The sequence below is a fragment of the Plectropomus leopardus genome, chromosome 18, assembly GCF_008729295.1.
Source record: "Plectropomus leopardus isolate mb chromosome 18, YSFRI_Pleo_2.0, whole genome shotgun sequence".
NCBI classification, from domain to species: domain Eukaryota; kingdom Metazoa; phylum Chordata; class Actinopteri; order Perciformes; family Serranidae; genus Plectropomus; species Plectropomus leopardus.
Genome location: NC_056480.1, coordinates 23,128,240 through 23,258,486, shown reverse-complemented (window position 1 = coordinate 23,258,486; position 130,247 = coordinate 23,128,240). Strand labels below are relative to the sequence as shown.

Below are 130,247 nucleotides of genomic sequence, written 5' to 3'. Positions count from 1 at the left end.
AGTCTCTTTAAAGCAGAGGTGTAGATTTTGGGGGTCATGCAGGGGACACATCCCCCTCAATATTAAGAACATGTACAACCCCTGAAGACAATTGCTATGAAAGAGAATTAGGGTCATACAACAAAAGCGATTTAGAAAAAAAAGGTCTTAATATCATGAGAACAAAGTTGCAATTTGGAGAATAAAATCCTAATATTATGAGAATAAAGTTGTAATTTGGGGAATTAAGTCATAATATTACAAGGATAAAGTCAAAATTTGTGGAATGATCATAATATTACTAGAATGAAGTCATTATTTAGAGAATTAAGGCATAATATTTTAAGAATAAAGTCATAATTTGGAGAATAAAGTCATAATGTTACGAAAATAAAGTTAAAATTTTGAGAAAATAAGTTATAATGTTAGGGATTAAGTCACACATTTACAACAAAAAGTTGATACAGGGTGATTAAACCTGTACATTTATAAGTTTAATCACATAGTTTTTAAACTCTCAAAATTATGACTTTATTCTCTTAATATTGTAACTTTCTTCTCAAATTCTAAGATATTTTTCTTTCAATGAGCCCTAATCCTCCTTTATAAATTACACCATAAACTGACACAGAAAAGTCACAAATTGATGCCTAAAAATTTACAAGAATGCAGGGTTTTAAATGTTAAAATGAAACCCTAAACCCTGCTTCAAAGAAACTTTTTATTTTTAATGTTTGAAATCCTGCCTATCTGTTTTTTTAATCAAATGGCAAAGACCTGTTTTCATTTGTAAATCCTTACCAAGGCTAGACATGAGGGTTTTCTATGTAGTGTAGATTAACGAGGCAGCCGACAGTTTTATAGGATACAGCCTTGATTTGTAGTATTTATAATTCATAGCACCTTTGGTCAACATTAACGTATTTTCTGAAGTAATACATAAGTAAGACTCCTTGTAGCAGCAAATAATGATGATAATGAATAATAAAAATGCAAGTAAATCTATGTATATAATACTTTCTACCAGAGCTGTAGCCAGGATTTTAGAGATGCTGAGGTCATTAGGCCGGATAAACGCCCAATATCATAAAGAAATGGAAAAAAACAACCTTTTAGTCATTCAGATTTTTTGTTTGTTTTGGCTTTTTTTTAAATTGTGATTTCAGGTTAATAATATAATTTTATATATAAGTGTAAATGGCATTTCAAAGCCTTCACCACATTCATGAGTATAACTCTGAGGTAATAATGCTGTAGCCTTTATTTATCATTTTGCTGGCCTAGATGTGATCAAATTGAAACACATTGGGTCAAAAATACATTCATATAGCTTATAAACAGTCAGAGGTATTTTTGTTTTGCTTTGTATATAATCCAATGCCAGAGTTTTCAAAAGTCTTGCTTTCTGCAATATCTGTTTATGGCAATTTTGGTATTCTTAAGAATAGAGGAGGATTGTGGGTATGGCAAGTAAACCATGGTTAAGGTCTTGGTAATGTTGGGAGACTAAGGATCATGGCCAGAGTTATCTCTAAGTCTGTGACTGGACAAAATTCTGGTCTTGTGTGCAAAAGTCAGATATGTCCTCGTACAATGGTTTGTATGAGGTCTTGAGAAAATGCACCTAAAACTGTTTGTTTATCTAAGATACTGTAACAGTGCCACACAAACGATGTTTTGTACTTAATGTAAAGTTAAGTGGGTTAGGTCTATTTATAGAAGGTGATTTTGTTCTTTAAAATAATAGCTCATAATTAATTTGAATTCACAAGGTTCTGAGCAGTGGTGTTTCGGGTGAAAGTCCTGTGGTTGTTTGACCCATCCACCACCCAAACCTGTTTGCTTACACAGACTTTCAGTCCTAAATGACTTCCTTCCTTACTCCAGTCAGTGCACTGGTCACATGATCGCAGCCTTCCTGATTACTTGGGGTATATATGAAGTACTAGCTCTCCATCACATGGGATTCTACTAATTCTGGTGCATTACTTTTTATATGTACACATATGGACAGTGCATGAGTGCATGAATGTGTTTGTATGCTATTATGGAGCAGATATGTTCAAACTTATTGTTTCAAACAACACTTTGGTAAAATGTGGTCATGTTTAGGCACATAACCCACTTGGTTGGGAAAAGATCATGTTTTGGCTTAAAGTACTCATGTTTGGTGGCACCAAAAGCAACCACTGGTTGCTGAAAAACAATCGGAGCTGTTGTTTGTTGGTCTGAAACAGTAGTTTGCAGTTGCCCGCCATCTCGCCTAGGTGTTGCACCATCCATTTCCCCATGACAAAGATAGCTCATATACTACGTCCCTTTAGAAACATTGATATGATACGATAGGTATGAATCTTACAAATGTAACATGATTTGCAGAAAGGTTCAAAATGCAAAATTTTCCTCTGGCAATTGGGCTGCTGAAACTGTTCCTTGACGTCTGAGAAAACTCTTGTCGTGGAACTGGGCTAAATGGTAACTGGCCCCTTTTTTCCCCACTTAACATACGCTTCACATTTCTAAAATAAAAAAAATTCAACATTCTACTCGTGAAAAATACGACTGGTTATGGGGTGATTCTCCCTATTTGTGGGGTCAAAGAATTAAACTACCAACTCCCCTCGCAGTCTTTGTCACACACTATTGCCTTTGGTAGGTCTGAGTCCATAAAGTGGACTCCATCAATAGCTGCTCTGTGTTGTAAGCTCCTCTGGAAACCCCCAACACTGATAGAGGCTGCCACTCTTTGACAGCCGGTTGTCAGTGACAACCATAACCTCAAATGCACCTAAATGGAATGCTTTCATGAGGACTAAATGGGCCTATCAACATGAAGAGAGCGAGCAAGCAGTGTTTGTGTGTGAGTGTGTGTGTGAGAGAGAGAAAAAGTAGAGAGAGATGCTGTAAATGGGAACAAACAGAGGGAAAATTCAAAACACATGGCTCTGCGGTTTTGAGAGGAGATTTTTATGTGCCGCAGAGAAGTTGTAACAGGAATGCGGTGTGACTCCTATCATATGGAATGAAAACACTGAGGCTGTGCCAGCAGGGTGGATATAGGGTGTTCAGCTGTGGCTTACAGCAAAGTCCTCGTCATCACGGCTAGGTGATGTACCGCCGCAGCGTAAACATGAGAAACATGAGTCACACGGCTGGACACGACACAAGGCAGACAGAGAATTACATGTTTTCACACAGGGGGAGTGGATTTGTCAGAGATGCTGTGGCTGTTTGTGCAAAATATGAAGTGAAGCCGGAACATTCAACTCTTCCAAGAAACATATTTTTACATCAGTGTTTCATTTCCAGCTATTATTTGTCAGATTAACTGATTCTGCCAAGTGGATTTGTGTGAGATTCATGTTTATCCATTTTCCCTCTGTTTTCTCATCATCAAATATTGATGATATGCATATTGACTGTCACTGACACCTCCCTCGAGCTGCCTCCTCTTATTGATCTCTTGGTCCACTGATGCCCAAATGAAGGGATGTAGTGAGATGTAAATAACCGACCACACCAAAAAGCTGCGCACGCACACGCACACACACACACACACACACACACACTTTAGGATGGCATAAATATGTCCCATTTAAAAGTGCAACATTTTTGGAAATATGCTTGTCATTAAACCTAAAGTCAGAGGAGTGGAATAACATCACTTTCATCTCTGTGTGTCTAGTGCAGACAAAGTGTAGCTCCAGGGTGTGCTAGCCTAGCTTAGCACGAAGACTGAAAGTAGGATAAAACTGCTAGCATAATATTTCTGTTTTCCTAGTGAGTACATTTTGTTCTAATGGTTTCACATAGGCGTTAAAATGCTATTGCAATATTTTAGGGCTATATCGCAATTCAAAACATATATGTCAGTATTTTCAAATGTCCTTTAAACAAATGTTAAGACTAAAATGCAAAATTACTGAATGAACAGCGCTTACAATTAAGTTAAATCAAATAACTACTGTCATATAAATTAAGTTGAATACACTATTGTTTTTAATAAAATATGGTTACAAGGATGTTAAATAAAGTACTTTTATAATAAAATTTGTAAAGGTATTGTTATAATTAAATAAACTGAAGTGGGCTCATGGTATCAACATTAGAGTCTATAAACCAATGGGTGATGTCACAGTGGCTTTGTCCATTATTTAATGCAGCCTTTGCCAAAACTCCAGAAGGCCTGCTTGTCAAATAACCATCAAAAAAAAAACACAAAGGCTTTCATCATCTTTCGGTTGACTGTTTAAGTTCAGTCTCACTGGTCTTGTAACCTCATTTTCAGTTCCAGTGGAAAAACTGTACACTACTGGAACAGCACCAAACGATCAGTAGACAAAGTTGACAAATTTTGACCGTGTCCCACCGTCCTCAAGCGGCCCAAAATCAATCAGCTGTACAGCAACTTTGACCTTAGAGGTGGAAGATCAGTAAATCTTTATGTGGGTTGTTTTGTAAGACTGGCGTGACTTTGTCATTTAGGTATGGAGACTTGTTGTGAAATGCAAAAACCGCAACGTCTTGTTTTTACATTTCTATTTCTACATTGCATGAGAAGACAAGCTTTAGAGTTGTTGGAAGGGATATTTTTGTGCTTTTGAGAGAGTTAGGCTCACTGCGTTAGGCTAAATACATCCCAGACCATGCTGGTATGGGACGCATAGGGGTGACATTGATATTGGTCTTAAATATGACAAAGTACTGTACTTTCTAAAATGTCTGTTCCTTAAAATAATGGAAGCAGCATGTTAGAGTCCAGTTTATAAAGCTTGGTGGTCATAATACAGGGTTCATAAAGGGGAAAAGTTTAGTCTTTACTGAGAAACTTAATTTTTGTTTCGTGTTTTATAGCAGCTGTTTGAGGCTGATTACCAACTGGGACTCAGGTTTTACCCTCCTTTTTAACACTACATCACTAACTACTCCAAGGCCCCGTACACCTTAGAGCGAACACTAATTGCCTCTTCTCCATGGGTCTTCCTCCTTCATTTTCATACCTTATCCAGTAAGCCAGTCAGTCAACCTGCAGGATTATTGATGTGTTTTCTGGCGGAGGGGGGATGCCACTCCCTGCCTTGGGAAACCCTGAGGCTTTCAACTGTTGACTAACACTGACTGCTGCCACCGCCTCCAATCAGGAAAGTTGGGATGTGCTCCTCTGTGCTCATAATGAGGCAAAACAGAAAGAAAGACATGGTGGCACCCGGAGGTTTTCACTCACCTGTTTCACTTCATTTAATCATAAAGCTGAGTTTCAACCATGGCCCATGGATGTCTTTGTGCCAAACCAACACAAAGGAAATAAATCCGTCAAGACCTTGCAACTCCCTCAAGGTACTTGAACCAGAACCAGCTTTTAGAGAAAATTGTTTTATTAAAACTTGGGTCTTATTTCTGTAGTTTTGGCCGTCCATTGTATAGTCTGAGTCATCTGAGTTTTCAGCAATGTTCTCATGCTCCCACCTCTCTGCAATTACTTTGGTGAATATAATGATATTATTATCCATGGAAATGATAAGCAAAACTACGAATAGTCTACACAAGATCTGATGAACCAGAACTATACTTTAAAGCAGTATCTGGACACAGGAAAGTAGCAGAACAAACTGTAAAATGACATATAATTACCTAATAAAGCTGATGTGATGAAGGTGTTGGTCATGTTAGTTTCCTATTTACACATTCACGAGACACAAAACAACATTAGCATTCATTTGAGTTGTGTTTCTGGACAAAATTACAACTTTTTCTGAAATATTGTCTTGTATGAAATGTTGTGAAACTTGTTTTGTGAAATGTAGTTGTGTTTTCACCCTCAGGGCCACCATGGCTTTATTTTGGCCCAAACAAACTAGTTAGAGAAAAAAACCTGGCTCATAAGCTGCTAAATGCTCCACTGTGTTCAGAGCTAGTTTCTAACTTTGTCTGACTGTTGTTTGACGCTGCGTAGGTAATGTGCAGTGGGTTTTAGCATATTTGCTGCTGCAGAGGTTAATGAGAACGCAAGAGTGAACCAAAACACTACAGTTGTGGTCCATGAAACCAAAACAATTAGCTAAAAGATTCTAAAAAAAGCTCTGTAAAGCTGTGGGGAACTGCAAAGTCGGGTAACCCTTTCGCATTACACATAGTCCTTTGATCCATTGTTAATATAATAATACTGATCAGTGCAGCTTTAAGTCTTAAGAATGAATTTTAGCTACAAACGCTGTTGAGCCTTGACAAAAGCTAATACAGCTAAAACATGTTACTTTTTTCTTTTCAAAGACTACAGCAGCTCATTAATTAGCACATGTTCAATCAAAGTAAAAGGACTAATGCCTGGTGCTTTTTTTAAATGAAAACCTGCATTGTGTTTGTCCTCAGTGACACCTAGTTGGGAATCTTTGGGTTCAGCTTTACACTAGCTTTGGGCAAGTCAATTATAGTACTCAACTTTTTTTCAATGCTCATCCTCAAACAACCTTCCCTCTTTTTTCTTTCTCTCCATCAGTCCATAATCCCTCCCTCCAGCCCTCCCTTTTCTTTACAACCAACCCCAGTTACATAAGACTGCCGAAACTGTTGTTTTCCAGCGGGACTCACTGCTGTGTGCGGAAACTGTGGGAGCGAGGGGTTGGGCATCTCAGCCCGTATGCTGCCAATGGCCATCCCAAGAATGCATCCTCTCTGTGGGTCTGGGCCGCAGCCAATCATGTGGCCTCCCAATGTCACCAAGGCACTTAGACAAAAACGAGACGGGTTTTTCCCCCCCAAAAAACAAAAGGCTGCATTTTGCTCCCATATTGGCAGTACATGTTGAGGTTGTCTAATACTGCACGCGTGTACTCTTTCTTCTGCTTTTTATAGGTAGAACCCGCAACATTGTGTTGCGCCTGCCTGCCTCACAGCCCTTTGATGAATACAAATACAGTTTTAGTAATATTTAAAGAATCCCCCTCAAGCAATGTTCAATGGTGAAAGGGTTCAGGCAGACGCAGTGACAGACTTCTCTCTGCCGTACCTGACATAAAGAGGTTTAGCTAACACTACCTGACACCTACTGTTAATCCTATTTTAAATTGCACTCTCAACCATGAAATCCACTCACAAGAGGAAAAAATACAGTGATGCAGTGCAGAGGTGTTACAAAGATAATCTTTCCCCTGCCACTTTCCCCCCACTGGCTTTAAAGCAACAAAAGCAACCAGGTACAATTAAAGTACATGTAGGTCTTCTGAGCAAAAAAAAAAAAAGGCAAATAAAGAAGGTTAGGTTTTTGTGAAATTAGGTTATGTGGGGAGGAAAAAGGGGAATGGTATCACACTGTGTCAGCGGGCGGTGCCAGACATATGGCAGACATTGGTGGTAACCACGCTGTAAGGTTTTTTTCTTTGCCAAAGCTTGATTTGACTCAGTCCTATAAAGCTTCCTGATGGTGGTTTCAGAAAGTTAATCACATGAACTCTTCCAGGCCCTGCGGTCTGCTAACCCAGCACTGATCCCAGAACTCAGGCACGGGTCTGGACAGCTACATGGCCTCTGCGTGACCGTTACAGCTGAGGGTTCACAGAGAGGAGCAACACCAACACGACTGGAATTCCACCAACATGTCCTCCAACATCAATGACACATCCGGCTGAGGTTCAAAGCTTATTCTTGACTTTGGAAATGGAAGTGAAGAAAACAGCCTCACCATTTAGTTGCTGTTCTGGTCTGATTTTCATCAACAGACGGAGTATGCCCAGTTTTTATGGCATTGTGGTTGTCCAAATTTAGATTTTTTTTTTCCTGAGCACATAAACGACTTTTTTTCCATGTTGGTTTAAAACCTGATGTCTAAAGTACATTAACCCTGATGATGTTACGGTGATGTCATCTGGGTTTTCCACTCTGCCTTCATACATTTAATAAAGACTTTTTACGAACTGGTCTATGAAGTTATTAAGACATGGACATTTATCAACAGGAAATGTAGAACCAGAAATATGTGCCGCGAATCGAGAGTGAAAGTCAAGATATCTCTGCTTTTCTTGCTTCCACTTTAGCAATTATTTTTTTTACACATGTCTCTTGTGAGTCCCCAGGTTTTATGGAAGTATAAAACTACCACAGCATCCCTGATTAAATTCTAAATTCTGCCAAGGGAACAACAGGCAGCCCTTTTCAAAGGGGTCCCTTGAACTTTCAACTCTCACTTCAAGATATATTAATTAAAATGGGTTCTATTGGTGCCAAGTGGCAACCTCTGGGGCTTAAAAATGAAGCCAACACAGGAGTGACAAAAACTGCGACAAACTGGAAGTGAATTTTTTTATAACTCACCCTTTTACATTTTATTAAGTTGCGCATAATTAAGGGCAGTCCGCCTTCAGTTACAGGCTGTCTGCCGATACTGTCCAGTCATTTCCACCACCAAAAGAAAGGTAGATACGGCCAGTAACCACAAGCCTACAATAAACTTAAGAAGACTTGATTCCAGTATATGTTTAGTTCATTACAATCAGTGTACTCCTTCAAATTAAAGCTGTATGCTTTACCAACAATGAATCACTTGTATACACAAAACATTAAAAAAGGATTGCTGTGCTGCTCAAAATTTTAACTGTTCTATATTAGTCTGTCCACATCAGATAATAAGTAATATTAAGTGTAAAATATGAAACCAAAGTACAACAGTATGCGATTTCTTTACTCTATATTGATAGCTTTTAACGAGCTTTTATACTTCAACAGCATAAGCAAAACCCTGAAATTCAGATACGGCTTTTGGTTTTGGTGTGCCACCCCAAGATGTTCGATGACCCTATCTGGGCACTCCTGTGAAGAATTTCTGGGGGAGCCACTGCTTTATAGTACTCCTTTCAGAGTTTGATTAAATTCAGGCAACTAAAAAGACTTCATTTAAGTGAAGGAAGGCTTGTGGTTGTGATTTTTTTAAAAAGTAACGCAGATATTTGGTAGAAGGTGAGATGTAAACTGTGGCCTATTTTTCTGACCCTCTGTTCTACAAACACGGGTTTTAGAAAAAAAAGACACTTGTGACCTGGAGTGTTTTCAGGTCAAGAAAATACACAGTTTATTCTTTCTTTGTGGTGTTTCCTCTTGTTTATTCATGGCAAAAGCTTCCGACACTACATGTCACGCTAAAAAAGGCACCAGTTGGACAGTATCCAGGACTGGCCCGAATCAGCTGCTTTTCACGTACAACTTCCAAACTTTTGAATAAAAGATATGAAAAACTAACCGAGAACAACTTGGGATTGGTGCGGATTGCAGCCAGTGAGGGGGCCTCGGGCTGACAGGAGGCTGTAAAGAAAGGCAGTAGACAGTACAGGAGGCCGGCTGTGACAGGGGATGGCAGGGTGGGTGTCACCAGGTACGATTCCCCCTGTCTCGCTGTATCTCAAGAGTTTCGCCTGGCTGATCAGGGCCGACAGGACCGCTGCTCCCAACCTTCAGTCAGCTGTCACACGAGGTCACCGCCGGAGACAAAGTATGCGAGTCACACACTGTACAGGCCAGACACACGTCGGCTACATGCGTCGGCATTCAGTAGTGAGCGCCCGTGCTGCATGTGAAGTTCGACCCCCCCCCCCCCCCCCACTTACTCGTTTCAGCTCGGGGTGGGCCGAGAGGAAATGATGTGGTGCTGAATTTAATTTCTCTATAATTTCTATTATCTTGGCGGTCACGGGCTAACACTGGGGAGTGAAAATGGAGGAATAAAAAAACACAACAACTTGGATTAGAGAGAAAAAAAATGAGGGAGTTCATAGGGTCGTATATCATTAAGCAATTGAGAAAGTTAATTAGGCAGCTCTGATAATTATTGCCATGGCAACCTGAGCGCACTCATGCAGATTTGATTAACGAGGTGCCATTTATCTGTACTGGCTAGACAGCAGGGCCTGCACAGAGCTTGAGAGACCCCTAAAGGTGGGAGATATGTAATGTAATTCACATTAAATTCTTGCATTTTATTTAATGCATGCAAGATACAGATTACAGCTTCTACGAGAGACAAGAATGTGCACAGTTTATTGCATTGCTCACATTACGAAGTGAAACAAAGCTTTCTACTTCCCCTTCTTTGTCTCACAATATATTCTGAAAACTGTTGAGGGGGTTCCCCCATTCAAATTAATGGCATTTCTATATCCATAACAGGCTCTCAATGGCACTGTATTGCAAAAAATAAAAAAGAGTGTAAAGAAAGCGTGTGATTTACATCCAGAGGAGTGTGGAGTGAGGGAGAGGGAGGGAGTGTTTGTGCATCACAGTACACATGTTGCCCTCTGGTGGAAAAACAACATAATTCTAGCCTGCACGCCTTGCTGCTGCTGAGGGGTGTCTGGAGTCTTGTTTGAGCAGCAGGCAGCGTATTGTCAGGCACGGAGACACTTCATTATGTGGTGGGGGACAATTATTAATGGCTGTTAAGAGTGCACAGTACAGCAGTAACGTGAAAAAATAAAGCAATAAAAAAAGAAGAAAAAAAGCAGAGCCGAGCCATTTCAAACGCAATACCTGTCACCAATCAGGACGCTATTCAAAAAGCAAGAACAGATAGGTGCTCAAAATCTTCAGAGAATATTTTCATCAACATGGGGAGAAAATGACACATTTAGCATGTGCTAGAGACATGCTATCAAAATCAGTTTGCTAAAAAAAATCACTTAATTAGCACTCTCAAGGGTTTTTTTTTACCATAGATAGGACCGTTAGCAGCATGCAGACAAAAGTGAATACATGAAAGTAAAATAAGCTCAGTGGGAGATTTCTCCAGGGACCCGCTAATCCTCCTCCACATCATTTCACACGCACAGCCAAGTGAGAGGTATGGATTATAGTTTATTATACAAATATCAAGCCTAGACGAATTCTAATAACAGTCATATCAATTAAAGCCCCTCTCACTCTAAGTGTTTCATAAATATCTGACAATGGCTTAGAAAGCCACATTCTGGTGTAAAAATAGAAAAGCGAGGGAAAAAAATAACATTGATTTTACTGTCACAAATAGCGGTCTCTTTATTGAGTTCCTTTGAAGTCAATCTTCACCTGCAGTTCATAGCCTTGTCGCAGTCTATTACAGGTATGTCTACTACTCCTTTCCTGGCTTGTGACATTTTCTTCCTATTTTTATGAGTAAATCAGCAACTGACCAAATATTATTCACACAAAGGAGAATTTATCCAAAAGGTGGTCAGGAAAAAATACACAAAAAGAATGTGATTTTTAAGCTACTATAAATCAGCTGTATAAAGCTGATTTATAGTAGCTGGTAAAGTGTGTTGTACTGTAGCCATAAACAAAAACTCTTGCAAGATATCAGTTGTCAAGTCAAATAATAACTATTATGCTGTATTTTTTTTTTCTTTGCACAATTATCAAACTATCGAGGTCAAATCTAACAGTTTTTGTTTGCACTGTCTAGAAGACGGGTAAATCCCCATGCATCCACAACTGGAGTCACCATAAAAGTCCATTATCTTTACATTTATTACCAGCCACGTGAGAAAAAGACAGAAAGCTGGAATCAAATTTGATAACCTATTATTCAAATTAAATATTAACGCTGCAATAATCAATTTTTATTTCATTGAAACAATAGCACAAATGACTATGTGTAACAAATGGTCAAATGGGAAATGGAAAGCATTTATGCCAATTCAAGGGGAACACCACCACAAAAGGGTCATCACAAGTGTCATCTTAACCATCTTTCCCAATTCACTGTCTATGGAGCAGCTCCAGACTTTATAGTTGATGACATCAGAGTTTTAGCACTGTAGTTTTGGGGATTTGGGAGTGAGCTTTTCAAATTTACTATTCAAGTTCTTTTCAAGTTTTATTTTTTGGCTGTATTAGACCACAGAAATATCATATATGAATTTTGCAAATGGGCGTAGTTTCCCTTTAAAGCACTTTACATCACAAGCACCTTTCATCCATCCACACACACATTCATACACTGGTAACCGAGGCTACCACACAAGTGCCACCTGCTCCTTAGATATGCATTCATTTCATACACACTTACACAGCCATCGGGAGCAATTTGGGGTTCAGTATCTTGTCCAAGGACACTTTGACATGTAGACCCTATCTTAAACCAGATCTTAAACCAGCACAAAGCAGTACACAACTGTCATTGCTACTTTCAGACCAGCGCATTTATCATTTTCACAGCCAGCAACCACAATGTGTAAGTAGCAAATGCACATCCGCCCATGAGCATGCAGTTCTTAAAATTAAGCGTGGTAAAGTGCATTGTTGGCAGATTGCTATTTGGAGGCAGGAGATAATGATTGCGCCACTGACAAACAAAAAATTGGTCTAAAGTCAGACTGCGGAAGTATTTTCCTGCTATTTAAGATCTACATTATTCAGACAGTAGCATGCCTACATAGGCGTGTTCAAAACATGCATACAGTCTGCTTGTTATGCACACTGGGACGTACGGCTGGGTTGCAGGTGGGTGAAACAATACATCATCACTGATGAAAATAATAACATCCTGTAAAATGTGAATATTGCAGAGAGCAGAGCTGATGTTCGACTCTCCGTTAAGAACGGCACTGTGCAGGGGTGCTCAGTAGCTCACGTGCTAGAACGGGCACCCCATGCACAAAAGGCTTTGTCCTAGTAGCAGTGGCCAGGGGTTCGACTCCACCGTTGGCCCTTTGCTGCATGTCTTCCCCTCTCTCTACCCCTTTCACAATTATGTATCTGTCCTATCATATAAAGGACCTCGCCCCCGACAAAAAATGGAAGACGTTGTGCACATGTACACATGAAGGGCAGCACTGATTATTACAGAACTAAAAGTATAATTCTGTTTTCTCTGTCTAGTTTTCAACCACTGTTTTTAATTTTCTTTTTATATGTCCCATGATATTTGCTGTTGTGAAATCACTGCTTTTAAAGCATTACTCTCAGCAGAATTTGCTGAACTGGCCATTTTATTAAGGGAATGCGACATGATTGAATTCATGTTGCACTCAAAGCGCACCTTTTTTCCATAATGCTCATTATTCAATGGGACTATTTAAAGAAATAGATATGCCATCTCTTCTCCTGCTATAAATTTGCCAAGGCCTCTAAATGTTTAGCTGAGGTGAAGGCACAAAGTCACACATCAGGATACTTGATTAGGAAAACACAGGTATGTCTATCCCTTAAATTTACAATATTTTCTAACATGAACACAACGAAATAATGCATACACAAGCTCATTAACAGAAGTTTTGTTTTGCTTTTATCGGAGATTAGGGTAAAGTCATACAGGGGGGACTGCAACATCAACTACCTGGTCCAACAAGTGATTTGCTATCTAATAAAGATTAGTAACAGCGTAAATCAGATGTTGATAATATCCACAGCTCCAGTGGTTTTATCATACTTTGATATAAAAGTGAAAAGTGCTGAAACTATTAGCTCAAATAACCAAGACTCTGGGTGTGCAAAAGCCATCCAGCAATATTTAGCTTATCAAATGGCTAAGTTAGCAAGACGGTTATCGAGCAACATATATCTAAAACATATATGATATAACCAACAGCTGTATTAATTGAACATAAAATTAAAAAAACAGCTGTGTAAGACAAGCATACACACATCTGAAAATTCTAAATTCACCCTACTCATACTCGAAAAGAGCACTGTACATTTTCTTCATAGCTGTGAATTTAAAATCTTTCTTTATGCAATGCACAGAAATAAAGGCCCGCTTAGAGTTTTCTGATGCTTGCAGTAAAAGTGCAGTCTGAAATCAGAAGCCTACCAGAGGGATCCTTTGTAAGAACAGGAAAGAAACATAAAAGAATCTCTTTGATCGAATCCCTTTTTATAGATAGCACATGACCGCTTTTGCAGCCACTAAACCTGCACCAATATGACAAAAGAAACAGCGTAATTCTCAAAGCACGTGCAAAATGTGAAATGCCTCAGTAAATGCACCGCAAAGCAAATAGTGTCTTGGTGCTCCTGTGCTATTTGCACGTATTTAAACTTGGTAATACACATACATTTGCCACTTTCTGTGTGAATGAGCCTCACAAGAACAGTTCAGTTCACAGAGATCAGCGCTAACAGCCACACACATTAACAGTGAAATTATGAGCATCTTCAAGAAAGTTCGAAGCAATGGAAGCGCATTTGTGAGGGGTTTGACAACAAGACTTTCCAGTGATCATAGCAGCAGTTAACATAACCAGAAGAGGGCATCTTTACGCCAGGCGTCCTCATGAGAGGATATTTCAAAAGCACATTAACACTTTGTGATTTCACTGTTATTGGCACAAAGACAACATTTGTACTTAACCACATAGAAAATTGCAATCAGATGCAAGAGGGCGCATATTGCACCCAGATGCAAAACTTTGTGGGAATGTTTGTGCTTTTATATCATTCGCGCAATATCTTTTGTTAACCCTTTAAAAACTGAATAAATTGGTTTGACATGGATAGCAATGTGCAACTGATATGGCCCAAAAATGAGCAGTAAACTAGTGAATAATAAATAAATAAAAACAACCTGATTGATGAAATAAGAAAAAAAAGAAACAAATATACATTATACATACAGTTTTCTTGACATTTTTCCCTTTTCTTGTTTTTTTAAAACTAATTTTCAAGTCATTTTCTGATCACTTTTTATTAATTTCTTGTAATTTGCATTTCTTGCCAAAATGCTCACTGCTTTTTGCCTCTTGTATTTGAAAGAAAATCCTACCAATTTGCTCAGGTTTCAGGGGTTTAATAGCTTGTGAAAGGCATCTCAACATACCACCACCAACAACTGATGTTGATGCAGGTTTTTAAGGATTTTTAACTGAACCTCGGGCTGAAAGTGATGCTCACTTCATGGTACTATCAGCTGTCGGAATTCATTCATTGTGAACTCAACTGTCAGTGTTTATTTTTGTGTCTCTACCTGATTGATGACTTCTTTCTTCATCACTGACGGACACACAGGAGCCCCTCCTTCTCGCTGGCCTCTGGGTGTCCAGGTTTCCTCGGTCAGGTTCTGCACACACATTAAAACAGACACTCTTAAACCATGTTTCAGATGAATACATGAACCAGACAGGCAGAAATTAGTATTCAGTCTGGAATCACATTTGGATTCATAAAACCACACTGTTTATTCTTATTTGATGGACTTTGGATTTTGCTTTCTGGGGCTACCTCCTTTTTGTCTAAAATGAAAACCAGCACAAGCTATACATTATTAATGCCTCTGCAGCTGTCAATCTTCAGCTTCGTCAGATCCCCAGAAATGCAGTGTTTCTTTTGCAAATGTGTCTGGAGTTTGAAGCTGCTCGCATTCAGGAGCTTTGGCTTTCTTTCAATCCAGACTTTTTTAACGCCCTGCTGAGAACCAACAGCAGCAAACAAAGACGTCTATCTGGCTCTTCAGGCAATCCCAGCAGGCCATTCAGCTCTTCATCCTCCCCTGCCTTCAGCTCCCCCGGTGCTTCGCCGCCTTGAGTCTGGGTTTTTCCCTAAGAGTGTAGACGCGTGTAGACGCCCTGAACAACATGGTGGAGTGCTGGGGAATTCGCCCCAGGAAAGTCCCATGTGCTAGAAAAAGAAACATCAGGGCCAAAGACTTTTTCCATTCATTTCTTCATTATGACTACACAAAAGGGAGATGTTGCAGAGAAGACTTAAAAATAATGCCAAATGATTGTTTTTACCACTCTTTTTTTCTCTTTTAGTGGTGTGGAAAAGTCTAAAATGGAACAAAATGCAGATATTCTGTGACCATAGATATGAATGTCTATGGTCATCAACAGTTCAGAATCTTCATACATCCAAGCCATTTTTTTCTGATTGATAATCCAACTTAAAAGGGCAGAGAACTTTTTACATTTATATTTACATGTTGCAGTTCTCACTGCATGAAATGGCCATGGATGTCAGTATTGGCTTTGGAAATATGCAGAAACTTAATGTCACAGAACCTCATTTCCACCAGGTGTTAAAAGACGTAGTTTAAGATGCCGTTCAAACCATCTGCGAAGCCCTTCTTCTTGCAGCATGCCGGCCCCTTAAAGGTCGGCCATTGGTCAATGTCAGGGCATCAGTGAAGGTCTTTCGCCCTAGTTTTTGTGTAATGTCCTGCGCTGTTGGTCTTTGCCGACTTTTTCAGCCAATTCAGCATGTTGAATCAGCTTCGGGCACAGCAGAGCCCCTTGGTGAATTAAATCACAATGATTGGCAGTTCAGCTCAGTGCACGAGAAGCGAAACAGAAGAGAAGAAAGTAAACAAATGGCTTAAATCAAGAGGGCGTGCGATCAAAACAAACCTTTTTATATGAAGAGTCTATTTTTTTGCAATTGAGCTCTTTAGCAGAAAGGTTTGTAACTGTTCATGTGATTTCTCACTAGTACATGGCAGTGCTATAGTCGAGTCACTAAGTCTTGAGTCCAGTCTCAAACCCCCAGTGTTTGAGTCCAAGTCCAAGTCACCAAAGGAGAGTCCCAGCCGAGTTCGAGTTGAGTTGCAATTACTTTAGTATGAGTTGTCATCATGCACCTTCAAAGAGCTGATATACAAATAAAAAATAAAACTGTCTACATTAAACAAAAATGGCACTGCTGTCACCATTCCAAAGGGAGACTGATTAAAACTACAGTCCAGTGCTTTATATACCTTTAATTATTTAAACGCCACAACAATAAAATGCTTAAACCCTAACACCCCATTAGAGAATTCTGGGGCCTTTCAGAGTCTGTATTTAGATAACTGATTGTGGTAAAGGTGTATTTTTTATTCAGGAGTTGTTTTATTTCAAGTGATCTTTATTACAGCTAGAATGTGTTTGAATATAACTAGAAGAGCCTTAGTTCAAACCATTGCTGACTAATTTTGGCACTTCATGATATCAGTTTAATTGTTTAAATACATTTAGGGACTATGAGACAACTGTTTGAGTTTCAGGGCTGGGGAACAATGTTAAATGCAATGCTGTTAACACCATGTTACATTAGAGAAATACCATCCTTAACGGTTTGTAAATTTATTTCAACACAGCAGGATATAATACCGCACAACTTAAGAACTTCTAACACACAAAGACAATATCGTAGAAATATCCTACTGCAAGGTCTAACAGTTAGCTTCCTGTGTTTGTCCACTTCAGAGTCTAAAAACAACGAGCACATGGCTACTTAATATGTAAAAAGACGCCACTCTGCATATTGTGTAGCCCTGTGCTGTCTTGCTATCTGGGCTAAACCTGGTTTATTTAGGGTTAAGTCACTTCAGAGGCTAACGTTAGCTTTGGCTAGCTAGCTAACGACAATATTTCACCTACTTTTCTGGGTGCAGCAATGACAGGTGTCTGTTGAAGTTTGACGTCCGAGTCTTCTCCTAAATCGAGCTTTTAAGATTGGCACTTTAAGCGGTGCTCTTTCCACAACAAAGTCAAATCCGCGAAGTCCAACCGCACGCTCCGGGGCGCGCATCTCTCCACTGTAAACATATATAGCCGGGGGCGCGCGCGACATGAACTCGCCTGCAAGTGTAGGAGCGCACACACAGCTCTGCCGCTGAGAGAAACGTAGACCTGCTGCATGAATATATAAAACCAAATTTTTCAAACATTTTACCAAATTTTGTATTTCAATGTATATTTGTATTTTCACATACACACACACACACACGCACACACACACACACACACACATACATATATATATAGAGAGAGTACATATATGACAAGCCTTGGAGGGAGTTTTTGATAATATTTTTATAATATATTTAAGATGTAGGATTAAATAAATTTGTACTTCATCCTACCTATTTTCGCAAATGTAAACTGAGGCATTTGTGGATGGCATTTAATGTTTTTTTTCTTTTTGTTTTCAATGAAAACTTTTGACTGCTGCGTCTGTTGTTTTTTACTTTTACTCAGTAAATCAAATCTTTGTCTAACTTCTGTGTCTGACTTCATGAATACATGAGTCCAAGTATAAGTCATATGTTCATGAGTCCAAGTTGAGACACAAGTCCAGAGAATAGGGACTTAGGGGTAACGCATCTTCAGCCATTTTTTATGACTGATGATCCAACTTTTAGAGGGTAGGGAAGTTACAAGATTACACGTCGGCCTTTTGTCCTGGAAGCCGTTCATAATGTTTCACTCATTTGTACACACAAATAGTGAAAATGAGAGTCATTCTCAACTCAGCAAACCTGACCCATGGCTGCATGAAGTGGCCGTGGATGTCAGATTGCTGGCTTTGGAAATTAAAAAATAATGATGTTCACAGAACCTCAATTCCACTGCTGAAATGATGTAAAGAGAGGTGGTTTCAGTTGCTGTTCAACCATCTAAAGGCAAAAAGTGTTTACCTTGTTACCTGGTTGCAAGTAAGAGCAAAAGACCCGCCATCATTATCTCCTCCTGGCTGCAACACACTGCCTCCTTGCTCTGTATCCCACAATTCTGAGTGCCTATTGTCTCAACATGATGAATCGTACAAATGAGGATGACAGCACCTCTGCACACCTGGCCGATCTCTGCTTATAGTGGGCGGGAGTGTTTGATTACATGTTTCAGGAGCACTTTCAGATTTCACAGTCTAAAGGGGGGTTGCAGGCGCTGTTGGATGATGCGACAACCTCCTACTGATGTCTTTATAATACTAGTGAGCCAAATCAGAAAGGTACACCAGCACAAATAATAGCTGGAAAATGAAGAATGTAATACCTGAGAGTGCTTTAGGTTATTTAAGCCCATGTGCAGCTGGTAGCTCATCTTCTGGCTAAACCTGCAGTCTGTTGCTGCATCTCCCTGCCCTCTCTGGTTTGGTTATGTTTCCGTAGCTCTTTGTTTTGCTTTTCTGCACCTTTACAACACCCGCATTTTCCATTCATGCATCACACACTACTGACAATACTGTTCCACACTCCACATGTTAATCTTTAGTTAACCTGGTCTAATTTGGTTTAATTGAATAAATATCTTTTGTTCAAATTTGTCATGGTGTTTCTTCATTTCTCCGGTCATGCCATGCTGCCATGATATGCAATAGTCAGTTTTCACTTTCATAATATGAATTCACACTCCGACATAGATCCATACCCATGAACACATTGCTGTAAGTAGGAGTGCTAGGTGTGGAGTTAAATGTCCTCAGGCCTTAAAGCAGTGTTGCCTGTAATTGTTTCAATTCATTAGAAATTAGAGAATGAGGTTATAAACGTCACAAACCTTAAAAACTGGGTGTAGCCCAGAGAGTGAGTTGTACTGACACTCCTCCAGCCAACAATCCTGCAAAACCCGTCTGATCAGTCAATTACATGTTTCATAATGTCTTGAATTGTGATTGTAGCTTTACTGTCATCTGTGATGAGCTGCCAGTATGGCTCAATGAAACTATTATAAAGGAAGGCTTAGTATGTCTAAAATGACCACTAAGACATTTATAGACACATTATCACATTAGTCTTCATATAAATCATCTCCGCTTTGGGAAAACCTGCAAGAATCTTTAATTTTAATCTTTCTGACTTCCATAACAGACATTAAGGGTTAGTGTTGGGATTTTAAGACTGCATGTGTCCAATTATGTTTGCAGTTAATTTTTGTGACCTAAATTGGCTCAACACACACACAGACACACACAGACCTACAGTATATGCGTTAGTAGTAGAGATTTGTCAGATTGATGGAGCTGACATACAGCCAGAGCTCCAAACTGTTGGAGCCTTGTAAACTGCCCAGTAACTCAGGCTGACCCCGCCTACTGCGCACGTCAGTGAGAGAGGGAGAGCGTCACGCGCATGCTATGGACCGCCAGATTTTGAAAGTTAACTCTCTGAAACTTTCTGGACCCTCAGCACACACCCTCAGCTCTGGGGACCCTTACTTTCTGGACATTTGCTATGTGGACCATTAACTTTCTGGAACTTTCTGGACCACTAACATTCTAAAGGAATCCTTCTCATTTGGTGAGTATTTCAGAAATCTACCAACATTTTCAGTGTCCTTATTGCAGTTAAAAAAAGCAGTATTATTTTTTATTTTAGATGTATTACTCATGTATTTGAAACTACAGTGTTATAATGTGGTGAAAATTGTTTGTCTGTGATTGGAAAACTAGTATATTTCAGACAATTGATGGGGTGCTGCGTCATGGTTAAGCTAACGGTAGATAGCTCGCTAACGAGCTAATGTAACTTTAAAGTAGCATTAGCAAATGGTGGAACAAAAGGAGGGAACTCTAAAAAAGGACAGGGGTCTGCCTGCAGGCCTCCACTGCGAACACAGTTCTGGTGCAGGCTCTGCTCTCAAGTCACCTCCACTGTTAGAACAGGAATAACACAAAAAGTACGAAATAAATGCACGGAAAAAATTTAAAATAAAATTGTGGAAGCAATGTTTTCTTTGATTAATCTTAACTTATTTCGTCAACAATGTAACATTAAAAAAAAATTATTCCTCAAGTGTAGATATTGATTTTACATTTTGATTTTGCCTTAACGTAAATGCTACCAAGCCTTTGTTTCCAAATGAAACCTGTCAGTGTAAAGTCAGCTTCTTAGCAGTTAGCAAATGTTAGCTATTTTCATCCGTGCTTCTAAGGTGGTGGGGGAATAAGCTTGGTCATGAAGATATAAATATTTTGTTAAAGAAGCTTTTGCAAATTACATTGCTAGCTAATTCAATAACATTAGCTAATGGAGGTTATTTTGGATAGCAAAAAGGCTGAGAAATAAACGAATAAATCAATAAATCAATAAAAGTCTTGCAATAAAATTAAAAAAACTGATGGACACTGACAGGAGCAAACAAACAAACAAAAAAATCACTCGTATTAAATCACAGGGTTTCAACAGATACAATTTTGTAATAGTCTAAAAATATGTTGCTTTTAAAAAAATATAAATAAACACAAGAGAGTAAAGAATTGAGTTTAAATCCATCCAGTAAAGACTGAAAGAGGGATGTGAACCTAACATTTTTTGTTTATCGATAAAGAATTTCTCCATAAAAAAAAACAAACAAAACAATAATATAGTTCAAATCATAATAACAGATTACATATTTAAAGGTAATGAGTAATATTACAGTTATTGAAAACATGAGAACTTAAATTAGACCAGAAAAGGTCGGTACAGAAAGTTTTTATTGTACATAGTTTTAAAAGACAGTTTGTTTGCTATATCAATAAATGTACAGTAAAGTAAAGTACTTCTTTATCAGTTCTCTCATTTTGAGAGTAAAAAAATTAACCTCATTACAACCATAAATTTATGACTAACATTCACTGTGTTACAAATTTAGTATTATATTTTCAATAAATTTGGGTGGAACACAGCCATCGCTTAACCTGTGCAAATGTGCTCCATGAAACACAGATTTAGGGGGGGTTATTTCGACAAAACATGAGGTCCCTAGGTAATAATAGTCGCATGCGAATGGGCCTTTTGTCTGTGTTGTGTTTTTGGACGCTATGCCATGGCTTTACCTCTTTATCTTCTTATTCTTTGTCTTTCTACCAGTCCAAACTCCGTAACATGGTCCACGCTGGACTTCTGGACTCCAATCCAGCACCCTCTGGTTCCATCAACCAGACTGAGCAACCAGCGCCAAACTAGATCTACAAATAGTAAGGGATATTTTTATTTTCTTTAAGTCTGTGTTGTGTTTTTGGTCAGCCGCCCTGCCAACAGATCTGTTTGATTATTGATCATGGCTGCTGTGCCGTGACTATCCATCTCTCATTTCTTTAACTATCTCTTATCTCTGGTTTTACCTCTCTATCTTTCTGTCTATCTCTATTCCTCATCTCTCTTTATCTATATATGCCCGCCATGCCCTGACTATCTCTCTATATCGCTCTATCTGCTGTGAGATATAAGTGTCATTTACATTTTGCCACCTTAGAATTATGAGTTTCTGAGTTCTGAGCAGTTTTGAGATATTGAGCTTCAAAGTTTTGCATTCATAATTGCAAAAAATATAAGAAGGGTTTTTTGTTTCCTAAATAAAAAAGTCCAAAAATACAAATAACATTTCATGAGACAACCTCACATAATGTTAAGTTGTCACAGAATAATAATAATAACTTTGACAAAAATGTCAGATGTAATGCTGAGATGGCGGTTTGTATTGTGTTTGGTTGGTTTGATTATCTGTCATGGCTGCCGTGCCATGACTATCTGTTGTCTATCGGCTTGGATCTATTAGTTTAGATCAATATGATACAATAACTGTCAAAATTGAATATAACACTCTGTTATTATTATTTATTACACAAACACACATGCACACACAGGACCTATAGACATGCATTAGTTGCAGAGAGATTGATGGAGCTGACACATACTCAGAGCTCTAAGCAGTTAGTGCTTCAGTGCCTTGCTCAAGGGCACCATCCTCCATTTCCATGTCAAGCACCTGCAGACTGAGCCATCGCTGCCCAGCAAGATCTACAAAAAGTAAGTGCCATTTTTATTTTGCTGACCGATCTGTTTGATTATCTGTCATGGCCGCCGTGCCGACCTATCTGTTTGATTATCTGTCATGGCCACTGTGCCATGACTATCCTTCCATATATCACCCTACAGAGTCTTTCTCTTACCTTTCCAACTATATTTACCTCTGGCTTATCTCTCTTCCCTCTCACATAAGACATATATTGTTTTTATTTTCTTAAAATCTGTCATGTGTTTTTGGTTAGTCGTCCTGCTGATGTATCTCTTGGAATGATCTTGTATGGCCGCCGTGCCACGACTGTCTGTTATGCATCTATATTTTTTAGCTTGAATCAATATTGATACAATAATATATTTTTAATTATTAATCCGTCAATGGGGAAATTCAGTTTTTTCACTTTTGTAATCCTTACATACACAGATACACACACATTGACACACAGGACCTGTAGGCATGTCAATAATTGTAGTGTGATGTCAGAGAGAAAGAGCAGCTACATAGTGAGCGTTTCAAGCAATTAGGGCTTCGGTTCTTTTTGGTTTTCACCGTAAGCTGTCTGTGCATGCCAATACCCATACTACAATGACAAGCTGTTGGACCCCTAAAGCTATGAATTTTACTCATTATTTCTGACAGTGTAAAGATATAATCCGTCAAAGATGCAGTGCGAATTCTTCTGGATATTGTCTGCATCCCTGACAAACACAAATAATCTGTCCTTGGATAGCTCCGTATTTTGTGTATCTGATATATTAAACAGGATATGTCAAAGATGCATTTGATATATAAAGCTTGTTAACAGATTAAATTGCAGAATATTACATGTATTTCAGGATATTAGAGATTCATTATACATATGAAATTACATCTGTTCAGTTACAGTCAGTCAAGGATGCAGTTAATATATGAAAAATGCGACGAAGAACTTTAGCAGATTTAAAATTCAGTATATTGTATACATATTTAAGGATATCAGAGATGTATGAAATATATGGAATCATGTCAGTCAGGTATCAGGCACATTTATATGTCATATCTGAAACAGGATATGTCAAAGATGCTGTTAATGTATGAAAAGATCAGACACATCAATCTTAAGCAGATTAGATTGTAGGATATTTAATGTATATTTCACGGATGGGTATCCTGATTCCTGATTTTTCAGGGTTCGTTTATGGAGATATGTCAAGATAGGATACGTAAAAGACGCAATGTGTATTCTTGTGGATATTGTCCGCATCTCTGACATATACAAACACGACCTTGGATAACTCCGTATTTTCTGGTCGTTTGTCCAGTGTCACTCAGTTCCAGACTGGCTAGTCTGTGTATGTGTCATATTGACTACTTACACTTGCACTTCCATACAGTCACCACTCGCAGTACAATAAGTTATCATGTGAATATGACTTTCTTTATGCTCTTTATGCAGTTTCTTGGCATAACCTGATCACAATTAACACTGCATTTGGTTGAACTTAACTTGTAAAATATATATATATATATATATATATATATTTTTTTTTTTAATAAACTGACGGAGGTGATTGAACGGATAATATGCCAGTAAGAATCGCATCCCAATGACCCAGAAAAAGTATCAAACTATCATGTTTCAGAATTTTGCTACCATGATAATAAATTGAATTATGGAAACACATCTAATTTGCAGAAGCTAATATAGTTTACCCAAGACAAAGTCTCTTGTCAATAAGCTTAGGAATGTTTGGACATTCAATTGTTAAAATAGCTGCTACACAACATGCAAACTTCATGCAGCCGTTACCATGACAGACAATCAAAAAGTAGCTGTGTTGTAGTTTGGCTTTGTTGCCACCTTCACCTACTTGTTTTTTCTGTTTTGAATTCTGGAGAAAGGACTGCAAGGAGATTTTAAAAAAATTAAAAAATGGGTGCTGTAGTTTTTAAAGTAGCATCTTCAGGAGCGGGCACATGAACATTTTCAAGATCCTTCTTTATATATAGAAATCATGACATCACTTGCAGGGTACCCACAAATAAGATATAATCCAAAATATAGACATGGTCAAAAATAAGAAACCTGAGTAATACATCAGTGCAGTAATTCAAAGGCAACAAACAAATGATACACTATACCTATAACTGTTTCCTTATCTGTCTGTGTCGAATCATTCAAGGTTCAACGTCTTAAGACCAAGACAGACAAAACTGTCAGTGACAGTATGTCATAAACAACTAAATTTAACCAAAACCATTTAGAGTCATTTTGTCCTAAAAATGTGGTTATCATGTACTTTTTGATCAACTGCAAACCAGGACTGTGATGTCTTGATGTTTCATTAGCTCCCAGGTAGTCCGCTAATGATCTGTTGACTTGAAATGATGCTCATCAGTGGTAGTAAAGACGTGACCTTCATTGATCAGAAATGTCAAGGCAGATCTGTACAGACAGAGAGACAAGTTAAAGATTTAGGTATTTTCACCTTGTTTGACAGTCATCCGAGTATCAAATACTAAAGTATACAGGATGTGGAGTGAGATTTAATTTGGATGTTACTAGTGGTCTATTACCCATCACATCCTCAACATGACGACATCTAAAAATGAGTGAGGTCATGAGGTACCTGATGTCTCTCATACTGAGGAAGTCCAGCTGTGTCTTCAGGTCATGGAAACTGGTGTCGATATCACGGACAGAGAGACCCTTGATTACATGCAGTACCTAACAAAGGAATCAAAATATTACTTTCCATTACTTTTTCCCTGTGGTGCTGTCATGGCATTTGTCTATCCTGATAAGGTTTCATTCTCATCGACAGCAATGCACCTTTCTGGAGATAATGTCACAGTTACTTAGGATAACCTCATGGCGGATGGTCTTCATCATGGACTATTTTTATACTGAAAACAGAGAGGATAGTTCCTGGAAAGACACTGATGTTGAGTCTTCCACATGCAATTTAACAAATGTCGTATTTGTTCTGGTGAATTTATTTGTAAATGCTGTTATAAATGCAGTTTCAAAATGTGATCATTTACAGCTGGCTCAGAAAAAAAGGAAAATTCATTATCCTTACGATACATATTTTCTATTATTCAAACAAAATCAACTTCTTAAAGCTCTTGTTATAACAGCATACAGACCTCGCATTAAAAGAAACTTTCTGATTTATTTTAATCAAGCATATTCATGCTCAACAATATCAGTACAAGTGGCATTAGCCGAGGTTCCAAGCAAGCTGAGCAGATACTAGAAGGTTAAATTAGAATGCTGCAGACCAATAATTGGTCAAATAGAAATACATCAAATGAGCCCAGTCAAGTCAAACCATGCAGTGAAAATGAGGAAAAAGTGACCAACTCCAAATCTTGGCAAATAGTACTTTGGCTCAGTACTGCTACTGATTGGCCTAAGTAGGAAAATATTTCTGTGATTTGGGTGAAATGACCCCTTACACTTACTTACCTGAGCCTGAATGCTGGACAATCCATTTGGTAACATGCCATCAGAATATCCAGATGGTGTGGCAGCAGTGGTGTTCATATTCACATCAAATTTCTGCAACAACAACATGAGATGAATCCAAAATATGTGTTTTTGCAGCATCAAAGTTAGAGTAGGCTGCTAGGGTGTCAGCCAAGTAGAAGCCATTTACAAAATACTTGTACCCATAGGCACTTTAATGCATGGGCTTACCAAACTGAAGCCCTGGGCACTGGCCCTTCAAACGAGTTCCATGGGTTTCACAAGACATATACTTAAAAAATATTTAAATACTATCATAATATTTAATTTTATTTTGTTTAACATTTTAACCTTACATCCAGTGTTTCCTCATTAGGGATTTAAGATAGCATTTTCTCAGTTCGTCAGTATCTGTTTTTACTTGAGTCCTTCTTTATGACACATTTTCTAACCTTGCATGGATTGTGGGATTGGGGGGGAAGTGTCATGTATTCTTTTTCACTTATGTGCTACATTAATATAATTATATTTTTAATACCACCATGAACAATAGTGGGCCAGGGAAGTCCATGAGGGTTCCTATGCATAGCTATGATGATCAGCGTACTGTAGTGTAGAATAAAATATATCTTTTTATGGTATAAACATGGTCAACCAAATATTTGACAAAATTAAAAACCTTACATTGGTAAAAAAAAAAAAAAAAACCACAACAAACCACCTTACATAAAGTCCTGTACCTTTCCAAAAAACTGCATATGGGTTTGTACCACTTCCAGCATGTGGGATGTGATCTCATTCAGGTCCTTGATACAACGGATATTCATTGCCATCAATGACCTTTGACCCTAATGCAACATTTAAGAAAAAGATAGCAGTCACAGATAGTCATAAAATCAATGCTCACTTCCATTTAAAGCCATTTGTTTGTATTGCTTACACTGTAACTGCGGAGACTTCCAATAACCTTCACATATGTTCCCGGAGAAGCAAATGTCATCGGAGCACAGTCCTGCAAGAAACACAGAAAACTTATTTAGTTAAATAGTGCAGTTTTCAGTTGTCTTTTTGAACAGATCCTTCTGGTGCTACTGGCCTCTGTGTTAACCCAGTGCTTCACATTCAGAGGTGGACCAGTCATGTCATCCACAGAGTACTGGATGTTTGTCACAAAGGGAGCAAATCCTCTGATGATGCCCACTACAGACACCTGCAACGAGAGAAAGCACAAGCAACAAGCAAGCAGTGTGTGCAGATTAACAGTGTTTGGCTTTCTTAGATTCTTCAATTAACTTCTGCAACTGTGATGATGCATTTCACATCAAACAGCAGACTTTTTGATGGCAGATGGGCAGGAGTTCCAGGTGTTTGCAGCACAAGGGGGAAGGCACAACGCCACTCATCTCCGCACAGTGATATGACAGAGCTGACTGAAAGTCAGCAGTTTCCCTTCAGATATCCTGTGTTCTTCACTGTGCACACGAGGGTGTACTGTATTAACATTACACCTTGATGATCCTGTGACTTTTCATAGAATGCTACTATGAGGTCCACATTTGTGGTTGAGTGAAATATCTCTTTAATTGTTTGATCAATTACAAAGAATTTTTCAAAAGACAGACTACTTAAGGTCCCTCAAGGATACATTTGAATGACTTTGGTAATCCACTCGACTTTTCATTTAGCGCCATCATTTAGTCAACATCGAAACCTGCCCAATACCAGGCTTTGACTACATGCCTTTAAAACTAATGACATTTCCATAAGTCTCAACTGTAGGGTTATTTTTGGGTTTAGTGCCAATTAGAAAATATTATCATACTGGCTAAGATGGTGAACATGGTAAACACAGTATAATACCTTCTAAACATCAGCATTTAGCCCAAAGCAAGTTTAATATTAAAGTCCAAGTAAAGATATTTCATTGAAGTTCAAGTTAGTAACTTGCAAGTCTTTTTTTTTTGTCTAATTTTGCCATTCATGTCTATGATTACTAGCTTCATGACTTGTGTCTGAGTGCTGCAACCCTGAGTCCATACCTCAGTCCTGTGCATTTCTCAACTGTGACATACAGTCATGTAGAATAAAAACCTTGTTAGACTATCAGAAATATTGTATTGCTGCTCATACGTGGTTGAGTTCCCAGTCGCAGATTGCAAAGCTGTCACGAGTGACTTGAGAGGCAGACAGCAGCTGAGACACTGTGCAGGGCAAAATCTGAAGAGCTGTTCTCTGCGGGGAGATCAGTGTGAAAGAGTGCATCAGTGTCTTTGATAATATTTCCTTCAAATCCTTACATAGTATTTTGGTTACTGACAGGATAGACAGACCTTTATTTTGTGGCTGGACATCCCACTGAGGGACTGACTGCAAGCTGTGTAAAAGCACAAGATACAATTCATGTTAAGACACAAAGAAGAAAGGCATTATTCATTGTTTTCTTGTTGAAGTGACTTAAATATTTGATAACTTACCTTGTTTCCACATGATAAAGTAGCTTCAAATTTAAATGCTGCATGGGTGACTACATGTATCCTCAATTTATGTTAGAGAAAACAGTTGAGACTTCAGGATCATCAGTAGCCAGTTAATAAAAACAGTCAAGCTGGGAGCACTAGGACCTAATTAAGCAAACAGCTTCTTTATGCAAAAGCCATCAGGTGAATTGAATTACACCAATTACCTGCTGCAGCACAGAACCAGAGAAAATAAGCTGAGGAGGGAGTGGTCAGTTGTAAAGCCATTTTCATGCTCCATTTCTTTAATACAATTATTTTAATTCATTTTATTAAAAATCAATTCAACAGTGACTGACAGGTGTTCACACCACTTTTGATAAACTTCATTTAATCTCTTCAAAATATGTTACAATGACATAAGACCAAAAAATTGTTCATACAAAAGTGTGAGGAGAAGTTTGCTTGGCTGTGTGTTCAGATCCATTTTGTAGGGTTGGGTGCTGCTCACATTTGAATGAATACCTGTACCTAAACTGTACTTTTCTTCAGTGCTTTCTGAAATAACAAAATGTAATTTTCAAAGTTGCAGATGTAACAGCTCTCTTTTCTTTTTCTCCATATACTCTGCGCCACTCTACAAGTAATTTCTGCTTTTCTGCTCTTCTCTTACCACACAGAGTTAATCTTCTGTTTCTGTCTGTACCCAACCCTAATTATTTGACATATTTCCAAGTGCTGTATTTATCTAACACAGTGTAGCCCTGATCCAGGACTCATATTAGGTGTCACAGTCCTGTGTTGTTATATCTGAGAACTTACATATTTCAGTTGCAAAGCGGCTCATAAAATTTATTACGGAAAGAATGATGACATTGATGACAATTTGATCTCACTGAATAATAAGCTTTTTAAAGCTTATTAGAAGGGGAAAATTAGGCTATGCAGGTGCAATGTAACAAAATTATCACTACAGACCAAGAAAGGGCTCTTCCATTACTGTCAATATAAAAAGACGGTGTAAATATCATCCCTAACAGCAGTGTGCTCAGTGTTGCCATTAATGGCCCAAAGCAAATACTGCTGCATAACTAAGTAAGCTGTGTCCCAATTCCATAATGCATACTCACTGTGTAAAGTATGTATGTATGTATACTTTCCAATATAGTTTTCTTCAAAACCTCACCCTAGCCTGAACCACAGCTGCAGTTTTAAGCCCAAACCCAAATTAAATCTCCAAATTTCTACTGTAAAAATATACATTTTTTAATATTCAAACATTTATTGCAAGCTAAGGGCTGATGTTGTTTCCTCACACAGTTATTTCTTTTTCTTTCCATCCATTATTTTATGGAGCTATCGTTGGCTCTCACGAAAACAATTTAAAAAAAAGTGAATTGCCAAGAATCCAACCCAATTCAAGCCAGAGGGAATATTGAGAAACTACAGTAATTTTGCACTATTGCAAAAAGCAACAGGCAAATTAAATAAATATTAGTATGTAGTATAAAAATGGGACAGAGCTAGTTCTCAATGTATACCTTACAGCCACTGGTGGCAGCACTGAGCACACTACTTGCTCTAGTGAGTGAGCAAAAAAGAAAACTCTCCCCATCTGTGATTTCTCTTTGTGTTACTTCGTAAATTTTATAGTCGATTTCTCCCCATCTGGTCACTATAATCACTGAGAACCATCATGATTCAACATCTTTCACATTGCAACTTCCATGAACCGCTCAGTGACTGAAATGTCTGAGTTCCAGGAGATGGCAAAGCAGTATGGTGGTACATTGTATAGTGGTGAGGTTTGATTGATATCCCAGAATTCCAAAAAAGAAAGTTCCATTTCCAAGTAACCTGATACCAGACAAAAAAGACGACTTGAGTTGACCCACGTTGTATACCAGCTTTGCTTACACAAAATCACAAACGTCAGGCAAATGAAAAACGTACAGTTATCACTAGCACACCAACAGTATTAACCTGTAAATATATCACATCTTTTCCATGACTGAAGTAAACTGAAGCTGAATTAAGAGTTGAAGTAAAACTGAATCCATCACAGCAATTTACATGTCAACAAGTCAGGCTCTTGAAAACAGAGCACATCCATCAAATGTACATCAAACTTGTTCATCCCCTGTTGATCCTATACAGTATTTACACATGTGCAAAGGAATACAACAAATCAAAGGGTGATATCTCCTAATACCCCGGACCTTACATTTGTTTGGCAAATCTCAAACCTCACAGGAAGCCAACTGTCCCCCCCCCCCCCCCTCTTGTCTAGAAAGGTTGAAGGAAGAAATCTGGCCGGAAATTACTCTACCCATCATCCTCTGCTCTGTTTAGAGCTCCGAGGATATGGCTGACCTACTTTGAGTCCAAACTTTGCTGCTAGTGAACAGAAAGCCACAAATACCACATTCTTGAAGCACAGCAACATTGTCCAAAGCAGCATAGATGTCCTGCGATAAAGACAGGCGTTTTAATACTGATTTGTAGTATTTCTGTTCATACCCAAAGCACCACACTGTGTCAATAAAACGTGATGCATCTGAAGCGTAACTTCTGCCAATTCTACGTTTGAGTGTGGTGTCAATGAGGCCACTCTAGTGTCAGAAAGAAAACGGCGAATTGCAGAAATAAGGCAAATCTCAATCATGACAGGGAAATCTATTACAGCTAAGGGGAAAATTGAAGGCCATCTAGCGAATACATGTTGGCAACAGGTCAAGGAAATTTTGATTTTCTGCCAGAGTTTGAGCGCAACAAAGAAGCCAAGATTGTTTGGTTTTACAGGTTTCTGTAAAATTTGTAAAAGTGCACAAATTATGTGTGACCTGAAAGGCAAAAAGGGGTCCCGAGAATGATCTTCTGCCAAGTGCTGCAACAACTTAATAGGCTTAGAATTAGCCTGTCGGAAGCATGAAGAAAGGGATTACTGTAAGATCCAGAGCCAAAGGAAACGAGGAGCAGTGACACAGTGAGAGGAGATCAAGTTAAACACAACAGTATTATGTATCCAAAAAAAAAAAAAAGCAGAGATCCTCTGGCTCATGGAGGATTGTGTGTGCTGGTGTCTTCTCTCGCCGCTTCCCTGAAGGTGAGAGGCACTGCATGCATAAGTAGAGTGTTGGCTGACATTGTGTTCGCCTGGTAAACAAATACCAATGCAGTTATCACACTGAATCCAGCCTCACAGAGCTCCTCCATATAATGCAGTAGGTAGTTATGAGGAATAAATATAAACAGCAAAATAAAAGTGCTTTCGGTGAGATTCACTGAATCCCTCACTCTTTTCACTCATTTAGGTCTAAATGGACTCAGATGTGAATATTCATGTCACTGTTCTTTTCATACAAGCAGCTCACTCTTCAGATAATTAAATCTATGTTTAGGCAACATAAGGATTGCTCTTAAGAGTAGATTTGTTTGCCTCGTGAGGGGTAGTCACTTCACAAAGTCTTTTGATTGGAAGCCAATCGGCTTGCTTCATTGTAGTGTGCTCGGTTGTTTGGATATTCTTTTCAAGGATAATTCTGGTTTATTAAGACTTTGGTTTTATTTTCATAGTTCTGGACATTGTTTCTGTTGGCTACAATAACACTGGGCTCACCAAAGTAATTGTTAATACCTGGGAAACGCCTTGACATTGCCACAAAATGAGGTCCAGTGGGGAAAGAAAAACAATGAGACAGGTTGTATACAAGCTAGTTCAAGACAGCTGTCAATTGATCCAGCAAAAATGACAGTCGCCTCCTAAAATTGAGATGGTTGCTATGTCTTTTTATGTCTAAAATTAAGGATGAAATGTTTTACAAATTAACAATAAATTTGAATGGTAAATACAAAAGCACTGAGATGCAAGGTGATTTTTTTTTTGTTGGCAAGCAATGTTTGCCAAAACCTGTTAATCTCCTACATAGGAGATGTTATCTTCTACGTATGGGATGTTACCTCATACGCATGGGATATGATCTCCTAGGAGATTAACTTTTAGGCTTAATTAAGCTGTTTTGAGAGTGAGAAAGTCATGCAGAATGAAGTGCTTTGTGCACGACACAGAGCATTTAATATTTATCATTAATGATGTATTATTTCACTCATCTGCCATTAATCAGAATGTTAATGCAACTGTGTAAGTGCTACTGGCGGTCTAGCAAACTCCGCATGTTGGCTGGTATTTAAAATGTGCCAGTATTTAAAATACAGCATTTTGTTGTTGGAAAAAAACCCCAAAAACAAATCAATCTCTCGTTCTCCTGCTTGCTCACTTGCTCACTGAGTAGACTGCGTATGTGCCTACATGGGAACGTACATGTTGCGGCAGACGGATCTTGTGCGCATGACATAGATTTGTAGAGAGGCCACTGCACAGTTCCATTATGTTTTGGAGTAAAACATTTTGTTTATGCAGCATTTAGCTGAACTTTCAATGCCCTTCGTATGGTGCACTAAACATTTCATTCTGCACAACATTCTCTCCCTCAACAAAGCCTAATTAAGCCTAAAAATGTATCTTCCACATAGCAGATAACATCCTGTACGTAGGAGATAATGTCTCACTCACAGGAGATAATATTTTTTATAAAAGAGATACACTTTTGGTTTTGACCAACACTGCGTGCAAAATAAATAATCTTGCCTTTAAGGCTTTCAGTAGGTTAATTAGCCACCACTCACTTTGGCATTCATGCTACTAACTACTAAAATGTTATTTCAACAGGCATAGCAACAGTACTTAAAGGGAGCAGGGCTTATTGATGGGCCATTTAAAACTGCCAATATGAACAGGAACAACAGCCAAAACTATGAAAGTCAGAAAAACAAAGCTGTAATATCCAGAATTATCCATCAAGCTCTCCTTGATAACTTGGTGAAGTACTTTGCAATTAAAGTATTTTGTTTTTAAGGCTCTATACAAACAAAGAGTGACCTTTCTTGATCGTTATACATTCTGGTATACTGGTCAGGGGTGTCTCTGGGACAGGTCAACTTATCTTTAAGTTTTTAATGGGCAGAGAGAGGAAAAAAAAACTACATCAAGAACCTGTCGGTTGGTCACTAACTGATAAAATGTCCCCCACCCACACAACCAACGAAGCAGCCCACAGGAAAAAAAACACTTATCTCCAAGCGCCAAAGTCTGGTATTTTTCCCCACCAAAACTACTGAGCAAAACTGACCGTGACTGTAGATGTTTGTCTACAAATACCATCATGCTGTATGTTTTTATTACCTGAGCGTTCAGGGCATACCTGCAATTGATGCCAAAAACAGAATTGAATCTTGATGTAAATATTGAAAATGCTGGTGGTTTTGTACCAGGCTGAAATCAGTTTTTAATAACCGGTTCTGTCAGAGCCTTCCAACATTGAGGTGATTGTGTTTTAAAATTGGCCCTTTGGATAAATATACGCTGTAATGATCACAGGATAATGTCTCATATTGCATTTACTAACAATTAGCACCGAGTCCAAGATGGCATTTGTGGACAAACTGTCTCACCGTCACTATGACTTTCTCTTCTAATTGAATCCAGGACTTTGGGGGTCATTTTGCTCTTCCAGCACACTCGAGTGATTCTGTAAGGAGGAAGTGGAAGCTGTGATGTGATTAGCCTGAGACTAAGCTGCAATTTGGAGCAGCAGCAGCAGCAGAGCAGCAGCGGTGGGTGTCACACCTCTCTCCTCCAATATAAAGACACAGCTAGTAGAGGACTGCATGTGCTTGGACAGTGGATGAATTTAAGCCGTATTACAAACAATGAATATTGTAATTATTGTTCCCAAGTTACAAAACAATAATCCCCTTATGTGATCTAGTTGAACAGTAGCTGATGAGATGTGTACATGTGCTTGATCAGCTGAGTCTGTGGTGCCATTTGCTCATCCATCACGTGTCCCAGTCCAGCTCTCTGCAGGCGATACGCACCAGTCTGAGCTCCAGTTCAAAAGCGTCGGGCCGTTCCTGAGGGTTGGCCGACAGCATCTCCCTGATCAGCTGCTTCATGTGGCTGTTCATGCTCTTTTTCCTGGCAGGGATCAGCAACTCCATCTTTGGGTTCTCTAACAGGGCCTCCCCTAGGGGTACAATCTCTTCGCCCTGTTGCACGTAGCTCCCCAGCAGCTCCTTCTGTGTCTCCACGTCCACAAAGGTGATGCGCTCCACCATGGCCCAGATAATCACCCCCAGGGCAAAGATATCCGCTTTGGCCGTGTAGTGACCCTCCCAGACCTCCGGGGCCATGTAAAAGTCTGTTCCGCATGCTGTGGACAGGAAGCACTTGTTGACGCTGGCTGGCTCCTCGGGGTTCAGCCCGGAGGTGGAGCAGACCTTGCTTAGGCCAAAGTCGGCCACTTTGAGGGTGGGCTCGGTGGAGCCGGCCGGCGTGCAGGCCTGGGAGATGAGGATGTTGTCCGGTTTGAGGTCACGGTGTATGATCTGGTTTCGGTGCAGGAAGGCCAGGGCACTGCCCAGCTGCAGCATGAAGCTGGTGTTGGTCTTGCGGCTGGGCTTGCGGGACAGCAGGTAGGCGTTCATGTCGCCCCCATCACAGAAGTCCATGACAAACCACAAGTAGTAGGCACAGCATGGGTCGAATGTGATCTCGCCTTTTAGGGATGTCTCTACCAGCTGCAGTAGAAATACAAAGTAAAAAAAGTCAGCATGAGAGCACTGGTGATGAGTGAGGGACAGTCATCCTCTATATGCTGCTCAAACTGTTACTGACTGGTATCAGACTATAGTAAAAAATGCTCAAATGAAACCTTTGGTAGATTCTCATGTAAAATGTATGCGGGTTGTGCTTGAGGAAGTTGACCAGCTAATGTTAATGCAGCAAGCTCTGGCCATAATAACCAAAATAGCATTCTGTGTCTGCTCTACCTCTGTATTACCGATAGGAAGGTGCTACCTTGTGACAAAGGCAAAAAAAAAAAAAAAAAAATGCTAACACTGTGCTGCCTGAAAACCAGTGCCCTTTATAAAAAGGCAGCAATCACAGTAAGTTTTGAACACAAAAAATGAAAGTAAGCCACTAAGGAAAATGTCTGCCATCTTTACTTACAGGAAATAAAAACAAAGATAAGAATGACCTCAAACACTGACAGACAAAGCAGCAACCAGCAGAACATAATGATTACATCTCTTAGGTCTGGTTTATCTTAGATGATTATTGATATAGTGGGACAAAGCTCTGCAGTGTGTGGAGGAGAAAATGTCACTCATAACTAAACAGGCAAGGTTGCTCTGGCTTTGTATTCATAACATGTTCTCACCCACCTTCCTTTATGGGCCATTTTTAAATCAAAGCAGCAGGAGAGGCCTCTCATCCTTTATGCCTGCTGCAGGAAGTGAGTTCATTTAGTCTCCCTTTTTGACAGCAGACCATAGACCTCTGAGGTTTCATCCATCCTACATCAAATTAAGATTAAATGGAGTTTGCGGAATATGATACATGGTGTTTTGTATTTTATATTTTAGAGTTTTTTTACAGGCTCAGAAGGGGCCTTTTGAGTGTGACTTTGCATGTTTTTAGGGATCAATATTTTTAGGATTACAATGCTTATAGGTACTTATAAGTGCAATATAGAAGTTGAAGTGTCAGCTGGTATGTAACCAGTGTTCAACCAAGTGAAAATATCAGTTCAAGTAGATAAACTGTTAGTTAAAGAGTACAAATTTAAGTGTAAGTTGAAGCTGGTCGAGCCACACATTAAGGTTTTTCATGTAAACTGCTTAACAGGCAACAGACATGCTCTGAATATGTGGAGTAGACAATTTCTAGAGGAAAGCCTGCTGTAAACAAACGGCTACAAATTGTTTAACATGCCACTAGCTAAAGAATGAACCACCCAAAAAGAATAGATTCAAATTATCCCACAGTTGGTACGGTCAGATAACTCTGCCCTATTATCGTTTGTTCTTCTGTAAGCACGTACTAGAACATTACAGAGAAATAAAAAAGAGCTGGAATAAAGGGATTCTGGGAAAGTGTCCAATGCTAGCACTGCAGAAAACTGAATGAACGGTCTGACAATAGCCCCGCGTGCCGCTGAGAGACTATAATCAGGCACCGGCAGAGTGCCTGTGTGCCCGCCGCCAGACAGCAGGGAGGCACTGCAACATGACAGGCTGCAGACAGGTTGAGTAGGGGGGGGGGGGGGGGCACCCCCCTCAACCTGATAACACATTCATGTCACTGTGGGGGCATGGAGACCAGAAACAATACAGATCCAACTAGAAACTTCCAGTTCGTCTGCTAATGCATCTCAGCACACACACACAGGAGTATAAACCAGAGTCAAACTGCTTTGTTTTCATTCCAAACGCCAATATTTGGTCTATTTTCTCTCTCCATAATTGTAATCTCAGACAATAATAACTATGTGTTTACACAACAGTTAGCTCGCTGCTGCTGAATCACTTTGCATGACTGGAAACATTGAAACATCACTGACATTTATGTGTAACCTATCAAGTCAGGAGAATCTTGACAATCATCTTTGCCACGAGCAACATGTCAACAGTGGTTGGTAGTGGATGGAAAAATAAACATTCCTCTTATAATCTAGCATAGGTTGGAGGATATCATGATACACTTTTAATCAAAGCAGGCTTCCAGTCATTATAACAAATTATAGTGTTAGTCTATTTTAAGACACAGCAACATGTGGCCGTCCGACAAGTGTTTTTCAAACGTCTGCTGAAATGTCACATTACAGCTGATCTCTATTCCTCTCCTGGCTGTTGTCTACTTCCTCTGACATCTGCTACCACCTCTCTGACTTGTGGACTGAAATATTGGCCTTATGTTTTGCCAAGAAAGATTGAGCAGGGTTTTCCACACATTCATTTATTTGTGGTTTCCTGCCACAATTAAAACATCTGCTGCCACGTCTTGATTTTATATTTTTGGAGCTGGACTGTTCATTAGTAATGCTTAGGGTATATATATATATACTGTTCTGTTATTCATTACACCACACTCTCTGAGCACAGAGTGTACTGTGGGCACAGATGGTAGGGGTCAACAGATGATCAGCCTGGGCGATTATTGGGGTCGATATTTGGCATCTTTGCCCATTATCTGTATTTGTATTTTATTTTGATGATTGCCAATAAAATTAAGAAGTGCAAAGAAAGTGTCACTTTGTCAAACATCAGGGAGCTATTTCTATTCATTCATTTTTTTAATTAAAATTTTCACTAGACTTTATTAAAAGAAAGTTGCTAGGAATATTTCAAATTCTAAATATTAACTGAAAAATTTTCATTTTTACTGTAAATGCATATCGGTTCAAAATATCATTTATTGGTCTCATTAACTACTAGTAATTAATATAAGTATCGGCCCTGAAAAAAAACCCAATATCAGCCAACCTCTAACAGATGGAGCAGCAGAATGTGAGGTGCAGTGAAAGTGAAACTCAACTGTCAATTGCGCAGCAGCTGCTCCTCTCATCCATCAATCTGATCAGTTCCTATCAGACTGACAGATCAATTATCCACCCCACTCAAAATTCACAAACTGCTGCTAAGGTAAAAAAGAAGTAATGAAGAGTTCCGCCTGCACTGTGTTCACAGACCTTTAAAGACCTCCAAATTCAGAGAGGGGACACAGAATGATTAGAAACAAAATGGGGAGTGGAGTGGGGGTGGGGGGGCACAGACACGATTTTGTCAGCTAACAAGATCTGCTTTTGACAGGGGTGTTAGCAAATAAAAGTCTCAAGTAGGGGTGAAACAGTGCACAAACAGTAAACGGTCATGGTGCAGCAGAATAAAAATACATATGCATAAGGATCACTTTCTTTTCATTTATTTAAAAAAAGACATTTGCCCACTGCCAACTTTGGTATTTTTTTGCCATTTACAGAAGACAGGACAGATCTGGTGACAGTAACAATGTCACCTGCCACCAAGAAAAACCTCTCATAGAGGTAGCAGGTGTTGCCAGGCAAGTTTTTGCTGACATGGCTAAATTTTGGTAAACTGGCTAATAAGCCTTTGACCTTGAAAGGGGCGTTGAAAATTATTGCAATGCAGTCCTTTGTCATGTAGGAATGCACTTCCTCCTTCACCTGCTCTGTCATATCAGGCTTGTTACTGTGGTAAGCTTGAAAGTGTGAGCCAGAAAGTTTTGCCACGGCTGACATCTTCGGAGGATTGGCTTACCTAATTATACAGTAACAGTTAGATGATGCACTTACTAAATGAAGTATCAAAATGATTATAACTAGCATCTTAATTTGTCGAATGAGTTTCAACTGGATTTTTTTTCCTCAGAAGTAAAACACAAAGTGAAACAACATTGGAAAATGTGCGTCACTGACAGACAACACTCCCTGTGCCTCATTATGACTAGGTAATGCAGCTTAAATCAATACTGTATGTAGGGCACTGATCAGCTCATTGTGATAGACCCATTCTTATGAAGTCAGTTTTGATAGAGCAAAAACAAGCAATGAAGGTCCAGTAGCAGGAAGGCAACAACTCTGCGTAGAAAAAATATGCTCCAATATGTCTTGAGTGAACCAGAGAGTTTCACCGTTAACTGGATTCATGCCAATTTAAAATTAATCAGAAAAAGACACTCCTTATCACTCTGAAGCTTCCCTGGTGTTTTTCCCTGATGGCTTCCCTGATGTTTCTTTCCCTCAATTTTCTTTGGTATCAAAGTAATCCAGATATAGTTGTCTGAACATCTGTGGTACATTGCAAACAGGAACTGCTAAGAACTAATGCGGCATACATTTCATGGTGCCAATTTGCCAAAATCTAAGCAAATATAGGCACTGTGAGACTTTGAAATTGCCGGCTGTAATATAAGTTATAATCACATGCATGCACGAGCACTGAGTTGATTATTCAAGTTTCATTTCATCAGGTTCACACGAAAGAAAATGCTTCTTTACTGACAGTCAATCCAACCAAGGCTAAGCTACCCTCAGTGACATCTCTGGCACACAAACATTTTTACAATGAAGTCATTAGTACATACTAATGACTTCTATGTCCTCACCTCGAGGTAGAGAGGGGAGCTGGAGCCATGGTTCATCCTCTGGGCCAGCTGGTCCCGCTGCAGGATACACTCCTCCAGGTGGATGACGTTTGGGTGCTGGCTTTGAATGCTGCTGAGGGCCCAAAACTCCCGCAGGGCCAGCTCCACATTCTCTGGAGAGTGGCAGCGGATCTTCTTCACCGCCACCCGGGCCCCTGTGCGCTTCACCACTGCCTCATAGACCACGCCGTAACTGCCGCGCCCCACCTCCTGGATCAGCTCGTACTTCGGCTGGCTGCTTACCATCCTAGTCCTCACTGGGGACAAAAAAACATGACGTTAATTTTCTATGGATTCTATTACTGTTGTTTTCTTATTGTTTTCATACTGTGTAACTGATCAATTTTACAAAACTTATCAAGTCTAAAGTCACACCAGCATCCCCTGTGAGGCTGTATTGCTCAATAGACACTAATTATTGGATAGATTAATTAAAAATATATACACCTTTTATTATTCTTTGATCCCTACCACTCATGGGGCATACTGTTTAAAATTTGGCCAGCGCCTGAGAAAAGGTTATACCTAAAGGTGTTACCTAATGCAATTTTTTCCCCCTGGTTCAGTGGCCATTTCGGAACATCCCAGGCCCTGCTGTGTTTCATCAGTATAAGCTGCACTTTAGCTGGCTCAGATCATCGTCCATCATCAATTGCTGCACTTCATTAGTCTCAGCTGTTTGAACTTTGACAGCCCTGGCTGTAATTGCCGTTTGCCACAGTGTCTTTGATGCTGCTACTCACAGTGAGTGCCAGAGTTGGAATTTGTTCAAATTCTACACATGATGGCTTTAAATCCTAATCATTTAAAGAGAGGCTCACACTTTTTTTTGGTATATCTTATTGCAATAATCACCAGGGATGGGTACTGAAAACAGGTACTGAATTGGTACCAGTTCCTGACTGATCAGTACTAGTGATGTGCGAGATTAGTTGACTAGTCAATTAATAGTTGCTGCCCTCACTAGTTGGCACCAGAAACACTTGACGGTTGAGTTAACTGGCTCATTAAGGTACCCAGAGGAAAACAGGAGGAGCTTAGATTGGAATGCAAGACTAACAAGCAGTTCTGATCATCAAAGGCTCTCCCTTTGACACACGCACACAGACACACGCAGACACACACACACACACACACACACACACACACACACACACACACACACACACACACAAAGTATGAGTTCTCAAAATCAGTGGATGGAATCATACGAGAAACATGCACGACTGATAGAAATCCACAGCTGTTTGCAGATGTTCAACGCAGACAGTAAGTCCCAGCCTCAAACACACTCACACCTGCTAGGTGTCTTAGCTAGGTTAAATGAGAGAGGTGCTTCTGGGAGCACGGGAAGGTCCTGAGAAGCCTGGATGTACGTGCGTGTGTGCCAATTTGCAACGCGCTCTTGCATGAGAGGGTTACCCTGGCCAAGTGTGTGTGTTTGAATGCAGATAGGTCTGGATGTTAACTGCACAGTGAATAAATGTTACTAGTTAACTTTTATTCAATGAGTTGTCATGTTTTGTGGGATGATGTGAAATGTTCAATATGCAAGGTGCAAAGTGCCACACATTTCAGCAGTAATTAAAATACAGTTTGGTTACTCAAAATTGTGAGTACCAGCTTCAAATTGTTTGGTCAATATTTCACCTTATAGATTGAATTTCGCTTAATTTTGGCAGTTATATGGGTGAGGTGTTTTGATGACGGTCCCTTTATTCAGTGTCCCCTTTCTAAATTTGGACTATTCACACATACATGAATGCTGCACAAGCAAAACTCGTCATGAGTTCTTCTTTCCCTCAGCAGCAGTTTCAGTTGCTGCTGGGTGGTTAATTAATCTGTAGATTGATCCAGAGCTGATCAGGTCGATGGATGAGACTTTGGTAGGATAAAACTTTTGTTCCAGAGTTCCAGCGCAACGGATGGTTAGGTTTCCCTTTCACTGCGACTAACATCTTGCTGCCCGCAGTGCCCAGAGGACACTCTGCGCTCCGAGTGTGCTGGAGTGAGTAACCGAATGGTACATATATTCCAACAGTGGAACAGCACTCCTAATGGATAGTCTAGAAAAAAATAAAAGTAAAATAAATAAAACAAATAATAAGTAAAACAAATAAATGAATGAGAGGAAAATCCCAGAGTTGTTTAAACTGTTGTTTAGGTTTAACCCACACTTAAGCTGTTGTTAACATCACTCTCAGTATAGGATTCATTTTTTGTTATCTGGCCATCAGAAAGTGTCATTCAGTGCATTTGGGGCATTTCATCAGGCTCTTGCATCCCCTCTAATGATATACTGAAAATTACCCCTTTATTTTCCTTTTGCTCCCTCTTGTGGACTAGTAAACCCTACATCTTTCCTCAAAAACAATTCTTTTTTTCTTAGTCAGACATTTCCTCTTAAAATTACCGTGAATGTCCTGGCCTGTTATCAAACTCCACAATACATCTAAATACTCAACCAGACAGATGAAGCTGCTCCCCAACACTGCACACTTGATTGGCATGCTGGGATAAGAGGGTGGGTGGTATTCTGATAGATAATTAACATGTGTTCTGGTTCCCTGAAGCATAAACACAATTTCTTCCCAAATAAACACCACAGCATCCCTTATTATCGTCCAATATGATGGCAGAGCACATCATAAAAGAACAGCAAGAATCACTCAAAAGAGCAAAATGAGGAAACCTCCACACATTTCCTGCATGAACACTATCAGCAGCTTTACAGTACTGCATGTCCAATGTGACCACAGCACAAACCCCTTACAAAAAACACACCTCAACCGCACCACATATTACAGCCAAAACATTACCACTGTGAAATTGACACCATGTTTCACAAATTGGTATCTGTTACAGGCTTATTATGTTACCTTACAGAGGTGTTTGTGACAGCATGTCCTTGCATTTGCATTTCACACCCACACGTGAAGCTTCCCAGATATTGCTATGTGGCAGAGACATGTATTACAAAGCAGTTTACATTGAAAATGGGAAGTGCGGAAAGGGCCTACCTCACAAGAAGAGGTCAAACCATACCACCTCACTGCTCCTTATTACATAATCCTTTTCCACCTGCCAGAGCAGAAAACAACACTAGGGCTGCATCTACTGATTGCTTTTATAATCAGGTATTCTATTAAATGACAATGCCAACTAAATTATGACTTGACTCTGTAAGTCATTTCCATGGTCTATGAAGGTTCAATCACTTTTTGTCAACATGAGCTACACTCTCTTAAAGCCAGAAACAACAGAAGCAAGTCTCAAACTTGTGTTGTCATAGGGTGTAACGTCTAATGCTGCACCATACACAATGAAGGGGAGACAGACCACAGACTGATATTTTTGACATACCAAAATTACCTTTATTCTACTGTAATGTTTGCCGTTGTGAAACAGAAAATGTACACATATACTCAGAACATTCTCCTGGGTGCTCTCAGTGTCATCTAGAGCATCTTTTCAAATTAATTCAATGTCTATGAAGCAGCTCCAGACTTATACCATCTGAAATCACTAATGTGACTTTCTTTGGATGATAGTTATTAATTTTAACCACCATTTTGGTATCAAACAGTTGAACTGATTATAATGATTTACTAGTTCATCTTTAATACAAGGTGACACTTTAAATTTGCTTATCTTGTCCAACTATCAGTGTAAAACCCAACATATGCAATTTTAAATCACACAATACAGGCAAAAGGGGAGTAGCAAGTAAAGAATGGCATACTATGACAAGCAGGAAACTGGTGTTTGAGACTTATGCTTTATAATACCGTTAATAGTTGACAACTGATTATCTGTAGATTGACTAATTGATCAATGAACTAATTGTTTCCACATGATTTTTTATTTAATTAATGGTTTAAATAACCCAGCAGTCAGTAATAATATATTATTTAATAGAATGTATTAAAGTTAATATTAATTAATTAAATTATTAGAACAATGGTGTAAACAACAACTTTGTAAAAACCCACATATGTTAAATGCTGGCTTGGCCAATTTAGTGATTACATAATAAGTGAGGCATACATCACATGTGCTGGCTACAATGAATTTGTTCCAAATTAGTGAGGAGTGGGTCCTAAGTTATTCAGACAAGCTCTAAAATTACACTATTTAAACTGTTTTCGCTCTGTTTTTAATAATTAGCTATAAACAACAGCTCAGCATACGTTGAGCTATTTACCAAACAAACACAGAACATAACAGCACTGCACCTAAACTCAAATAGCTAGTCTAATGTTAACATGCTCGAAACGACTGGACAACTTGTCAATGAGAGTTCAAACTCACCCAAACACCTGCCTCTACATGACTATTCAGTGGTAAATCATAAAACTTCGTTTTCACATAAATACACCTGAAACTGACAGATCGGGTGATAAGGAACGTGTCCAAAACAGTCGGAAGCGAGAGGCTACCTCTTTGACAGAAAGAGTGATAGCCCAGCATGCTAACGGGCTAATTAGACATGCACTTGGCTGATTGGCTAACAGGCTAACAGCTATGTGGCCTGGCCACCGTCAGCTAACGATGTTGATGGTTAGCTAACGTTAGCTAATCACGTTAACACCAGCTAACAAAGAGTCCAGCTCTCGCCAGCACAGCCGACATAAACCAGCTATCTGCAGACATACGATTCAAACCTCACACAAGTGCTTTGCTCTCAAACTGCCCTAACGTTTCGGCACGGGGAGGCATGCATGATAAGCACTGGGTATTGACAGTTTATTGTCCAGTGCGTGTGTATGTGTATGCGCGCGTGTATGTGTGCGTGTGTGTGTCATCAAGAATTCAACCAGCTTCCTCAAAACACACCTGCGAGCCCTGTAGACAAGTAGCCAAAGCGCACGAGACAATAGTGTAAATGTAGGAGAGGCTGCAGTTGTTCCGCTGTCTGCTGTCATCTTATCGGGCTCACCTTTAAATCGTTTCTCGGGGGTTCATTTGTTGTCTTCCTCACTCTCCCTGGCAGCCATTACCGCCGCACACGTTCTGCTCGCACAGTCAAACCAAGGAGGTTTTGTCAAACACTGGACGTGAGCGCGTGCAGCTGCTGTGCAGTGCTGCGCAGCGGTGGCCAGGACGAGGCGGCTTCCGGCGACACATTTCAAAATAAAGGAGCAGTAAAACATTTTGATACGGTATCATTTCCCAGACTAATATTTTTATAATGTGCAAATATTCAGTATCTGAGAACATGGACCATATTCTGAACAAAATAATTATAGTCATACTGGATGGAACAAGCTTCCAGAGGATGTAGTGTGGGCTCCTTCAGTTAAATCTAAAAACAACAACATGAGTTTGTATAATTTTAAAATTTACATGGGACTATTTCAAACTATTATATGTATAATGTAATAATTGTTTTGTTTTATGATTTCTTTCTTGTGACTTGTGAGTGTGGAGGATGCCGTGTACCAAAATTTCTAAAAAATTAAATTTCAGAAAATCTCATTAAATAGTAATGAATAGATAAAGTCTTAGATTGAGTATAGGTTAAGTCTTAGATTAAGTAAGTTTTTACAAATTAATTATCTATGGCTTTCTTGGAATAAACACAGGGAAGTAACTGATCTTTTTATGAGATAAATACATATATATCATCATAGGTAATAGCTGTAATAATTGTAAAAGTCCCATTCCCTAGTCCATACCATGCATTATATTTTAAGTTGATGCTTTTCTTTCTTTCTTTTAGAAGTGAAGTGTCCATATTAGTATTGTAAATGCACCAATGATCCCCCTACTGCATTTATAAATGTAGCAATAATTTCTATGTGTATGCTATATAGGCCTATTATGTAATTATTAGTGCAAACTGACTCCACTCTCAATAAATTGCTATAAATATATATTCTAAGTTGCTGACAGGCCTTTTGTTTTTAAATGGCAAATTCTGTTAACACCAAATACTAGTTTACACATGCTTATTTTTACAGTTACTTATCTATAATTTAATAATTTCATTGACGAGTTCGAAGGTGGAAAATCCATGCACTATATTTTGAAAGGCAATAATAGTACTTCCGGTCATAACCTAGGCTACATCTGTCTAGCTTTATGAAGTTCCCCCGATCTTTTTCAATAGGCAGCCAGTCAGTACAATGCGGACACCCTCTGCCCTGCCCCTCAAACCTAACTGTCACTAAGAGGGGGTGGACACAATAACATGAACACTTGCACGAGTCTATGCACGCCACTCTTCCTGAAATTTATAATTTGACCTAATGTGCAAATATGACAGAAGTGCAAGACGTGGTAGCCCCTTGTAATACTTTCTATAAATCTGTTCTTTGTGGGATTCTTTCCTTTTTCTGGTGTATTGTTAAGGAAACTGAGGTGGCAGTTTGTAAATTATGACTTGAGGCTGAGAAGTTTATCTTTATATCAGTACATACCATAGTAAAATATGTGCATTCCTTTCTACTGATGTTCCAGTTAAAGCAAGGCTAAACATATGTTTTCTATTTGCCACAGTGCTTTTAGAAGATCCAAAACTATTTGATGAGATCTCCCTAAATGTTTGTTGGTGGCAACATGTCCATCACAACATTTCACTGCTGGTTTTTTTTTGTTTGTTTTGTTTTTATTTTTTTATGCATATCTAATTATTTTAATCTAAACCGTTTATTGACCGATCGCAGGCACAACACCGTGCAAAGCACAATATTTCAATGCCAAAGTCCTCCAATTATAGGCCTGCTGATGTTTAGATTGAGTGTCAAAATTCACCTTCAACCTTTAAAATAATAGTTTAACCCCCCAAAATAACTCAAGGTCCATTTACTAGCTTTTTCGCAGAGCTTTCAATAATATTTTGTGTTCATCATCAGTGAAGATTGTAAAGATGTTATGGAGATAGCTTGGTTCCATACTTATGTCCAACGGTGACAACTGAGCTATTACTGAATACCCCCTAAAAAAGAAAGATAGGAACTCCCTGGAGTTATTTTAGTGCTATAAGTGTATGCAAAGTACAGAAGTTTGATCGAATACAGGAAAAACGAACGGATCAATACTACTGCCTACTGCATTTAGTCAAAGGAAATTGGAATAAGATTCCACACAAGTCTGCATTAATATGTCTGCTGATTATATTAATACTTCATATTACCTTTGCAAATACCCCCTAAAATAAGATTCACAATGTGAACTTGGTATCTCACAAAGGTTTGACAGTCCTCAGCATAAAGTGTAGACACAAGAAACTAGTCAATAAAACTCAAATCATCTTTATGTTTGATCTTTAATTTTCCATTGTATTGCAGCACAATATATTTGAGATATTTGAAGTAAAACTTGATCGTTGATCCATCCCCAAGTTAAAAAACCCTACAATATGCACTGAGTACAACCCTGAGTACTGAGCAAAGATTAAATGTATCCCCAAAGTCAACATGACCATGCTTTGTCCAAACTCTCTTTGTCTGCACAGTTATGGTTAGAGACTTTGGTTTGGAGTAGAGTCCTCAGAAAGACAAAAATATTGGGGTGTGTCTGCTCTGGTTAGTAATGATATGAGTGTCCGTTTAAATAATGCAAATGAACATCATAACTGTGTTTCAGTCAGTTTTTTTGTCTCTCCATTTCCTGTAAACAAGGCCAAGACTTCATTCAAAAGCCTCACTTTGGTCTTAAATTGAGGATCTCTCGTTATATTGGCAGCGACAGGTATTAAGATACCAGGGAAAAAATAAAGATACAATTCAATGAGGTAGCACACATCACAATAAAAAAAAGTATATAAAAAGAAAAAATAATAAATATTTGAGAGGATCAATGAACAGACCAAAAATTTACAATACATACAAAACAGTTTTTTGGACACAAACTGTCCAAAATCACACCTGAGGTAGACTTGTATAGATTTCTGACAAGACGACTTCTCATCTTGGTCACACACACAAAAAAAGCAAACTACAGCCAACACGATAAAGCACTGGAACTTGAGCTAAATTCGAGTATTATACCTGGTAAATTAGACCCCATTGCACTGCAACATAGTAGGAATTATGCTAAATTCAAGCACAATAACAGGCATTATGATATTAATTGATGATCAACAGACTACTCATGCCTTTAAGCATCCTTTTTGCTGTAGAATCAGTGGGCTCAGTCACCAGTCCTATTTTACATTAAAAGGCTAATCTATTAATCTACGCATTATCATGCAGACACATCCTGAATACTAAAAAGACAGTGAATATTATATACAATACAAAATAAGATCACGGGGATGTTTAAAATATAGTGCCATTTCAGGGCTTATTTTGTGATAAACATTTAGATTTTTTTTTCAGTGAGCAGCCCAGCTGCCAGAAGATGAATTGTGCATTTCCGCAAACCACAGATACGTATAGATTACATTGGAACATTTTATACGCATCAACATTTCTAAAGTGACGTAATATATGCATGGGCTGACTCTGTTATTGGGAAGTGGTGGGGATGGTGGATGGCGTGACACCTTGGCTAGTCATTGCTGAGTTTCCAGCAGTATTTTAGTTAGGGTCAACACTGATACCAATTGTAAGTGGTTAATGAGACTGATAACTGATATTTGGAACTGATATGCATTTACAATAAAAATTTCAATCTATATGTCAATATTTTGGAATTTAACAAACTTAAACACAAATCTTTGTTTAAATGACTTTAAGCATTAATCAAAACTGAGACTTTTAACATCATATATAGCAAGTTCAAAGCAACTTTTTTTTTAAAGCCAAGTAAAAATCTAATTAAAAATCTAATTAAAAAAAATAATAAAAATAGCTCCCTGAGGTTTTACAAAGTAAAAGTTTTTCCCATGCTGACACTTTCTTTGCACTTTTTAATGAATTAATTTAATCGGCAATCATCAAATAAAGCACTGATACAGATAATCGGCAAATTTTATGCCAAATATCGGCATAAAAAATAATCGTCCAGGCCAATAATCAATAATCCTACATTTTAGGACCAAGTGGTTTTTATGCTTGAACCTAACCACATGTTAACTACAATGCTGCTAAAGTTTGGAGCTTCACTTCTACCCTAACATGCACATTAAACATATCTGTGGTTTGCAGAAACGCACAGTGCCAACATTTCTTCTGGCAATTGGGTTGTGGTGAAACTAGCTAGATTAGCTAGCTGGCTAGCAGGATGATCTATTGTGCTAGCTCACTGGCCAAGGCCAGGTGGATGTCATGGTGTAGGCCAAATAACTTCATGTTTAAGCTACATAATAGTAACTTACTAATACTTCAGCTACCAGAAGAAACAGGCTACTGCTGTAAAAAGTTGCTAGTGTCTGACTCGATTGAAGGTAAATAACATCACATTGTCTATGTTTGACGAGTTTTCCAAATGCCAAATATAATAGAAAAGAACAATCACTACCAAGAAACGCAATGCACATCATGCTGAAAGATACAAAGTGTTAAAGGTGTTTAAATTGGATGGTTCCTTTAAGTCATATGGTTGCCACAGTAGGCTAGTTGCTGCTTTTTGTTGTGTGTCAGAGAATGACATAATGAAAGTGCATGGCTCATTTGGCAGTTTATGTGAAAGTAAATAACTTAAACATCCTAAAAGACACAAGGTCAGAAAAAAAGGTTTCCCAGAATTCAAAATGAAAACGCTAAATAGGCTGAATGCAGGCTGAGGTCACTGAGAGAGCATTGTATACAAATATAGAAAAAATTAAACACTGAAATGTTGTATTTTTTTCTGTGCAGTGACAACTGAGTTAAGTTGTACATTAGCAAAATTCCATTGTTATATAGTCACGCAGTCAGTAAACAATTCTGCAACAGTAACAGAATTTGTCAGAATTTGTCCAAAATGTTGTGACATACTGCACAGCACTTGTACAAAGGAAACCAGTGCTCTGGGTTATATTTGGTATTGATTGGTACAAATATATTTCTGAATCACAGCACAGGTTTAAATTAAACTATTAAAAATGCTCTGTCAAATGTTCAGTCTGCCCTTCAGGGAGAACAACTCTGAATAAATAGTTAATATAATTATATCTGTATACATTTGGTCCCGTCACTAAAAATCATCCTTCCTCCTGTGTCACCCACAACTTTTAAGCACAATAACTGAGCAAATATTGTTTATGTGAAATATCCCTGATATATGTGTGTACATTCCCTTCAGATGAATAGAGTTTTGCAGACAAAGTCTGCCATACAATCAATACCGGTCTTGCATATAAGTTCAAATACTGAAATGGCAACTTGGTAATTAAGACATAAATTTCACCACAACTGAATAGTTTTTCGAGAGCATGTGTGTGGTGAAATAATGTTGTTGTAATGGAATATGGCACTTAATTGTGACATTCACTTCCACTATAATATCTGAAGATAATCTCTGACACTCAGGATATGTTGTCTCTCTTACATTCACATAGTGGATTGTTTACTTCATTTTTATAAAGCTTAGTAATAATAAAAATGTTATTTTCCATCATCAATTTAAAGTATAGTATCATGGATTTGGTCATAATATTTTGAGAAAAAATTCTACTGAAGAATTAAACTATCAATCAAAAAAGGTCTGATTTTTTGTTTTTAATTTTACAGGAAAAAAAAAATTACGCAACAAATATTTTATATATAATTAATGTTATGTCAGAATTGTCATATTTTGAGAAAAAACATTGTAGTATAATGAGGTATTAACTACAACTATTTACACTGTAAGCAACTCTTATAGCCTATTTTTGACTTCCAAAAATGTTAGTCTTTCATTCCCCTGCAGTGACCCACTCTGTGGTATCACCTAATCCTGCAACAAAAACAAAATCAACCAGTTATAATCGAGTCAGGTCTTGTTTTAAAGAGATTTTAACAAAACTCTTGTGTCTGGTTTCAGACACAAGAGTTTGACTGATAGGGGTGTTTCAAGGCCAATACTGATATTTTTAGACAAATGCTGAATCCTCTTTCTTTTGTTCCAATAATCAATATTATGATGTGATAATGCAACGCTTCACTTTGATGCTTGGCTGCTTCACTTGGCATGCTCTTAAGTGGGTTAAAGCTTTAGGGGAAATACTAACAATTGTGTTACGCTTTGTTTATGGATAACTGTGTATTTGACTTTTCTTTATTTAAAAATATCTAAATAAAGCTATAAGCAAGCTAACAAGCGGCTAATCAAAATAGTTAGCAAAAGCTTAAGCTTTTTGGATACAATGGTGTATGGAGATGCAACATTCAGAGCACGTGAGTTGTCTACATACAGCTCTCAACATTAAGGTGGCTGAGCTGGAGGCTAGAAGCTAACTGTGCTAACTCTGTAAGCAGCACAAAACAACATCAACAGTGCTGACAGAGCTAACGGTGTTAACCAGGAGGGTGGATGCAGTACTTCTACAACAACGCTGTCCTGATATCAGCAGTAACTGCCATATGAGTGCATTGCAGAGCAGTGGCAATGAGCTAGCCAGTGGGATACACACAAGCACTAATAAGTACAAATCACGGACCGCCTTACCAAAACAAAAGACAGAGAAGCTTAGACTACAACACACAGAGGTAGCATGACTTAATTCTCTGCTCAAGATGCCATTACTCCACTGCATCTTCACATAGCAAACAATGGTTTACTGCTATATTAATGCTCTGAATGTAGCACACAGAGCTGCACAGCCTTGTCATGCTTGTGTCCCATGTTAAAAACAAAGTTCCATTTGAATGCAGCATACTTTGTGAAATATAAGTACTGGATAAAAGAGAGCTGCATTCATGCCTGAGTGGCTGTGTTGGCTTTTCTCACAGCAGGTATTTTGATATGTTACAGCAGACAAACATTAACTACTTCCGTAAATTATGGATCAGTTTCAATGAAGTGTCCTCAATAAGGCATGCCAGTAAGCAAGCATGCAAAATTCTGCAAGCCAATATATCCGTCAGCTTCCACCCTGGTGCAACTTTTCACACATTCTGTATGTGTGCATGTGTGGAGAGTTGTAAGAAAGAAAAAGGCTCAGTTAACGGAGGCACACATGTCAGATCAGTCCAGGGACTCGATATCTGTGGCTACGACACGGCTGAATCAACAGTAAGTCTGATTGTTTCATTCCAAAGCTAAGACACTTATCCAAGGCAGAAAAACAACTTAGAAATAAAATATGTTCAAATTAGACATCCCTGCCAGTGCTCCATTGAACAACACATCACATAACGCAGCAATGACTCCTATTTTGCCGCTCAATAAATAAAACCTGAGGTAGCTCTTTCTATAAGCAGTGTTCCAGTGAAAAGCCTCACAGTTTCCCCTCAATCCTTCACTCGGAGTTTTCAGAGAGGGTGCCCTGGCTTTGCTCCTCTTCCTCGTCCCTCTGTGAGGTAGCTGTTCCCTGAGAGCCCGCAGACGAATACTGCTGCTGCTGCTGTGCTTTGACCGGACAGCTGGCCACCATGTGGGAAATACTCTGGCAGAAATGGCACTTTTTGGGCTGAGGCGGTAGCTGACACTCTTTGGCATGATGGCCGGGTCCTCCACAGTTATAGCATCTGAAATGAACAGAAGACAGGAAATGACCTCAGATGAATGGCTATAAGGTTCACTTGCTGGAGCAAACCTTACAGAAACATAAATTAATTGTCCCTCAGAAGCTCTAAAACATTTAGCTTTATCATAACGCCATAAGAGCTGGAAACAGAATCCTCCTCACCTTTTAGTGGAACAAGCAGGCAACGGGGGCAACTGCTCAGTGTACCACAATAATATAGACTAATCGGACATCAGAGGAGGCGGCTCATAAAGATAATATACTGTATGTATAGGTTTTGTAGTGGAGAAAAAAACAGACAGGGATGACAGAGACTACGTGCTGCCTACAATGAAATCACAGCCCAGTTTTTGTCATTTGTGTTTAACATTTCAATAATGTTTCATATAAGGGTCTTACTATGAATGTAGGCCAGAAAAGTGAACAATGAAAGACAGACTATTTAAACTAGTGATTGTATGACTAGAGTTTAGGGTCACATGACACAGTTCCTTAGATATTTGACTGCCTTGGTCTGAACAGTGATAGAAGGACATGCTATTTTGGAGGCAGTGATTCATGAAGTCATGAAGTCATTCACCTCTGACACATAAGTCAAAAGTTCTGGCATGTGACTGAACGCCTTTTGCATGACTAAGGAGGTGCTCCGTATTAGGTGATGTGATGACTGCTCTTAATATTTTAAAAACTCCAACAGTGCTTCAGTAAGTGGGCAGAAAACTGGAAGCAAAAGGATTTTGTGGGAGATTATCAAAGTTAAATATTAGAGCCAAGAATAGTACTATATGATTACACCTATTATACAATGTTAACTCCAGAAAAAATGCATTTTTTATTATTTCAATTAGTAATGTGTGTTAAATAGTTTTGAACAGCAGCTGGTTTTCACTGAATCTGAGCACAAATCTGAATAAAATTCCACCTGCAGTGAAGTGATTTGATTCCACCATCAGGGGGCGGCAAATTGTAGCTTTGGTTTTACATCCCTCTGTCTCTTAGCATATCTGTCACCATGCATCCACCTTAAATGCAGTTCCAGCGGTGAGCAGCTGTTAAGGGATTTGGCCAAATTGATCTTTGTCCCTTAAGGGATTATATTGGGGATATATTGACAACTGAACTCACAACTGGCTTTGTTGTCCTTACAATAAAGTTAAACGTTGGACTTTGGCTTTGCTGATTGTTTAAGGCTTTGCTCCCTTCCTCCTTTGCTGTGATGTTTGAGCTTTACTGACTGTGCAGAATGATGCATGGGCAGTTAGCCATATCAGACACAAATTTATATTTAAATCAGAGTATTTTATATTTCTGGAGGAGATCTTTAAATATACAGGCTTCACAAGACAGATGTATTTTGTAATACTAATTTTGATTCAACAGCTATTTGCATGTGCCTGCTTACTATTGGTTCTTAGATCTTTTTAAAAAAGTTTATGATGAAAGCCACCAGCTACAGGAAAAATTAAAATGCAACTGTGGAGGGGCTTCTCGTTTCTCCCTATGAGTAGATCTCACATTAGAGCGGGGTCAGTGTAAACACAGGGACAGGTAGGATTGTGCCTTTTCAGCAAGTTAAAATGCCACTACATGCCATTCTCCACGTTTATACTTAGACACTACGACTGCTACATCCGAAAAACATAGAATTAGAAAGCGGATTTCTAGTTCTAGTTGTCGTGTCAGCTGTCTGTATTTCTGTTGGTAGCTGAGGGAAGGCGGCGCCAAATATGTTGGGTGTGGCATTGCAGTATTGTTTATAGCCTATTTGAATCTGTGCAGCTAGAATCTGTACCTTTATGCCCACAATGTACAGATCACTTTTTTGAACAATGTCTGATTAGCGGCATGAGCAATTATGAACCTCAAACTGATTTGGCAAAAATCCGTCCCCATTCAAATATCAACAATTTTGGGACTAAAATCGGGCAAATCTTTATCACAGTGTCTGGCTGTTTTTACTCAGACACTTAATGGAACAGAACCATTGTTAACATGATTAATTACACCTGTGCTTTTTCTGCTATGACAAGTCATAATGTGTGGTGTGAAAAAGCCCTTGCATGCATATAAAACTCTTTGTAATTGCAATTTGCAATTTGGAACCTGTCATTTATAGAGAAATTTGTTAAACAGTAACAAGATACGATCATATTTTCACAATAGAATTCTACTTAAAGACAATAGATGATACCATTAAATGATCATGCAGCCATAACTTTGCAGTTAACAAGTAAGAGCACGTATGAATCTCTACATAACAAGACTCTATGATTAAACAGAAAACTGCTGATCTGCTTTGTAGATCTGGTAGCTTGATGTGTATTGTTATCAGTAAATTGATGCTGAGAAGGCTGATGATCAGTGGCTAAGTGAAATCCTGTTGGTGAATTCATTAGGGCAGGATAAATAAGGCAAGGGAGGCTCAAGCACTGTGTAGTGTGACACAATGAGACACTGGCCACTTAAATAGGCAAGCAATGACCATTGATTTTTTTTGTTTATAGACAATCTGGTTTTCTACGGGCCCTTCCTTTTTGCTCTCCATCTGCAGTCGAACAAGTGATTATAAGTAAACAGCACAGGGAGCAGTTCACTGTGACAAATTACTTCTATCAAGCGACGCTCATGTCTCTTTATATTGCTAAAATGGCATGCAGAAATAAATGGAAAGCAAGCACATTTAATAAGGCACACTACAGTAAGCTTTGGTAGCTGAACATGGACAGAAGTATAAATTCACAACTGACACTGTGGAAACTGCTTATAAAAATAACTGGCAGATATCTGGGGCTGTATTCACAAAGCTTCCTAGTACCAAGAGTTGCTCCTAGTGATGTGAGGATAAATATTCTCAATAAACTGAATGACAAGGAGTTATTGAAATGCCACAGATTAGATGGTGCAGGGAAAATGTTTGTGGTCGATCTCATTAGAGATTTTCTCACATCTCCCAAACACAATAACAATATAATGCCAGATATATAGTAACCACAACACTAAGATAAATGGAAGTACAATGGTGCGATCACACAAAAAGCACTTTAACATCCTCATATTGTACTGCAGTTCATTTCATTTCTACTGGGTGTCCACAACTTGGAAGGCCTAATAAAGGGCATGTCTGTGACAACCAATCACACCTTTTCAAAGAATGCATCACACCTTGCAATGGGGTCAACCACACCTCCTCACTGAAATAAAATGTTCTTTTCCCCTTGCTCCGCGTTACTCTAAGAATTCTTAAAATAGGACTCCTTACTAGTAATATTTAGGCTATGTTAGGAGCTACCAAAAAGAGTTGTCAGAATGTTCCCAAATGTATGATACAGGTCAAATAAAAATACAAGTCTCCTTCTACAGTGTACTTTTTCTACTCTGACAACCTCTTTTTGTCATCATAGTAGTTTCAAATAAAGGTCACAACCAAAATGTGTTTCTTCAGGTGCCTTCATTTCCAACTTCCCATCCTTGTCAGCAGCCTATTTGTTAACTAAAGAGCTGTACATTAACACTGGACTGAATTTCCCTCTCTCTCTTCAAATACTTGTGTAATACACATTTAGTCTACATCCCACTAAAAAAGGGGAAACAGGAGTATTTAAACTTTGTTTTCAACTGATAGTTTTAAGTCACTAAGCATATTTATTTCCCACCTCCATGTTTTATAATAAATAATACTAATAAACAAATTAAGACATATAGAACATCCACCCATCCATTTTCTTGTCCATGTAATGATTGCAGGGGGGCACAAGCTGATCCCAGTTGACTTTGGCCAAGAGGGGGGTTACATAATGAAAGGGTCACCAGATTATCTTGGGGGTCACACATAGAGAAATGCTATCGGGGTTGGGGATGATGTATTTTGTGCGTACAAACACCACAGCAGCATGTCCACAGTACAGATAAATTGAATATTACTTCTGTAAATGCACAGAGGAGGTATTTTGGATTTTGAGGTCCTAATTAGTGAGGTGACTCACACTTTTCGAGTCAGAAATCCAAATTCAGGGGGTATTCCAATTGAAATTTCCCACTGGGAACTTGTTAATTTGGACTTCCCAGTACAAATGGAACCCACCAACAAATAAGCATCCCACTCACACCTACGGGCAATTTTGAGTCACCAATTAACCTAATCTGCATGTCTTTTGACTGGGGGAGGAAGCTGGAGAACATATAAAATCCAAACAGAGGGGCCAAAGCCAAAAAACGGGTTGTAACCCAGAAGCCCTTGGTATGACACAATAGTGCTAACCACTGCACTACTGTGCCGCCCATATTGAAAACCAATGTATGCATTTTTTTTGTACTATGCCTTGGAAAACTACTTATTCAACTCAAAACAGAATCTGAATAGTCTCAAACTACAATGTGCTTATTTTATACCTTTATACTCAGGCTACAATTTTGTGGCCCATGCTACAAGACTTTCAACCTCTGTAGCCCCAGCAGTATGTGCAAAAAACAGCCCAGTTTTACATAATATGTTAAGATATTGCCAATGTGAATGGTAAAATGTCAAAACAGTAATGTTTTAAGTGCCTAATTGTGATGCCAAAAGGTGCAGTGAGAAATGTTTGGACCTTAATTACTCAAATGAAAAAGAAATGAAAAAATGAAAAAGTTAGTTGAATGAAAAATGAAAAAGTTAGTTTGGAGCCCTGATTAGACCCAATATTTGTTAGTAGAAGATACATTCCTTGTTGATTTAGGGTTTTTTAATGGACTTAAAATATAAAATATAACAAAAAAATATATGTTCAATCAGTGCGATAGAGAGTGATGAAACCCAGACTGAGCCCTGCATCATCTCACACCTAACCACCACTTCCTTCCTCTCTTCCTCCTCCTCCTCCCAGCCCCCCATCAGGCTTCAGTATTGATCCGCGTGGCCACGAGGGTGGGAGAGAGCTCCTTTGTTTCAATACAACTGTGACCTCTGAACCCTGACCCCCGCTCACCACCCCTCCTCCCACCCTCCCCTTCCACCTCATTTGCACACCATATCCCATTGTTGCTATGGCGATGGCGACCTCTGACCCCTCTCAGGCACCTACATCTGTTATCAATTAAATGGATAGGATTCTTTCCCCCCCGAATGCTACGTTTATGTTTGGGAGCAAAGAGGGAACATGTGAATGCAATCAAACTTATAGCGGGTATTTAAGGACAGGAAGCTGCGGGATTATTTTATCACTGCGCACCATGATTAATGAACTTCAACTTAGCACGATGCTATCACATTAATACCCTTTCCGATCTTAATGGCCTGCAATCTGAAAATCAAACTGCTTTATTCTTTAACTGCAACATTCATGTGTGAAAAGAAGAAAGCCAGAACATCTGACTATAATCAAATCCAGCAGGTATTTAAAGACGGGAAGATGTGGGATTCATTTTGTTACTTCCAGCCATGATTAATATGGTCAAATCTACAAGATGCTATCAAATTAATGGTCGCACTGGATCTTAACTGCCCAAACAAGCTTCAAAGACAAACAAAGGAATTGCAAATAAATGAGAGTTTCCTCTAGTAGCATTCATTTACAGCCTTAAATTTGTGTTTGGTCACAAAAAGATAAACTTTGAACTGATGGAGCTACACTGAAGCCAAAAGACAGAGTGTTGGGAGTTGAAGAAGCCTGAAAACATGAAAAAAAAGTATTGATCCATCACAGCCTGCTGCTTCACAAAGAGCCAAATTTTAGCTAGCAGAATACTTTGTTTAAGAATGTTCTTCTTTTATAACTCTATGCATAACTTACATCAATAATATGATAAACTGGCCTCACTTCCCTCACTCTCACCAGTTAATTTTTGACTGTATTTGAAGAGCTTAAAGTCTTATCTTTTTCAAACTAATAAAAAAAAATCTGCCATTAAAACAAAGACTATTCAAAAACACTACAAACACAGTAGCTTTGTTTAAGTTATTAACTATGCATTGAGTCACTTTAGTGAGTTTTTAGAGTGCGTTTTTTAGAGAGACAAAATATTAGTCAAATAAATACTCAAAAATTATTATTTGAGTATTTTCACAGCACTCAGTTTATTGTATGTTATGACTTGTTCTCTAAAGCTTCAGGTCAAGTAGAATTGTTTCAGTTATTATCTATAATTTGAGTCAACTGAGTGTTTAGAGTGAGTTTTATAGGAAAAGAGTGAGATTAGAAGACTGATGTCAGGACCTGGTTAGCCTAGTTTATCATAAAGATTGAAAGTAGGTGGAAAACAATTTTACTCCTTCCAAAGTGAAAAACACCTCTAAAGCTCACTGCTTAACATAATGAATCCTATTTGTTTAATCTGTACACAAACTTGGTGTAAAAATGATCATTTGTGGCCTCAGAGGGATTAACATGCTGAAAAACAGTTGGGTACAAGGCTTTAGTGCACCGGGTTTCAGAGCCAATGTTTGTAATGGCTCAAAAGAAGAATTACATGTGCCACATGATGTCATGTGGCAAAAAATACTTTTTTCCACTGATTTATACGGCAAAAACAAGTGTAGATCAGTGAATGAATTTTTCTGAGCACAACCCTCACAAAACGACGCTTTTCACTATCAGAGTTGGTCCGTTTGGTCTGATAACATTCGGAAAGTGTAAAAGACTCCTCCAACGCTTTATCCAGTTCTCTTTACACATCCATGCTGGGTGCAGTCACCCTTTTTATGGCCCAAGAGAATAATCTGGGTTTACCAGCTGTATCTGGCAACCAGCTCTGCAGCACCAACCCAATCACCAGAAAAAAATTTTACTTTTCCCGGACAAAAGATATGTAACATTTGTACATTATGTAGCAGAAACATTGAAACATTATGCTGTGGTTGATGTGTGGTTAGGTTTAGGCACAAGAACAACTTGGCTATGGTTGGGAAATGATAATGTTTTGGCGGGAAATGCTGTGATATCTCCGTAAGGAAACACTTACATTTAAAGTTAAAAAGCTAAGAAGCCACTGCAAACCTAGCGACAGCTCACTAAAATACCCATCAGTTTTGCTGTTGATTGGCCTCAAACAGTATTCTGCCTTATGGCAGGTGTGACATCATCCTCCACCTCCTGCACCTCTCATTCACTCTGTCAGCTTATATACAAAAAATCAAAACTACAGAACTTAAAGAACATAGATATGATACTTATGAAACGCTCAAAAGAAACATCCATGGTTTGCAGAAGAGTAAAATGCCAACATTTTTCTTTGGTGACCAGGCTGACAGTACAGAAATACCAAGCAGACAGATAAACTGTTGTTTACAACCAAATTCTTCCAGCAACTCCCCCTAATGTGACAAATTGTCATTCTATTTGTGTTCAGATTGAACAACAAAACACTAATTAGAGGTGTTGGCAGGCATATTTTTTTCACTTCGGACACAGCCAAGCTAACTGTTCTGGCAGCCTGAGCTGTAGGAAGAGAAGCTTCACAGAGGGCAGATGGATAAACTGCTGTTCCGGCACATAATTCAATTGTGATTTTTATATTTCTGTCTGAGTATATCAAAAGCGAACAAGACGCTCATTAGTGAGAGGTAAAGGGGTATGCTTTTTGGTTTTTTTTGGGTTTTTTTTTAAAATTTCTTTTAAACTTTGACAGTACCAGGCTCCAACTCCACATTTAACACAGACGTGAGGTTCTGAATCAACCTTCTCATCTCATTCAGAAAGAGAAAGTGATTATTTCCCAAAGTGTTCAACTTTGCTCAATAAGTAAATACGCAGTGAATGTCGTCAGATAGAATTTACCTGTCACCCTTGGAGCGTCGTTTCTGGCCGCTCTTTGGTCTTCTCTCGCTGCCCAGACACGGGGCTCCATTAGGCCCAGTAACCTGGACAGACTCCAGCCCTTTAGATGATTTCTTAAAGGTGAACTCAACAGCCTCGCCTTCTCTGAGGCTGCGGAAGCCATCCATGTGCAGTTTGCTCTATTAACAAGAGAACGCAAGGGTCAGAATTAAGGCTGAAAACATAAACTAATGATCTACTGAGCCAAATGGACCCATAGGGGAACTATGGAGAATGTAACTGGTGATGTCACTACTGCTTTCTTTCACTGTTATATTGGCTGTAATCAATATTTCATAATAAGAACGTATCACATGACGCTGTGATGTTATGTCATATTGATGAATCTACAGAGAATGATCACCTGCCTCTGCAGCTCTCCTTGACATTACTGAGCTTCATAGTGAGTTTGACTTCACTGTGTAGCTGTCCGGCTACGGCTTTACTGTCTTGGTTCACATTGCACCAAATTATTTGGGTAAAGTATTCCATTAAAATGTAATTAAATGTCAGTCATATGTTCACCACTGCTAAGCCCAAGTTTCCAAAAGAATCTTTTCATGCAGTTTTAAGATGACTGTTATTTTTGGCACATTCTGAAAATTCTGAAATTATTCTGTGGGTGAATGTTAGATGTTTAAATTAAATCTATTTTTTGGGGCCTTACAAGACAAACGTGTAAAAATTGACCACACATCTCTGCATAAATGTCTCTGAAAGGGAATCCTCAGTTCTCTCATAAAAATCCAATCCCGCTGACAGCCCCGTTTAAACATCAGTGCTTTTTAAACCCCCTCCTCCTCTTGTGTGTCTCCAACCAAAAGCCCCAACCCCCCCTTCTCTTCCTCCGCACCACCACCTATGCAGCTACAGAGTCTCTAAAATGAGTCCATCTGGTCAAGTCTGAAGATGACCACTGCATTTGAGGATGCTGGGAAATGACAGAGGGGAAGAGTGCATTCTTGGGATAGCTACCAGGAGTGGTGGTGAGAATGGATGCATCTTGGGAGGAGTAAATCACCCAAAAGTGTGCTACTCTATGGATCTGTCACTGATTAGCTCTCCAATTGAAGTAAATAAAAAGAAGGATGAACTACAACACGGTGAACATGTCAAACACCAGCTGTACTTAACTGAAAACTGATGATTTGTTTTTCTCGAATTTTGTTCGAATTTACTATCCCTTTAAACTCTTTAAAACAATGCTATCACGGCTTTCGAAAGCAGAAACAGATAGACAAAACACAATCAAATGAAGAAAACATTTTCAAGCATACCACTCATCCACCAAACAATAAAAGCAGCTTGCTGGGGTTATCCTGGCCACAAGCAAACCAGCAGCAAGCCTTAATGGTCATGTGTTGGTTAATACACATTAAAGCTGCTGCTGGAGGAAATCTAGACTGCAAACCTGTTGACCTGTATGACAAGAGCTGTGAAAGGCTCTGTTGCCTGTACTTTATATGTGAGAACAAAAGCCAGAAATTTTCACCTTAATGTACATCCTTTTGTTACTTTTGACCGTAACACACTATAGTAGTCAGAGTAGTATTGCTGTTAAATACGGCGCCCATTGACTTTGATTCACAAAGAGTGTTTACCTTTTTTGGATTCTCTGTTCACGGCATTTGAGAAAGATGCAGGATGTTGTTGATATACAAATGGTCATTTCACAGGTGAAATATGTTTTTAAGGCCTCTGTATGCTTCACACTAACTTGGTTGCACAATGTGTTGCATGCGAGAGCTTGAAGAAGTTAAAAAAAAAAACAGTTGGGACGTTAGCCACTGTAGCAACTCAAATGTAGACAGTGCAAATCCCAACCCCCACAGCTCTGGGTCTAATTAGTGTAACAGCAGCAACAGAAAGTCTCCGGATCCTGCAGGGACTTGGGGTGGTCTGGGATCAGGCCGGCTCTGGAGGAATTAAAATGGCTCGAGGGTGCTAATTGAGTAACTGATAAACAATTGGTCATTTTGTAGGTGAGATATTCCTTTAAGCTATGACAAACACTCTGCATATTGTATTATTTGTTATAAGAATCGCCAAACCTGCTGCATTTCAAATAAGCAAGTGGGGAGAATGTACTGATTGGCTGTACACAGAACACTGAAAATGTATCACAAGCTAATATACTTCAAAATGACCATTTGTAAATCAGTTAGTCATGTTGTGTTACCTTGATTTCATGATGAAACCTTTGTTTTTCTCACATGCCTCCAAAGAAAATGGCAACCATATTGATCTATTGATTGATTGGGGACCACGCTTAACTACAGCAAAACTATACAACAGATGTTTGAAAAAATCTCACATAGCTCATGAAGTGCAAAACAAGTCTCATTAATCCATTTGTATGCTCAGCTTATGTGTTGGGGAAGTACTAAGCATAGGCTTTTTTTGTAAACAGATGTTTGTGCATTGTTTTGCTGCTGTTGTGTATATTTGTATATTGTTTTGCTGTTGTTGTATTGTATATTATTATCATTATTAATTTCGGATGCCTTTTACCATCAAGCAAAGGGACTACCAATGAAAAATAGTTCTCCAGCTGACTCAGGTACATTTACATTTGTTTAAATTTGGATAAATGTACACTGTCCCTTTTCAAATAAATAAATTACAAACTACAAATAAATTCTGAGTTGTCAATCAATAAATCAGTGTGGTTGCCAATTCCCGTGGGGGTATGCAAGAACAACAAATTTATCTTCACAAATTCAAGGTAACACCACATAACGAACTGATTTAAAAATCATCATTTTGTAGGTGAAGTATACCTTTAATATGATGTTATTGTTCAATTTGGTTTCCAAATTCAATTATTTTAACATTTTACTGGTCATTATAAAAACAGAGACTACAATATCCCATCTGATCAAACCTATGCACACCAAACTGACACTGATGATTCAAAGAAGGCCAAAAACAAACATGTGCAGGGCCTTTATCCCCTCTCTGTCCTCAGATGATTTACAGCAGTACAGGGGCTGGTAACCTGAGAGCCGCTCTACCAAAAAGCTCCACATGGGAGGTGGGCCTGAAACTCAGAGTTGGGTGGGCTCCCTGATGCTTTAATGACTTTATGACAGGAAGCAGGGCTGTATGGGGAAAGGAATGAGCCTTGTTATCTCTGCTTTAGCCTCTAACCCCTTTTATATAGAAAGGTTTGAGCTCAACACCTTTGAGGTTCCACAGCACATATCTGCCTGTGAGGTGAAGCGGGGGGAGTGGCAGCTGACTTTAACATGTGTTAATCTTCAGGTAATTTTACACAGAAACACAGTAGGTGTCTTATATTCCTCCTACGAGCTGTCTTTGCGGGATAATGTGTAACTTTACTTCAGAGAGGTGTTTTTCTCTCAGTCATTACTTGTTACAACCAGACAATGTTTGTGTTTTTTGCTCAAAAAGTGACTAAATGATAAATTCACAGAGGTGAGACCAAGTCATTGTTTTGCAGGTCACAAGTAAGTGTTTACTCTTTGCACTAAAGTCCCAAGTTGAGTCCAAGGCAAAGTCAAAATTCACTCTTCACCAAATGTAAAGACATTTTAACAACAGAGTAATATATAAAATTTACAAAAATCACAAATGCTTTTTAAAATGTATTCTTGCGGTATTTGTTAAAACAACTTTTTTGGAAGTTGTTGCATCTTCGGCCTGCAACTTTCAACCTGCACAATTTGCATGCTGCAATTTGTATTACTGTTGACCACCACGTTTTTGTGCGCAGATTCTGCGTTCTTTTTGGTTCTCCCCTGCAACTTGATTGAATGCTGTCAAATTTGTACCAGTTGAGGAATTTAGGATTTACTTGCTTAGAATGAACAGCGTTAATGTGAGTAGATTCAGGAAATGATGGCATACTTCTTGAATAACATAATAATATCAAGTACACTTTATCATGGTATCAAGTATTTTCAAAACCTAAATGGCTCAAGTCCAAATGATGTCATGAGTCATTGGTGTTAAAGTCAAAGTCAAGTGGCGAGTCTTTTATCTTTTTGTAAAGTCAAATTTCTGACTCATCTGACTTGAGTCCACAGCTCAGTAAATCTATATAAATAGGCCTAGTTTCTGATTAATTTGCTGTTGACTAACTAAGGGTGCCAAATAACTATTCCATAATTAAAGTTTCAATCTAATCTATCTTTTTGTTGTCTTTTCCAATTAAAATGTGTCTGAAAATACACATTGACATCAATACATAATATTATTAGTCAAGATAAACTGACCTATAAGTAAAATAAATTGGCCTTTTCATAAAACCAATGGAATTTACCATTTTTAACAACAATTTTAAATAATAATTATAATTTGTAATCATTTTTTGGACAATTAGCTGTATCATTATTCCAAGAGAACAGACATTTTTTTGAGCTACAGTTAATCTGTTTGTACATTTTGAGAAAGACACTGACACATTGTGCACCCCTGAAAGTGCAGGTGAGGAGGCTAACTCATTTAGCTATGCTACAACTGTTGCTGACTAGCCTGTTAGCTGCCGGCCAGTGCTAATCAAAGAGAATCATCTCAACTCACTGTTACACAGCAGGGGGTCCACGCCGTGTCTCTCTCTCAGCTAAGGGGTCCTTGGCCACAAAAATGTTGAAGACACTCGCACTACATATAAAGATGCTCTTGCAAAATTACTGTTGGCTGTCATTTAAAAACAACAACAGTGTTTGAACGTGTAGGCTACAGCTTTTACTTTGTTTTGAGTACCTATCGTGAGATTAACAGGGACACTAATGAGAAGCAGAGCTGTTCTGGTTATGGAATGAAGGGTGTGTTTGCGAATAGTGAAATAAACCCAAAATATGTGACAGATGTGACAAACAGCAGCAGCGTCTCACCTGGTGGACGAACACGTCGAGCGGCTCCTCCAGAGGAGCTCCGTCCCTGCTGCTCATGGACAAAAAGCCGAAACCCATCCGCACGTTGAACCACTTGCAGACTCCGCTGCCCCGGGACAGAGCCGCTTCCTCCTCCTCCAGCTCACTCTGCGCACCGCCTGCTGCTGCACGGTGCACACAAACACAGTGATGGTGGTCAGAAAGACTGATAAACTGCAGCAAAGTGAAGTCCAGAGGGACAGAAAAAAAGAAACAAAGCAGCAATGAGGAAATAATCGAAATGTTTATTGCTGTTGTTAATTTTTTTTTTTTTTTTAAAAAGAACACTTTTCAGATGATTGGTGCGGGAAATTAGGTTGTAGTCTGTTAGAGGAACAATAATAGTAATAATAAATAAATAAATAAATACTGCGCATTATGAATCCCAAAGCCCAAGTTTCAAATATCTTGTTTTGTCCAAACAGTCCAAAACCGAAAGCTAAGCTGTTCAATTTTCTATCAGCAAAGACGATTGAAACACATTTTACTTTAAAAATTACTTAATTGATCAATTTTGTCGTTTTTGTATTTGACTTTTTCTACTCTCACTTACACTACACTACAGCTGCTAAAACATGGTGACTGGTACTGACATAATTAATGAAGTAACCTAATAAAAAAAAATAAAGTATGTCATTAAAGAAGACAGAAAAAAATCCAATCCACTAATCTTTTTTAATTATTTCATTATTTCAGTCATGAATAATGATGAATGTGATAAATTCCGTATTTTGTTGCAAATTAGTTAATTTATTTAATAGTAAATTCCATATGCCTAATATTTTTTAATAGTCTACATGATTGTGCATGTCATAATATCCAGCAGGCCTTCAAAATAAAATGTAGCATCTTCTTTCCTCTGTCAAAATCTTTGTGGAAATCTTTAAAAATCTAAAAAAAAACCAAAACAAAACAAAACTGTTTTCTGTTAATCCACAGCTTCTCAAATAAAGACTGACATGTTTGTTTGTGGTCTACCTGTGATGACACTCTGATTGGAGGCAGAGCCCATCCCTCCGCTTTCTGCTGCTGCTGCTTATCCCTGGTTTTAAAGAGCACAGTCTGCCCCCAGTACCTCCATTCTATCTCCACATCAACAAAAGCATACCATCCTCCAGACAACAAGTCATGGCAGCACGTCTGAAGAGATGTTTCTGAATAGACAGCACCCAGCCCCTCAGAAAGGCAAGAAGAAGACAAAGCAAGAGGAAGAAAAGCAAACCCTCCCTTTGGCCCTTTTCTCTCCTTTCAGATCATGCACAGAAGCCCTTCATACCTTCTGCCATGGCTTTCCTCGGCCTCCTGCAGAAACAGCTCCAGCCCCCCCAAAAAATATCAGATGAAATGAGTGAAATGCATGCTGGACATCCTTCTCTCCGTGTGACGAGCCAGTTGCCTTTATGTGTAATCCTCCAGGAAAGAGTGCGTCCTCCCAGCAGCGTCCTGCTCTCTTCTTGCACATATGCACAACCCCTTTGACCCTCCTACCTCTAGTAACCCCCACTACACACACAAACACACACACACGCGCACACACACACACACACACACACACACACACACACCTTCTTTTGGTCAAGTCCACGTGATCTCCAGTGGCAGATAAATCACACATATCCAATAAGATGGGGAGCCAAAACAATTGACAAAGTGACCAATCAGAGCTTTGGACGATACAGCTTAGCGTTGCACCCAAGGGCCCAGGATATCACGTAAACCCCAGCCATGGCAAGATCTCTAACTATATAAGTCAGATTTAAATGAATAGAATATAATATGTTTAGTTAAGGGCTTTTCCAAATGATCGAACAACATGAATGCCATGCCTTATGTTTTTTACCTTCAGTTTTTCAGGTGAAAATTCAGGGATGGCTTTTGTGCTTTTTGACAAATTTGACAGTGTTTTTACCTTTTGAAAAACCCTTGAACTGTGCAGATAATCCATCAAAATCAGTTAATTTATGCATTGACTAAGCTATTCCCAAATTTGGAATGAACCCCCGACTTTGAACCTTAATTGGGAAATTTAATGTTATTTGATGGATAGAATTTGATTGTAATGATATGTTTGTACATTTTAAAGTTGTAGTTTTTTTTTAACTGATTAAAGCCCCTTAATATGTTATTATCCATAAATGTATGAATCACTTAATAGGGATTACTTAAAATAACACTTATTAATTCATTGTATTACAGTTTGTTCTTTATGTCAGCCTTTATTAACACCCCAAGATAAAAATATGTAATAATAGGAATATATTTCTTGTGTAATCTTTCAATTATAGTCAGCTAAATTTTGTATTTATTTGTAGTTATTGTTTTTCTCCCCAAGGGTTTTATTTTTGGCCTTTTGAGAACCAGTTATATGCCCTAATAACACCTCAATTTGACAATGAACGAATCTGGGAAATATTTCAAATGAATGGTTAAAGTCAGGGGTCCTAAACCACCCAAAATGTACTTTGGTGACTATTTAAATAAAGGGTTCTGAAGAGTTTTTCACCCTTATAAATTAACAGACTAATGAAATGGTATCTGGCTAAAACCTTGTTGACTTAGTGGTGAAAATTCAGTTCCAGTCAGTCATAGTTTACATCTAACAAACTAAATGAGCACTATCCAGTGCAAAGTAAAGTATTACTGTACCTTAGGTCATGTTAGCGGAAACACTGGTCCTGGATGTTCTCTCGATGAGCAGTATGTGTACATCAGTGCGGGCTGGTGATGCATTTATGGACTCCATGATAATTCTACAAGGTAATAGGGGACATTTGGACACCAGATGGTATCTCTCCTTCTTTCTTTGTCTTTCGGGATGAATCACATTTGTTACAAATGAAATGAAGTGTCTTGTATTGTCTCTGCTAAAGTGATTCACATCCACCTGTTACACTTGTGAATGAGTTGTTCACTCACACTTATTAATAAGTAATTAGTTGCTTGCAGGCTGCTGTTGAGCACCACAGAGCTGCTCACATCACTGCTGAGTCATGGAACTTCCTGTAATCTCACATACACACACACACACACACACACACACACACACACACACACACAAGCATATTAAACGTGCAGAGATGATGAGCTAAAGCCAGCAGTCTTTCTGACTTTCTGTGAACAAGTGCAGCTTAATCTCTCCACATTGTTCGTTTTTTTGTGTGGCTGCGTGTGGCCATGTGTGTGTGTGTGTGTGTGTGTGTGTGTGTGTGTGTGTGTGTGTGTGTGTGTTTGTGTGTGTGTGTGTGTGTGTGTGCGTGCGTGCGTGCGTGCGTGCGTGCGTGCGTGCGTGCGTGCGTGCGTGCGTGCGCGTGTCAGATGTTGCCCGATGAAGACCAAATGACCACCTCCATTCATGTGTAACTCTAATAGTGTGGCCAGAGGCCCTCTGAAAGTCACCATGGAAATGGAAAGGCCCACCGGCTGCTGCACAACAAAACAGGCCACCCCAAGGTGACTGGGGTCACCCAGAGGGGCTTGTGGGAACAAAGGCTTGGCACGTGCTTGCTCAACAGCCATCACTGAATACACACACGCAAACACACACAGGCCGTTATGTCACTATGACTGAAAAGTTGCCTCTCATTAAGAGTAAAAGTAAAAGTTTGCGCATAAACTGCATATATTACTGTAAAATTACATTTTTACAGTATATAATGTTGTGTATGTGATGATGTATGGTTTAAAACACACTTTCAATGACTGCCTGGGCCCTTGTGTGTTGCAGAGGGGGAGAATAATCAGCAGCCCCACAGGGAAGCCTGTCAGTTCACCTTTCACCTCTCCTCCAGAGGGAAATCAATCAATAGCCCGATCAATGATAAATCCATAACACGCTGCCATGTTGTGACAGATATCCCTTCAACAACAAACCTCTAGGTAGGAAAGGCTGCTGCGGGTCCAGCTCGGGGCCGAGCAGGCAACAATGACAGGCCGAAGCTGTCTTTATCAAAGGAAACTGCCAGTTACAGGAATATGTCAAAATTTAGAGGGAATTGCTATTTTGGTTGACAGAAACAGATGAATTGACATCTAAAAAAATTCTTTTTTTAGATGTCAGTATGGTGGACATCTCTACAGCAAAAGTGTGTGTGATCTTAATATGTTTATAGCATTTTTTTTAAATGATGGCCTAAAACAGAAAAATTCTGATAAAAAATGGGTAACATCTATGTGTTAACTTCATGCTCATTCTTGTAACTGTACCTTGGTTAGATTTTTGGGAACTTGCATTGCTGTCTATCACAGAGTCTCTCCTGACATTACCACAAGATGGCGCCAATTTAAAAACCTGTTCTTATCCTTTAGTAGTGACTTTAAAGAAAAAAATGGTGCTATTTTTCATTTTTCTAATTGTCAGCAAAAGGAGGAAAGAAAGCATTTGTTGGGGACTATTTTCAGCGGTGGATTAATACACATTTGGTGCTCAAGTGAGTATTTAATAGCAGGAGGGTGTTTGTGGGATTAAGCCAGAATAGACTACAGAGTGTATGTTTATGGTGATGAAGGAGCATGTAACCAGTTCCAACAGTGTGGCTAACTGATGGTCTTAAATGATTTTGGACAACTATGGAGCTCTATATCCCAGAGGAACAAGATATATCAGGCTTTGATACACACACAATTCATCAAAGGTTTTGCTCTTTTTGTGGGTTATAGGTTATAATAAGAAAAAAATATTTACAGCCTCTAAAGCAGGAAGTTCTGAGGGGGGTTAATACTTTTAATGCTCTTTAAAGGCAATGTATGCAGAAAAAGAGTGCCCACAGAATACATTCTTGGTGTTCACAGGGGTGGATATTGTTAACAAGAGCATATGATGTTGGTGTCATGAGCTCAGATTTTTGTGGGGTTTGTCGCCTTATTAGAACAGATACAATTAACCACAGGTGTATAGAGATTGTTGAAAGGAAGGAACAAACAACAGTCGATGCTCTCCCCATGTTTAACCTCATTAGTAGCATCCATCACACAAAGGGTGCAGCGCTGTATGCAACAAAGAACAGTTTCAGCACCGGGGACAGTTCCAAGCACAGAATAAGCGCTTCCTTTTGTGACATTTCTGCAATGTCGTGCCTAACCATGAAGGATTTACAGTATAAATCATCGACGTTCTAGGAAGATACTGTTGTTGGTAACTATCCAAGGCATCTAACATTCCTTTAAAGGATTTGTCATGAAATGGATTACTGATCCATGGCCAATGAGCTATGCAAACCTTTTGGATACCCTAAAATCACCCACTGTCATTACATCATTGAGTAAGCTTCTCTCATATTTAAAAAACGGCTTGAAATGTATAGGGCATAAAATTGCACACACAATTGCTCAGCGCTGCAACAATTAATTGATTAGCTGTTAGCTAATAGATCAATCACCACCTAATTTTTTAATCAATTGATTAATGGATTTTTTTCAAGGGGTAAAAGTAAAAATTCTCCAATTCCAGCTGCTTAAATGTGAAACAATTACACACACACACACACACACACACAAATTAAATAAATACATAAAAAAATAAAATCAATTTGCCAACTGATATATTGTAGCTCAAAAGTATCCACGTCACAGCAACACGAGGTCTCTCCTGTTTCCTTAACTCTATACTAAATACAAAGACACCATCTATTGGTGACATATGGACATACAGTCCATCCCGGGATAATTAAGGTTGTTGGGAGATCATGGTCACCCTTATGGTGCGCATGGCTAAAACCGCAAGCATGCAGATTATAAATGTACTATTTTATCTTCCCCACTAGATGTCACCTCAGGCATGTGTTCTCTCTCTATTTGATAAACTTCTGTTAGACCGCCACACACAGGACTTTCAGATTTAACAAGCTATTGTGAATTTCTTTGGGATGTGAATAGGATGTGAATAGCTGTGCACAGCAGACATGAATTAGGTTTTGCAACACAGACTGAGGTCCAGTTGATGGGTTTGGAGTACTGCAGGTGAAAGTAAATCACAGGAGCATCTGTGAAACAACAGGCATTACACGTTCAACAAAAAAACAAAACGAGCCTGTATGAGGGGTTATTAGTGCTACATAGTGAAGCTGAAGGATGAGATAAGATTAAATTAATGGGTGGTATTACTTCGACTCATTCAGTCTATATAGGAAACACATCATTGAGGCTGTCTTTTTTTCAGTTCTGGACTATGGCGATGTTATCTATAGACATGTTTCTGCTTTAACTCTAATTTCACTGGACTCAGTTTACCACTCTGCGCTCAGATTCATTACTGGTAACAGTTACTCCATTCATCATTGCATTTGATATGATAAGGTGGTCTGGTGACAGGCAGCATGCCTCCATACCTTAGCACTTTACTAAACTGGTCACATAGTAACCATTTTACACTTTTAACTGATTGCTTAATGCTCAATTTTCCCCGGACAAATACTGAATTTGGAAAAACTGCTTATAATCTTTTTCGCGGCATCTACTTATCTTTCAATGCACATTCAAACTCAACATATTAATTACTTTGGCCGAGTTTAAAACAATAATTACCAATTGCTCCACTTTTGAATGTAGCTGTTTTTAATGGTGCTCTGTCTGCTCTTGCTTGTTCTTTGTGTTTTCTTTGCGTTTTGTGTTCTCTGTGCTCTCAACATCATTGAAAATGAGGGCGTGCTTTCAATGACTCCTCGAGATTTAAATAAAGGTTGAATGAATGAATACATTTTTACATAGTCCTTCCATGAAACATCCATGTATGTGAAATTCATAGCGTATGAGTTGTCTGCACACGGTTCTCAACATGGAGGTGTGGTGAGGTGGTTAGCATAAATGGTGTTGACTCCATAAACGCATAAACGGCACTAAACTACAGCAACAGTGCTGACAGAGCTGTTAACCGGGGGAACTGGAAGGTAGGCACTGCACTTTTGCAGTGACGCCTTCCAGATATAGGCGTTAACCACAGCATGAGTTCAGTGCCAAGCAGCCACTGGAATACACAGATGCACTAACATGTAAGCACTGCGGACCGACTTTCCACAACAATACACAGAAACACTGGATTACAACACACGCAGGTAGACTGATTTCATTCTCTACTCAGGACGTCATTACTCCACTATATCTTTACATAGCAAGTAGTAGTTTGCTGTTGTATAAGTGCTCCAAATGTTGCAAACAGAACCTTAGTTAAGTAAAATTTAGTGTTCCCATGATATGATATGATTTAGACATTCTAACTTTCCCAATATAGGCCACACAGAAATGCTTCTTAATATTTAAGAGATGACGCCCAACAAACTCCTCCTCCTGTTTATCTTGTGGCATTAATCACCCCTCATACATGTCGTTTCGATTGAGGTTAATCCCACCTCCCTCCTGCTCGCACCACAGAAACAAATGTTCCATTCTAGCATAAACCTTCTGTAAAAACAGTGTTTCTCTAATGCAGTGCTTCTTCTAGCGACACGACAGAGCTCTTCACGAGAAGCAAATGTGGTCCTTTGTGCTGAAGATGGGATGACAGGAGGAGGAGAAGCAGACGGACGGTGGAACACGGAGGTGACCAGACTCGCTTTATCCACAGGAGCCTCGCTGTGAACAGTCTGGCTTGTGTCTTCCTCGGGGACATGAGGGAACTGTTGAGCGATGAAATCGATTTTTCACTTTTCTCCGGAAGGGCAAAGGATGGAGGAAAATAAAACCCGACGTGCTCATCGCGGCTGTGCGAATGCGAGCGGGAGGCGATTTATTGAAGCATTATAGTGCCGGATGCCTTCAGGTCGTGATGATGGAAGTGAAATGAGATTGCTTTGCTTGTCGTGCGTTTAACAGACTAGATTATGCGCCAGCCGCTGCAGTGACTGAACGCTTTTTATTTTACCTGCTCGACGCCACTTCATGCTGAAATACGATGCCTGCATTGATGAGCTGCAGTTAAGAGGAACCTTACTGGCTGTTTGTCTGCAGCACCACGGACAGCGACAATGACTCGGCTCCGCAGGAAAGCTCTCGTGGCACTTTTCCTCTTCACGCTCTTCATTTTCGGGGCCATGATGGGGCTCAGGACGCTGAAACCTAGCGATGGCTTCTCGGATCTGGCCCCCGGCATGGACTTCATCGGGGAGAGATCCGACAGGAGGCGGCTGGATGTCAAAGACGTGGTGGTGTCGCCGGGCCAGTTCCACATGGGCAGCAGTGACACCAAGGTGGTCTTCACCAAATCGGATCGAGACTACAGCATATTTTACGATGTTCACATCTTCTACTACCTGTGGTACGGCGCTCCCAGCATGGACAACAAGTACATTCACTGGGATCATGTGCTGGTGCCACACTGGGACCCAAAGATCGCAGCCAGTCATCCCCAAGGAAGGCACACGCCTCCGGAAGATATTGCATCAAGTTTTTACCCTGAGCTGGGACCCTACAGCTCCAGGGACCCAACGGTGCTGGAGTCACACATGGCCCAGATAGAGGCGGCTGCAGCAGGTAACTCTTGCAACATGGGCTCTATGTGTTTCACTTGTTACATTAGGCAACAGTGGTGACACTCTTCCAGGTCCCTAATAAGTCCCTATTGTAATCTGAGCTTCTCAGTTTTTTGTTGTGGCTAGTCCGCCCTGCCTGCATGTTACATCACCTTAGAATAAAAGGTTCTATCTGTGATTTCTGTTAAAACTGAGTAATTCATATACTCTTATTCTCTGACTACCTCTTAGCATTATGTCAGGTGTGTTTTTCAGTTCTATGTATTTTGGGGGGACTTTTTTGAATTCAGAAAAAAAGGTTCTTATCCTTTCTGCTATTTGGAATGGAAAACTCTGAAGTTCAGTATCTCAAAACTTCTCAATTCGCGGACAGAACTTTTATAATTCTAAGGTTGTGATTAGTACGTGTGTATTCCACTGGCTAGCTCATCGTTGCTGCTTTGCACTGTGCTCATACGTCAGTTACCGGCCACTAATATGGGGACACCATTATCACAGAGGTGTAGTATCCACCCTCTAGTAATCCCCTGGTTAACACTGTTAGCTCTGTCAGCACTATTGCCAGTGTTGAGCGCTGTTTATTGAGTTAGCACCATTAGCTGCTAACCACCAGCTCAGCCACCTCCATGTTGAGAGCTGTGTGCAGACAATTCATACACTCTTAATTTAGCATAGAGCCCCTTTAAGTTGTAAAGGAACTTTAAAATGTAGCCTCCTCATACACCATTGCATTCAAAAAGCTTTAGCCATCCAGCTCACCAGTTTAGCTGCTATTTAGCTAGATTCTAACTTTATTTAGTCACTTTAATGATGTACACATTCATAGAATAATACTTTCAAAAAATATAGATACATTTTTTACACATAAAGAGGAACACTGACTGGAGGTCACAATTTACTTTTGAAAAAGTTGACATTTCCTGCATGTACCACAATCCTCCAATAAAACAATACTATGTAGGCTAATGAGCATTCTTCATTACATTCAAATGTTACGCCTGACTGTACTCAGAGCAGACCTCCTTCCCACCCTGTGCTGTTGTAGGGGTGCTGGTGTTGTCCTGGTATCCTCCCGGGATGGCGGACGACCACGGGGAGCCCACCGAGGACCTGGTTCCCGCTGTCATGGACGCCGCCCACAGGCACAGCATCAAGGTAACTGGTGAGACAACCGGTATGTTTTTTCTTTCTGATGATTTACTGAATGAATTACTTAAAACATTATTATATCGTGTATATAAGATTTAAAACACATTATTTTTCAGGACTTTTGACACTTGTTTTATTACAGTCTGCCATCCATGTCTGTTTAGTGGAGCAGTTTATACTCTAGCAGAGCAAGGTTATGTAAAAGTAACCTATTTTGGCGACTCCCTGGCTGTTTATTTCCTCAAAAGTCAGCACAGTTATGACAACTGCCACTGGTCAAAAATGGAAATTTGATTATTCAGCTCAGCATTAAGTTAAACTTCCAGTTAAAGGTTTACACAGATGTACTTAAGCAGAAATGTTGCTATTGAGCCTGCTTCAACAAGTCATAGTTGGCTATTGCCAAAATCAGGAAGTTACAGCAAGAATGATTATTACACTGTAAGTTTGCTCATGGTTATTTTTACTGAAGCTTCCAACATTTTTGTTGCTCTTTATGTGACCAGATGTTGAGATAATCTTGTGTCTTTTTTGGTGATTATAGTTTGTCATCTGGTCTTTTGTTTCTCTTTGAAATAATTTTGTTTCTCCTTATAGTAGTTTTGTGTCTATTTGTAGTTGTTCTGTGTCTCTTTGAGGTAATTTGGTGGGTTTTTTTGTTATTTTGTTCCTCTTTGTTGTCTTTTGACTCTCTCCCCAGTTTCTATTTGTTCATTTTTTTTCCAACATTTTGCAAGTGAAGGTCAGGGACTGATATTTTAGGCCCCTGAGCCTGTGCCTGGGTGGCCTATTCTGTAATCCATCCTAGGTCATCACAGAAGCTTTGAAAGAAATGGAAAGACTGGTTTTAAGATTTTTCACACTCTAAACTTTCTAAAAAATGGATAGTTTATAAAGTCCCCAAAGATTCAGAACGAAGGCTGCAGTCAGGACATGTGAACCTAACTATAGTGTGATGGGTCCTTAATAAAACAGCACTCTTTCCACATAAGAAAAAGTGTGTCATGCCCTTTATTCAGAATGCAGCATGTCTTGCAGCTGCATTGCATTCTGGTCCACTGAGGCTCCTGACAGTGAAGAAATTTACCTACCCAGTGGGTCCCAGTGGCATCTAAAATTTTGATGCTCTGACCTCAAAACCTGACATTTACAGTTATATGGAGGTTGTTGAGAGATGAAAATGTTCCGCTCTCAGACCGGCTGAGCCAATCCCTGTTTTTAAGCCTTGAAGTGCTTTAGGGTAGATTGTCTATTTTAATGCAGTAGTCCGTCTAACAAAGTCGTATCTACTTTAGCACTGAGGGGTCAGATACCACAAAGTCATACGATGCTGAAGGTGCTTGAGATGGCAGTGGCAAAACAAGCCGAGCACAGACTGTAGATTCAGCATTAAGAGGACAGAAGAGCTTTCCCTCAGACTACTTTCGTGCTCCTTATATGGAAGTCTTAGACTGAGAACTGGGTCTCTCTGTGTGTCTCAGTCAGACTTACACAACAGTGTGTATCGCACAGCTGACCTGAGGGCTAATGCTCCAGTGTTTCAGTGCACCAGAGCCGCCGCTGACAAAATACAGGCTGAAGTCTGTGTTTTTGAGCAGTCATGTGTGTGTGTGTGTGCGTTTTCTCCGCAAATGTCATCTGGTGTGTGCCTTGCGTGTCATTTGATATACTGATTACGACGTAGGAAGAGTTTCTCTGTCAACATTCAAAAGCAAAATGAGATGTGAAGGGAGATTCTTGTTCCAAATTCAGTCCAAACCAGACCGCTGGTGTTGCAGATATCAGTTAAAACCAACACATGACAGACAGGAGGACACTGTCTGATCTATAATCCCCTCCAGCGCTCCAACCTCACTAATTAAGCATAGATTGACCCTGCTTGCTTAGTGAAATGTTAATTAAATGCAAATTAAAACTTTAGTAGAGCAGAAAAGTGTCATGTTCTCATGACATAATCTCTCATTACGACAACAAAACTCTTATTATAACAAGGATGCTTGTTTTAATGATTAATGTCCTCTCTTAATAACAGTTGTGTGGGGGTAACGATAAGATTTGAATATTTTAATTAACTCATCAAGACATTTATTCCCTTTAAAGTCAATATATGTGTTGTTGCTAAGAAATATTTCTGATTCTCATTGCTATCAAGTCTCGCAATTTAAGTATTATAGCTGAACCAATCAATATTTTTATATGAATACTGGATCAGTTGACTATATGTAATGTGATTGGTTTTTGAGAATTATCACCCAGCTCTGCTGTTCCTCTCAGCTCTACGGAGCTTTTTTGCATCTGCAGGCTCACTGCTTTGTTGTTCTGGCCCACAACTTTACTATTTTGGTCCAGTCTGGTCCAATTCAAGCAGCAACAGGCAGCTGTTTTCACCAATAACAACTGTGGTGCACCTACTGTACACTGCCTTCCCAACACCAAATGGCTAAAGCCAGATATTTTTGGAGAGTGGAGACCAAAACAGATATTAAAAAAAGAATATTGGGGGTTCTGGTGATGACGTCATACTGAGAGGATCGAAGCCACGTAGCTCCCGGCTGAACTATCCACAAACTTGTATTTTACGAGTCATATTTGTAGCCATACTTAGTATATTGAAACGTGACTAGTCGATGAACATCTCGGGCCGAGAAATGCCGACAAACAAGACCGCAAAGACGCCGGTCCAGAAAAATATTAGCCAGCAAGTCGACAGCGAAGCTACTGCTAAAGATGGCGGAGTAGCAGGAGCTAACCTGGTAGCTGCGGTAACGGCAGAGATTTCGGCTAAAGTTGCAGCCATCGTGGAAGAGAAGATGTCCATGATTTCCAACAAATTGGATATCATTGCAGCCAAGCTGGAAAGTGAATCACAGCGTATTGAGGAGGCAGAAAACCGCATTTCTAGTGCTGAAGACATCATTGCTGATTTGGAGTGCAGGCTAGCAGACACGGAAAATAAACTCGCTACCCTCAGTAACCGCATGGATGACCAGGAGGCAAGATCCCGCAGGGATAATATAAGGATCTTTGGCGTCAAAGAGGGGATTGAAGGGAGCAATGCGCTGCATTTTTTTGAAACCTGGCTGCCCAAAGTCCTCCACCTGGAAACAAAGAAAGGCAGGATCCGGCAGATAAAATGAAGATATTAGCGCTTGGTGCGAAACAGAAGCTCGAATATGAAGGGGCCAGGATCTCCATTCGACAAGACATCCCGCAGAATGTCTTGCAGCAACGGAGGAGTTTCAACGAGGTGTGCCAAAAGCTGATCTCCAAGAACATCAGGTTCAGGATGCAGTACCCGGCGATCCTCCGCTTTACCTGCAACAACAAGGATTTCTCCTTCAACACAGCTGAGGAAGCTGCACACATCATCGGAGCTATGGATGCGGTTCCGTGACTACTGTGAAGAGTTACAGCAGCATACACAGATCGGGGTGTTTTGGTGCATAAGTAAAGTTATAATATGTTATAATAAGTTATATAACATTGTGTTTAATGTATAGGGGCTCCGTTAAATGAGTTCATATGCCACCCCATGCGTACAGCGCCCTATGTGCTGCTACACACAAGTTGACTTTGCATTATACTGGCTACACACAAGGTGACTTTATTGTGGAGGTTCCAGTCGGGAGTGAGTGGGTGTCATGACGGCTGCGTTTCACGGAGAATAACTGTGGACCATGGTCAAGTGTGCTCACAAGGCGTTTTGTTTCCTCCCAGCTCCAAGGGACCCTTTGTTTTGTCCTCTTGAGAGGACAGTTCATGTTGAGTCCAAAGGGACATGTTCGTTCCAGATAAGTGTGTTCAATGACAAGTACGTGTTCCTAGTACTTGTGTTTTTTGAAGATAAGTTTAAAGGGAGTGAGTTAGGTCCCCCTTTTTTTTTTTTTTTCTCTTTTTTTTTTCTTTTCTTTTCTTTCCCCCTGCTCCTTTTGTGCCCTTGTACTACTTATTTTACAAGTTTTGCCTTAAAGCTAGATGCATTCATAGTCAATCATCTAATTGGGTAGAACGATGAACACCACTAAGTATGTTTCATTTAACATAAAGGGAATAAACAATGCTGTGAAACGTAAGAAACTATTATGCTTGCTAAAAAAAGGAAAAGCTAACGTAGTCCTGTTACAAGAAACCTATTTGGATAACAATGAACATGAAAAACTTAGGAGAGAATGGGTAGGACAAATTTATTATTCTTCATTTTCTACAAGAAAGAGAGGGGTAGCCATCCTAATAAATAAAAATACTCCGTTTACTTTAGAAAAGTGTGTTAAAGATTGTCAAGGCCGTTATGTGATTATTGCAGGATTCTTATATGGGGAGCATATAATGATTGGATGTGCATACGCTCCAAATGTGTACCAAGAAGAATTCTACTCTAAATTATTAGCTGATGCCTCTGTAATGTCTGCAACATTCAGTATCCTTGGAGGAGACTTTAACTGTGTTATGAACCCTGAGGTAGACCAAAGCCCCCTGACTAAAGCCACATCTAAAATGAGGGGGGCCACTGGAGAACTATGTGTAGACTTACAGTTGTTTGATGCTTGGAGAATTCTCCACCCTCGAGGGAGAGATTATACCTTTTTTTCACACCCACACCAAAGTTTTTCCCGAATAGATTATTTTTTTGTTTCAAGGATGGTGCTAGATAGAGTGGAGGAATGTACTATAGGTACCCGTCTACTATCAGACCATGCAGATGTGTCTATTGTGGTTTCTCCCCCCTCTCCCCAACCCTCATCATACTGCTGGCAATTAAATCCCTCACTCTTTAATAATCCCTCCTTTACGACTTTTATGGAAGAACAAATTAATATTTTCCTTTCAATTAATGATAATGAGGATACCAATCCATCAATACTTTGGGATACACTTAAGGCTTACTTGAGAGGAGTCATAATTTCATATAGCACAGCCAGGAAAAGGGAAGCTTTGAGAGAGCAGCTGAATTTAGAGAAACAATTGAGTGATCTTGATAAACAGCTAAAGGATAATTACTCTGCAACCCTGTCAAAAAAAGCAGAAGCCACACGGTCAGCTCTTAACCAACTTTTGACGCAAAAGGCTGAAGCAAGTATCTTTTATGCAAAACATAGGCTATTTGAAATGGGTGACAAACCAGGGCGACTACTTGCACGTTTAGCAGCTGGTAGGCGTGATGTTAGGGCTATCTCATCCTTAAAGGACGAAACTGGGAAAAATCATTATGAGACCCAAAAGATGGTGGAGATAATGAAGAGCTTTTATGAAAAACTTTATACCTCAGAATCCACTACATCATCACAGTGTATACAGAGTTTTCTAGAAAAGCTTAGCCTCCCCTCCTTATCAGAAGCAGATAAATCTGCACTTGGAAGACCGATAACCAGAGAAGAGGTGAAAAATGCAGTCAATTCCATGCAGAACGGAAAAGCTCCGGGACCAGATGGTTATGGTCCAGAGTTTTATAAAAAATTAGCAAACTCCATAGATAAACCTCTGCTCAAGATGTACCTTTATTCAATAGAGATAGGCTCCTTACCATGCTCTTTGTACGCTGCCAATATATCTTTAATCCTTAGAAAGGGAAAACCCCCTGATGAGTGCAGCTCATACCGCCCTATTAGCCTGATGAATGTGGACAGTAAAATCTTCTCAAAAATATTAGCGAGAAGACTTGAGAACTACCTGCCACTCTTCATTGGATCGGACCAGACAGGATTCATTAAAAGTAGGAACTCTTATACCAATATGAGAAAATTACTTAACATCATTCAATATGCAAATACTAATCAGGTACAAGGTCTCGTTATTTTACTTGACGCCGAAAAGGCGTTTGATCGCGTGGAGTGGCTTTATCTATTCACCATCATGGAAAAATTCGGACTGGGGGAGGGATTTATTAAACTCATTAGGCTGATATATTTTTCACCCAGAGCGAGTGTACTTGTAAATGGTACAAAATCATCGGAGTTTAAGTTAGGGAGATCCACTCGGCAAGGGGACCCCTTGTCCCCACTTATTTTTGCATTGGTCATTGAGCCACTGGCAGAGGCTATTAGAAGCCATAACAGCATAACGGGTTTCCAAATTAAATCCACATCATATAAGATTGCATTATATGCAGATGATGTTATTCTTTTTCTCACCAACCCAGAAGAGTCAATACCAGCTCTGATGTCTGTCATCCAGACCTTTGGATCTTTCTCTGGATACAAGATTAATTTTAGTAAGTCAATGGCTATGCCAATCGGATATGGTCATAATGTGCCAAATTTACCAAATTTTCCATTCCTTTGGTCTGCTTCAGGATTCTCATATTTAGGCATTTTTGTATCCCAGAATATTAATAATTTATTGAGACGAAATTTTAACACTGTACATAAAGATATCAAGAGCGATCTTAACAGATGGATAGACTTGCCAATTTCTTGGATGGGCAGAATTAATTTAATAAAAATGAATGTTCTGCCTCGGTTACTTTATCCCATGCAGATGTTGCCTCTGTATATTTCTAAAAAGGTAGCAAGAGAGGTTGAAAGGGATTTTTCAAAGTTCATTTGGCAAAAGAAAAAATCCAGGTTAAGTATGAAAACCTTACAGCTTCCAAGAGATAATGGAGGTCTAGCATTTCCTAATATTATATTATACAACTGGGCCTGTCATGGCAGATCCATCTATGATTGGGTTCACTGCTATTTAAAGGGAATAGAGGACCCACCTGAATCTTGGGCTTGTGCTCCATTTAGATTACTAGGAGAACTCTCTTGCAAAAAAACTGCCCCGCCCAAAGTAAGGGACAATCAAATACTCCAAAACTCTATTAAGATCTGGCACGACATGCATAGGTTTGTTGGTAGAAAGGGTACCTTTTCCTATCTGACCCCACTTGTGGGTTACAGGGACTTCTTACCTGGCATTGAAAATGTTGTATTTCGCTCTTGGCAGGAAAGGGGAGTAAGAGTGGTTGGAGATTTGTTTGATGATAATAATGTCCTCATGTCCGTCCCACAAGTACAAAACAGATTTGGACTCCCACAGAAAGATTTTTTTGCCTATCTTCAAGTCCGTCACTTTATTAATACAAATTTCAACCCAACTCAAGCAGAAACACTGAAGGGACCAATTGATAAGCTCATAATTAATTTTACATTGAATAAAGGTCTTATCACACATTTTTATAATAGACTTCAGAGTTGTAACCAACACAATGTTGATGGGCTTATTAAACGATGGGAGGAGGACATTCAAAGTGTATATGATGAAGATGCTTGGGAAGGATGTATTCAGACCACCCACTCTCTGTTTCTCAGCAATAAATTTAAAGAAATGCAATATAAAATACTTCATAGACAACACAGGACACCTCATGCTATGAACAAAATTGATCCTAATAGATCACCATTGTGCCTGAAATGTAAATTAGCTAGTGGGACATATATACACTGCTTCTGGAACTGTCCAAGAATATCAAAGTTCTGGTCATGTGTATCTAAGGAAGTGACAGCAATATTCAAACACAAGATTTGTAAAGATCCAGGCCAGTTCCTATTGGGGTTGCCACCTTTAAATAGAGTTTTGGATGTGAAAAGATTAAAATTGCTCAATAAACTCTTATTTCTGGCCAGGAAATGTATACTATTTAATTGGATCAGTGAGAAACCTCCCACTGTGACTCAGTGGTACAAAGAAATTTTTAGAGTTTTTCCTATGGAGAGACTAAGTGCCAAATTAAAAGGAAATGACGACACTTTTATGGACATATGGCAACCTCTAATAGACTACCTGCCTAAGGATCTAAGTGAAATTATCCAGAGGGGAAATACTGGCTTAGAAGCTTCCAAACAGAATGATTCAGAAATAAGAAATACTCATTAACAGGTACAGGGACACACGTATTTTCATTTGTTGATAAGTTGTTGATCTCTTTTTCTTTTTATTATTATTTTTTTTTTTTAATTAATATTACTCTATATAAGTTTTTATTATTACTATTGTTTATTTCATTGTTTTTTATCTTTTCTCTCTCTCTTTTCTTTCGCTCTCTTTCTACTTTATTTAAGTCTTCTCTCCTAGCTCAGACCAATGTCGGATGATGTATGGTTGCATTGTTGAGTTACAATTCTGAAAATAAAATAAAGTATGATTATTAAAAAAAAAAAAAAAAAGAATATTGGACTTAGATTCATCAGATGACCAGAAATGCAATCTCTCTCTTTGTTTGCTGCATATGTAAAAAGGCTATCGTTGACCAATATACCAGATGTTTCCCCAAAAATATTGAAAATACAGCTAAAGAGATTAAACTCACAAAAAAATTATTCTTATACTTTATATGTGAGAGATTTTATCAGTTGCTTTAATGATGGCAGCAATGCAGATAAAAGCTAAATGTTGTTTTTCAAGAATTGAAACTGGAGTTCAGTTTGAAAATACAATTTTATGCGAGAGGTTTTCATGGGTCTGAAATAACAGACCTGAATACTAAAGGAATTAGGAAATTTGTTCAGAGATCTGTAAATAGAAAAGGACTTGACACAGACCCGTTTGACCATGATGAATTGTGGACCTAAAACCCGTACAAGTCCTGCGTTGGGTTTCAGGTCACATAGGGTCCAGGTATACCCGTTACGACCTCTAATTAATACCAAAGATTAGAGATAGTCAGACTTAACATAATTGCTTGCTAGTGACTCCTTACACCTCACACAGTCTCATCATCTTGCGCCACTTCCTCAACACTCCCAATAGGATTTTTTAAAATTGTGTAGGAGGCTGGAGAGCAGCATATAACTCTTTAAAGCACTTAGCTGTAATTATAAGCAGACCTATTATAATGACAAAATTGTCTCATTATGACAGCATAGAGTTATAATGAGAAAATGTTCCCGGCCTTAAAAAGAGTCCTCAAATTGTCCAGAGAAAACCTTATTTCGCCGACGTAGTGTCTGTGTTGCTTCTCTTGGGTTTTTGGGATAGAAAGCATCACAGATTCGATGGAAGGTATAAATGTGTCGTGTGTAGTAGACTTAGAACACACTGAGATCATTTCGGGTTACACTCTCTGCCATATTGAGACCTCAAGAAGAAAAGTTGTCACACACAGACTAATGTTTTCTCCTCATAACTGTATTTTCCATCTGCACTTTTGAGTTTATCATCTCAGTTTACATAACTAGCTGATTTAATGTAGCACACACCAACATGATGAAATAACTTTGCTCCAGGTTAGAGTTTGTCATCATCTGAAGAAAAGTCAAACATTGTTGAGAACTGTTCGGGAGGCCTTGTTTGTTGCGGCAGTGGTGTCGATACACCTGAGGCCCTGAACGTAAATACGAGACTCTGTCGGCCTGGCACTACACGAAGAGATCTAAGCAAACAAAACACTTTTCATCCGCATCCGTCCGCGCTTTATTCAGCCAAACAGGAACAGATTGAGCAGCGTCTTACCTCGCTGGCCTTTCATGATTTCCAACCAGCCGAGACAGCTGACAAGCTCGAGCCCGGGCGCCAAACACCGCCGTGTTGCCATGGAAACTGTTTCGGAAGACCTTGCAGCCTCTTTTGAAAGATGGAGTGGGCGTCGAGCGCTCCGTGTTTGTGGCTCGACAGCTCTGTCAATGCTTTACTGTTTGCCACTGAGCTGCAGTAGATCCTTTTTTCCCTCCCTTTGTGACTGAAGAAAACAAGCATACCATAGTTTTTCTTGAATGACAGAGGGCATCAATCACTCAGCCTCCAAAACCACTCAAACCAGTCTCATATCTCTAGTTTTAGTGATTTTTAAAAATTTAGTCCATTTAAAAAATGAACTAAAACACAGTCTGAATCTCATTTAAATCTAAAAAAAAAGACTGTGCAGATACTCTGAAGATATTACTGAGAAGTAGCTAAAAATGGGTTTCTGAAACACTCGGGTCAGTGGAATAGACGTCATCCTGTTTCACCTGAACATGCTGACAGATGAGACGACAATGCAGGACAAGCCTGTGGGGATGGTGAGCATCTGCTTCTTTTGTTCTCTACTCCTCCTCCTCCTCCTCCTGCTCCCTCTTAGCTCAATTTTCAAGAAATCCTCAGCATCCTGCAGGCTAAAGTTAGCTTCTGTCTGCCATCCTGTCTCCTCCTATCTTTAAACTAGAGGAAAAAGGCCACTGTTTGCCTGCCCTCTTTCTCTTTGATGACTGATGGGCTATTGGACTGAGGTGCCTCCCCAATGGAGGATTATTTTTATACCATTTATCAGGAAAAAAGGAGTGCACAAAAGTCTCCGCTTATTCACTGGATCTGTAGCAATTAGTAGGAAAAGACACAAAGACAAAAGGAGCTGCAGTGATCGTTATATTTGCAATTGTAAAATATTACACCTTTTGTAAAATGTTAGGAATTTTTGCACACTTTTATGTTGGCATTGTATGTTTCTGCAAATACGTAACATTTGTCCATTATTATATGGCTTTGAATCTTTAGGTGTATTTAAGTTTCAGCAGTGTTGTGGTAAATAAATAGTCAGGTTTAGGCACAAAAACTGTGTGATTATTGATCGAAGAGTGTCTGGTTTTGGTAGCACTATCCCAGCAAGATATGCAGTGATATCCTGGTAAAAAGAACAACCACTGCTTGCAACACTATTCCACCAGAAAAAGCAGGAGAGGTCTCTGTAAAAAAAACAACCACTTTATGTGGCGCTACCCTGGCAACAAATGCCGTAATGTCTTGATTTAAAAAAAATAAAATACTGCGATCTCTCAGAAAAGAACAACAACCACTTTTTGTGGCTATGTCCCATCAGGAAACGGAGTGATGTCTGTCACTTTTTATGGCACTGTCCCTGGTGAAAACACAGTGAGAGGTTGTTAAAAACGTGTGTTTAATGCCTATAAAGTAAATTCAGCAACAGCTGACTTGCTAAAAAATAGCGAGTTTTGTTGGTCTCTTTGTCTGCAGCTTTCGCAGGCATCTCACCATCTCCCATCCCCTCCAACCCCTAATGTCAGCACTCGTATTTAGAGTTTAATGTATCCATGGTCTGCGGAAACATACAATGCCAACATTTTCTCCTGCTGACAGGAATGGGAGTGTTTGAGTGTTTGGTGCTGTAGAGAAATGTTTAATGAGCGCTGCAGTGTTCTCAGTGTATCCTATCATGTTGACATTAGATCTCAGGGCTAGAACACAGCCTTAATCCTTCAATAATACTTATCTAAAGAAGAACGGTTCCCAATAAAAGGTCAGATGAGTCAGTCCTGCAGTATTTGCACACCACTGAGCAGCAGGGAAATGTTTCATAAAAGCAAAGGAAGGTTTTCTCTGTGTATAAACAGGAGCCCACTGCAGAGAGGCTATTAAAGCTTATCACACATTTCCTCTGTCAATCATCAAGAGGAACACACACATCCACAGTGGGTGCTGGGCGACAATTATCCACACAAAAAAATACAAAGCACACTATCTTGTTCCCAGTTCCTCATCCATTCCACATGGACGTGATTGACAACAATTCAACCATTAATGACCATTTGTAGTCAGAGAAATGTGTCTCAACACGTGTCCTCTATCTAATGATCATGTCTTTGTGGTCAAAATGTTGTCAATCATGCATGTAGACAGCAAAATGCTCCCTTGTTTTTTTACACTCAGTAACACCTTGTTTCATCACAGTCCATGCAATGTGAAAATGTGTGAACAAACACAAAGTACCAGGATGTTTTATGCATAATTCAAGATGTCCTTGCAAAACACGTTCTAAAATAAACCCTTTGAAAGCTACTTCATAGGAAACAATTGTAATGGAGCTTACATTGAGAAATTGCCACTGTGTATGTGTGGTTTTGGTAACAGAGTCCAGTTTCCAGGCCACCTTTTTAACTTGGACTTGTCGCTGTCTTGTGTCCGTTTCCTTTGAGACCTGTCCTAATGGTAACATGGCCTTTTTCTGTCATTACTATAAAAGATATATGTATTTTAAGGAACCATTCGTTATGTACATATCAGGGGATATTATATTTCAGAAATGTCCCCTTTAGTAATGAAACTTAAAAGTTAAAATTGAAGTTGACTATTTCACTATTGTCATGCATGCAGGACTGAACCCCAAAATAAATAAATAAAAGCCATAAATCTATCCCCAGTACTTAAAAATGATTTGATGTCCCTCCCTCTAAGGATATAAATATCTATGAATGATGATATATGTCTTCAGTGTACGCTGAGAATTTATTGATTTTTTTGCCTTTTGACAAACAAACAATAATGGATATGTTATACATATAAAACTGTTCAAATGTAACACAAAGAAAAGAAGAGAGGAGAGGAAAAGTGCCTGATGAAGTTTTGCTGATGAAAATATTGCATTCATAATAACAATGTGGGAACAAAGTGTGTTGATTTTTTTCTCTAATAAAAAACAACAGAAGGTTTAGTTCTTATTTCCAATTATCATTGCAAAGTCGCTATTCTGAGCTGCAGTGATGCAATACGAGTGTAAAAAGCATCGACATTGTCAAGAAAACAGTCAAGAATGAAAGAATCTGTGCTCAAGTCCAATGCTGCTGTAATCATTATATATTTACTGTAGTGATCCATCAAACAGTCAGACAGGACCATGTTTGTTGGGAGCTGGGTTTTTAAAACTAAAATGGACACATTAAAAACCTGAAGCAGCTAGGAAAAATGTCAAAAGCTCTCACCGGTTACTTTAATATAAAGTCCGTCTTTAAGTCCCTGTCAGGAATAATGATGCCGTTTTTTCCAGTGATTTGATTGGTCAGTTGGCAGGCTGATGACAGGTTTTGGTCCGATTCTCCGAAGTTAACAGGAAACCCTGTGTTGAGTCCAATGATAGCTGGCTAATCCATTAATCTCACTTCTTGGTAAAGGCCTCAGGTCAGGACCGCAGCCATGTTAAATACACATCATTTTTGGCTTACTGTGAATTAGGACGAGTTATCTGCACTCGGTACTTAAACACAGTAGGTCTCAACCTTTTTTATATCTGGACTGACATCAGTTTTCTTGCGCTGCATTTAGACCCCTTTCATTTGTACCATTTGAGGCCGGCGCAAATTGGTTCCATTTCTGTCTAAAACATGGGGAGAAAAGGGAATGACCAACTAGGCAAGACATGCACCACAAACAGCAAGAAATTAACAAAAGGTGACCAGATTTTTTCTTAAGTAGTTTTAAAAAAGAGAGGAAGAAAAAAGAAAAAAAAGGTAATTTTCTAGTAACTTTTTTTGGCAAATTTTTGTGGACATGTGCTGTTGAGTTGTTCATTGAATTCTCCCCATGTTTTTGAAAGAAATCAAACAAACTTGCTCAGGTTTCAAATAGCTAAGGCACACTCTTGGTTGTCACAAAAATTCAGAGAAGCAACCTCCTAAAATAAATGCCAAAACACAAAACAAAAACATAATAAGAAGAAAGAAACAGGGCTGTAAATGTGTGTTATATCTCTGTCAGCTGTTAATGTTGCGGTGACTTTCTGTTATGCCTGAAGCCCGTCCTTTTTTCTTAGGAAATATTTTTTTGGCCTTCCAACACATCCCAGCTGCTTTGTGTTTAAGTGTCTCTGGAGCTTCGAGGATTTTAGCGCCTCATTTGACAGGATGTCACTACGTTCAGCACACTGTGCTTCTGGCACAGTATCACTGCCTGCCGTTAGGAATCCCAAATTTAATGTATTCAGGGTCATACTTTTTCACCCACACACTTTGGAGCTTTTACTGGCACAGGGTTGTATCGCATATCTCTTTTTTTGCTTCAAAAACTGATCTGTAAGTTAGATAACAGTGGCAAAACAGGTTAGTCTTTAACTGAGTATTTTCCATTTTTATCGAATTCACTGCATAACACCTTAAATTTCAGGTTTTTGTATAATTAAGTTTTTATGAACTTTTTGCTGACATCTGTGTTTAAATTGTGTTTTGCACAGGTGGCCTTTCACATACAGCCATACAAAGGACGGACGGACCAGAGCATGCATGACAACATCAAATACATTATTGACAAGTGAGTTCTTTTTTTGATACGCCCACTTTTCTGTGCGCCAGATTTGTTTCCTTTCCCCCGACCAAAGACGGGAGCTCTGATGTTAGCGATCTGTTGAAACATGAGGCCTGATAGAAGTTGATGAGGAACAGGTTGTTAAATATAGATGTCTCCCCTGTGATCCTGCTGCAGTGGATCGGCAGGTAGCTTTTGCTCTGACCTCGACCAGTCTGAATGTGTGCCAGAGGGGACCCGACTGTCTCAAAACATTTGATGATATTCAGCTTTTTCTAGAAATCAGAAAACGTATGAAACATGTTAGCTTAAAGACAGAGATGTGGCGAAAACCTGTGAGGCTAATCAGACAGTGTTTCATCTAATAAGATATTCAGTAGTAGTCTGATTTAAAAAAAAAGAAGCCCATGGTCTCACACTGTGGCTAGGAACAAAAATAAAGAGTAATGATACAAGACTGGAGTAAAATCAAAGCTCAGCCTCGAGAGCCTCGAGTCAAATCCGATTTCTGGACTTTAAATTGCTGCCAATGTTTTCAGAAACCTGCTGTGCTGACCATCTGTATAAAATGAAACAAAAATGGAAACACAAGGAAAAAAGATGACGGTTTCAGTAAAGCATAAGTATATCTGGATGTCTGACACAACCTGAGAAATCTTAGCCGTATTAAAGATGCTACGTGTGGCATTTTAGCACCATGACATTTGAAACATTAGCTTTAGTTGCAATCAAACAAGACCACTGATAAGAGGATTGGTTGCCCTGGCCTTTAGCCTCGCTAACCCACTGACACTGGGTCATAATGATGCCCATGAGCTTTTTAGCATAAAGGGACAGTTCACCCCAAAATAGAAAAATGCATATTTTTCCTCTTACCAGGAGTGCGGTTTATCTGTGTAGATTCTTTTGATGTAAGTTGCTGAGCATTTGAGATATCAGCCATAGAGATGTCTGCATTCTCTCCAATAAAATGGAACTAGATGGCACTCGGCTTGTGGTGCTCAAAGCGCCAAAAAAATACATTTAAAAAAAGCCACTATGTGAAGAATTCAGATATTTCCCCCAAGTAGTAGTTACAAAATGCACAGACAGCCAGCAGTGCACACTGCCACCCTTATAATCGCAAAAAAACTAATTGTATTTGCTTTAAAAATGCTTTTCAGTGCATATTATAACAGCTTGAAATTCTCCCTCTCTTATTTTCCTCAGGTATGGAAAGCATGGCGCCTTCTACAGATTCAGGTCCAGCACAGGGCGAGTCCTGCCTCTGTTTTATGTCTATGACTCCTACCTAACACCACCAGAGTCCTGGGCAGAGCTTCTGACAGCTAAAGGTTCCCACAGCATCAGAGGCACGCCTTACGATGGCGTTTTTGTTGCCCTCATTGTGGAGGAGCGCCACAAACATGACATCCTAGCTAGCGGCTTTGATGGCATATACACCTACTTTGCCTCTAACGGCTTCTCCTTTGGCTCATCCCACCAGAACTGGAAAGCCATCAAGGCCTTCTGTGATGCAAACAATCTGCTCTTTATTCCCAGCGTCGGGCCGGGGTATGTGGACACAGCTGTTCGGCCGTGGAACAACCACAACACTAGGAACCGTGTTAACGGACGTTACTACGACACATCCTTGCAGGCGGCTTTGTCTGTCAGACCAGAAATCGTCACCATTACTTCTTTTAACCAATGGCACGAAGGCACGCAGATAGAGAAGGCTGTACCCAAGAAAACAGTAACTCGTTTGTACCTTGACTACCAACCCAACCGGCCAGATCACTACTTAGAGCTTACGCGCCAGTGGGCCGAAAACTTCAACAAGGAGAAGGACAAGTGGCTGATGTGAACATGGCTTTGTTCCCCTGGAAGATGCCCTGAGCATGACCAGAAATGACATGTAGTTCCACTGTTAAAGACAGCTCCTTTATGTTGATCCACTTACCTGTTTTTCTGATGAGATTTTCTCTAAATGTTCACTCTACCTTTACTGTTTTTAATTGCTAACATTTTTGTACAGGTTAATAATGTCTGTTATGTGTTGAAGGTGCAAAGTCACGATGATGGACGGATAATTTCCTGATTGCATCTCTGTTCAGTATCTGTTTCAAGAAAGTGCATCTATGTACAGTAACTCTGCTCTGTAGGGTCATTTCTTATTTTCTTATGATCAAAGACTGTTCTTTCCTGTATTTCATTTAAGACAAATTAAAGCTTGTGTTGGTGAATCAGTGGTGTCACTGCACCAAAAACATAACTTCCAGGAAAGGTTAGAAATAATAAAAGAAGTCTGCTCAGAGCAATGGGTGGGTTGAAGGAATATGGTATTCCAATCAATCCCATTATACAGAGTCTAGTTTCTAAGTGGCATTTGTTTGTAAATGACAAAGTAATTAGTGTGTGCAGAATACAAAAGACAAGGCAGAGGTAGAAGCTGCTGAAAGCTGCTCCAGCTGGTCTAAATGATGGGTGTGTTGAAGTTCTGAATCATGCTTCCTTTGTTACGTTGTCACATTTTAGTCCACACTGTGCAATTAAAAGCTGTTTAGGGTTTTAAAATGTGACACAGACTCTCAAGTACTTTATTGATCAGTATTTTGTTGTAGGACAAGCAATTCAGAAGCAGAACAAATGGTACAAGCCTCTACTTTGAAGGATAATTCAGCTAAATTACAACTTGGGTCTTGTTTTCACAGTTTTGGACAGCTCTAAGTGCAGGTGTGAATGCACCCAATGTGCCCTCAACATACTTTGGGCCTGTTTAGAGCTGGTATTAGCCCTTATTATTTCCCTTTTTTGAGTCACTTGAAGGCATCACCTCACCTGCCATCTCAGTATCCTCTCATTAAAGGCAGGTGTGCTAAATTTGTTGAGCAAGGAAGACACCAAGAGAAAACCAGTCTTCAGTGTTTGGTTAAATTTTAGTCATGTTTGATGAATTCGTCGCTCCATTGATTTGAACTTTGTTTTCGTAAAGGCCTGTTCATTTTGGGGTAATGTTTGTTAAGGATTTTATTTGGTTTTGACGCGACAATCAGACCAATCAGTTTAGTCTCATCCAGCAACTCTCCATATGTCCTGCAAATCAATGGACACCCGAAGCACCCTGGATCATCAAACAAACAGTGAGTACAATCAAATGCAGCGAGTTGGTCATATCTACCATGACATCTGTGGGCAGCAATTTCAAGTTTATTTAGAAACCGTAGTACTAAGGGGTTTGTTTAAAAACAAGCATGACAGTGGTTGAGAGGTGAAATGCAATGGAGGAGGTTAAGCTAGAGGGAATGAAAGCGGAGCTGAACAGGGACTGATGATGAGCCACGTGGTGTCATCGCAGTCCAGTCCATTTGTATTTAAATTCTTGTGAAAGGTATCTGAAATCAGCACAAGAAAAGAAGATCTCGCTCCATGCTTCAAAGTGTTAAACATACAATAATGGGTATTATGGGTTTATGGTGGAGTACATTTGAAGTAAATGCAATAGGAAGTGCTTGAATGTTAATCAATAAAATATGGTGTTTTCACGTTCATTTTAACAGTCAATTTGGATTATGTTCCCAGTCCTGCATTAGTGAGAAATGAAGTGTTAGTATTTCAATGAAGTATTAGTATTTCAATGAACAAAACTAAAAGAGGGCAGAAAGGTTCAAGAGTTCAAAAAATTTGCCCCCAGCATGCTCGGTGGTAGCACCCCGCCAACTCGTGGACATTTCAAGCAGCTCCAGTCAGAATGTATCTCACTAAATTCCTAAACCTCTGGAGCAGCTGTCAGTGTGCAGACCTGACTTTAGGTCCATGATGAGGGGCAACATGCTCATGTGTAATTTGTCAGTGAAGCTTGAGTAAGTGCCTCCATGCCAGGCAGTACAAAGTGGAGCACATTAGGCGCAGTGAAGCAGCCAGTGTCCGTGGTAGCCTGCCCTCAGCCCTCGTGTGAATAAGAAATCACTGGAGCAAAGCGGATCCCTCGGGACACTCTAATGCCACGCTTTAATGGTTCTGCCCACATAAAGCCTTTGCCCATGAAAATGACATGTTAGTACCAGGCTGCTGTCAGCACACTTACAAATGTTGGGCCTTGGAGCAGCTAATCATTGCTAATCTACAGTTCGGGATTTCAAATGCCAGTGCAAAGTGTTTTTCTGTGCATTTTTTTTCTTTGGAAAAGCCTCTTAACAGTATTTGGGTCCTTGCAGGAGACTAAAATGCCTCCCTGAGACCCAGGATAATAAAACACTATGAGCACCACTACAAGTAATACTGATGCTATGTCTTTGCCTCAAGTATACTTATAAAGTGCTGCTCCTGCTGTTACTACTAACTGCCCAATGCTGGGGCATTTTCAGGGTTGGAAATTAAGTGGTTCACACAGTGACAGGTGGATTCAATCGCCAGCCAATCAATAGATTACCTTTTTTTTTTTTTCGCTGGTGATTCAGCAGGTACTTGCATATGTTACCAGCATTTGGCTGGTGCCTGGTGCTAATTTCAAACCTTGGGCATAGTATCTGTTTCTTCATTTTTTGCCTTGGCCTGTGGCTCAAGAGATGGCAATGTTGGTCAGTAAGTTGGCCTACCATTTTATGTCAAGAACAAAGTATCAGCCCATACAATTAAAAACTGGCATTCTGTGTCGACCCTGAGTTTAGATTATTTTGTCAAAACTACTACTTTTGAGGTATATTTGAGGCAAAGCAGAGACAAACTGATCTGATTGTATGGGGGCTACACGAGGTGAGTTTCCATTAACTCTCAAATTGTGCAAACAAGTCAATGAAAAGAAAACCTCCCATTTATCACAAAAAAACGCATGCATGTGGTGGTATTTCAGACGATTCGAAAAAGCCATATTTTGCAAAACTGCACTGGAAACCCTTTGCTTTTATAGGTCTCATGATGCTATGGGTATGTGCTTGTCAATAGGAACTGGCTCCCTCAGGCATGATGCAGCAGGCGCTACAAGAGGTGTTACTGCTGAGTCAACAATTGCAATTGTTAACAACTGTTAACAATGGCTTATTGTTAAGTCCAAGAAATCCCTCATACGTGGCTGTCCCCACGTATAAGGGGCTTGCCTTTTCATTATTGCTTGCATAACACACCTACATCGCCTTCGATTGAAAATAATGACGGACAGTGTGGTGGCTGCAATAAAAATAAACCTGCTGATGTTTTGAAGATCCATCGCCATGCTTCTTGGAATGTTATTGCCATAGGAGGAGTCACATAATATCGCAAGAGAAGTCACATATCATCACTCAGAGAAGACGCAGTCATTTTGCAATTGTGTTTTATCGACAATATCACTTTTTTGCATAAACATAGAATGGAAACCGGCCTTCAGTGAAGAAAATCATGCTCATGGTTACAGCAGAACCATCACCTGTAAGGCAAATTTGAAGATCAGTGACAGTTAAGGATTGTGATTATTCATTTAATATACAGTTGTATGTACTATTAATTTTTGTTTATTAACTGGCCCCTGGCTTTGGTCATTTTGCAAAAATGGCCCCCGGGCAAAACAAGTTAAGAATCCCTTCAATCAGCTATATAAAAATGATTAATGTTTTTTTCTAATCTCGACTAAAAAAGGACATGTAAGGTACTTCCTATTATTATCATATTTCAACTCTAAACATGCTGACAATGTTATAATGACAAAATCAGGCAATTTTGTCAACGTAAGAGGAAAAGAGTATCACACAAGCTTTTTTTGTATGGTGCCATATGTTTCTGACAGGAAACCATTAGGTAAGAACTTTCAACGCTAATTAAACATCTGCAAAGAGACAGGTCATTAATCAGAGGCATCCTCGATCCAAAATATCATGGTAGAAACAAAGCTATGTATTCCAGGCTTTGTGTATGTGTGTGTGTGTGTGTGTGTGCACGCGCATGTGTGCGTGTGTGTGTGTGTGTGTGATTGTGTGTGTGTGTGTAGCCTTCACTTACAAACAGCCCAAGATACATACATACATATATCAGATGTCAGAAATTCTTCTATCCTTTATATCATTTATTTTTAACACTTTTAAATGATTAATGTTTTGATATTTTTTCATCAGTATGTCTGACATTTTTATTTATAGGCCCACCAAGGACGGTATAGATGAGCACATTGATATTCCTGTGTTAATAAAGCACAGTGAAGAGAATTCCGTTCAGCTCCAGTGATTTGCTGTGAAGGGGAAGTGCTCTGCTGCTGAGAGACGTAGGTACTCACTGTCACAATACTAACGAAAATATCATTAATTATTATAGTAAATTATCGAGTAAAGGCACATGTAAAATATTTGAAAACAATGTTTCCGCCCGGTTTCGAACCGGGGACCTTTCGCGTGTGAGGCGAACGTGATAACCACTACACTACGGAAACTTAGACGCTTCCTCACAGCGGTGATTTCCTTGACTTATGTACTTTCCGTCGGTCGCTGACAGTTTTGGGTAAATTGATGGTAAATTGACAGTGCATAATTGCCCCAATTGGTTACACTGCAGCTAGTTTCTCGGCTGCCGGTCGTAGCAGTCTCTTTAAATACAGGTCAATTTGCTAAAGGCTACATAAAGGCTTTAAAATGACATGCTGCCCGATATGTGTAAAACATGAGTTTATATGATTCATAGATAATTATAGTGGAATGACAGATACTGACAGTGTCGCAAAAAAACTACAAAATAAAACATCTCTGTTGTCAAGAAAATTAATAAACGGATGCTCGAGTGTGTTGAGCATATGATTAACAGCGATTACCAATGACGGCTCCAGCAGTGCAGCTGTAGACTATAATGAAAAGGATGTAAAAATCAGCAAATGTTATATTGGATAAAATCCAGCAGGTAGGTCATACAAAAATCATCGTCTCTTTTCTTTCCCTCCATCATATTTTTTCATAATCTCACAGTACATGGAGTCTCTAGTGCTATAAACTTGCACCAGCCTGTGTTTTACTGGTAAGGCAGCACCATCTGCAGGCTTTGATGAGTTGTTAAAAAAAACTGATGATTGCATTTAATGTGAAATTTGATGTGCTGGAAATGTTTTAGCAGTGACTTTACATGTATCGAAATGAATTAACATGCATTATTGTAATACAGTAGACAGAACAATTAACCTAATAGTAGACTGCAGTGTCCTTACAACTGATAAAATAAATGCCCCCTGTATGAAAAAGCCTATTTACACTAAAATGTTTGTTGGCTAAATTCAGTTTTGTTTTTTGATGGGCAGCATGACAAAGGCACGTCTCCAGTCATTATCTGTAGTTTACATAGATGACTGGGGGTGGTGAGATGCTTTAAGTTAATATACAAAGCTAGGAGTAAAGAGCAAAAATTAGACCTGTGCACAGACGGTATTTGTCAAAGGGCAAAGCTAACCTTCTGGCTAAAATATATGAAAAAGTATACTATATAACACAATAGCATTGTAAACAGTCAGAAAAAAAGTGTGCAGGTGCAGAGGTTGATGGAATAATGTATAATGACTAATGTAACATGTTGCTTTATATACAGGTGTATGTGAATGTATAACAGAATATATAATGTATACAGCATGCTTGGATATCTTTGTGTTCAGTGCGTATTTAGATTCTGAAAATATTGTTTAAAAACACAGCATACAAATGTAATGATAATACATTTCGCATGATTTGTCCAAAAATGTGTGATTTTTGGACAATTTTAAAAGATTAAATTCTGTTGATTATACTGTATTATGCAGACACAATGTAGCAAAATGTTCTGTATCAAACATGGACAGATTTGTTTGCGTTTAGCGGGTTTCGAACCGGCTAACTTCCGGAGAACCTCTGCTTCTTAAATACTCTTCCACACCTGCGTGAAATTAGTCCCTGTCCAGGAAACAGAACACACCATACCAGGTAGGAAAATGAAAACTGTTATATAAGAACACAGATGGTTCAATACTTTTCGGAAAGTTTATGATTCTTTCCACTTGCTGGGACAGGGAAATGTTAGCTTTCAGGCGCTAAAGCCAAGAAGAAACGCTCATAAGCAAAACACCACCGACCTTCTCACTCGGAACCTCTGACAGCTAACCGTTAGCTATCCTTAGCTAACTGACCGTGAGGAGAGGCAGACCATCATTTAAGTTTAGAAACTTTTAGAAAATTCGTACAAAAATGTCCATAGTTTGATAACAGACTCGGAGTTCAGGGTGGAAACAGCAGACGCGTGTCCGGACACTTTCAGGTAATAAAATAGACTATCTTGCATATAACATAAAAGCGAAGCAATTCATCTTTTAAAGTTAGCAGGTTTCCACCTACTAGCAACATTTTTTCCTCACAAAAAACCCTGTCCCAAAGTACTCTTTTCAACATATTTAGTCAACTTATCCAGCTCCTGGAGTACTATTGTGGCTCACTAAGGGACTGTTGGTTATTTATGAGAGGAAGGTGATGGCTGGGGTTTGACTTCTTTTTTTTTCTAAGGGGGGGCTTACCCTCCCCAAAGCTGCAAATATTGGTCTTTGAGCCTCCCTGAGCAACTTGAAATGCATGACCCTCCCTGCACCATAAATTAGTGTATAGATTTTAAAAACCTACTCATTGATGTTTTTAAGTGAAAAACTTATGACAAAATCCTGGAGTTGGAAAAAAGCCTTGTTTTTTTCACTGTTATGCATGCTGGTTAATTTAATGCAAATTGATAATTTTTGGCCAAATTTGAAATGACATGTAATTTTGATGAAATAGCAATATTTTAGAAATTAGATTTGGTTGTGTTTTTTTCCTGACAGAAGTGTTTGCCACACATGTCCAAAGGCCATTGGAAATTTGGAAATTAAATTATTATTTTTTTTAATGTTTTTACAGTTTTGGCCATCATTAATGGTGTCATTTTGGCAATATTTTAATCATTAATACATAAAAGTCATCTGAAGTTGTTTCCCGTAATTCCAAATAAAACAATCCAAGTCCCTAGCCAGTGCTTTAAGTTATGACATGCCTCCTTTATTACTCCATCTACCCTCGTGAATAATGGAAGTGTCTTATTTTTTACCAACAGCATTTTCTCCCATGTATAAATGTATTGAATGTATTGTTTGCCTTAGTTATGACTTTTGAATACAGTAGGTTACATTAAAAAGGTTTAAAACCATTAACAGATAGAGACTAATCATAACAGGCTTTCAAAATTACACTATATATACTTACAAAGTGACTTCCATATATGAGCATTATTTCTGCTCTATTGTTATTGGTGTACAAACCGCTACTATTTACTGCCCCACATTTATCCCTGCAAAAATATCACTTTGCTGATGCCAACTTGCATGCAAGGACTCTTGTGAAATATGGCGTATGTATTAAAAAGTGTGTGTGCCGTGGTCAGATAACTGGTGCATCTGTAACGTAAAAATGTCTTGGGAGTGACAGGTGATGTTTGTGTCTGTACTAGAGGCTGTCATAAAGGAAGAAGAAAAAGTCAGACAAGGCAGCTGTTGTTTTTGTACTTTTATTGCGTTTTCTTACAAAAACATCTTTTTTAATCAAAGAGACCGAAGCCCATGTCGTCGTCGGACTCCTCAGACTCTTCCTTCTTCTCCTCTTTCTTCTCCTCCTCCTTGGCTGTAGGGGCAAATACGACAGAGTACGGTTAACAAACTCAAAAGATGTGCGTACCAAATGCCCTTTACAGTCACAGCACTGAGAGATTTCTGACAATTTAAAACAAGAGACTGGCTTTTCACAATGACTGTAAAAGACCAGGGGAAGCTGGTAGTTCAGCTGAGATCCTGTGTTGTTCTTTGTTGTTTCTAAATGAAAAAGGTTTTCCCCTCTGAATTGGAAAAAAAGGGCCTTAGTTTTAATTTTTAGCAAGACCTTAACCAGTGAAGAATTAAAAATGGCAATGCAGCACTAATTTAGCTCATCTGTTCTTAGGTCTACATCTCAAAAGCAGGCCATATGCTCACTTTCAAGGTTCAAAAGTACAGCATGGGACTGTAAAGCTATTCACATTATTATTACATGCATCCTACTTTAATGTCACACAGATTGTAAAATATCTGAGTATTTCAATGTTAAACCTATCTAAAACCTGTTTTCCAATTTAAACCACAGTTTGTCCAGTTACCTGGGGCGTCACCAGCAGCAGCAGCTCCTCCAGGAGCTGCAGCTCCAGCTGGAGCTCCACCTCCGGCTCCAACGTTGCAGATCAGGCTGCCGATGTCAATGCTGGACAGAGCCTACGAAATAACAAGTCTCAGGTCAGAGTCAATTCATCAACATGTCTGGGGCTTGTTCTGGTGACTGATGCACAACTTTATTGCTCTTGTGCAATAGACTGCCTTAGGGATGACGATTTCTGTAGGCCACCAAGAAGTAACATCGCCCTTGTTTCCTCGACAAAAAGCCAGTGGGATTTTTATTTACTGGATTTTGGAATTACTGTTTTTTTAAAAAAAAAAAAAAAAAAAAAAAAACTTGTTGACAAACTACAGCTTACAAAAATTGCACACTGTGTGCAGCAAGATACTCTCCACAAATCAACGCCACATTTATGATTTCTTTTAAGCTGCATCAACTCTGAGTGAAGCATTTACAGACTCAGTGACAAAATTTCAAAGACCCTACCTGAAGTGCAGAAGTGCTTACTCATTTTTGGATTTTAGGACTCCTAACTGCACCACTCTATCCAAGTCTGTGCTGAAAACTCACGTTGAGCAAACCCTTGGTACAAATTAAAAAACTACAAAACCCTACCAAAGTAGTCAAATTTTCTACACAGACTTTGCACACCTATTTCAGTATGTTCCACCATTTCTGCCATTTTCATTTTGATTGTCATAAGTTGTCAGCAAAGGGAGTACACAACAGCTTAAATCCCAACTCTTGCAACTCCTTACCTATAAAAATATCAACCACTAGATCTCCTTCATCACTAGACAAATGGTTGAACACTAACATTTCTGCTTTTGTTGTATACAATTCACAATTTTTACCTGTTAGTGGCTAACTGAGTCTAAAACTAATGAATTCCCATTGGACTCCATGAATTGGAGTTGCTACTCTCAGTCAGCAGAAATCTGATATTTGGAAAGCAAGAGACACTTTTCTATTTATTTAAATCTTGAATAGGCACCACCATGACAAGCTGCTGTTGTTCTCTCACCTTGGCAAACAGACTTGGCCAGAAGGGCTCCACAGTGACTCCAGCAGCCTTGATCAGAGCATTCAGCTTGTCCTCCTACAGACACAGAAAACATCAGTTGTTAGACATTATACTTCATCCTTCCTTTGGTAACTGGCACTAATTTTATGCACATCATCACAAGATGAAATATCGCAAATTAGGTTCGAGCAAAGTGTTTTAGTGCATAACAGTCCACCTCTGATCTTTTATGTATCAAGGTTGATGTTCAGGGAAGCATCAGAAGTCACTGACAACAATATTAAAAATCAAGTAATCATTTAAATACAGAGGAAGAAAAGAATTCTGGTTCAAACTTCTGAAACGTTAGGATGTTATTTCTGCTATTGTATTTCTTATTAATCAGTTTAATTGCCTCTGACCTAGGAAGAACAGCACAATAATTGTAATAGATTTTTGTGTTGACCCTTACACTGATTATGGAAAATGTTTTATTGCTGCCACTACACTATCTCGCATGCCATATCCTAATTTGTTGTGCAGAATCCACGTACATTAAACCCAACAGGTTTAAGCTGCAGCAAACAACTCTCAACTCTATTGATAAATGAAACAACGGGGACATACACTGACGTGAGAATGTGCTCACACACTTGTTCACTATCTGACTTTTCAATGTGATGACCCTCCTGCAACTTCAAGCATGTGTGCTGATGCGGAGAATTACTAGCTTAGCATTAGTTAGCACTTGCCACTTGACTGAAAGATGTAGGTCATCTAAAACGTCAACTGTGGGTTTAGATATCTGTGGCAAGAGACGGCAAACTGAAGCCACATGTTGTAGATACAACTCAAATGTCACAACACAGTCAAGAGCTGTCAAGATACAGAAACGTGGCCTAACGGTAGCAAGAAGCATGCCGCCATTTTAGCCGGTAAACAAGTCTGTTTGGACACCTGACCCACGAAACTTAAATTTAAACGCACATGTTACCGTTTCAGTCTCTTAGTAAAGTCCTAACTGCCTCAGTTCGATTATTTAAGGCTTTCAGTACTAGCACAATATTCCCAAATGATGCAGTTAAGCGGTATTGTCGGAGCTGGCGGGGATAAGTCGGGGCACTTACGGTGACGGTGACTTCATCGTCGTGGAGGATCAGAGCAGAGTAAATGCAGGCGAGCTCGGACACGGAGGCCATTGTAGATATTAGATTTTATGTTTATCGCGTTGGATGCCTAAATTTGGCGGTGCTAGTCGCCGGATTGTGGGCCTTAGCTTCTGGTGAAGAACCGAGCACCTTAGGCACGTTAACTTCCTGTAGCGGAAAAGGGACGGTAGAGAGCGGGAGCTTGCGTAATATACTCTGCGTCAGGGTTGCGTGCCTCCAACGTCAGTACGCACTCAAAGTGACGACAGACGTAGTCCATATTAAAATATCATGGACGTATAATACATCCATGGATGTATTATGTAAAATATGGGGCTTTGGGCTTTGCCGTCAGGAAAGCTCCCACAATTCTTATTTGAAGGTTTTTTTTTTTTGTTTTTTTTGCCAAATTCGATAGAAGTACATAAATGAAAAGCCCCTTTCACAATTAAGTACACTGAAAATAGTATTATTATCAACTTTATTTTAATACAATTTACATGAATTAATTGAGTTAGGTAGATTATAACATAATTTTGAGGCCAATTTACACACCCTTATATTCATCTTTTAAGAAAAATTGTATCCTCTTTTGGCCGTTTATTGCCTTTCTTACGGCGTTGATGGAGAGTGACGTGTGTATACATATGGAACACTTTATCAGTCCTCTAACTGGAGCCACTACAGTGTCTTTATAAATTTGACGCTGTGCTTTTTGCATGCTTTGTGTAATTCCTGCTCCTACTATCAGTTCAAATCAAAACTCTGAAGAAAAATGCATAGAGGAAATATGTTTTAAATCCAATGCAAACAATATATTCAGTCAACAATTTTATTTAACCACAATCAGAAACACAAAAATTACAACAAGTAAAACAATTTCAAGGCATTATTCTGGCAAATCTCCAGGCCACATTTACACAGGAACAGAAAACCTGTGCATGATATTTTTGCATGGACCTAATATATTCATACATCTTTCTATAAAAAAAAAAAAAAACATTTGACAAACATACATTAGAACTATGGCAGAAAATTAAAATGTGACTGTACATCCAAATGTAGTAATACTTTCTTCAAGTCTTACCATTTACTGTTTCCCTTAATATATCAGTGTCTATTTAAAAATATCAGATGGACCATTTATGGTGAACATACAAAGCTTTCAAACAGTTTAAAGAATCATTCTCACATTTGGCACCAACATATTCTCTTGGCCCTGGTATGTCAAAATACTCGAACAGGTAAAACCTAATTAAAAAGAAACTAGAGTGGATGGAAAGGTCAGTATGACATCTAGTGGTACCCGCCTGTGTTACACTGTAATTAAAGGCCGTCAGTGTACTGTGTGTGGACAGAGTGGGTTCAACTCAACAGATTCTGGAACTGTCAAGCTAAAGATTCAACATTATTTTAGGCAACAAATCAAAATCTTCTATCTGCTTCTACTGCAGCTAAAGATTCTGGAAATGTTCATCCCTTTCACCATGGCTACTGCGCTATTATTACAGCCATCATTATGTACATAGGTGGACTGTACATAAAAATCTTAAAACTAGAGTGATAGTATTTGAAATTTCAGACTTTTACTTTTTAAGTTTCATTTGACTCCTGCCTCAGCCATTTTTTAAGCATGTATATTATTACTTTAAAGAGAAGGTTAAAAAGGGTTTATCATTCAAGAATTTGTCCCAGGTTAGCTTGTCTATGTGATTATTTGGAACACATAAATTGAAACATATACACATTGATACTTTCTAAGAGGCAAGTTACAAGCAGCCTTTTTCACCGAGCAATATTCAAAGATAATGAGCACAATTTCATAAAAACACCCAAATTCTGCATCAGGAATGATTAACTGAGCTACCAAGACACCTGCTTTTGAATCTGATGTATCAGACTTTGCACTTATGGAATAATATGGAATTATTTTAAGGAAAATCAGTATTTTTTAAATCAGTTCTTCACAGCAGTCTGAACCAGGCTCAAATTGTGCTCTTTCAGTTAAATGGAATTTGTAAACATAAAAATGTTTAAAATTATGATAATCCCTTTTTGATATTGCAATTAAAATTCTGAAAACACAATATTTACAGTGGTCCTCAACAGGCTGTTTTTGCTTAAAATGAGAGTCCCACCCAATGTAATAAATCATACCTAACTACTGAAGCTTAGCACGACCAAAGCAGTGTTTGTAGACGTGCAAAGCTAGAAATAACGACAAAAACAAAAACTCCAGGATGGCGCTTTCTCAGTGGACAAGGAATGTGACTGGCTTTGTGGGGTGACATGATGTTTGAAAAACAAGAAAAGCTGAATTTATGACTTCAAAGGCTCAAAGTTGCCACCAATATCTCCTATAGGAGAGTTACTGTAGTTAGAGTATTCTTTCGCTCTAAAGCTGAGCAGTGTCTGACCTGTGGTACATGCGGTCATAGTCAAGACCAGGGTGCCAGCCATTCACAACAGTCAGAAACATGTTTTTTTCAGGTTGTTGTGTCAGGTTGAAATGGGTTAGAGGTTTATCTTATTGATGTTCCTGTCCCATCACACACTGTTAAACAATAAAAAAGTCCTCTCCAGATTTAAAAAGGCAGCTAAGCACATGTTGACCTTTGTTCTATGGGACGAAGTGAAAAACTCAAAAACCACCTGATCCATTTACAGCTAACTGACCAGAAACAAAAACATTTTTCTGGACAGTTTAACCAGCTCTGTTGATACCAAATGACCAATACCATTCAGTGGATACCAGTGGACTGAAGATAAAACCCACAGATCCCACATCATGGAAACCAATAACCCGTCTTCCCCCACTAGTCCTTGTGAGTCTTTCCTTTGGGTTTTTCATCGTAAGAAACGCCATACTCGTTTACCCTCGTTTTGTCCACTGGGTACAGCCTGGGGGAAGGGAGAGACAGCTTCTGTTCAGACAACTGTTGGCGGTCTTTTGGTAGCAACTTAGGAATCTGTGTGTGTGTGTGTGTGTGTGTGTGTGTGTGCGTGCGCATGCGTACCATCTCTGGTAGAGGTATATGAGAAACACCACATCGTCCCTGAAACAGGCCAGTCTGTGGGACGTTGGCATGGTAATGATGAAGGCAAACACATCGTCGATGAACGTATTGAAGGCCTGACAAAAATCAAACAATATCAATCAATTAATAACTTTTCTTTTTAAATGCACTAATCAGTAATAAGCATATTCAGTGAGAGTGACTTCAATTAAATAATGAATGATTAACACATTTCAAGTTACAATGAAAAACATGGTTGTTATATCAAATTTCATTTCAAATCTGTCAATTAATTATCGGGGATGGAACACCACAATTTTAAAATGGAAATTTGATGATTGATCTGTTTGTAGCAGATCTCTGTAAATCCAGATAATGAACTGATTCTTTAAAACATGTGAATTAGAACCAGAAGAATGACTAACTAACTGGATTAATGTTCTTACCTTGTACATAAAGGCTTTCCAGGGCAGGTGGGCCACAGATTTCAGCTGTAAATTCAAAAAGGACACGTCAGCTGGACATTTAAAAGACAAAAACAGTCAATCAAATTGAATGCAGTGCTGTGGTGCAAACTCTCCAGACAATATGTTAATAATTTCATGTTTTTGCGAGCGCACTTAAAGGTTCACTGTGCCAGAGTCCTGCATTGTGTCAGGTACCTATGGTTACCTGGCTATTGACCCACAAAAAAGTGACTTGGGGTGGCATTTTGTCTTAATTTAAGAATGATAAAAAAAAGAACATGCAGGTGGAATCTCAGGTGTTTGATAGTAAATATATTAAAATAAAATAACACTTTTATTAAATGTTTAAATACTCTGACCACTGACTTTGTGTGTCGGCTGTCTTCTGCACAAGCTGGAATATGAGAGCTGCTTCTATCATGTAAGATGTTACAATACAGCAGGCATGTTGACTGTACAGATGTGCTGGAGGATAAGCATAAAATATTCAATTTTGGGGTTGTGGAAGTAGTTGATTATATGGGTTAATGGTGAGGCAGGTGCGATACTCCATGTTGAAAGCAGGTCTTGAAGGCACAGGACTTTGCTATTTTTCTATTAGTAGTTCTGCATTTTTTTCTCTCCTCAATGTATGTTTCATTTGTTTACAAGAAACTCCACAGGCGGATGTTTAACCTGCAACATTACGTGTAGCACTTACTTTTTTCCCTTCAACATGAAATGTGGCTCAAATTCTTTATGTTCAATGTATTTTGTCTACCACATTTATTTTGTGTTAAAAGGTCAAACCACTCTCACACACATAAACCATGATGAACTGACCTTATAGTTGACAAACAGTTGAGGAAGCATGAACAGGAAGCCAAAGGCATATACACCTGGAATAATAATTTAAAAAAAAAAACATTTTGAAAAGCATTTTCTTTTCAACCAAATAATGAAAATCACAAGAAAGTAATCAATTTGTAATTTTAATACCGTTAATGATGCATTAGTTAATAGTGCTTTATATATAGTCAAAGTTTATAGATGCTTACCATTAACCAAACTGTTGATCAACCACGAGTACCAACTAAAACAGAGACACGGAAACAAAGGGAGTTAATGACTGCTGAGACCGATGACATCGGAATCACATGTTTGGTCATCAGGTTATAAAAATGTGCATGATACTGTAGGTATACACACAGACCCTTACCTCTTGTATCGTAGGAATATTAGAGCATAGACAGCCCCTCCAATACACAGGGGGTACAGGAGGTATGAGAGATACTTCATGGCCTACAGAGAAAAACAGGGGACATCTAGTACATCCAGGTACCACAGTCTAAACTGTCCAGTCACAAAAGTGCAGTATGGTATGGTAATGTATTGTCTATACACGTGTGTATGAGCCGATAGAGTCTTACCAGAGTATCATATTCTTCTGTTCTCCTCTCTGATTCATCTAATTTCCCAAACTATTGAACAGAAAAGAAAGACACACACAAATGAACTCATTGTAGCATTTTACACAAATTTATTTCAAGGCCAATCATACATTGGAACTATTTGTTTCATTTATTTGTTCTAATGGCGGAAAAATGTTGCCATTGCTGCAGTAGCTGCTCTCTGTTTCAACCCACAGTACTACAGTAGAGAACAGCAGGCAGAGGAAATGAATACAAGCTATGCACACAAGTTAGAGGAAATAGTATGGTCTGCGTATAAAATGGCAGATGATTGAAAAAAGATCAACCAGTTAAAGGGCTGACGTGAATATGCTGCCGTTGTTTGGGTCTGTGTAAAAATCCAAATATTCAAATGTTCTGTTATGGAATCTTTGTGTAGAAAGGGCTACATACTTGTCTTTTTATAACCTATTAATGGTGAATATTTTTCACTGAAGCTATGATGCAAAAAAAAAAAAAACGATATTCAATACAGTCCTTATGCACGCATGCACGCACGCACTTACCAGAAAAGTTGGTTTGCCTCCATTCCAGGAAACCTGAATCTTAAAGGCCTTCTTCACTTTCCATACCTGCAACGAAAAAAAAATCCCCAAACAATGAAAGTCATGCATTTATCAACAAGAATCACATCATTTATTCTTGTAAACTTCACTTATCATCACTAGAAATCTATTCAGTTTTAAATGCATGCAGGTGTGTATTTACGTGCACGTTAAAGTGTGCGTTTCCCTTTTCGTGTGCGCTTACTTCAATGATAGAGCCGATGCCTGCAGGTATGAGGACAAGCAGGCTGGTCTGCTCGTCAAACAAATAAAGGAAAATCACTATGGTGCTGAAACATCGCCACAGCACTGGAAAACAAAACACAAAATGTTAGACTGAAACTGCTCTGTCCAAGTCACTGACATTCCTGTTGAATTATTTGGTGCAGACTGTCTGTGGATTACACTTAATCCAGCACAAGATGAATGCATTTGCAGAGTTACACTCTATTATATTCCATCCACATCACTGTTATTGTATTTTCTATTTTAAAAATCCATAAATTAAGTTGTCTCACAGTGCCAGACCTGTGGATAATCACAGCTGCAGTGCAGGAGAAAGGTCTGGAAGAACGATTAGAAGTACAGGCATTTACTGCTGTGAGTGAAATATTGCCCACCAGCATTTTGCAGATGGCTAATTCCTGCCATAACCTGACAGCAAGCCGGCACGAGCATCCTTTACTCTGTTGCTGTTTTTTTTGTTGCTGAGCAGAAGGAAGCAGAATTCCACATCTGGCCACCCAGCAGTCAAGTCAGATTATATACAACACACAGCTGATGCATGTTTTTTTGTAAATTCACAGGTGTTATACATTTTACTTAAGGACTAACCATTACATACTGTATTGTTGGTCTCTTCATAGATCAGTCAAAACAAGTTTATAACATGCAGCTGAATCTCCAGACTTTTCCAACTATGTCATCTGATTTGCATTTGTTTCCTGTCCAATATTGTGTTTTTTTGGGAACTAAGTAACCTACCTGCTTTGCTGGACATTCCCACCATGCTTTTCTTCTGCTTCCAGAAGCTGATGTCGTTCTTAAACGCCAGGAAGTCAAAGAGGAGCTGAAAAAAGCAATAGACTTTCACATAAATCTGTTGAGCTTCAGTTTATTCTTAACTGTTCACAGTGAAATGCGACTTTGTACTGATACAGACAAACCAGTATTTGGTGGTTTTACAACTTTAACATGTAGGACTGCATCAACCTTTATCGTTTGTTTTGTCATACTGATTTTATGCACCAGATAGAAAGTTGTTCTTCAAGAAAACCAAATATGTCTAATCAGGAACATATTCACATGCTATCATGTGAAAGGAACTGTATATGACATTCAGAGCATTAGTACAGCAGCAAACAACTATTTGCTGTCAGTCATGCAATGCTCAGAACTGAGTGTGTCATTAAGCTTTTTTCTCTTCTCTTCTAGTGTAATCTTCTGTGGCTCTCTGTGGTGAAGACTTACATGGAAGGCAGCTACGAAGAAGGTCAGAGCCAGGAAGTACAGGTTGGTATCCACAAAAATCCCTTTAATCTCATCAGCATCCTTTTCTGTGAAACCTGCAACACGTAGAAAGGAAGACAGACAAATATACATGGCATTAGAGTGCAAGGTTAATAGAGTGTGTGTTGATACATGTGATAGAAACATACCGAACTGCTGCAGAGAGAAAACAGCGTCTTGCATGTGGATCCAGAATCGCAGCCTCCCCAGAGAGATAGAATCGTAGGAGATGGTCAGAGGGAGCTCCATGGAGGTACTGTTGATCTCCTACAAATACACACACACACACACACACACACACACAACCATACTCTTCAAAGTTAATACATGAAATGACAGACCTACATAATCCTAGTTTAAAGAGAGATTTTCAGATGCCATAACCTGCCATTTTGGCCTCCAAAAGTCTGTAAACTATTATCTTACATACTTCACTTTTTGTTTTTGGTGGTTTCTGCATCTTAGTGCATTTCTTCAGAGAATACAAGCTTTGACTTTATATTATTCTGAAGCAGGAAGCTTTTCATCGTTGCAATCAGTGAAAACAAATCAACAAGGATCTGGTTCATCACGCAAACCTTGAATTATTACGTTATAGCAGACTATACGGTTTTTACATTTTCCTCTAAATAAGTTCCATAAGAAAAACTTCCATCGACAAATTACCTGACAGCCAATTACAGCGTTTCATATAATATTTATTTAAATATAAAAACTTACCACAAGGTCCTTGACCCGGTTGCTGAGCTCATCAACAAACAGCAGAGGTAGATAAACCATCTTCTTACCATTTTGTAATCTGAAGCACAGAAAACAAACAAGCCTCATACCCAGACTTTTTTTTCTTTCAGAGAGTGTATGTGTGTGTATTGACTGTCTTACACTCTGAGGTATCTGTGGACATCACTGGGCAGGTATTCTCTGTCGAACAGGAAGTGGTCGCCGACAACGTTGAGTGTCAGGCGAGTGCGCCAATGGGAAACTGGGTGATCTGATCCTGCTCCATCCCCCGCTGCAGGTTTACCGTCCCGCCCCTTCTTTTGCCGGGCTTCTACTTTCTGACCCTGTGTGACCAAACAGATGAAGAAATATTACGATTAAATCAAATGACTGATGAGTAACTTATTTCTTCTGTATCTATTTTAATAAGATACAGATGCTAGAAATATTAGTAACCATATTTCAAAATAAAACACCTGCTACAAGCATAAAGCATAAAAGCATATAATGATATAACCTATATAATATGAATAAGTGTTCACACTCAAATAATGACAGTTAAAAAAAAGAAAGCAATCAATCACAAAGTAAAACAAGTATTTTTTGAACAGTCCATTTTTCTGAGATGTAATATAATACATTGAAGTAAGCTCCTTAAGCTCCTCCCCATGTCATTGAACAACCTTTATTAAAAAACCATGTTACTCAGTACCTGTGTTTGATCCTCTCCGGATATCAAGGAGATTTCAGGTGGTTTAGGGACCATGTATGTGGTGAGCTGAGCCACCAAGTGGACCTGTCGTGGATCCTGCCACGGAGTGACACCAGCTTGATGGACAAATATGAGCGCATATAAAGTTCCGTTGTTGCGGGTCTTCTTAGGGAGGGAGACATTTACTATCCTGGAGAAAAAATAGAGAGAGGGGGAGGGAAGAGGTCGAAAAGAAGGACAGTTTTACGTGATCCGCTCCCTATGAATGCACCTGGTCTGTGCATTAAAAAGTTGGATACTGTATGCACTACTTTCTTGGAAAAAATAGTGAAGGCATGGCTAATACTACTCTGTCTCTGATTGTTTTCTGGCGTCTTCTCTTTATATCAAATAGTTCATTTTCATGCACCAAATATTTTTGCAATGTTCGTGATGTGATGTTTAATCCTTTTAATTTCCTCTACATTCATGTCGAGAGATGCCAATACAAGAATCTAAATGAAAATGGCATACTCAAAATTCTCTCTTAACCATTTATTTCCATTTTCACATTTCAAAGTCCCCTAAAATGTGGGGTCCTTGCATAAATGCAGCCATTATTTCTGAATAGTCCATTTGTCAAAGCTGTGAATACCATCACATTAAAGCTGAGAGTCTGCACTTTAAGCAATTGATGGCTGTTTGATTGCACTTTTTGTCCAAATGATTACATACTTCAATTTTCATTCATTCATAAATGAACATTTATGTGTGTTTATAACTATCAGCAGCTATCTGCTTCATTTTACTTCATTTACACTGAAATGGGAGATCTGGCGTCATTGTTGTTCTGTTGAATCATGACTTTCTACTCTTTCAAACATTCTAAATGACTGTTGAGAATGTTTCATATATTCATTGTATCTTTGTCATCCACCAAAGTGGCTAATGCATCTTAGTAGGTTTGAAATATTTGGAGATCATTTTTCGTACCTCATGGACACTGCAGAGATTTAAAAAATAATAATAACAATAAAATAAAATCTTGTTACCGTTAATATTGTTGAGTAGGTAAAACCTACACAGTGAAAATAAAATGAGACATGACGCACTCACTCAGAATTTAACTTTTCAGACTGGTTGTGCTTTACCTGTTATAATGACCATGTAACTTTTATTTTATTGGTTAAACAAAACAAGTATTAAAAAAACAGAATCTGTAATCAGTAGCCTTCTATTTATAATTATGAATATAAATCATCTGTGGCTAGCCCCTTCAATAGTCAAAAACACAGCTTGAGTGACCATCAGTATATATACACTGAGACAGTGAGGACGCCATGGAAGTAACAGGGACAGAATCGTCCTCCAAAGGGAGGCATACTGGATACATTTCTTAGACACCTTCATTCCTAATGGGATGGATGAGGAGATTTTTTATAATTAATATTTCTTCATCAAGTGAATATTTTAATATATTTGTGTATACATTTGTGCTGTTACATGCTGTGGTGCTCTAATCTATTTTGTTCTGTGCCTTGAAAAGTTTTGGCTCCCTCTGCTGGGATGTACTGGTTGTGTTGGTTTGGTGTCTTAAAACCAACCTCACCTGTGTACTTTGGTTGCAACGTTACCAATATACACGCTGAAGAAGCGTGTCTTGTCCAAAACGTCCGTGAGGCAAAATTGAAAATTCTAATCCTAGTGCTATCCTGATCTTTACTTCAGTCTTACCTGCAATAAAGATCCAGCACCTGGAGTGCTGTCCTGATCTTAACCTCACCGATACCTGTACCATGATCAAATGACCTACATTTACAGGAAGTTACTACAATATGATTTTGAGCTTATGTGCCAAAGAAGGATCAGCTTTAACTTCCTAATCTTCCAGTGAGGGCTATGTGAGAGATGTCATTGTCACACACTGACATGTCAAAGCCAATCAAAGGCAAAGTAAGGTGGAACAATGCCTTCACCACAGTAGGAGAAAAATATTGCATACTGTTTACCATTGTGCTTTATGTTTTATTACTGGCTGTGGAGATTTTTTATATTAATCTCTCTTTGGGCTGGCTCCTTCTTATCTGTGTATACACATGATTAAATACCAAAATCAGTATGACTTGTGCCAAAACGAAACCAGGCAAAAAAAAGCTTTTGAATATGCTGCTCCTTCTTCCTGGAATAATGTACAGAGGGACCTGAAGCACCCTGGTCAAAGCAAATGCTCCTCAACTTTTAACCTCAATGAGACTTTTACCTGATAATTAAAAGATATATACATACATAAAAAGGAACAGACCTTTCATCAGACCTTTAAAATACAATCTGTCAAGTGTTTGTCTGTCAATATCTGTTTTAGCTATATTGATATCTATTCATCTGAATTATACATTAATGCATATAGGTTCGTTAAAGTTCAGTGTCCATCAGTTAGTTTACAGATTTAAAATATGACTTGACCAAACAGATCTGTGAACAGAGACAATCTCCCAGGCTTACAACTTTGTTCTATTCCACATCAATTCTGATAAAATACTGAAATGCTACTAAAAAGAATCCCACCAACCTCTCAAACTTGCTGTTGACATCAAACTTTTCCTCTTTGTGGATCAAAGTATGTCCTCCCTCTGCATTGGGCCGCAGCGCAGTGTAGATACTCAACTGGACACACAGAGATATTACAAATATTATTACATTCATACAGTATACTACTGGCAGCTTACTGGGATCAAAACTAAACAGTGTGACCACACATCTCTCCACATTACTCACCTGGAGTTTCGGGTCTCCTGCCAGGAAGGGTGTGATACAGTTGTCACCTTTGGGGCTGTCGCAGGGCTTAGTGTACACTATCCCGTACATCACCCAGCAGGTGTGGAGCACGTACACCACAAACACCCCTACGATCAGGGTGGTGAACGAGGTTTTCAGGAACATGGTGTTAGTCGCGTCGTCTCCCTCGGCTAGCTGAAGAGAAGGGCCATACGTCTGCAAATGAGGAGTCATAAATTGAGGGTCAGTCAGTGTGTAGTGTGAGGCTTATCCAGAAATTCATGCTGTATATGACCGAGCTACTGCGTGTCCATCAGCTGGCAGAGGAACGTCATGTGAAAATGATATTACACTACATGGCGAAAAGTATACAGACATTTGCACAATACAAGCATATGAGAGTGTTCTCTATGCTACTATTACAGCCTCCACTCTTCTGGGACGGCTTTACACAAGATTTTGGAGTCTGGATGCAATTGCTCCCATTTAGCCACAAAGCATTAGATGTTGAGCTCTGATACTGGGCGATAAGGCCTGGCTTGCAGTCAGTGTTAATTAAATTAATCCAAAATGTGTTGGATGGGACTGATGTCAGGGTGCTGTGCAGGCCAAGTTCTTTCACTCAAAGAAAAGCATATTTCTTTATGCATGGGGGCACTGTCATGTTAAAACAGTTTCATAAAATGTTTGACACAAGGCAGTAATTATAATATATATCATCCATTCGGATATGCTCAAAATCCGCTCAATATATTGATAAAAATATATATAAATACACTTGTTGAGCTACGACAGGCATAGCCATCCGAGGTAATCATTAGTAAATGTAATCATAACCATAAATAAACTTAACAAATGGTCATTTTTTATTACCATCAGTTCTCGTTCTATGGTTTACTGCAATTCTATGTGTGGTTTGTGAAAGTGGTCATTGCTCCACATCAATACATCTTAGAGTAGAAAGAAATGTTTTTTGTAAGACTGATTTGCAAGTTAGCTGTAGTTAATGAGCCACACATTTACCCAGCGACCAACAATGGTGCTCACAGGCGTACTCAGCTAACATTACTGTCTTTATAACATTGTATTTGTCTGATAGCCCACATGAAGCCTGAGTACAGTGACAATCATTTGCATTCATCCATTCTGCATCCCCACAATTTGGTCCCTTGTGATGTTGACTCCTTGGCTATGAACTTGCACAGTATGTTTTCATGCAGATAACAAGCCTTTTTAGTGTCAAAGCAACAATCAGACACAGCTGGTCAGGAACATTTACCAGAACTTGCTTTTCCAGTTTGTGTGAAATTACCCAAAACAGACAGCCTCACATCTAGACTGAACAGTAGATGGTGAGTGATAAGACTTTAGGCCTGACTTTGACAGGAAAATTCTATTCACATTGACTTCTGAAGATGTTTCAAAGTAACAGAGTTATTGTAAACACTTTTAGCAGTTACTGGCAACGTTGTCAGACTGATAAACTTCTTACTGGCTTGAGGTTAAAATAAACAGCTGCCAGTATTTACTAGTAGTGGTAATTCACCATCATGTGGTTGATTGTCAACATGCTAGAGGAAATCTTAAGCCCTTTATCTGACTTATAATCACAGAGCTGTCAAGTGTATATCACGATCACATGAGGTCTGATGTCTACTGAATTCTGCTGTCTTCAGCTCAGCTTTATAAAGTTTCGGTGCTGTCAGATTTGAACAATTTCTACTTTTTTTCTCTCAAATATGTTGTGGCGTAACGCTATAGCGAAAGTAAAACGTAGACTTTAACGTTAAACCTACCGGTGTTGAATGTGGCAGGCTGTCAGTGACAGGACACTCTCAGCTATCCGTCCATTCAGTTTACCGAGCCTGCGCGGTAGTTAGACGCGATGACATCGTTTCTTCAAACCCGTGCAGCGTTTTTAGCCGAAGACATCTGCTGTCCAGTAGACTGGCCTCTCCATTCAGAAGAAAAAGCTGCTCTAACCAAAAACTGCTAGCTGAAAGCGTGAGGTGGATCTAAATTTCCGCCGTTCACTTCCTGGTTGATTTCTTTGACGGGATTTGGGGGTGGTAACGCGAGACTTCACGGCACGGTGACACTTGAAGAATGACGAATCTTTGAACAAAACCGTTTTTAGGCCAAATAAAGAGCTATCATAAATGATTCACATTTATTAAATGTTACCACAGATATTAAGACTTATCAGCACAGACAAATTTCCTGTTTTGATTTGTAATACAGATGAAACTTGTGTAGGCATAAGTAGTGATCAGTTAATACAGCAATCACAGCTGGAAGTAGAATTCGGAGACTTATCAATAGCTAGCATTTCGGCGAGGTTGTCAAATTGTAGGGATTGTCATTATTTGATAGTTTGCGTATGCAAGTCCATCTCCCCTTCAAAATTGGCTGCCGTGACCCGGATTCGAACCGGGGTTGCTGCGGCCACAACGCAGAGTACTAACCACTATACGATCACGGCTGGCCATCTGCTCTGATCGACGCAGTGACTGTTTAGGGTCTTGTCTCCAAATGTGATCGTCTGCCACAAACTGATTGCCGTGCGGCTTGTTAAACCTGTATCGCCCAGTATTCACGTCTTCAGCTGCTCTCACATGGATCAGTCATAGCATGTAAATACACATATCTTTATGTCCGAGCATATGTATGTCTTTGTGAAACGTTAAAGTTTCTTGAAACCAAACTTTCACGTGTTTGCGATTTATAGTTTGATCATGCATGACATTTACGCGGTTAGAGACAATATTGTTGCTCCCGTTGTTTGTATGTGTTTAACATGTCTAAAATCTTGATTACATTTGGGTAAGTAGTCTATCATACTTTAAAGATTTGGAAATGTAAAGATAAAGGTATTATCTGCTATTATCCTTATGAGCCTGCATTATATCACCTGCTCTGTGCCCGAGATTTTAACCGCTCCAGTCCTTTTTACCTCCTTTTACCTGTTGAAATATTTTTTTCAGAGCCAATACAACACATAAAAACCTGCCAAAAAGAGATAGTAGCTCCTATCTTGTCACTTAAAGGTTGTTTCTGCCTCAAAAGGACTTGATTCATAGTGATATATTTGACAGATTATAGCTCACCCAGTCCTTTTTTTTACCTGTGTAAATACTTTTAAAGGGCCAATGCAATGCATAAAATGCAGTTTCTTACTTGCCAATAAGTAATTGCAGCTCCTATCTTGCCAATGAAAGGCTGTTTCTGCCTCAAAATGACTTGATTTCATTCATAGTGATTATATTTGACAGAATATATAGCACAACAGTCCCTTTCTACCTGTGTAAATACCTTAAATGCAATTTTCAACTTGCCAATGAGTGATTGCAGTTGCTATCCTGTTACTGAAAGGTTGTTTCTGCCTCAAAATAGCTAGATTTAATTCTTGGGGGTTTTATTTGACTAATTGTAATCACTCCAGTCATTTTTAACAGAGTAAATACATTTAAAGGGCCAGCGGAAAGCATGAATACTATTTTTAACTCACCAAAAAGTGATTGCAGGGAAACATATCACTATAAATGAAATTGAAAGTGATTCTGAGACAGAAACAACCTTTCAGTAACAAGATAACAGCTGCAATCACTTTTTGGCAAGTTGAAAATTACATTTTATGCATTGCATTTGTCTTTTATGACTGGTTATAATCTCAGGCACAGAGCAGGTAATATAATGCAGGCTCATAAGGATAATAGCACATAATACCTTTATTTTTACATTACCCATCCGTGAATTATGATAGACTACTTACCAAATATAAACAAGACTTTAGATATACAGTATTAAACACATACAAACAATGGGAACAACAATATATTCTCTTATTGTGTAAATGTCATGCCTGGTCAAACAATAAATCCAAACACATGAAAATTGGGTTTCAAGAAACATTAAAGTTTCACAAAGACATACCTAGGCTCTTACCACGGACATAACGTTATTTGTATTGACATGCTATGACTGTTTGATCCATGTGATCCATGTGCTAATACTAATTTCTCCCTCATAACCTTAGGGCATATAAAAATGAGTCCATAAGTTATATTTGTCTTTGCTTTACCTATTAATGGTGGTAAGGAATCTATGTTCTTATTGTTTGTTTTGTTTTGTTTTTGCGATATTTTTATTATATTTTTCATGCTTTTATTGTGTTTTAATTGTTCGAGTGAATGTGAGCCGCCGACTGCTTTAATTTCCTCCAGGATAAATAAAGTATCTATCTATCTATCTATCTATCTTATCTATTTATCTATCTGTCTGTCTGTGTTTCTGTCCTTCCCTCCGTCTGTCCATGTCAGCATCTATTATACTGCTCTCCAGTAACCACGTACATTTAGGCTATCAGTGTAGTGGTTGTCATGACTGTGTAATGAGTCATTCCAGTATTTCAGAAAAGATTATACCATTAATCCAAGCTCATCCAGCTTTGGTTGCATAAGACTTTTCTGTCATGACCTCCTACACCAAGGCAAGGCAAAGACACGTGCTGCACTTTTTCCAGCTTTCCAGTCTGTTGTCGTCCACTTGGGATTTTCACAGCCATCACCAAACCTCCCTTTAACCCACATCGACCCAATCAACAAGATATAAACTGTTCCAGGGACTGAGGGTTTATTATCATGCAGAGATAACGTATTTCCTGAATGAGAATCTATTCCTGCATTTACATGAATTAAAAAAAATGCAGTAATTACATTGAAAATTATTTTACAGAGGTCGTGTGTTAAACACCAAGACTAATAAGCTTGTCAATACAAGCTCATCGAGGGTTCTAGAGGCTGAAATGATTTAACAGCTAACACCAATTTTTCCCACATAGCCTTAGAGCATGTATGGCCCAAATCTAACAGTCACAGTGACATTCAATCAGTGACATTTTACCGGAGACACTACTTGTCCTCAAAAGACATCCCAACCTACTTCAGTCCCTCCTGTGCTGAAGAAGGTCAGTCTCGCCTGCCTCTGTGAGCTCAAGCCAGTGGCACTGACCTCAATATTAATGGAGTCCTTGTATCCCTCTCTTTTCTTATCTCACATGTATTACAGCCTCACTTCTTGACCCCCTGCAGTTGGCCTGCGGGGTGAAGTGTACCGCCGTGTCAACACGGTCATAATTTGTCCGAAAACTCCTGTAACCTCAATGACTCAGCCATCAGGAGATTATATGTGGAATATACATTAGCAGTGAATTCAGCATCACCCTGAATGATATTATTAACCTTGAATTCTTTATCCTGTGGTATTTTTTTCTTGTTATTTGGTGGTTTTCTGCAGTCCTTTTTTATTTGTTTGACTTGTTTGATCTTTATTATATTGACAGCTAAATGTGATGAAAGCTTTATCTGTATCTTTTTGCTGTTTTTCATGACTTGAAACCAATGAAGTCTCCTCAAGTCTTGCGCTTAAGTGTAATTTTGAGGTACTTATATTTAAGGTATTGACATTTTACTTCATAATTCTAGCCAGCTACATTTTTAGGGACATACTGTTAATTTTTTTGATTACAATGCATTTATTTGATATCATAATTTTTTTTTTACTTTAAAATTCAGATTTACAGAAAGCAGAGTCTACTTGTGGAGAGTGCCACAAATCTATCCTGATCTCATTCCTTCTATCTGCTTGTCTTTTTCCATAACACTATTTCACTGTCTTTATATTTCAGAAACCTGCCCTCCAATAACTCCTTTCCTACCAGAAATATACAAATGTAAGTATTATATTTTACATAAAAGTAAAGATTCAGTCGAAAGTTAACAACAAAAGATGAAAAGAAATTTCTGTTGCAGAGCTTTGCACTACCAAACGAAGGCAAAAAACCAATAGTAATCTTTAAAATAAGTAAATAATAAGTAAATATTTGAATATTTCTGGGGTTTCAGTGAAGCCTGCAGATATCTAGGTAACAGATATCCTGGCTAAGACTTCCTCTTTTGTTTACCAGTCATTGTTTTCTAGATACCTGCATATGTATGTAAATACATTTTGAAATAAACTAATAAAAAGCTTAATGGCCTTCGGGTTCTGAGATTGAATCTCGGCATTCTGCCTCTTTTGCTTTCCACATAGACTTTCATATCTGCATGCAACCAAAGCCTGTACACTGATGACCGGTCAATACCACTGGGACTACAAATGGAAACCCTAGATTCTGCATACATATGCAGGTATGTGTTTATAGAGATAATTTTGTGACTCTTGAATGCATGCTCAATGTGTATGTGTATGGGGGTTGCAGCTGCTGTTGCTAGAGAGAGTGCAGAAAAGGAATTAACTGTTGGTTTGGTAACACAGTAAGAGCTCAGTGGTGCAGTTCAAACCAGGGGACAGCATTTTTTTATCTAACAGTTTTAACATAAACAATTATAATTATCATACAACCCCCTAGGACTTTTACTTATTGGAGTATTTTTGCATTGCTTATAGTACTTTTACTTTTAGTGCAAAAGTATGGAACTAAATACTTCTTGCGACACTGTCCAGGTATCAATGTGATTGGATGTCCTTGATGATATCATATTAATATTTGGTGTCTCACAAGTTTTAAATTTTATTTTGATGACGTATCCCATTATAGTAATGATTGAAACTCAAACCATAACAAGTGCATGGATCAGAGGGATCTGCATTACAATCAAACCTCCCAAAGTAATGAAGTCCTCAGTCACTGTTGCTGAGCCTTTGGGCGGAGCAGCATGTCAAGAACAGTCCGGAAAAGAGAAATGCAAAGCAAAAATGGCATCATTTTAGATATATGACCAAGAGGAGGGCAGAACTTCCAAACTTTCCCCTGATGTATTCCACGCCCATTCACTTGTCAGATGTGATTAAAAGGCCTCAGCCGTTCCCATCCCAGTGATGTACTTGTTCCCTTCCCTCAGGAAACCTGAGTCACATACATTAGCTAAATTGCTGAATTTTTGGTCTCCTGTGAGCCGGCAAGCAGGCAAAGATCCTCAGGCAGGTTCTTCTAACCGTCCCTCAGTCCCAGTTTGAGACTAAAGGTGACTCGACTTTTTGCTCTCAGGGCTTCTCAACTCCGAAACACCCATTCAGGGAATGAATGCTGGCAGATTCAGTCCTCTTCTTACTTTTATGCAGAAAAAGTTGTCAGTCAATACAGTGAATATTTCCATTTTCTGCTACATCATACTTCTATTCTACTACATTTCAGCTGGAAGAATTTTACTTTTAAATTTATTACATTGTTTTGGACAGTTGTAGAGTTTACAAAACGTGATCAGTTTACACCAGAGTTTTGTGTTGTTTAGATTTTCTTTTCATTTCATCTGTAATCTTTAAAGAGTTCAGTTTAGTTTCAGTTACACACCAGAGTGGGTTAGCTCATTTCAATTTAGATATTACTATTTATAATTTGTTTGTTCCGGTATTATTATTATTATTTTTATTTGTTTTTACGGTAATATGGGGTCATTTTTCAGGGGTAAGATATAAGTTCAAAATATTTATGACAACTAAAACAAAACACTTCATAAAATGAATTGACTCACAGTCTTGTCAACATCTCAGTCTCATTAAACATATGCACAAATGACAATTGAAAACATATAAAATTAACAATATTTCCGGTATATTTAAATTTTACTTTTAATTATTATAAATTATATTTTTTGATATATTTTAGTTTGAAATTAAGTCTGGTCTATTTCATATATTTTTGTAATAACCTTGGTGGCAGTAGTTAAACCTTTCACCACTCGGTGGCAGAACAGCTCCATCTACACAAAAACATATGGCTGAATTCTTTCATTAACCATTCTGAGACTGCCATCACCTCGCTCTTTCTCGGTTTCCGTCTGTCTGTCTCCGTCCTTCCTTGATACTCTGCGATGATCCATAATCACCACTCCGTGCGTCTCCATCAACATCCATCACTCTTTATGGAGTTTCGCAGTCAGGGGCGCAGAGGAGAGGGAGAGGGTGAGAAAAAAAAGAACAGCCTTCCAGTCAGGGGCAGAGAGAAGGCTACTCAGCACTCTATTTCCAAATGACCTCCCAGATAGAAAGAATGTGTCCCTGTCCACACATTTTCAATTGCCAGTCTTGGAGTATTAACCTGACACCTCTCGCTCTTCTGTTGGTGGTGGAACCCTGCTGACCTGCTCCCTTTATTTGAATAAATTGCCTTTTTAGATCAACTTTCTTTATACTGTTTCTGAACCTCACCACTGCTGTCAGATACTGAATAAAATTTAGTTATGTCATCCAGATAAAAGGAGTTTACTCTGATATGTTCTGCGACACTTTGCTGTCCTTGTTCTTCTTGTGTATATACATAAAGAGCCATGCAAAAAAAAAAAAAAAAACTTGTATGTGTGCACATACTTGGCCCATAAAAGTGAAATATGTCCAAAAACATGGGAGTATGCAGGTGTTATTATACCTCACATTAAAGCTGCAATATGTGGCAAAAAAATATAAAGCAAAAATGCAAATCGGATATGTCATAGCTACAGTATATTACACATTGTTATTCTGTTTTTGGGGGGACTTAATAGAATTATCTTTTGCGGAGGCCTGGGCTCAGCAGCAGGGAGGTAGTTGCAGACAGTGACAGTGACAGTTAAGGTAAAGATGTTGCAGAAATAACAAAAGACAAAAGTGGGCGTCATCTTCGCAGTTTTTTAGGCTCCACTCAGCCGCTGGAAGCCACGGATGTGGCACTCAACTGCTGCAGCACTTTGATTAAGGCTTAGGTGATGGTTAGTCACAAAGGTTAGTCACAGCAGCAGGGGAGACAGACCCTGTGGATGTAGGAGGATGACTTCTTCCTCTCTCTAGTATGACTGCTTATACTGTTAATCCAATTGTATCATGGGAGCAGTAAGACAGAAGAAAAGCTAAAAAAATAACTTATTGTTTGCTGTGCTGCATTTGACTAACCACCCATATATTACTGTAGGTGTGTGCCTAAAAAATTCATCATAGGCAAGGCGCTCTCACTGAAAAAATGGCCATAGGTTGTACATGGCCAAAAATAACACAAGCGAGTATTTGCCTCCCATGCACTTACATTCAGTGTGAGCAAAGGAGTGAATAAATTATGAATAAATTTGCTTCTGGTAGAAAAGGAAATTTGCATCTTTGCATCATTTTAAAAATATGTGTGGAGGGGACATTTAATGTTACGATATTGTATGATATTGGCCACAAAATGCACTGATAACATCATGTTTTGCAGTAGTTCATTAGCCTGCTAGCTCACATTAGCTAGGAAGTTAGCTTTCTGTGTGCGACCCACATTCAGCAGAAGTATCACCTTGGCGAGCGATGGTCACTTACCTGCAGTTGCTTACACGTGGTGATGCCCATATCGATCAAGTGAGGCAATGTTACATAAAAAGCGACAAATTCAGTATGATGTTGAATAAAGGATGGGTGAAAGGGGTGGTGGATGGGTCAAACAAGCACAGGATTTTCACCTAGGAGACCATTGTTTTTGGCCCTAAGCCAGCGTTGACTTCTTTTAGTAACGATGTAGCGTGGTATGCAAGGACGTGTAGCATTCTGTGTGTGATGTCTAACACGCAACGTACATGACATTGTGCTGGTAACAAGGTTACTATCTAAAGTTAAATCATGATTTTTTTCCTAAACTTACCCACCTAGATTTGTTGCCTAAATCTAACTAAGAAGTTGGGTAGCAAAATGGTGGTGATTTTTTAACATCAAGGATGTGCCTAAAATTGCAGTCATTAGGATGGTAATATCTGTTGTTTGGGGGATGATCCCATACGTTGTTTCGTAAGTCAGTGGAAATTGAACTTTTCTGTTGTTAAGGTATAAGAGAGCATTTATTTCCCAACACCCTCACTGTGTGCAGAGCATGTGATCCAAAATGTTCCGCCAAATTTTGCAGCATTTAGAATGATGCAGATTAAAAATTATTTTTTAAAAAAAGGTCAAGCGAGATATGTGTGCAGTGTCATTAATATATTGAAAAAAGGACAATAATTGAATATTCTGGCTTCATCTAACTTGTCAAGTAATGTGTCTTTGTCATTTGTCATGAATACCTCAAATGAAATCCAACCTGTCCTTTTAATGTTCATAATATGGGCTACATTTTTAATATTAGCCTGCCCCATATTATGAAAATTTAAACTCTGAAGAAAATGATGCTTTCTTGCTGCTTATGAGCCCAGGACTGCATCATCCTGTGCAGGATTTGAGGAGGTGAACAGAGCCTTCCTACAAGGTGCAGAGAGTCCTGCCAAGTGCACAGGCGCATTAAAGAATCTTTCTGTGACACGCACACTGTAGAGATAAGGCTGAAAATCATTGGAGTGGTCCTTTAGGCTAGACAGCTTGCATCAGTCAAGCTGTCCGGTGCCCAACATCGGAGGTTCTGGTTGTAGGCTACTGAGCAGCAGCTCTCAGCTGTGAGGGAGTGTAACTTTGAGAGTTCGACGCAGGGTGGGGTGTAGCTGAAAGAAGAGCGAGCGTGTTCACTCAACCTTTTCTGGGTCAATAGCACTAAAAAAGCCACCAGTCTCCCTCCTCTCATCTCAATCAAAGCTATTGCATTAGTAATTTAGAGCGGGCATTAAAAGGAAAATAACTTGCCTCATTTAAATGCTAATTTGTCTTCAGCTGAAGATTCAGTACAATGGCAACAGGTTGGCAGAATATGGAGTATATTGTGTGAGAGCTCATAGATCAGACACAAAGACAGTTTCCCACCCACGTTTCTCCATAAAAATCTTTTATTTCTTCATGCATCTTTTGTAGCCCAGCAGTGCTGTATAAATACACAGGAACCAGTGGTCCGCACTGCTGCCGTGACTGAAAATCATTACTGAGGCGTCTTTCTTCAATCACACCTTCTCTGTCAGTAGTGACAGTAACCCCCTGCTTCTGTAGGTACGCTGCTATCTGCCAGTGTCTGTACATGTTTTTTTGTTTTTCTTTTTAATACCATGACGCCATACAGCAACAGTTTCTTTGCAGTTAATTTTAGGAGCATAATTACATGCACATCAAATGTAGTGAAAAACAGCACTGATGAAGAGTGACCCCTGCAGTCTGACTCCAGACCAAAAAATCACATAGATCGACAACCAATAAGCTTGTACATACAATAGCCACATCCATGTACCCGTATGTTAGTATGTGTTAACAGAAAAATATGATGCATATGTAAGGATATTTTTGGGTGCAATGTAATACATAATAGTGTTTTTTGTCATGTGCAATATTTCAACATTTTTTTTTGGTCACCATTTTACACTCCCATGGCATCAAAATAATTTGCTTGGGCAGTGTCCCCGTTGTCCTCGATTTGTGCCTGTGTGACGTGCTTTCAGTCATATCCACTGTTATCATCTGCTTCACTATTAGATGCTCAGAGCAACAAATGTAGTATAAAGAGCGTGAAAGTGTGCTCAGCGTAGACAAGAGGGGCAGTGGACTGGTCTAATAAACAACAAAATAAGTTGCGGTGTTTGTGACAATCAGATGTTTTTTACTAACACACTGCAAACACTGGACTTTGACCCAGGAACAAACATTGGACTTTGACCCAGGAAACCTATGTTTGAGACCAACAAAAAATAACACTGGTACAGCATTCCTTCCCCTTTAAAGCCAGGTGTTTTTTTTAGCAATATTTGTAATGTTTTTCTAAGCGTAACCAAGTAGTTGTGTTGCATAAACTTAATCGCTGACCCCTTATGTGAGTCATGTCATGCAACTCATGTCAACCACAATCTTCTCCTAACCATGACACATTTTAGACCCATAACAATACGACTTCTGCTATTTTGTTTCACAGCTGATGCAGCAGCCAAATGAAACTAGTTTATTCTGTTAAAGCACTTGCAAGCTTATTAAATGGATGAGATTTATGGCATCAGGATGGGTCAGTCACATTTTGGTGAGGAAGACCTCAGACCTGCATCAGTGGGAATATTGCTGTTGAGTGTTGATTGTGACTTGTGTTAAATAAGCTTTGAAGTTTCGGTTGTCGGTCTTCACAGAAAAGAAGACTATGTAAATGACCTGCCTCTGGTTCTCAGAACGCTGCTGTCTTGGCGAGATGAGCCTTGCGGACTTTGTCTTATTACTCCATCTAATGGCCGCTGCATATGAGCTCCACAGGTTAGTAGTAAACCAAGTAGTTTAGTTATCTAAACCTAACTGTGGACACATTCTTACCCCAGACCCCTTCTGCTGCAAGAAACAACGCACTGCCCCGGGCAGCAATGTCAGAGTATGACAAGAAGGAATTAAATGACATTGTTTTTGATTAATTTGATGTATTATCGTTTCTGTGCTCCTGCAGTGTTACTGTAACTTTTATTCAGTTTCCATTGTGTTCTGATTTAATTGCTAATAGTTTTGGGATGTATTTCTCAGGTTGATGGTTAGCTACTTCTTTAATATTGATTTTAATATTGATTTCAATTAATTCCTCCCTTCTCTGTTTCATTTGTCCTTTCTTTCCTTTAGTGCTTTCTTGCCTCCTTCCATCTTCCTTCATTCCTACATCTGCTGTTTTGTTTTTGTTTTTGTTTTTTAATGGCATATAATCTTTTCTGCTTTTCATTCTTCCCACCTGCCTGCAATCTCTACGTCATCCTCCTCCAACGCAATATTTCAGTTGATTTTTTTTGGCCCCTTCTTTCATTTGTTTCTCTCTTTCTTTGCTCCCTGCTTCATCTTCCCTCCCACAATTACTTCTTTCCCTCCTTCTTGTCTTCCTTTAGTGTTTCTGCTCTGTTCACTGCTTCTGTCCTTTTTTCTCTGCCATCGTCCCTCTTTTTGTTCTTGTTTTGCTTCCTCTTGCCTCTCTTTCTTCCCACCTGCCTCTCACCTTTGTCATTATCTTTCCATTGACATTTTTTTAAATGATACATTTCTTCCCTTCTCCCATCCTCCCATCACTTCTTCCTTCTCTCCTCTCGCATCTGTCATGGTTCTGGATTTCCTTCTGTTTTTTTTTTTTGTCCTTCCAGCATTCAATCTTTCTTTCCTTTATACTTCATTTCTCACATTAATTGTTCCTTCTTCCTCCCTTCTCATCCTCCTTCATCCTTTCCTTCCTTTTGCCCCATCAGCTTGCCTTTAATTTTTGTCCAAAATCCCTTTATAAATCCTTCCTCCTTTCTTTCCTCCTCTCTTTCCTCCATGTGATTAAACCCCCCCACACACACACACACTCTGAGGATATCTGTCTAATGCTGCCACTCTCCCATAGTCTCCCACACTCTTCTTTTTAATTTCTCCCATCTCCCTCTCTTTGCCCCGCTCTCTCACCGTCTATCTGAATCTTTAACCTCTTTCAATCTGTCTCTCTGTGTCATCCTCTGTCTCTGTCACTATTTCTCTCTCTCCGTCACTCGCCGTCCTCTCGCTCCATCTTTCTCATTCTCTCTGTCGCTCTGCAGCCACCCTCGCTCTGTCTCTTTGTGATTGAGCGAGTTGAGAAGTTGGTTGGATACCCTTCTACTGTCCTCCAAGGTTAACTACACACACACACGCACACACACACACACACACACACACACACACACACACACACACACACTGACCTCTTTGTGTACATCACTGGCTCTTACAGACCTTTCAGCTCTTTTCTTATTTGACATGCTTGACTTACGTAATGCATGGCGAACATCTATTATCACACAGTTACCTTCTGTGTGTGAGTGCGCAGGTGTGTGTTTGCATGTTTGTATGCGTGTGTGAGAGAGCAAGTGTGCCTTGCTCATTTAGATTGTGGACCATATGAATTTCCATTATGCAGAGTTGACAAGGAAATGGCCCAATTTTTAATTGGCAGGGATTCGCCTGCGACACAAGGTCATTGGCTGATAATATGTCAATTATGTGTCACACAGCTGAAAGAGTGAGAGAGAGAGAAAGAGAAGAGGAGCGAGCAGAGGATGGACATGGCCTCATTTGACTTGTCAGCCATCTATCCCAGTAGTAATCTGAGACACCAATCCACCCCAAACACATACACACACACACTATCACACACACACATACACATGCACACACGCAGGGCAAAGTCACCTCCAGGCACAACAGCAGGAACTCTTCAAAGCACCAGTCAACTCTCTTTCTTAAGCTCTCCCTCTTCCTCCCTCTATTTGGTCCGCATGCAAGCTCAGGTTAAGACGGCTGTTAAATGTGGGCTACTGAGGAGATGCAGCATGATGTGGGTTGTAACTTCATGCTTAATCTATATTAACCCAATCATTAAATCATCTGTTAAATTACCCTAATCATCATCTCTCGCTGTCTTTTCTGTTTGTTATTTCTGTATCCAAACATGCATTTCCCCCATTTTTTAACACAAAGTTAATTTGACTCAAATAGACAGATACTTTCTTGTTTTTCATAGAGAGAATTTGTTTCCAAAACCTGTGCACACAGAAGAACATTAACCCTTTGGGCCCTTTGAGGTCTCTCTTCCTCATAAGAAAATATTGATTATCAATTTTAGTAGGTAAACTGACTTACTATGTTTTGTCAATTGCCTAGCTTAATTTTTTTTTAACTTTAAAGTGAAGGCATGTAACAATAAGTGGGAGCGAAACATCAATGCTCCACATTCATCGTCAGATATAAAAGAAATAAATCCAGGTCGTGCCAAAAACTCTCCATTACTCTATACATTAAATCTGGTGATAACTTTTCCACCAAAAAAAGTTAACTTTTTTTGCAAAGTGTAACTGCTCATGTGCATTCTTACCATGTGCATTAAAAAACAAACACACGATAATGTTCTCCTTCTTTACCCTGTTTTTTTATTTCTCTTTATTTCTCGGTGCTGCAGCTCTTTCGCTCCGCTGAGCTTTTACTCAGATGTGACTTCAACACTTTCACAGACCAGTAGCCTCCATACTGTGACTATGAGTGTAAAGCTTCAATTGTTTCTCTCTTTATCTCTCCACCTTCTCTCCACGTCCTCCTCCGTCTCCCCCTTTCTCCTCTCTCAGCCTCAGCCCGGCTCTTTCTCTTTTACTCCTCACCTTTTTTCTTCACATCTCACCCTAATTTTTTCTCATTCCTCGTCTTTTTCTCATTCCTCGTCTTTTTCCCTTTCCTCTCTCATCCTCTCAGAATCTTTTCACCATGACATGTGTGTCAATTTGGATGAATGTGGATTCTCGTTGCTGTGGCGATGCTGAAACAGGTGGATCATGGAGGGAAGGCACGATGGAGGGCCGAAGGGACAGATGTACCAAGCGAGAGATAGCGGAGGAGAGATGGAGAGACATCTGATGTTCTCTCGCTGGGGCAGCCATGAGTGTAGTTACAATCTGTAAACACACACACACACACACACACACACAGTTGAGAAATGAACACAAGGGAAATCTGTGCCCTCTCAAACAGAGAAAATTAACACAACAGGAAATTGCTTTTTGCTTTCTGTGCAAATATGACAGTGTATCCCTTGATGAATGATATATAAATGATATGTGTAGTTTATTTAGCTACAGCGGAAGACAGAGAGCTGACATTAGGATAAATAGTTAACAAGAGAAAATTAAAACATTTTTTTTAATTCTTAACAGTTTGATATTTTGACAAATACGTATTTCTGCTTTCTTGACGTGAGTTTAATAAGATCAATACTACTGTCATGTCTTTTAGTTAAATATGAAGCTAGAGAGATTAGCAAGATATTAGTTTAGCCCAGCACAAATACTGCAAACAGAGGAAATCAGCCATCCTGGCTCTGTCTGAAGGTAACCAAATCAGCATAAAATTTTGAAGAAAAACTAAGCTAAAAATGCAATATATATTAACTTAAAGTGAATCCTTAAAGGATTTAGTGACATTAAGCAGTGAGGTTGCAAAACTGAAACTCCTCCCATGTGCCAGGCATGTCAGAGAACTACAGTGGCCAACGCAAAAATGTGAATGGCTAGAACCATGGCTTGATTTCTCCGTTATGGACTTCTGTAGGTCAACATGGCAGGACTCTGTGGTGGAGGACCTGCTCCAGAAACAGCTCATTCTAGGGTAATGAAAAGACAGTTTCTGAGTTTCAGGAGATTCTGAAGTAATGAAACATAGCTATGAATATTCTATTCTATTTCTGTCAAAAGATGTCCTTAAATCCAATATACTCAGCCTTTAATATCACAGAAAAATAAACTGCTGAAAATGTTAGCAAACATGTCACAACTCATAAACTCTGAGCTTTTAAAAAATTTACACTCATGAGGTACTGAATATCATAACGGCGGGGCGTCCATATGGACTCCTCTCGTAAGCACGACCCCACTGAAAGGCAACAATTCACTTGGCATTGATCTTCTCATCTAACTCTCCACCTGAGAGAGAATGAGCATGTTTCATAAAATGTTAAATTATTCCCTAAAAACTCTAATAAACAAATCCGCACATTACACACAAACACAAAAAAGAAAAAGAAAAAAAAGAAAAAAGAAGAAAAACATTTTTTTTTCCTTTCACGCTCTTGCAAGACTCTGACAGACTGTTCAGGCAACCGTGGCATCCAAGAGATCAAACACCATGGCAACAAGTGGCTTCTGTGATCACTGCGGATACGGTGAGACAGCTGACCACTTTGTAGTGTCCATTTGCATGTACTTTGTGTGTGTGTGTGTGTGTGTGCATACTTACAAGGTTCGTTTAGTTGTACAGGAATTTGAGGAGATGTTAAAGTGTGTGCGAATGTGTCTTTTCTTGTGTGTGTGTCAAAAGAAAAGAAAAAAATTATACGTCTGTGTGTCTTTATTCAATCATGTGTGTGTGTGTGTGTGTGTGTGGTGTGTGTTTGTGTTTTTCGTGTGTCCACATGTGTGACTGTCTGCAGCTGAGTGTCTCCCCGGGCTCTTTTCTGATAGACCACTACTGGATGTTGTGGAGATGAAAGGGATGCTGGGAACTCATCTCACGCTATGAATCCTGGGTAAGTAGCGTGTGATGTGAGTACATCCTCATCACTCAGTGAAAGAAGGCTTTCATCCCTTATCCGTTCCCTCTATCAATATCCCCTCGTTCTGTCTACTCTCTTCGTCCTCGCCCCCATTTCTTTCTTCTCTCCCTCATCTTCAGTTTCTTCTTTTTTCAATTGTATTTTCTTTTCATTTCTTCATTCTCCTCATTTCATCTATTTTATTCATTTTTTTATAAAGGTCTCCTCTCCTTCACTTTCCTTTTACTCAACGTCTTTAAATTTTTCCTCACTCATCCTCTTGTTTCCTTTTTTCCACTCTTCTTTCCTTTGTTTACTCACCTCTCCTTTTTTCCATTTTAACTCAGTTCTTCTCCCCTTCTCTTTTCTTTCCTCCCCTTAATTTATTTTACATTTTTATATTTTCTCTTCTTCCTCCCAATGTCCTTTCCTTTCATCATCTTCTCCTTTCTTTTCCTTTTGTTTTTCTTTCATCTCCTTCTTCCTTTCCTCCCTTTAACTCTTCCCTCTTCTTCTACTTTCTTTAATTTTCTTCAGCTTATTTGTCCCCTCATCATCTTTCCTTATTATTCACTCTTATCAGTGTTACTACATTTATTCTCTCCCCTTTCTTTCTTTTCCTTTCCTTTTCTCATCTCCTTCCTTCTTGCTTTCCTCTCCTTTCCTTTCTCCTCTCTGCCCCTTTCTCCTTTCCTTTTCTTTCCACTCGACTCTTCTACACTTTTCTCCTCTCCTGTGAACATAAAATGATCAAAGTACCCATTCTGGCCATGACAGTTCAATTTTACCCGGGCACACACACACACACACTCTTGCACGTACAATTCAAAGGGTGTACATGTGGTTAGCGAGCCTATATGCGTCAAGATGGTAGATTTTGTATGCTTCTGCTTGAACAAGTTAGATAAGTCAAGTTTCGAATCCTAAGTCTTATGATTATTCTAGTAAAAAGGAGAATTGACTTTGGCCTTTTATAACCTCCAACTTTTAGATTTTATGGACAAAACCTGGATGAAAACTTACTTCACAAAACGGCCCAAAAGTTACTGCCTCGATTACCTTTCTCAGTCCACGAGTTGAATTGCCACTGGGCAGGACACTAAGCCGTGGAGCTGCTCTGCAACAGAAGGCTTTATATAGGGAGCAGCTTTCAGGAAACTGACAAAGCACAATGTATGGCTTTATGTTTCATCACCTTTCTTGGCTTAAAGTTGCCAGAAATCATGTTACTGATCATGTGTAGGAGTCAGGAAGATAAAAGATTGCATAATAGATTTGTGTCCAAGCCTACCCCGACTTGCTCTGATGTCATGAAAAAGTGGACGGCGATAATCTTGTGACATCGAGGCGGCCGCAGATTGTAAAGCCAGGCGCCGCAGTTGCCCTCCGCCGACTGCTAACGCCTGGCTCTCAGCTGATCAAACAGCTGATTGGTTCAGATGTTGGCTTACCAATATGATGTGTCAGATAAACATTTTATTTTTGTTGAATTTCAGAGATTTAGAATTTGTCTTATTTGAAGTTATTTTCTTTCTGTTAACAGAGTACATGTTGTGACTGATGGTGACATGTTACAGTCACAAAGCCTAAATACATTTGTCATAAACAACATAGAGTCTATTGTATAGTATCCTAATTATTTTAA

The 130,247-nt window shown here is 39.0% G+C and overlaps 6 protein-coding genes and 2 non-coding genes across 8 annotated transcripts; 1 reads left to right on the top strand and 7 right to left on the bottom strand.

The window, feature by feature from the left end:
• Positions 1 to 24,380: 24,380 nt before the first annotated feature.
• Positions 24,381 to 28,513, bottom strand: LOC121957594 (replication protein A 32 kDa subunit-like). Its single transcript, XM_042506246.1, has 9 exons — positions 28,347 to 28,513; positions 28,203 to 28,246; positions 28,003 to 28,104; positions 26,969 to 27,082; positions 26,813 to 26,884; positions 26,613 to 26,720; positions 25,873 to 25,965; positions 25,031 to 25,128; positions 24,381 to 24,846 (listed from the first exon to the last, which is right to left on the bottom strand). Exons 1-9 carry the CDS (start codon positions 28,357 to 28,359, stop codon positions 24,765 to 24,767), a joined length of 726 nt encoding a protein of 241 aa, XP_042362180.1. The 5' UTR covers positions 28,360 to 28,513; the 3' UTR covers positions 24,381 to 24,764.
• Positions 28,514 to 28,628: 115 nt separating this feature from the next.
• pdik1l (PDLIM1 interacting kinase 1 like) lies at positions 28,629 to 44,440 on the bottom strand. The gene is made up of 3 exons (XM_042506245.1): positions 44,336 to 44,440; positions 39,358 to 39,653; positions 28,629 to 34,967 (listed from the first exon to the last, which is right to left on the bottom strand). The coding sequence occupies exons 2-3, from the start codon at positions 39,640 to 39,642 to the stop codon at positions 34,227 to 34,229; spliced, it is 1,026 nt and encodes a 341-aa protein (XP_042362179.1). The 5' UTR covers positions 39,643 to 39,653; positions 44,336 to 44,440; the 3' UTR covers positions 28,629 to 34,226.
• Positions 44,441 to 51,706: 7,266 nt separating this feature from the next.
• On the bottom strand, positions 51,707 to 65,908 carry LOC121958285 (protein lin-28 homolog A-like). Its single transcript, XM_042507174.1, has 4 exons — positions 65,899 to 65,908; positions 64,584 to 64,747; positions 59,686 to 59,864; positions 51,707 to 51,935 (listed from the first exon to the last, which is right to left on the bottom strand). The coding sequence occupies exons 1-4, from the start codon at positions 65,906 to 65,908 to the stop codon at positions 51,707 to 51,709; spliced, it is 582 nt and encodes a 193-aa protein (XP_042363108.1).
• A 5,882-nt stretch (positions 65,909 to 71,790) lies between these two features.
• On the top strand, positions 71,791 to 90,187 carry maneal (mannosidase endo-alpha like). Its single transcript, XM_042506846.1, has 4 exons — positions 71,791 to 73,082; positions 74,127 to 74,236; positions 88,146 to 88,222; positions 89,426 to 90,187. The coding sequence occupies exons 1-4, from the start codon at positions 72,578 to 72,580 to the stop codon at positions 90,060 to 90,062; spliced, it is 1,329 nt and encodes a 442-aa protein (XP_042362780.1). The 5' UTR covers positions 71,791 to 72,577; the 3' UTR covers positions 90,063 to 90,187.
• Positions 90,188 to 94,519: 4,332 nt separating this feature from the next.
• On the bottom strand, positions 94,520 to 94,592 carry trnav-cac. Its single transcript has one exon. It is a non-coding gene; the product is annotated as a tRNA-Val (tRNA).
• Positions 94,593 to 97,680: 3,088 nt separating this feature from the next.
• rplp1 (ribosomal protein, large, P1) lies at positions 97,681 to 100,688 on the bottom strand. Its single transcript, XM_042506248.1, has 4 exons — positions 100,462 to 100,688; positions 99,356 to 99,430; positions 98,318 to 98,429; positions 97,681 to 97,809 (listed from the first exon to the last, which is right to left on the bottom strand). Exons 1-4 carry the CDS (start codon positions 100,531 to 100,533, stop codon positions 97,727 to 97,729), a joined length of 342 nt encoding a protein of 113 aa, XP_042362182.1. The 5' UTR covers positions 100,534 to 100,688; the 3' UTR covers positions 97,681 to 97,726.
• Positions 100,689 to 101,300: 612 nt separating this feature from the next.
• Positions 101,301 to 113,688, bottom strand: clptm1l (CLPTM1 like). Its single transcript, XM_042506247.1, has 18 exons — positions 113,454 to 113,688; positions 111,658 to 111,873; positions 111,452 to 111,546; positions 108,904 to 109,093; positions 108,354 to 108,535; positions 108,192 to 108,270; positions 107,621 to 107,738; positions 107,433 to 107,527; positions 106,947 to 107,031; positions 106,168 to 106,271; positions 105,924 to 105,989; positions 105,376 to 105,426; positions 105,165 to 105,247; positions 105,004 to 105,038; positions 104,789 to 104,844; positions 103,946 to 103,990; positions 103,500 to 103,615; positions 101,301 to 103,383 (listed from the first exon to the last, which is right to left on the bottom strand). Exons 2-18 carry the CDS (start codon positions 111,820 to 111,822, stop codon positions 103,299 to 103,301), a joined length of 1,650 nt encoding a protein of 549 aa, XP_042362181.1. The 5' UTR covers positions 111,823 to 111,873; positions 113,454 to 113,688; the 3' UTR covers positions 101,301 to 103,298.
• Positions 113,689 to 114,067: 379 nt separating this feature from the next.
• Positions 114,068 to 114,139, bottom strand: trnah-gug. Its single transcript has one exon. It is a non-coding gene; the product is annotated as a tRNA-His (tRNA).
• Between the last annotated feature and the right edge of the window lie 16,108 nt (positions 114,140 to 130,247).

Bases quoted from the DNA above. Each gene is read 5' to 3' on its own strand.
- LOC121957594 (XM_042506246.1), bottom strand. The intron at 27,083-28,002 runs GTATGAGCAGCA...CTCTCGTTGCAG, and splicing joins GCGACTGGGAACTCAACCAC to GTGTCTGTAGTGGGCATCAT. The intron at 25,129-25,872 runs GTAAGTAAGTGT...TTCCTTTGTTAG, and splicing joins TGTCCAGCATTCAGGCTCAG to GTACTGCATGTAATCAAGGG.
- pdik1l (XM_042506245.1), bottom strand. From the start codon at position 39,642: ATGGTAAGCAGCCAGCCGAAGTACGAGCTGATCCAGGAGGTGGGGCGC. The intron at 34,968-39,357 runs GTGAGGACATAG...TTTCTACTGCAG, and splicing joins GCTCCCCTCTCTACCTCGAG to CTGGTAGAGACATCCCTAAA.
- LOC121958285 (XM_042507174.1), bottom strand. The intron at 59,865-64,583 runs GTGAGACGCTGC...TCTTGTTAATAG, and splicing joins TCGACGTGTTCGTCCACCAG to AGCAAACTGCACATGGATGG. The intron at 51,936-59,685 runs GTAAATTCTATC...TGTTCATTTCAG, and splicing joins CGACGCTCCAAGGGTGACAG to ATGCTATAACTGTGGAGGAC.
- maneal (XM_042506846.1), top strand. From the start codon at position 72,578: ATGACTCGGCTCCGCAGGAAAGCTCTCGTGGCACTTTTCCTCTTCACG. The intron at 73,083-74,126 runs GTAACTCTTGCA...GTGCTGTTGTAG, and splicing joins GATAGAGGCGGCTGCAGCAG to GGGTGCTGGTGTTGTCCTGG. The intron at 74,237-88,145 runs GTAACTGGTGAG...TGTTTTGCACAG, and splicing joins CCCACAGGCACAGCATCAAG to GTGGCCTTTCACATACAGCC.
- rplp1 (XM_042506248.1), bottom strand. From the start codon at position 100,533: ATGGCCTCCGTGTCCGAGCTCGCCTGCATTTACTCTGCTCTGATCCTC. The intron at 99,431-100,461 runs GTAAGTGCCCCG...CTGTGTCTGTAG, and splicing joins ACGATGAAGTCACCGTCACC to GAGGACAAGCTGAATGCTCT. The intron at 97,810-98,317 runs GTAACTGGACAA...TTGCCCCTACAG, and splicing joins TGCTGCTGGTGACGCCCCAG to CCAAGGAGGAGGAGAAGAAA.
- clptm1l (XM_042506247.1), bottom strand. From the start codon at position 111,822: ATGTTCCTGAAAACCTCGTTCACCACCCTGATCGTAGGGGTGTTTGTG. The intron at 108,536-108,903 runs GTACTGAGTAAC...TTGGTCACACAG, and splicing joins CCGGAGAGGATCAAACACAG to GGTCAGAAAGTAGAAGCCCG. The intron at 107,739-108,191 runs GTAAGTTTTTAT...GTGTATTTGTAG, and splicing joins ACCGGGTCAAGGACCTTGTG to GAGATCAACAGTACCTCCAT.